Source organism: Pelophylax lessonae (assembly GCF_965119305.1).
Source record: "Pelophylax lessonae genome assembly, chromosome: 9".
Classification (NCBI taxonomy): Eukaryota; Metazoa; Chordata; class Amphibia; order Anura; family Ranidae; genus Pelophylax; species Pelophylax lessonae.
In genome coordinates, this window is record NC_138776.1 from 13791420 (window position 1) to 13915280 (window position 123861).

At 43.6% G+C, this 123861-nt stretch overlaps 1 protein-coding gene across 1 annotated transcript; it reads right to left on the bottom strand.

The window, feature by feature from the left end:
* Positions 1-67041: 67041 nt before the first annotated feature.
* Positions 67042-113419, bottom strand: LOC309564615 (uncharacterized protein). The gene is given in 3 exon segments (XM_082269272.1): positions 67042-71541; positions 112931-112937; positions 112940-113419. Coding segments are annotated over 3 exon segments (4473 nt in total). The 5' UTR covers positions 112989-113419; the 3' UTR covers positions 67042-67124.
* Between the last annotated feature and the right edge of the window lie 10442 nt (positions 113420-123861).

Genomic DNA, 123861 nt, shown 5'->3' on the forward strand with positions numbered 1-123861 from the left:
CGGATGATATGCTCCTGCTACTAGGTGACACGGACGCTTCCTTGGGTGCTGTTATGGCCACTATTACTGACTTTGGATGGTTTTCAGGCCTTACCATTAACTGGTCCAAGTCGGCCCTCCTTCCGTTGGACGGGACTGTGGACCCCTCTTTGGGGTCGCTTTGTCCGGTCCCTGTAGTGTCCACTTTTAAATATTTGGGTATAGTGGTCTCTCGCGACCTGTTAGAATATTTTGGCTTGAACATAAGTCCACTCTTGTTAAAATTTAGAGACAAAGTTAAAATTTGGAATAAACTTTGGCTGTCGGTGGCGGGAAGGGTGAATCTAATTAAAATGGTCCTAATGCCGCAGTTGCTCTATTTTCTCCACAACTCCCCTGCTGTGATTACGTTGAAAATATTTAGAGTGGTCAACACGTTGTTAAGGTCTCTTATTTTGAAGGGACAAGTGGCCAGGATTAGGATAAAGCAGTTGCAGAAATCTCGGGATGCGGGAGGGCTGTCTCTTCCTAACCCGTGGATATACTACCTAGCCTCTCAGCTGCAACATCTGTTGTGGGCCATGTCTGGGGCACGGGGTGGTCCAGCATTGGCGGTCATGAGGCACTTTACTGGTGCATGTGGGATACCGGAGGGTCTAGAGGACCAACTTTTTTCACAATCCAATAAGCAATACCCTACCTATAGGCTCCTGCAAAAGGTCTGGGATAAAACCAAACAGCTGCAATGGGTCACTGGCTACACTACTTATAGTCCGTTATGGAACAATCGTACATACCCTGAACTTTTTAAGTTGGAACAGGCTGGCAGGTGGCGCTCCTTTGGGGTAACTCACATTAAACATATTTTTGCAAACGGGGCCCTATTGTCCTTTGAACAATAATGGCCTACCTAAATCTATATGGGACTGCAAAACATTTTGGAGGTGTAAACAGTTTATCAGGAGTTTACCAGTCTACATACAGGATGTCTGTGCATAGGAAACATTTTAGTAACCTTAGGGCCTCTCAGGGTTCCTAGACCAGTAGCAGCACTAGTGAAAGCGACAGGCTTCTCCTCCATCTTTAACCACTTACCACAGTACATTGACTGCAGCACGGCGCACAGGCAGGCAGGATCATGTACCTGTATGTCATCCTGACTCTTGCAGGTTAGGGGCATGCAGCACACCGCCCCCTTGTCCGCTATGTCCACCAGACACACCTCTCCTGGTATCCGGACGATTTGAGTGGCCAGGAGAATATTTGATCGCATAGCAAGATCTCCATGTCAACAAAGCTAATAAATGAATGATTTGAATTCATAACAGCTGTGATTCCTATAGTGATGCTTTGATTGGCCCACAGCTATCACATGGTAGCTGTGGGCTAATCACAGCATCACTATATGAATCACATCTGTTATGAATTAAATTCATAACAGTTGTAATTCCTGGCTCACTTGTCCCTGTCCTGCCAGGCTGCATGCTCAGATAAGGGTCTGGTATGGATTTTGGGGGGGACCCCCACACCATGTTTTCTTTATTTTGGCGTGGGGTTCCCCTTAAAATCCAAACCAGAACCGAAGGGCCTGGTATAGATTGTGGGCGACCCCCACGCCGTTTTTTTTTTCTTTCACTTTTTCCTATTTCTACTGGGCCAATCATAGCTTCCTGTACCATGTGATAGCTGTGGGCCAATATCAGCACTTAATAGCGGATCACAGCTGTTATGAAAGTAACCCATTCATAACATTTCAAAACATTGCTATTACAACAGTTGTTACTGTAACAGCAATCAAAGTGTAAGAAACAAAAACCACGGATCACCCCCCCCCCCCCTCACCCCGCAGCTTTGTAGCGTGTCATTATTGTCATTATGGTGACACTGAATGTCAAAAAAAACAAAAAAAGTTAAAAAATTTAAAAAATATATATATTTGCAGTTTTTTTTAACTTACTGTCACCAGTCAGTATCCCTGATCACCACCACCCCAGTCATATGATGACATTGTACTGCACTGGTGACAGTATGTAAAAAAAGAAATGTGCAAAAAAAAACATTTATTTAAGTTTCTTCATTTTCCAAAAAATAGGACAAAATAAATGACGACTTCCAAAAAATTTGCCATGCCTCTTACTATATACCTCAGACTATCTACTTTCCAAAAAGTGGTAATTTTTGGGGTAATTGTACTGTCCTGTCATTTTAATAGGTCATCAGTACATCAGAATTGATCAATTTTCAGATATATATATCATATTTTGCAGGCGCTATAACTTTCACAGAGATCAATAAACACTTATTGGCATTTTTATTTTTATGAAAGACATGTAACAGAATACATTTTGGCCTAAATTTATGAATACATTTGATTTTTATTGGATATGTTTTTTTAACAGAGTAAAAATTGTCTTTTTTTTTAATAAAAAGTTTGGTCTTTTTTCATTTATATAGCAAAAAATAAAAAGCCCATTGGCGATCAAATACCACCAAAAGAAAGCTCTATTTGTGTGACAAAAATTACATAAATTTAATTTGGGTACAGTGTTGAATGGCCACGCAATTGCTAGCTAAATTAGCATTGTGCTGAATAGCAAAAACAATGGCCTGGTCATGTAGAGAGTAAAACCTTCCAGAGGTCAAGTGGTTAAATTGTCACGCATTGCATCAACAAAAGCTGAAAAGGTCTCTCTAAGCCTAGGAGTTATGGGGGCTTCCTGTAACTCCTCAGGGAGTCAAACATTATCCGGCAAGGATCTTTGAGAAAAAGCTTTCACAGCCAAAGGCTTGGAGGCTGCAGGCAGGTCAGACTGTAGATTCAGACACTGAGGTACGTCTATGGCCTCTGAGACCAGAGTCATCAAACAAAATTGCAATTTGGTCCATGAAATATTTCATAACCTTGGAGAAATCCTCCTGGATTAAACCAAGGACCACACCAGACCCGATACAACAGAACTGGTCTATGTGCGCTTTGGAATCGACATTTTACCTTTATAGGTAAAACTTTGAGCAGTGCTGGAAGGACTGGTTCATACAGCCAGGGGTGGCCAGGTCATTTTAGGTGGTAGCAAGGACTAAATGAGGTGAAACCATGTGTCTCTTGGAGCAATGGTGGAAAGGTGCTACCACCCGTTGAATGGAGGGAAGAAGAGCACGGATGGTGTGTGTGTGCGGCACTCTACCCAGCACTCTTTTGGCTTTGAAACTCTTTCCATGGAAAAATATAGGGAATATTGGTGCCCAACAAAATAGCCCCTGGTGCTCGGCCCACATAACCTAGACATGGGTCTTCAGAAACTGGATCTGGAAAGTGCTTTGTGGCTACCACAGAGGTCTGGAAAATGCCACAATGCAGAGCCCAGTGCCAAAAGGTTACATTCCAGGCAGGCCCTGCAATCATCCACTCTAGAAGAGTCCAAGTATAATTTTCAAAAGGTATTGCTGAGGATATGGCCATCCAGATAGCTGCATAAAGAGACCAGCTCAAGCAGTGAATATATTAAAGTGGATTTAATGCATGAAGATAAAAAAAACCTTCTGTGTGCAGCAGCCCCCCCCCCCCAAACACCTGGGCCCCCTCTCGATCCAGTTATCTCCAGGAGAGCCTTGGCTCTCCAGGAACTCACACTCCACTGGCCAGTGAGCCAATCAGGAGATGGATGGGGCGGGGCAGGGCGGAGCTGCGGTTTCAAGTGTGAATAGACATACAGAGCCGTGATTCTGGAGCGCGTTATTCTGTAACCAAAATATCGGTATCGGCCCTGAAAAAAACATATCGGTCTATCCCTAGTGCTAACTGCACTGTGGAGCTTAACCACTTAAGCCCCAGCCCTATTTCGGACACTTTTTGTTCACAAGTTAAAACCAGTATTTTTTCCTAGAAAACTACTTAGAACCCCCAAACATTATATATATTTTTTTAGCAAAGACTCTGGAGAATAAAATGTCGGTCATTGCAATATTTTTTGTTGCGCGGTATTTGCGCAGCGGTCTTTAAAACACAATTTTTTTGGAAAACTTTTTAAAAATCAAATTTCACTGCATTTAAAAAATACTAAACAGTAAAGTTAGCCCATTTTTTTTGTAAATTGTGAAAGATGATGTCACGCCGAGTAAATAGATACCCAACATGTTACGGTTTAAAATTGCGCCCCCCCCGAAAAATGGCGACAAACTACGGTCAATAGAGATCTCAATAGTCGACGCTTTAAAATGTATTTAACGGTTACTATTTTAGAGTTAGAGTGTAGCTCTTTTTTTTTAATTATTGCCCATGCTCTGGCGATCGCGGCGATACCTCACATGTGTGGTTTGAACAGCGATTTAATTCGCGGCTCGACTTCCGTATATGTTTTTTTTTGTGCGCGAGCTAACGGTGACGGGGGCGGCTAAATTTTTTTTTTCCCCATTTATTTTATTTATTTTTTTAACTTTATTACAGTTTTTAAAAAAAAATAAAAATCTGATCACTTTTATTGCTGTCACAACCAATGTAAACATCCCTTGTGACACCAATATGCAGTGACAGGTGGAGGGATCGAGGGTCTAAAAGACCCTAGACCCCTCCACTACACTTCCCTATATGCAAAACGCCGAAAACGCAGTTTTTGCATACAGCCGTTTTTCAAATTTGCCGCCTTTTGCAGCACAGTAACCCGGAAGTGACGTCATGGACGCCGCCTCCGTGTTACGTCATCGGTGACCCGATCTAAGCCGTTTCCGGCATTGATCGGGACTCCCTCCAGCCGGCGGACGTGCCGGCTGGGTGTTGGGGCTCCCGGTGGGACTGGAGCCCCGAGCAAAGTCACGGAAGGCGGCGGGAGGGGGGGGGGAACGTCGCCTCCCGCTCACCCGGGTAACGATCGAGCGGCTCCCGAGCCGCATCGGTCATTACCGACAGAAAGCCGACCGTTAGCTGTTAACCACGGTACCGGGATGATGCCTCTAGCTAGAGGCATCATCCCGGTATACCCCCGCAAAGTCTCCCGACGTAAATATACGTCGATATGCGGTAAGTAGTTAAAACAAAAACATTTGTTGCCAGTTTATTCAATAAAGTATATAAAAACATGTTTTAGAATTTTATAAAAAAAATATATATATATTTTCTGTAGTTGCTGCACTTTTTATAAAACATAGTAAAATGTACTGAATATGTTTTTTTTTTGCCTGTAATAAACTTTAACCACCTCTTCAAAATGCATTTACTCATAGGGAGCATATGGAAATCTGCTATAAATTTACTTTTCCCTTTTTGCTATCCATTAAGTGTAGGCGAGCTCTTCCTTCTACTTCGGGGTTTTCACCGCTTAAAAATGCAGCCAGCTACGAATTACCTAGAAATCCATCTCCATCTCATGAGGCTGAAATCAGGATGTGAGCGACATTAGGAAAAGTAGTATGGGATTGGATAGATTCTGTAGAAGCCGGGGGTTATCTTGTACATCATTTCACAAAGAGTGCAAAACCATCAGGCTAATAAAAGGTCATCACCGAAAATTATAAGTATATATGTGGAAAGCTAGGCTGCTTTTAAGGCCCGCTAAATGGTGACAAAATCATACGGCAAGCCAGGCCTATAAATACAGGCAAGCGAGCCCCACGCCAATTTGCAGCAATAATCCCGACCGGTATAAGTAGCAGTAATGCGGCAGATTACCCTTGATTTTCAACAGCATCTTTGTAATTGTAGGTAACAATAAGTCGTCGGATCGTGACAGAATGAGCCACAATGAACCACAAGGATTGCATAGCTTTTTTCCTTTGCCTTGTAAAATTCTTCAAATTCAGAGAAAAGGGAAAAAAATAAAAATAAATAAAAAAATAAAATAAAAAAAAAGTGTCTTTCTTAGTTTTCAGGATACTAGAAAAAAGCAATCACTAATAGAAGGAGCGCCAGACCAAAATATGTATCAGTTCAGCTTTAGACATACTATTATTTTTATTTTTTTCATTGAATGTTTTTTTGTTGCAGGATTTATGAGCTACGTGTTTTTAAATCAGAAAAATGGGAATGTTCACCCTCTTACTCCGTAGGAGATTAGAGATGAGTGAAGAGGGATTTCAATAGTGTCTGGCATAGAAAGACATTATGACTCACATTAAGTCCCGGTTCACACTACCGCGACTTGGCCGCCTGACAAGTCGCGGTCCATTCAGTGCAATTGGAACCGTTCTAATAGGAGCGACTCAAGTCGCTCCGACTTAGAAAATAGTTCCTGCACTACTTTTGACCGAAGTCGGAGCGACTTGCATTGACTTCCTTTATGTGAAGTCCGTGCAAGTCGTGCCGAAAGTCGCGGTGCACGGCGACTTCACTAGTCGCCCCCGAAGTCGTGTCGCCAAAGTGTGAACCGACTCTTAAAATGGTATTTATTTATTAGTATCAACAAATAAAAAGTACAACAAATAACTATAATATGGAGTACATCATTTCATATAGTGTGTCTTACAGAAACAGTTTAACATCAGATGTGGGTCAATCTGAGGCTGGATCTACGTGTTTCGCCCAGGGAAGAGGGCTTCTTCAGGATCCCATAACAGATATAATAGACACCACTAGGAGCATAAAATACAATCAAATGAATTTCAATATCCATTGGTAGAATTATATTTGAGTAACATCATATAAAAAACAAGATAGTAGCATATACAGTAAACCCCCCTCCATTGCGGGGGTTACGTTCCAGACCCAGCCGCGAAAAGTGAAAATCCGCAAAATAGAAAAACCCTATTAAAATGCATTGTAGGCATGTTTTTTTTACTGTCACTGTACGTGTAAAAGCATTTTAAGGTCTTTAAACACACTTTTAAAACAATAGAAACTCATTTAAGCACATAAAAGATACTTAGAGACATAGCAAGAGCTATGGAAAACACAAAAATATTTAATTTTTAATGATTTATATAGTAAAATAACATTACAAAAAAAAACGCAATATACCGGGACCGCAAAAACTGAACCGCGATGGAGCGGGGGTTTACTGTAAATCACTTTTTTAACCACTTAAAAGCGTAACTCCACTTTTGTTGAGGAAAAAAAACATTCCCCTCTGGGTGATCTCTGTACATTGCAAGGATTTTAATAAACTTTGTTGCAGATTCCTACCTTTTGTTGTTCTGAAGAAATCATTGTTTGTTCCTCTGTGCTGAGTGGGTCTAATGGGAGTGGTTTCATAATTATCTATCATTTGTGGCAGCTGCAGGGCTCTAATGAGGAAAGCTGCTGGGCCTGCATCCCTTTAAACGTGTTCCTATTGGGAGTATCTCACCAAAAATGACATTTTTGTTGCAGGGGATGCCAGAAATCTGACTTTTATCTTCGTGCAGACTTCTGGGAAGATTGGTGAGCCAATCACACAAGCAGGAAATGATGTTTCTGGGGGTGTGGTCAGTATACATTCTATGTACAGAACAGCTCCAGGTGGCCATATTGCATTGCATTTTCAGAAAATTACAACAGCTGCAGATTGAAAAGGAAAGATCATTTTTAATAACATTTAATTACATATGATTTGTGTCGCAATTGTATATGCTATATTGTTTTTTCTTTATTTGCTTTTTTTTTTTCTTCACGAAAGTGGAGTTACCCTTTAAAGACCAGGCTTTTTTTTTTGTACTTTTTGTTTACAAGTTTAAATCAGTATTTTTTGCTTGAAAATTACTTAGAACCCCCAAACACTAGACCCTGAGGCTCCATTCACACCTAAGTGTATTGTTTTTAGGCGGTTTTTTTTTTTGGGGCTTTTTTACAGGCATTTTTTTCTGACTTTTTTTAGTCGTTTTTTCTGGCTTTAGAGATGAGCATTTTACAAGCTGAAATAGGCTCATGTGTGAAGAGGGCCTAAAGAATAAAATGGCCACCGTTGCAATTTTTTTATGTCACACCGTATTTATATAGCGGTTTTGCAAATACAATTTTTGGGGAAAAAATACACTTTAATGAATGAAAAAAAACAAAGACAGAAAAAAAAAAAAAATACTTACCCCAATTTTTTTGTAATATGTGTAAAGAACTCAGTAAGATTATATCTAGACCACTGTTCCTGATCTTTGCTGACAGTATTATGACAGGAAATGTACCAGGGGATTGGAAGAAAGCAAACGGGATTCCGATATTCAAAAAGGGGCAGAGGCATATCCCGGGAAATTATAGGCCTGTCAGTCTGACATCGATAGTATGTAAACTTCTGGAGGGGATGATAAGGGACTATATCTTAGAGTTTGCTAAAGACAACAACATCATCAGCAGTAATCAGTTTACAAATGGGCGTTCTTGTCAAACCAATCTCTTAACATTCTACGAGGAGGTGAGCTGTGAGCTAGATAGGGGCAGACCAGTGGATGTGGTGTACCTGGATTTTGCTAAGGCGTTTGATACAGTTCCCCACAAGCGCTTAATTTATAAAATAAGGTCTGCAGGTATCGACCGCAGGGTTTGCTCTTGGATACGGAACTGGCTAAAAGGGCGTGTCCAAAGGGTGGTAATAAACAGCGCATACTCAGACTGGTCTGAGGTGGTAAATGGGGTCCCCCATGGCTCAGTCCTGGGACCAACCTTGTTCAATTTATTCATAAACAGCATTGAGGACGGGATTAGTAGTTCGATATCAGTTTTTGCAGATGACACAAAATTGGGCAGGGCAATAACTGCACAGCATGAAGCAGATATCCTACAGAATGACCTGAACAAAATAACAGAGTGGGCAACGACATGGCAAATGAGGTTTAATGTGGAGAAGTGTAAGGTTTTGCACTTGGGGACTAAAAACATAAAAGCACAATACACGTTAGGGAGGGAACCCTTGGGGGAATCAAAAATGGAGAAAGATCTGGGAGTCTTGGTTGATGATAGACTAGGCAATAGCATGCAATGTCCAGCGGCAGCTGCCAAAGCCAGCAGAATATTAGCATGCATAAAGAAAGGGATGTATTCCAGAGATAAAACTATAATCCTTCCACTTTATATAACTCTGGTCCGACCGCATCTTTAGTATTCTGTCCAGTTCTGGTCGCCAGTCCTCAGGAGGGATGTGTTGGAGCTGGAGAGAGTCCAGAGAAGGGCAACTAAACTAAATAGGGGATTGGAGGACCTTAATTATGAAGAGCGTCTGCAATCGCTTGATTTATTCTCCCTGGAGAAGAGACGCCTGAGAGGGGACATGATCGCAATTTATAAATATCTCAATGGTGTTCTCGGCATAGAAAAACAGCTATTCAGTCAAAGGGATTACATGAGGACTTGAGGGCATACAATGCGATTAGAGGAGAAGCGTTTTAACCTCAGGCAACGTGGGGGGTTCTTTACTGTTAGGGCTACAAGATTGTGGAATTCTCTACCACAAGAGGTGGTTTCTGCGGGAAGTATGGTGGCTTTCAAAAGACTCTTAGACGTACATCTCAAGGATCAGAAAATTCAGGGGTATGAGAGATGATTACGGCCACACACACCTACACAGGTTGAACTGGATGGACTATTGTCTTTATTCAACCTCACCTACCTACTATGATGTTATGCCGAGTACATAGATAACTAACATGTCATGCTTTAAAATCGTGAATGCACATGGAATGGCGACAAACTACACTACTTAAGGCGGAGTTCTGGTCACATTTTACACTTCCCATCATGCATAATTTTTTTACATACTAAAAACGATTCGGCTATTTTTTTTTTCTGTTCCTTATTTTTGCTGAAAAATCTCTTCACTTCCTCCTTATTGCACCGCGGCCGCCTACGTCATTTCCTGCTTTGCATTTGCTCCTGGGAGATGAGTGTCATCAATCCCAGGATTTAATGGGTATCGCCGGCTCGTAGCAAGCTGTGGGACTCACTGCGCATGCGCGAGAAGGGGAGGTGCATGCTGGGTAGCCAACATGCACGGAATCCCTGAAGAAGAACAGTGCGGCTTCAGATGCCCATACTGCAGATGGCCGCGCTGTACAGGAGAAGAATAAAGTGAGACATGCTGCACAAAAACAAAACAGGGGGCAGTTTACAGGATAACAGTATAAATGCATGAGCCCTAACTAGGCTAGGGGTGTTTTTTAAAAAGAAATAAAAATTCAGCCGGAACTCCGCTTTAGAAATCTCCATATAGGAATTTATTGTTTTTGTGTTCTTTTCGTATAAATCTATAATTAAAAATGGGTATCTACATCCTAAATTGCAGTTAGGAATGCAAAAAAAGGGGAGGAGTTTGATGATTTTCCTGGTACCATTGGACACATTTCAGACCATATAAAATCAAAGTAATTTTATAACAAAAATATACAACATGACAAAGTGTTTACACAAAATAAGAATATTCATTAAAAGTTACACCCATTGCAGTGGCTCAACTGCGCTTTATATATTGCGTCCGATTCATACAAGATGGTAATGTAGCTGTGCATCCATTTGTATACATTACCATCTTGTATGAATCGGACACAATACAGTATCTCACAAAAGTAAGTACACTCCTCATATTTCTGTAAATATTTTATTCTATCTTTTCATGTGACAACACTGAAGAAAAATGGATTTTTGTAAAATCTTACCGTAAAATCCTTTTCTCTTAGCTCATTGACAGACGTAGTCCTCGTGATACAGCACCTTCGGGTTATGTTGCCTCCACAGGAGTAGGACTAGATAGGAAATAAATTGCTCTGGCCACACCCTAGGGGCAGTCCCCGAGGGTATATCCTCTCTCTCTCTGCCACAGCAAATCAGTTATGTCACAAAAGCAGTGTTTAGAGAATTTAACCCAACCCAACTCAAAAACAGAGGGGCGGGTACTACGTCTGTCAATGATCTAAGAGAAAAGGATTTTACGGTAAGATTTTACAAAAATCCATTTTTCTCTATCGCTCATTGACAGACGTAGTCCTCGGTGATACAGCACCTTCGGGAAGTCCCAGAGCAGTATCACAAATGAGGGGTGGGAAAATGGAAATCAAATCCAAATCTAGAAGGCCCAACCGGTGCCAACTAGAAGTTTACAATGCTCATCCTTAATGATGAGACTCAACAAAAAAATTTTCAAACAGAAAAAAACCCTCGAGGTAGACCACCGGTCTCCTCAAATTGCGGCCTGCAAAACCTTGCGGCCAAATGAGGCATCCGCCGATGCCATGACATCAATTTTATAAAATTTTGTAAAGGTATGTACCGACGACCAGGTGGCCGCCTTACATACCTGGACCACTGACGCCTGATGGCGAAAGGCCCAGGAAGTACTGAGCGCTCGAGTGGAGTGCGCCCTAACAGGGAACGGAGGACTCTGACCCTTAATAGAATAAGCCTGTACCACCGTCTGTCTAATCCATTTGGCAATAGTCGCGGCAGATGCAGGCAACCCCTTTCTGGGGCCATCCGTGATCACAAAAAGTGAGTCCGTCTTACGGAACGATTCCGTAGCCTTCAGGTATACCCTGATTGCCCAAACCACATCCAAGGAATGCAACGCATGTTCCCGATGATGATTGGGCTGAGGACACAAGGAAGGTAGTACAATATCTTCATTCAGATGAAAATCTGAAACCACCTTAGGAAGAAAGGATGGCTTAGGGTGAAGAACTACCTTATCCCTATGAATCACTAAGTATGGGGACTGGCATGATAATGCAGCCAGTTCTGACACCCTGCGAGCAGAAGTGATAGCCACCAAAAAGGCCACCTTCTGGGATAAAGTAAGCAAGGGAATCTCCCCGATGTTTTCAAAGGGAGGTTTCTGTAGAACCGACAAAACCAAATTAAGATCCCAGGGCGGTAAGGGCGCGCGGACTGGTGGAGCCAGGTGCCGCACCCCCTGGATGAAATTCCGCACCAAGGACTTGGTAGCTAAAGGTTTCTGAAAGAAGATTGCTAATGCTGAAACTTGACCCTTGATGGTGCTCAAGGCTAGTTTCTGCTCAACCCCTTTTTGCAAAAAGGTCAATATTCGAGTCACCGAATAGGTACGTGGAGGAAATCCTAAAGATTCGCACCACGCGATATAAGTCTTCCATGTGTGATAATAGACCTTGCTGGAAGTCGCTTTCCTTGCTTTAATAAGGGTGACTGAAGCTGACAACCCTCTGTCCTTCAGTACTTGGGTCTCAATGGCCAGGCCATTAAAACCAGCGACTGTAAAGCACGATGGTAGATTGGTCCTTGAGACCGCAGACACTCCCTGAGACGAAGTTCACACGGAACGTCTGCGACTAGCATGTCCAAGTCGGCCAGGCCGGCTTGACGAGGCCATCCTAGAATTTCTAGGACCACTGGCGCTGACTGGATCTGAACCAGGCGTCCCTAGAGCCATCTGGCCCCGACCATCCGAGAAAGTCTGGTCGTCTTCTGTTCCCACACATTTATCAGACACCTGATTCCTGTCAGGAACGGTGATCTTTCCTGGTTGAACCTCAGGGACCGAAGTCACCCGGCTAGAGGCTTCTTGGTCTGTCTGGTCAACCAGATCCGATTCCTGTGGGGAATTGAGACTAATCTTAGGAAAAGGTAAAGGAAAAGATCTATTCAGGGAACGGTGACTACCGCTCCCTGTAGTACTTAAATGTTGGAAGGGAAGAATCGCACCGGTAGTAGTAGTCGATGCTCGATCTAATGTCCTGAATACCGGTGAAAAGGTCCCCCCACCCTCAACCCGGGTGGGGGCGCACCTTCAGGCTGTGTAATCCTTTGCTTCGGGTTTGGCTGAGTCGGTCCTCTGTTTGTCCGACCAGCCTTTCTTGAACCCTCCTGGAGGAGTTTTGCCTTTCCCGCTTGTTCCAGCCGGGCGTGCGAACCCTTTATGGGCGGTAAAGAAAGGTCCTCGCTTGTTGCGAGGTCCCTTAGCTTTAGCAGCCTGTGACAAGAAAGTGCTCTTGCCCCCAGTGGCATCCTTAATGATTTCATCTAGGGTGGCCCCAAATAGGCGATTCCCCTGAAAAGGGAGATTCGTCAAGGTCTTTTTGGAACCTAGGTCAGCTGACCAGCATTTTAACCACAGCACACGTCTGAGGATTACCGCTGACATAGATGCATGCCCTAATAGGGGGGTAGCATCCAAGGCTGCGTCACAGACAAACTGTAGCCCTTGTATAATCTGTTCCATCAAATCAGATGTTCCCTGGGGGATATCTTTTCCCCTTAGGTCTTGGCGTACCAATCTCGCCCATTCCGTTAGTGTCTGGGAAACTAGACCAATAACAATTACTGGTCTAAATGCTGACCCTATCAGGGAGAAGATAGTGCGGGACTCCGCTTCCATCTTTCGATCCACCGGATCCTTAAAGGACGAAGTGTCCTCCACTGGGATAACCGTGGCTTTATTCAGTCTGGAAATAGGTGGATCCACCACTGGTGGTACCGTCCATTTCTTAATGAGGGATTCCTCAAACGGATAGCGTCTAGCAATACGCTTGGAAATAGTAAAGGTACGCTTAGAATGCTCCCATTCTCCTTTAATTTTATTACCAAAACACTTGGGTACAGGAAAAACCTTCACCGTTTTGATGGGCTTGTTAGTACCAAAGGGAATCTCTGTTTCAGTTGCCTCTGCCGGTAAAACCTCAAGTCTTAAGGTTTCCCGCACCGCCACAACTAGTGCGTCCACCAATGCTTCTTCCTGAATTATGGCGGAAGAATGAACGTCCTCCTCACTGTCTGAGGGAGCTTTACCTGAGATAACAGCCCTTGCAGAGGGACCTGCAGCTGCAGTGACCGTCTCTGAATCTGAGTCAGAGGTGTCAGATAATATAGGGGTAGGCGGGGGTCGCTTTCTTGACCCCCGTCCCTGACAGGCCGCCTCCACCCGAGCCACCATAGACTCCAAAACTGCTGTAAATCCATCCATACTCTGTGCACCGGCGGGTCCCGTGGTCCCCTCGAGGGAAACAGGTGGGGGTATTTGTGTGGCAGGGTCCATGATTATTCCAGTAACTACCCGGAAAATACAATCCAAACTTAAATAAAAAACTTTTTTTTTTTTTTTTTTCAGACCCCCAGCGCCACAAAAGCCCCTCAGTGTTACCTGCTAGGGATCCCTATCGATCGAGAGAGAGAGAGATAGACCCCCAGGCTCACCACTTGATGCTCAGAGTTCACTGCAACAGGTTACAGCGCTGTCTTCACAGACAGGAAGTCTTTTGGCTGGCTGCCCAGGAAGAAAGGAGGCGGCTCTGCCCCTCTGCACGCCTTCCGGCGCCTCCCCTAGCTCCACGAGGTGTTTGGATCACCTCAAACATGGCCGCCCCCATGCTGGAGACACGAGGCTACGCCAAAATGGCGGCCTCGTGCGATCTAGCAAACAATGGTGGCGGTTTGTACCGAATAGCGGCGTGACTGCAGAGCATCACAACACCTTCTCTACATGGGGATTTAGCTTGGTCGGCGGTACCGGACCCTGGCGGACCGCATGGCCGTTGGAAGGCCTGCTATTGCTGGAGACTTGACTTGGAAAGCAGTCTACATGTCCGTGGCTTCTGACTGGTAGGATACTTATATTATCACAGTAAGATTCCCATACTGCCACTGATTACAATCTTTTAACATGTTTACAATTAGATTGTCAGCTCCCAAAACCAAGCCTCCTGGCTTTTTGCACATAAAAATCACACTCAAAGTAGGGGGATCTGTGCCATGTTATAGGATAGAGGGGAACTCATCCTTACCATACAGAGAGGGGCCCGCGTTCACCACAAGACCCGTCAGAGGAAAGGGGGAACATACTACTCACCATACCGGAACCAGGCGGGCACCAACTCCTGACAGTACCCCTCTCCACCGGGGCGGGAGGGCTGTCGACCAATACGGACGCCGTGACTCATGGTCCTTGGCGTTTCAGCGAGACGTTTAACTCGCGGGGTCAGTCCCTCCAGTGGGACTATGTCGCGGCCGACCCAGCGCGGAGCTATGGCCTGCACGCGCTCGTAGGCTGAACTGGGGTGACCACCGGATCTCAACATCCAGCCCGTCGCCCAGTTCAGCTTTCTTGCTTGAAGATCTCACAGGAACACTGGAGAAAAAAGCTGTCTAAAAAATCTTTTTAAGAAAAAAATCCTGCCAGGACCGAAGATCCCAGCAAGGTATCTAGGTCCTTACTCCTGACTAGACAGAAAAAAACTGATTTGCTGTGGCAGAGAGAGAGAGGATATACCCTCGGGGACTGCCCCTAGGGTGTGGCCAGAGCATTTTATTTCCTGTCTAGTCCTACTCCTGTGGAGGCAACATAACCCGAAGGTGCTGTATCACCGAGGACTACGTCTGTCAATGAGCGATAGAGAAATGACACTTTGCTACAATGTAAAGTAGTGAGTGTACAGCTTGTATAACAGTGTAAATTTGCTGTCCCCTCAAAATAACTCAACACACAGCCATTAATGTCTAAACCGCTGGCAACAAAAGTGAGTACACCCCTAAATTAAAATGTCCAAATTGGGCCCAAAGTGTCAATATTTTGTGTGGCCACCATTATTTTCCAGCACTGCCTTAACCCTCTTGGGCATGGAGTTCACCAGAGCTTCACAGGTTGCCACTGGAGTCCTCTTCCCCTCCTCCATGACGACATCACAGAGCTGGTGGATGTTAGAGACCTTGCACTCCTCCACCTTCCATTTGAGGATGCCCCACAGATGTTCAATAGGGTTTAGGTCTGGAGACATGCTTGGCCAGTCCATCACCTTTACCCTCAGATTCTTCAGCAAGGCAGTGGTCATCTTGAAGCTGTGTTTGGGGTCGTTATGTTGGAATACTGCCCTGCGGCCCAGTCTCTGAAGGGAGGGGATCATGCTCTGCTTCAGTATGTCACAGTACATGTTGGCATTCATGGTTCCCTCAATGAACTGTAGCTCCCCAATGTTGGCAGCACTCATGCAGCCCCAGACCATGACACTCCCACCACCATGCTTGACTGTAGGCAAGACACACTTGTCTTTGTACTCCTCACCTGGTTCCCGCCACACACGCCTGACACCATCTGAACTAAATATGTTTATCTTGGTCTCATCAGACCACAGGAGATGGTTCCAGTAATCCATGTCCTTAGTCTGCTTGTCTTCAGCAAACTGTTTGTGGGCTTTCTTGTGCATCATCTTTAGAAGAGGCTTCCTTCTGGGACGACGGCCATGCAGACCAGTTTGATGCAGTGTGGTCTGAGCACTGACAGGCTGACCCCCCCACCCCTTCAACCTCTGCAGCAATGTTGGCAGCACTCATACGTCTATTTCCCAAAGACAACCTCTGGATATGACGTTGATCACGTGCACTCAACTCCTTTGGTCAACCATGGCGAGGCCTGTTCTACCAAGTCACATGACACCGGGGAGGGAAAATGGCTAATTGGGCCCAATTTGGACATCCTCAAATGGAAGGTGGAGGAGCGCAAGGTCCCTAACATCCACCAGCTCTGTGATGTCATCATGGAGGAGTGGAAGAGGACTCTAGTGACAACCTGTGAAGCACTGGTGAACTTCATGCCCAAGAAGGTTAAGGCAGTGCTGGAAAATAATGGTGGCCACACAAAATATTGACACTTTGGGCCCAATTTGGACATTGTCACTTAGGAGTGTACTCACTTTTGTTGCCAGCGGTTTAGACATTAATGGCTGCGTGTTGAGATATATTGAGGGGACAGCAAATTTACACTGGTCATGCTGAGAGATCTTAAGGATCTAGATTATCCAGTGCGAAAACCACAGCAAGCTGTTGCTTGTTGTTCCTCTGGGTCTTGGTCCTCAGGAACTAACTAGTTAAAAAAATAAAAAAATCACAAACTTTCCCTGTTACAGCTAAGACCAAAGTCCCAGCAGGGAGCTAGGTACTATTCCTAACACTAGGCAAAACAAACTGTTTGATGATAGCAGAGCCTGAGGGGTTATGCCTGCAGGGACAGTCCCCATAGGCGTGGTTACGTTTTTTTTCCTGCCTAGTGCCTATTCCTAGAAGGAGGAGCATAACCCCATGAGTCATGAAGATAAGGAGCTGCGTCTGTCGATGAACGATAGAGAAATATTGATTTTTTTTTTAACCACTTGCAGACCGCTTACCGCATATTAACTGCGGTAGTGTGGCTCTTCCAGGCAAACCGACGTAGATCTACGTCGGTCACTTGGTGGCAGCTAGGGGGCAAGAGCACACCGCTGGCGGCGCGCTCCCACCCCCTATTGTCAGCGGGGAAGCTGATGCAGCAGGCAGGTGGCTCCAATTGCCGCCTGACACCCACGATCCTTCCCCGCTAAGAGAGAAGAACGGGCAGCTGTTGTAAACACAGTTGACTGTTCTTCTCCCTGGAATGATTATAGAGCGCCTGTGATCCTTCTATATAGGATCACAGGTCTCTATGGTCATTCCACATGCCCCCCACAGTTAGAAACACCCCCTAGGTACCACATTTAACCCCTTGATCACCCACACTGTTAACCCCTTCCCTGCCAGTGTCATTATTACAGTAACAGTGCATATTTTTAGCACTGATTACTGTAGTAATGTCACTGGTCCCCCCCAAAAGAGTCAAAAATTTCAGTTAGGGGTCCGATCTGTCCACCGCAATGTTGCAGTCCCGCAAAAAATCGCAGATCGCCGCCATTACTATTAAAAAAAAAACAACAAAAATGACCTAAATCTTTCCCGTAGCTAGTAGATGCGATAATTTTTGCGCAAACCAAACAAAATACGCTTATTGCCATTTTTTTTACCAAAAATATGTAGCAGAAAACAAATCGGCCTAAAATGTTAAAAAATTTTGATTTTTAAATTTTTTTTTTTGAGAATGTTATATAGCAGAATGTGAAAAATATTGTTTTTTTTTCAAAATTGTCGCCCTTTTTTTTTTATAGCGCAAAAAATAAAAATCGCACAGGTGATCAAATACCACAAAAAAAAGCTCTTTGTGGGATAGAAAGGACATCAATTTTATTTGGGTACAGCGTCGCACGAACGCGCAATTGTCCATTAAATTAACGCAGTGCCGAAATGCAAAATAGGGCCTGGTCAGGAAGGGGGCAAATCCTTCCTGTCTTAAAGTGGTTAAAAAAATGTAACCTTATGTTTTGTATGACTTCCACACCCACACAGATCCAGAACAAATAATCAGATTAGGAGTCTCGTTTTCACTCGCTGCATACTTGTTGAAGATCAGGGATTAAATATAAAGCCAGGGTCAGTCAACCAAGGAACAAGCATTTTCAGAAGGTAAGATACAGTGCCTTGAAAAAGTATTCATACCCCTTGAAATTTTCCACATTTTGTCATGTTACAACCAAAGACGTAAATGTATTTCATTGGGATTTTATGTGATCGACCGACACAAAGTGCCACATAATTGTGAAGTGGAAGGAAAATGTCCTGGGACCAATCCTGTTCAATTTATTCATAAATGATCTAGAGGAGGGGATATCTAGTACAATCTCAGTATTTGCGGATGATACTAAACTAAGCATGCCAATATCTTCTGGGCAGGATGTGGAAACCTTACAAGCGGACCTGAACAAAATAACGGGGTGGGCAACTACATGGCAGATGAGGTTTAATGTTGGAAAATGTAAAGTAATGCACTTGGGTGCCAGAAACCAGAAAGCAAGCTACTCACTGGGGGGGAACCTCTGGGGGAGTCTAGGATGGAAAAAGACCTGGGGGTACTGGTAGACAACAGGCCTGGCAGTGGCATGCAATGCCAAGCCGCTGCAAGTAAAGCCAACAGAATACTGGGATGTATAAAAAAGGGGATTCACTCCAGAAATAGAGAGATTATTCTCCCACTCTACAAGACTCTGGTCCGGCCACATCTGGAGTATGCTGTCCAGTTCTGGGCACCGGTCCTCAGGAAGGATGTGCTGGAATTGGAAAGAGTCCAGAGAAGGACAACAAAGATAATTAGGGGAATGGAGGACATCAGCTATGAGGAAAGACTACAAGCACTGAACCTATTCTCTCTGGAGAAGAGACGATTGAGGGGGGATATGATATCAATGTACAAATACTGTACTGGCGACCCTAGCATAAGGAACAAACTATTCAGAGTAAGGAGATACAATAAGACATGTGGCCACTCACTAAAACTAGAGGAAAGGCGATTTAACCTTAATATGAGTAAGGGGTTCTTCACTGTCAGAGCAGTAAGGATGTGGAATTCTCTTCCACAAGCAGTGGTATCAGCAGGGAGCATTGATGGTTTCAAAAAATTATTAGATGGGCACCTTAATGACCACAACATACAGGGGTATACAATGTACGGTTAAAAGCAAACACACACACACATCATAGGTTGAACTGGATGGACTGATGTCTTTTTTCAACCTCACTAACTATGTAACTATGAAAATGATAAATGATTTTCAAAAATTTATACCAATAAATCAGTGAAAAAGTACCTATAGCAGGAAGAGGGAGTATACCCCCTGGGACTGTCAAAAGGCGTAGCCAGATTTTTTTTCTGCCTAGTGTCCTACTCCTGTAGGGGGCAGTATAACCCAATGGTTATGAAGATCAGGAGCTGTGTCCGTCAATGAACGATAGAGAATTTTTATTTTTTACTACTTATAGTTTTCTTATCATAAAAAAAAAAACTAAATCAGGAGATATCCAATAAAACAGAATTTCACCCAAAAGAGGATGTTCCACCCCCCCCCCCCAACTTTTACAATTTTTTTGGGGAGGGAAGCAGGTACCCACTCCTACTTCTGGGCCGTTCACGATTTGAGCCGCCCCTCCTTCCCTCACAGCTTTCTGGGACACGTTCCACTTTCCAGAAAGCTGCGGGACCAGTGAGCAGCCAGGTGTGAAGCCGCAAGCAGTCACAGTCGGCAGCCCACGGTAAATATGCTGGCAGGGGACTGAAAAATAAACCTGTTAGTGCACAGGGGGGTGATGCCGGGTGCCTGGGCACACCCCAGGCACCAATTCGGTGCACACGAGGGCAGGGAGATCCCCACTGTGCCTTGTCACACACTGCACACACTGAGTAATCCATTGTATTTTACAATGGATCTGCTGCTGCATCATCATCCTTGCTAGCCAGGAAGAAAAGGGGGGGGGGGGATGCCTGTGAGCTGGGTGCACTGTGCATTGCCGATCCGATTCAATCAGCAGTGATCAGTACAATGTGTACAAACAGGACGGAGGAGGCTCAATCTGCTCCGCCTTCCATCCTATCCCTGCTGGGTCTGCCCCACCCCACACTCCAACCCCTGACTTGCACACGCTGCTTGTAATAAAGGTAGCAGATTTTAATAAACAGCACACAGCAGCTATAGATCCTGGCTGCCTAAACCTAGGGGAGATCAGCCTGGGGCCATGACTTTGAGCAGCCCCCCCTTTCCCTCACCCCGTCTCTTTCTTTCTCCCCCTCCTCCATCTCTTTCTTTCTCACCCTCTCTCTCTATCTCACCCCCCTTTCCGCCCTCTCTCTTTACCCCCCTCTCCCACCCCATCTCTTTCTCTCTACCCTCCTCTTTCTCTCACCCCTCTCACCCTCCCCTCTCTCTCTTTCACCCCCCCTACATTTGTTTGTTTATATTTATTTAAAAGAGTGTGTGTCTGTATATACTGTGTGTGTATATATATATATATATATATATATATATATAATTTTTTTTTCTACATACCTCAGGCAGAGTCTCTGACTCGCCGGTCTGAGATGTCTTCTGACTTGCAGGTGCATTGATCAATTGCACAGGCCTTGAAAAGGGAACATTTACATAAACTTTTGTGTATTGTAGGGCTGTTGGAGTTTGCTTGCTATAATGAAATCATAACTAAACTTTACTAGGAATTCCAATCTTTCTTCTTGCAGAGTATACAAAGATGTTAATACAATGCGCTAGCTTGAAGACATTCTTGTTTCCACTCTCCTTGCTATGAATACTTTCTTTCTGATTGTGCTGGTTAGCAACCTCCAGGCTGTTAGCTAGCTGCAAGTTCTAGATTACACTTCTCAACCTACGTTTTGTCTCCGAATCTTTACAGATCCCCTTGGGGCAAATGAAGGCTGGTGGCCATGATGGGGGCCTTCTCTCACTTAGATATGGAAAGCGTAAGGTGACTTATTTTTACAACAGTGTCTATGTGACACTACATGCAAAGGTTCTTATAATATACCTGCACAACTGTGGAAATCTGGTTTATGATAGGTCTAAAGCTATAGCACAGGGCATGGTTGCTGTACCTGGTAGTCTCTGTTCTTCAGGACTCTGTGCCCTGGGTCCCTTGGTCTGCCTTACAAGCCACATTGCTCACCTGAAAGCATGTCCCACCTCCAGGCTGTTTTGCAACAGGCTCTAGGTTGCATTAATCAACCTCCACTTTGTCTCCAAAGCTTTATAGTTCCGCTGGGAAAAGTTAAGGCTGATGGCTACAGTGGGTGGGGCATCTCCCACTTGAGAATTGACAATGCAAGGTCACTTATTTCTATGTGAGACTACATGCAGAGGTTCTTACCATATACCTACACAGCAATGGAAATCTGGTTTATGATAGGTCTAAATCTATTAGCACAGGGCATAGTTGCTGTATCTCAAATTGTTTGTTCTTCTGGACTCTGTGCCCTGGGTTCCTTGGTCTGCCTTACAAGCCACATTGCTCAGCTGAAAGCATGTCCCACCTCCAGGCTGTTTGCTACAGGCTCTAGGTTGCATTAATCAACCTCCATTTTGTCTCCAAAACTTTATAGTTCCGCTGGGGAAAGTTAAGGCTGATGGCTACGGTGGGTGGGGCATCTCCCACTTGAGAATTGATAATGCAAGGCCACCTATTTCTATGTAAGACTACATGCAACGGTTCTTACTATATACCTACGCAGCAGTGGAAATGCTGGTTTATGATAGGTCTTAAATGAGTTGTAAAGTCTCAAGGTTTTTCACCTAAATGCATTCTTTGCATTAAGGTGAAAATCCTTCTTGGTTGCAGCTTCCCCCCAGACCCCCCCCCCTCCCATTATTCTTACCTGAACCCGAACGTTCCAGCGTTGAGCACATGCCCAGCAGCTCCAGCTGCTGTCCATCAAATCCAGTAACAGGAAAGCGGGAGGGCAGGGCCGGGACTCATGAGCCTGCCCACATGGGTTCCCCCATGGAAAAGCGGCTCTCCGTGGGGGCATCCGATGAAGAGGAAGAGCCAGAAGCAATGCCGGACCATCCCAAAAGAGGAGGATTGAAGCTGCTCTGTGCAAAACCCTTACACAGAGCATGTAAGTATAACATGTTTGTTATTATTATTATGAACCTTTACAATCACTTTAATGTATAGCACGGGGCATGGTTCCTGTATCTCGTAGTTATTGTTCTTTTGGACTCTGTGCCCTGGGTCCCTTGATCTATCTTACAAGCCAAATTGCACAGCAGAATGCATGTCTCTCCTCCAGGCTGTTTACTGCAAGTTCTAAATTGCAAAACTGGACCTCTGCTTTATCTCTGAAGCCTTATGGTCCCACTGGGGCAAGCTAAGGCTGATGGCCATTGTGTGGACATTCTCTCACTTGAGAACAGACAGTATCTGTGATGTAAGGTATAGTGGGGGACTTGACTTCTGATATAAGGGGGAGTTGGGTGCCCTAGACATCTTGTCTTATAGATACAACCAACCCTTTGAGAGAAACCATAATGCTGACGTGGTCCATAGTGAAATGGAGTTTGACATGTCGAGGTTCTCACTATACTGAGACTACATGGAGAGGTTCCACATGCAGAGGTTCTTACTATATACCTGCACAACAGTGGAGATCTGACTTAGATATAAAGCAATAGCACATGGTTGTTGTATCTGGTAGTCCCTGCTACTTTGGACTCTGTGCTCTGTGTCTCCATTACAGGCTCCGTTTCAAAGCTTTAGGTAATACACCATTGAAGCATCCACTTTTTTATGGTTTACTGTAACTGGGAGTGTTTTACAGTTTTGAAATGAGGAGGACAGAGGATCCAGGATGCCTGTATTCCAGCCACACTAATTTTACAAGAGTGTGTTGACCTCTTTTATGCTGTAAGGTCCTATTATTTGGTGGCTTGTCATCTGGAGGTTATGGCGGTGGTGCTTTCACAGTGATTGTTAGTTAGAGCTTGGTCACAAATATTGGAGGTTGCAGAATGACCTCTGAATGGTGGAAGTTAGTCTCACTCCTCATTACAAGCTGGTGTAGTCATCTAGTTTGGGACTAACATCACTAAACATCCCTAGTAATACAGAGAGTGAAAGAGCACAGGAAAAGGGGACTTTAGGGCTGCCTTCATACAGAAGGTAAAATAAGCATATATTTCTAAAGGTGCTATTGACATACAATTTTCATCATGTCGGTAACAACCCATGCAATCCATACATATAAAGAAACCAAAACAAATAAGTTCAGAAATTAAGTTATCTGTAATAAAATTGAATGACACAGGGAAAAAGTATTGAACACATGAAGAAAGGGAGGTGCAAAAAGGCATGGAAAGCCAAGACACCAGCTGAAATCTATCAGTAATTAGAAAGCAATCCTGCCCCTTGCTAGGGCAAATAAATATCAGCTGGTTCAGTCTTAACTAATGGCCTATGAAAAGGTGTCTTGTTACCAAGGTGTCACACAACAAACATCTCATGATGGGTAAAAGAAAAGAGCTCTCTCAAGACCTTCACAACCTTATTGTTGCAAAATATACTAATGGCATTGGTTACAGAAGGATATCTAAAATTGTGAATGCTCCAGTGAGCACTGTTGGGGCCATAATCCGGAAATAGAAAGAACATAATTTTACCATAAACCGGCCACGGTTAGGTACTCCTCGCAAGATTTCTGATAGAGGAGTGAAAAGAATTATCAGAAGAGTTGTTCAAGAGCCAAGGACCACTTGTTGAGAGCTTCAGAAAGACCTGTAATTAGCAGGTACAATTGATTCAAAGAAAACAATAAGTAATGCACTTACCCGCCATGGCCTGTATGCACGCTCCCCATGCAAGACTCCAATGCCGAAGAAAAAGCATGTTGAAGCTCGCTTAAAGTTTGCTGCACAACATTTTTAGGCATAGTCTGGTCAAATACGACCAAAATTGAACTCTCTGGATGCCATAATACTCAAAATGTTTGGAGGCACTTCACATCCCCCCAGAACACCCCCATACCAACAGTGACGTTTGGAGGTGGGAACATCATAGTGTGGGCGGGGCTGGTTTTCAGCATTTAGTACTGGCAAACTTAATTTCATTGAAGGAAGGACGAATGGAAAAATCTACCAAGACATTCTTGATAAAAAGATCTGCTGCCATCTATTAGCATTATGAAGATGAAAGGACTGTGGACATTTCAGCAAGGCAATGATCCCAAACACAAAGCCAAGGAAACTTTCAATTGGCTTCACAGAAAAAAAATAAAGCTGCTAGAATGGCACAGCCAATCACCTGACTTGAATGCAACAGAAAAACTAAAGATCAGAGTTTATAGAAGAGGCCCACAGAACCTTCAAGATTTGAAGACTGTATGGAAGAATGGGCCAAAATCACACCTGAGCAACACATGCGACTAGTTTCTGCATATAGGAGCCTGTGTCTTGAAGCTGTTATTACCAACAAAGGATTTTGTACCGAGTATTAAATAAATTTCAGTAAGTGTGTTGAATACTTTCCCTGTGTCATTCCATTTTATTACACATACCTTCATTTCTGAACTTATTTGTTTTGGTTTCTTTGTATGTATGGGTTGCTTGGGTTGTTACCAACATGTGGTGAAAATTTCATGTCAATAGCACCTTTAGAAATATATTTACCTAGAAAAATGGTGATGTGCTCAATACTTAATTTACCCCCTGTATATGTAAGACATCCACTATCAATAATTTTTTTTTATATTATTGTACCATTGTATTGGCCTAAAAAATGTAATTTGGTCCATGAAATGCATGACATAATGGCCAGTACAATATCTCAAAACAATACATTTTACAGTAGATTAAAAATATTTCACAGTTTGCCATTTTGTGTTTATTTTGCAGAGGGTATTTTCCAAAATGTTGGTAGGGCCATGGGGGCAGCAGCAGATATACAATGCAATTCATGAGTTTGGAAGCCGCACTTATTCAGGTTCTGTGAAACATCTCAAAAACTTCCACAGTATTCCATATGCGTAAAAGAAAGAACGTGTCAGTTGTACTGCCAGATCAAACCAGGAAGGGGGTCCATGAGCGATAAGGCCAATCTCCCCAAACAAAGGAAAGCCTGTGGTTCAATAAATGGCCCTTATAGTTCAACGCTTCACTAATTACCATTAGGAATATAGAACTCACCCCTGCAAGGGCCGCTGTTTGTCCCAGGTTTTATTTTTGCCAGAATAGTGCAATGGCCGCCAGGCACTATTCTGGGAAAAGAACCTGGGACAAACTTAGCGGCCCTTGCAGGGGAGAGCTCTATATTCCCAATGGTAATTAGTGAAGCCTTGAACTATAAGAGCCCTTTTTTGAAACCCAAGGCTTTGATTTGTTGGGGGAGATTGGCCTTATGTGTTGTGGACCCCTTCCTAGTTTGATCTGTCAGGGCATGCACACAGCAATAGTCTTTCTTTCTGACTCAAACACTCTAGGGGTTGGCTTTTTTAAAATGGATTGCTGATTAACTTAGATAGGGCTTGGGGAACCGTGGGATAAGGGCTTTTTTTCAGCTGGAACATGGTGGAACTCCGTTCCACCACCTTTGGCTCAGGCCCTCTGCTTCCTGCTCACTACCATCACTTGTAAACACAGAAGTCTGGCTTCTGTGTTTACAAGTGACAGCTTATCACAGATCTGATCCCCGGAGCGTCTTCCACTGAGTAAAGGATGGGGACAAGGGAGATGCAGGTGCCCAGGGTGCAGTGCAGATGTCGACAACCCCAGTGGATGATCTCCCTGCAAGTGAAAGAGGCAGAGCCAACTACAATGTCCCCTGCAGCTCTGCCAAAGCTAGGACCTTAATGAACACCAGTAGAGTTTCCACCAGCAGCCCTTTAGGTTGGGAACCTGGACAAGAACAGGGCTAGTTCAAGCACCAGACTATTTATGCACTGTGCAACCACCTACTGGGAACCCTCCCCCAGGGGTTGGCTGAGACCACATAAATATTCAGACTGCTGGTTTGCATCCTCCTATCCCACTATATTCTGGAATCCTCAGGGGAGAGCAATCAAACCTGCAGCCTTTCAGAGTCCAGAGCAGCCCTTATTACAGGAGAGTCACCAGAACTACATTTAGCTGACCTAACTAGCAACCTATCTAGGAGGGTGCTACAGGGGTTAACACATGTTGCCTCCCATCCGCCCCTCCTCTTCTCTGCTGCTGAAATCTAGCCTCATGTCATTCATCGAGGTGAATGACGTGCACTCTGCCCATATTGCCTCCTGGGATATGTACGTCTCATATCTGTTAGGTCTGGGCTCCTGCAACTTAACGAGCAGCTCTTTTCTTTTAGTGCTCAGAAGCTGCTCAGCTGTCAGTTAATTATTAGCCACTTGTTGTTACCACAGTGACTGACCTGGTTACGATTAACCTGTCTCATTAGTCCAGACTACAGCCAGACCCTTTTTGCTATTTAAACAGCTTAGCTAATTTCTTCCTTACCCTTATGTGGTCCATCATCACTAAATGCATTCCTTTCTGTGTATGACTTAGCCTGGCTGACTTCCTTTTGATTCCTGTTCCTGATTTTTGCTTCTCACTACACTGACTTCTGGTTTCCTGCTCAGTCTGATTACTCACTCTGGCATCCAAACCCTAGCTTCTGTTTCTGCCATTTCATTAAAGGTGTGATTTTAACTACACTTGCTCCCTCCATATGGTTCCTGATAATATCCCAGGAGGCAAAGTCCTTCATTTGGAAAGGAGGGGGCGGGACCAGGTGGCGTGTCATCGGTAAAGCTGTCAGCTTAACCTGGAAGAGCATGCAGCTTACCAATGATGTCACAGAAGAAGATGGCGGCGCAGGACAGATGGGGATACAGAAAAGAAACAGATCGCAGCAGGACAACGCTGAATCTGCTGGGCAGGTGTGTCCCCAAATGTGCATTACCTGCTACCAGGTAAAAAAAAAAAAGGGGGGGGGAGGGGGGTGGGTAGGCAGCGTAAATTTAGGATTTAAATCAGGTCTTCTGTTTCTGGATAGTATTATTGGTTTTCCGGATAGGATTCTTGGTTTTCTGAAACTTCCTCACAGCATGGATACAAACACAGACCCAGGGCAAGCTGTTTAGCCTCTAAGCCCCTGCTAATATAACAAATTCATTTTAGGGGACTATAGGTTCTCCTTTAAGACATGTATAGCTTATCTAAGAGAGAATATAGTTAGCAGCCATGTTCGTTAGTGACACCGTACAAACAATTTACAGTAAATTTGCTGTAGCCTCAATTCCTGGACAATATAATGCTACATAGGGTGTGTGCAGAGGACAAAATCTACTTCAACTATCAGTATAGCCTTTGTTTGCTTTATGCTACAATTGTTACAGATATGGAAAAGCAACCTTTGCACTATGTACAAATTTAGTCGCCTATACTTACAATGTTTGCATAATAACCTGCAAACAGTTGTTCACAAGCTTTAAACTCTACTGCGTACACTTGGGAACACAAATATTTGGTATTTCAGAAGAAAGGATTCTAGCACACAGTATGTCCCAGTTGTGAACTCTCTAAAAAACGACCTTGATTTTTTTATGCAGTTAATATCATTATCATAAGCGTATGGTGCATACAATTTTACCCAGTACTTTATGTATATTATAAATTAAATCAGCCCTTTGCCAGGACCTGGACCTGAACCTGGGACTTGTGCTGTCTCTCTAGCAGTAATTCTTAGGCCCCTTTCTCATGGGGTGGATCTGCTCGGCAGACTCTGCTAGCTCAGAGGGGATTGCTCTGTTAATCCCGGCTGAGCAGGCGGATGACAGGTCCGTCTCCGCACACTGTGCAGAGATGGACCTGTCAGAGTCCTATTCTCCTCTATGGGGAGATTGGGTGAAAACGGAAAGCATGTTTTCATCCGATCCGACCCGCTTGACGGATGGTGAACGTATCACCATCCGTCTGTTGACAGACGGGTGTCAGCGGACATCTCTGCTGACATCTGCTGGGTGGTCCGGTGGACAGGCGGACCAGATCAGTCCGATCATGTGAAAGGGGCCTTAACAGCTCCCTGCCTGATTGTTTAGACAACCTTGCCTCATGTCTTGCTTCTTGTGAACCTTGAACTATTTTCTCCTCCCATGAACGTCCTGATTTAAAGTGATCGTAAAGGTTTCCGTTTTTTTTTTTTTTTAAATAACAAACATATTATACTTACCTGCTCTGTGCAGGGGCTTTGCACAGAGTAGGCTTGATCCTCCTTTTCTGGGGTGCCCTGGCAGCCCTCCTAGCTCCTCCTCTTCATTGGGTGCCCCCATGGAGAGCCGCTTATCATAGGGGCACCAGTGCGGGCACGCGTTTACGAGTCCTGCTGCTGCGTCCATGGACACAGACAGCAGGACTCAGCTAGGCCCCTGACTCCCGTGTCACTGGATTTAATTGACAGCAGTGAGAACCAATGGCTCCTGCTGTTATCAATCTATCCAATGATGATCAGAGACAGCAGCTGTAGCCACTGGGCTCGTGCTCACCGCTGGATTGATCGGGTTTAGGTAAGAAAAAGGGGGTGTCTGGGGGGCAGCTAAAGCACAGAAGGTTTTTCACCTTAATACATAGAATGTATTAAGGTGAAAAACCATGAGGCTTTACAATTCCTTGAAGCCATTTTGCTGCACTTTCCGTTTGCCAGATTATTGTGCGCTCTCCAGCTGATATCTTGCGGCTTGGCATACCTGCAGCTGTCCCTACCTCCACTACTGCTTGTTATCTACCTTTCACTTGTTCCTTGACTATGCTTCTGCTTAATCCCAACCTGCAACCACTTGTTAGCGATTGTCTTGATCTGGAGTCAGGCTCGAAGACCAGTAGCTATAGCAGCTTACACAGGAACCAGCTGGATAGGAACACAGGCAGGTCACACTGGCAGATGACGCAGGCTCACCTGAGGTGCGTAATCTAAATACTAACCGGTGTTCACCAGTGCTCCTGATGGTGGAGATGGATTTTGTTGCGTGTTAGTACCAGGTCTCGGTCCTCAGGATCGCCCCACCAGGAAGTGAGCATGCCAGGGTCCAATAGCAGATATAGCAGGTTGGGATCAAGCAGAAGCATAGTCTTGGAGTAGCCAAAGGTCTGTAACGAGTAGTTGCAGGTTGGGATTAGGCAGAAGCGTAGTCGAGGAACAAGCCACGTATCGATAACGAATAGTAACGAAGGCACAGTGGAGGTTCCAGGTTCAAGTCCGGGTCCTGACAGCGACCTTTGTTTACTGACTATGCTTCTGCTTCATCGCTACATCTGCTACTGGACCCCAGCTTGCTCACCTCCTGGTGGAGCGATCCTGAGGACCACAACCTGGTACTAAACACACAGCAAAACCCATTACCACCATCAGGAGATGGTGAACACTGGTTAGTGCTTAGACATTGCACCTCGGGTGAGCTCGTGTCATCCGCCAGAGTGACCTGCTTGTATACTTATCCAGCTGGTCTGTGGGAGTCCCTCTACTGCTATAGCTACTGGTCTTTGAGCCTGACCCCTGACTGACACCCCTTCCCACAAGGAGCTTACAATCTAAGGTTCCTATCCCATATACTAGGGCCAATTTACCTACCAGCACATCTTTGGAGTGTGGTAAGAAATCAGAATTACTCAGAGGAAACCCACAGAGGGAGAACATGCAAACTCCAAGCAGATAGTTTGAATTCCAACCGCAACACTAACAACACCAGTGTTACAAAGCAGAAGTGATCACTACCAAGCCACTGTGAATAACTGATAAATCACAAATAGTGTAAAGCCCTTATTGAAAAAATTATACAAAGATCACTAAGAAGAGTCCATGTTTAAAATAGTGTCCAACTGTCATCCAGCCACCCCCTTGATAACGTCCATATGACAAAAAGCATCGAGAGGATGCTGGGAGGCAGTCCATATACATCACTGGTTAAGACCTTTTTGCATCTTCTCAGCTGGAGAAGCAGGTGAGAAAGACGCTTGACACCAGTGTGTGTCACACCGTTGTGACTGGGATTCTTTTGGAGCATTCCCACGTTATAGGAAGTGGAAATGTCGAAATAATAAGTTATGGCTATAATAAAAAAAAGTTATTTTGTAACATAACAAAATGTGGAAAAAGTGAAGCGATGTGAAGGCTTTCGGGAAACACTGTACTTACCTTGGTGGATGCAGCATATATCCCCTGCCGGCTCTAACACTGAGAACTGAGCGATCAAACATCGCTGCATCGTCAGTCACAGCTCTGCCCTCCCCCACTCACTGGAGTGGTAGACTGTGGAAAGGGGTGGGGGTAGCTCACTGAAAGGCTCAACGGGGTGCCTGTCCAGGCATGTAGGCACATCCCGACTGCATCATTGCAATCTTGCCTGAGCCTGGCCCGGCTCTGTGTCATTAAAGCGGAGTTCCGGCCTCAAAATCGATTTTGGGCCATCCGCTTGCTGAGTCCCACCTGAAAAAGAAATGGATGCTCCCAATTTTTTTTTTTTGGTCACTTACCTTGTTATTGAAGAAAATATACTCACCTTCCTTCCACTTCCTCCCTCTGCGGCCGCGGCCTGCGCCGTCTCTTCCGGCTTGCGATGACTCCTGGGAGCTGAACGTCATCGCTCCCAGGAGTCAATGCGCCTGCACCGGCCCCACTCATCACTTCCGGGGCAGGCGCGTCATTCCCTGCTAAACAGCTTCTGGGCATGCCCAGAAACTGTGCAGGGATGCCGCGCCTGCACCGGAAGTGACAAGCGGGGCCGGTGCAGTGCATTCTGGGACTCCAACGTCACAGAAGAGGATGCAGAAGAGGACGCGCTTGCTTCAGCTGCCCACACCTGAGATGGCAGCGCTGTAGAAGAAATTTTCAAGGTAAGTATTTCTTCTAAAAGGTAAGTGCAACCCGGGACAGTTCAGAGGCTATCCATTGTGGAATGTACTAGCCCTGACTGTCCAGGGGGTATTTTTAACTAAATTTGACCCCGAGGCCGGAACTCCACTTTAACTTTATATTGACACCCGCAGTGGTTCACAGAGGGTGGTGTGGTGAATCACTGTGGTTCCCGCATTGCACCAGTGTGAACCTAGCCTTAAAGATCTCCTACTGATGGCTTGGTGTCAGATACCACAGCATACCTTCAAAGGTCTAGTGGAGCCCATGCCTCTCTGGCTCAGGGCAGGTTTGGAGGCAAAAGGAGGACCTACTCAATAACCTACTCAATATTAGGTGGCTGATCATAACGTTCTGGCTGTTCAGTGTATACTAAGCCACTGTGCATGCACCAAACTATGACTTAAACTGAGGAAGTCTGGATCTGGGCAATGTTTAACCTGCCCAAGTCTTTAATTCTGAAGGATGTGAAATATGTATGGGCGGCATCTGTTAGAAAGGAATATAGGCATCCAGGCAGCCTCCGATGGGAATTTCCTTTCTTTGATTGCAGAGCAGAATCCTAGTACTGGGGCAGTAAAGTTGAACTCTTTTGGCTTCCCTGCAAGTGAAGGCAATCCCCTAGAACCAGAATGCAGTGAACTTTTGTAAAGAACAAAAGGTTTTTTTTTCTCTCTCTTGTTAACACAAGTTTTCACCCACGGACCACACTATATCCTGAAATACGTGAGAAACATCCTGAGTGATACATTCAAGTCATTCAGAGTAAGTGCTATTAATGCAGCCGCCTATGTAAAAGCTCAGGTGCAATACAGAGTTATATATTCCCTCCATGACAAATAAAAGGAATTCTGATGCCAATTCTCTTGTGTATATAACAGCATAAAGAGAAATACTGATAAATAAAAGAGGAGCCCTTGGTGCATCCTGGGAAATTTTCTCTTACAAAAGTTCTTATTGAACAGTAAATCTCTATAGATGCGAGATGGTCGTCAGACATGTTCTCAACACTGTACCTTTGATGGTAGCAACAGCGTACACACAGCATTCACCAAATGACTTATGCATGTTCACTGATGGGCCTCCCAATGGCAATCACTTTATTTTAAAGTAGAGACCACCTCCCCCCCCCCATCCCCTTTACAATCACCAAAACTATTCTAAAGGGAACAGGAAGAAAAATGTGAGTTGCACATCATACACAGACCCGTTCTGAGAGAATGTATGGCAGCCTTAGCCTGGGCTCTGACCAGGCCACACCCCCCAAGCATTTTGATATGCCCCTCTGGGCTTAATGAGGGGCAGAGCGAAAAACATTGGGGCGTGGCCTGGCTGAAGCCCAGGCTGAGGCTGCCATTCATCATCTCATCACAGATCCGTTTATGCTGTGTGGCTACTGGACTTTCTTCCAGCTACATTGAATCTTGGAGTCCAGACTAGCTCTGCTTCTGGCCAGCACTCAACAGTGGTCGCATATGGACTATACCTCTAGCCTGAGCAGTACCCACACTTTTTCTTCTGGGTCACACTATTCTTAAAGTATTTAGTAAAGCATCTCATCATACATACCATTGTATGTGCACCTCCTTTTCATCCCTTGCTACATACCAAAGGAATTTCTTCTGCCTATGCCCCGCTCTGCCATTTAAAAAAAAAAAAGAAGGTAATTGTTGGGTTGGTTCTCTGGCTAGTCCACCAATGGTGGCTGCTCCAAATCTCACACACGCTTTTAGAGTTCTGTTTTGATTTAGCAGGAATGTTTTCATGAGATTGCCTGAGATGCTGCGAGAGCTCTCTGGGAGGCACTGGTGATGTAGCCTTCCCAGGGTGCACCTGGGATGCCCTAGCCTCTACAGACCAGGAAGTAAAATACAATTGTAGGTAACTGAATAAATATTGTATTTTATTTAGCTTGCAGATGTCCTAGGAGGTGCATGCAGAGGTGTATGTGTGTGGAGGGGGGGGGGGGGGTCTGCTTCAAGGAAACAATAGAAAGGTATGCAATTATATTCTCACTGCAATCCCCTGGGCTCTGGTTGCTTTATGAAGACACATGTCAGGGAACCAGGACTCCTGGTTCCCAGGATAGCACCACTGTTATAGCATTTTTCATGTCCAGCTGCATGGAAGTGTGTAAAATTCTCCCTTTTGAGCTGCATATGCCAAACATGCACTTCCCCATACACCTTGTGTGGCTAAAGCTCCTGTGGGTATAGAAAAATAACCACATTTTGGAGCTTTGCAGGCTAAAATTAAGACAGACAGTTTTTTTTTTTTAAATCCAGCTGTATTTACTCAGTGCAACTTATAACATCCAAGTGAAAGATATAACACCAACGTGTCAGAAAAAAACCCACAATCACCGAGTTGGGAAAAAAGATCACTCTTACTGTAGGTCGGTATTTTGTTGAACAACCTTTTGCCTTTAATTACAGTCTATAGTCTGTTGGGATTTGTCTCTACTAACCTGGCATATATATCTAGGCTTTGCAATATTTGCTCACTCTTCTTTGCAGAACTGCTCAACTTCAGTTGAATTTAATGGTGACCATTTGTGGTCTGCAGTCTTCAAGTCATTCCACAGAATTTCAATGGGGTTTAATTCTGGGCTCTGACTAGGCCATGCAAGGACATTCCCCGCCTCCTCCAACCATTGTGTGCTTATTGTTGCGGTCTGCTTTGGTTATTGTCACGTTGGAAGGTAAACCTTCTTTCCATTGACAACTTGGCAACAGATTTTTCTTAAAAGTTTGATGGTATTTTGCCCCATCCATTTTTCCATATACTGGACAAGTACTCCAGTCCCTGCTGCAGAGAGACACCCCCAAACCAGGATATTACCACCCCCATAACAGGATATTATCCCCTCCATGCTTTACTGTAGGAATGTTATTTGGATGGTGAGCTCTTTTGGATTTCCACCAGACATATTGTTTCAGGCCAAATCATTCAATTTGAGTCTCATCTTAGCAGAACACCTTTTTCAATGTGGCCTCGGACTCTTCAAGGCACGTTTTGGCAAAGCTCAGTGGTGTCCGCATGTGGCCTTTCTTGAGGAGTGCCTTTTTTCTTGAAACCCTCCCACACAAGCCATTTGTGGAGAACTTGTGATCTTGTTGTCACATGCACACAATGACCGCTCTTTGTGAGAGTTGCTGTAGGAATCTTGGAAGCCTCTCTGTGCAGTTTCCTCCTGGCTCTTTCATCCAGTTTGGAGAGGCGTCCTGATCCAGGGAGGGTCTGTGTTGTATCAAATACCTTCTACTTCTTAATAATAGACTTCACTCTGCTTCTAAGCTCTGATAAAGCCACTGACTTGTGCCTGTCCACAATTTTATCCCAGAGATATTTTGACAGTGCCTTGCCACCCATAGTTGATGGTTTGCTTCAGTTGCACTACCAGGGACTGAAATGCTCCAGAAAAGCTCTTTTCATGCTGAGCTAATCAAAATGACCACAGCTGATCACAGTTGAAAGTCAAATGTGTCATTGAGAAGATCATTAGCTACACTTGATTGCATTTACAAGTCATTTTTAAGAGGGGGATTCTGTTTTTGAATGTTTTTTTTCTGACATGTTGATGTTCTAAGCTGCACTGAATAAATACAGCTGGATAAAATAAAAAAAATAAAAAACAGTGTCTTCATTTCAGGCTGCAAAGCAATAAAATGTGATTATTTTAAAGGGGGGTGATTCTTTTCCATACCCACTATGTTCAGAAAGCCAAAAGGCAACATACATAAGGACAAATGGAATGGCGGGTCATGTCTAACTTTTGAGTTGGTTTTCTTAGGTTGCCAGCGTATTCGTTTTTGCTCGATGGCAGAAAGACGAAAGCAGTTTGCATCTCCACATCTTCCATAATATTTCACAAGTCCCAACATCTACAGCAACGAAACACTGTCTGCATCAGCAATTGCCAGCAGGACCAATGAAAAGAAAATCTTTCAATTACAATACTTTGAAGGATTTTTTATATTGGGACATGCCTTCTGTCTAGTGTTCCGATACAATTAATTCTACAATTCTTCTACTATGTCCTGTCCCAGAGTGCAGAGGTTTGCCAGCATATCCTGCTAAGGGAACCTTTGGATGGAACTGGTGGTTCAAGGAGGAAGAGATTTTCCAGTTGTAAGAAGTCTAGGTTTACAAAAAAAAAAAAAAAAAGATTAAATTAGTAGAATTTACTCATAAAATTTAATTCTGCAATATTTGGGCTGGCAAGAAGTCTGAACTGCTATTTTAATCAGCGGAAAGGATGCAGATTATGCCCTTGATTTTAAAAGGGGTTACAGAACCATGAAAAACTAGTAAATCTTGCATCCAGCAGATCTAAATAAAAATACATTCATGAATTTATTTGGTGACAATGGTGAATATCGTCAAGAATTTTCAAGATGGCCTTCTTAACTAACATGTGGATGTTTTTTTTTTTTTTAGACACTCACAGATCTAGATATTTTTCATGTTTCTGATGGTGAAAATTGCCAAAGCATCTGCCTGAAGAAGACCAGTAGTGGACCTGGCATTTATGAAACCTAAGTTGACGTGAAACCATGAAAAAATAGTACCTCTTGGGTCTGGGGGGTTCTTGATAGAGTACATTTGTTGATTTATTTTGTAAAAATGGTGAATATTGTCAAGAAGCCCAAAGTTTCCCTTCTTAATGAACCTGTGGTTGGTGTTCCCAGCACTCTAAGACTTTGATATTTTTTGTATTTCTCATGACGGAAATTGCCAAAGCATCCACCTAAAAAAGACCAGTAGTGGAGCTGGCATTTATGAGACTTAAGCCCCGTACACACGAGAAGAAATTTCATCCGACGACCGATCTGCCGATTTTCGGCTTGTTAGTATGGTGCTTCCGACAACCGACTCCGACTTTTCGGCCGAAAGAATCCTGGTGTGCAGGCTATATAATTTTTGTCGACCGTCAAAACACGTCTGATTTTCATCTTATTAGTACAGATTTCGATGGGGAAAAATATTATGAGCAAGACTAGGCATGCTCAGAGATGAAAGAACACATAGAAAGCAATCCAACACATGACATCACTTCTGAAGTAGAATTCTGTTGTGCGGGAAAATTCGTGTGCAGTCTAGAGCACATTCCAACCAACAGACACGCACTCTGGACAAAAGTGGGAAGACCGGTCGGCGGAAATTCGTTGCGTGTGTACGAGGCTTTAGGTTGATGTGGTTCATGCTAAATGAGAAGCTGGTCAGCATTTTGAAAGATACATCCCCAAGGATTGGGAGTCTGGAACCCTTGATTCAATACCTTTAGCTTCCTGCAGGGTATGGGTTCAGTCTTTGGACGGATTCTAACTCTCTCTCTTTCGTTCCTTCTCTTCCTTCTTTCCCTTTTTTTGAATCTGCCATAACATTTTGTCACTGATTGTATATTGGATTCTTGATATGCCGAGATTTACCTTTACGAGTCTCACTTATGGGTTTGACGTACAGTATATGCCAATGGTCATGTTCTTATGCTTGTTATATTTTCCTGCTCTCATTTGCATCCAACTGCATTATTTACTACCTGTACCCTACCTGTATAGTAGTTATTACAATGATCCACCTGCATTATGGACCTATCACACTGTTTTGCTCTTCTAAGCAAGGACGCTTTCCTTGTTTTGGTTATTTAAAATCGAATAAACATATTGAAACAGAATAACTAGTACCTCGCTGATCCATTTTCTGTGCTGTCTCTATACTCACACTTCAGACATTGCAGAACTAGAAGCAGAAGGAGGGGTTTATACAGCTCTCTAGGCCCAATACAATGATGCACAAAGCAAAGACATTTCCCCCGTAAGTTATGTCTGGACCAAGCTTCTGAAATGACTAATCGTTAGACCATAAAGAATATTCACAGCTAGAGAGAAAACAAAAGACAGCACCAGGGAGGCAGAAAAAAACAGCCAGCCAGAAAGAAATACATATTAAAAAAAATACAGTGAGAAAGAAAATTCAAGCATACAAAATAAGCATTAGTATTTCAGTAAGGTTTGGTGAAAATAGGACTTCTACATTCCGGTGGTGTTCATGAGGTTGATATTTGGCTAGATCACTCCATGTCCTGCAGATTGTGAAGTTGTCATTAATGTGTATTATACACATACTGATCTTTCTCTCTTGTATATAGATCTTTCTTTTTTGGTACAGCCAGTCTCAACCAGGATTTCATAGAACCCTGGAGATCCTACACAGAAGTTCTTTGTGCTGTGGTTGATTGACCTCCCATCTGTTGGTGCCTGCATAATTCTAGGTTCACTTGGCAGAGCCAAAATATGACACCAACGATCAGTTTACCGGTCTGTATGGATGCCATTCTGACCACCATTGTAATTTTCTCAATGATCCCTAGTAAATGTAATTCTTGCAAGGCTTTCCTAAGACCTGCAAATTATTGCCCATTCTTTGAAAAATAGCCCAGGCTCTGCCAGACTGGATGGAGAGCGTCTGTGAACAGCAATTTTTAAGTCTTGCCACAGATTCTCAATTGGATTTAGGTCTGGACTGTGACATTCTAACACATGAATATTCTTTGATGTAAACCATTCCATTGTAGCTCTGGCTGGATGTTTCGGGTCAATGTCCTGCTGGAAGGTGAACCTCCGCCGCAGTCTCAAGTCTTTTTCAGACTAACAGGTTTTCTTCTAAGATTTCCCTGTATTTGGCTCCATCCTTCTTCCCATCAACTCTGACTAGCTTCCCTGTCCTCTGCTCCAGGTGGTGGTCATGGCCTTATCACAGTGGAGTCAATTCCCAATAGGTCCCTAACTCTACGTATACAACATTTTATGTTCTTCCCATGTCTATGTAGGTTTCCTGAAATCCAAGGGAGAAAAAGACCGCTCCAGGTGGGCTGGGTGTCAGGTGCTGGTCGGATCCGTTGATCCAGAATCACTTGAAGCAAGAAGAAAATGACCGCACTCCGATGTAAATCAAAAATTGGAGTAAAATTTATTCCACATCAAAACAAATGGGCAAACTGGAACAACACACTGTGGATGCAGGACACAAAGGCAGACGCGTTTCACGACTTAGAGGTGTCGCTTACTCATTGCATTGTTTTGATGTGGAATAAATTTTACTCCAATTTTTGATTTACATCGGAGTGCGGTCATTTTCTTCTTGCTTCAAACTATGTAGGTTTCCTCACAGGGCTCCAGCCTCTACTCATGAACCTAAAAAAATACCAGTCCAATAACTGTCATGATAGACAACTGGGGGAATCCATAGCGGATAAGGATCTTGGTGTTCTGGTAGATAATAAGCTTAATAACAGCATGCAATGACAAGTTGTGGTTTCCAAAGCAAGCAAAATAATTTATTGTAACAAAAGAGGGATGGGCTGCAAATAAAGACATCACTTTGCCCCTGCATAAATCGCCAGTAAGACCTCATCTGGAATATGCAGTTCAGTTTTGGGCACGAGTTCACAAAAAAGTATATTGGGGAACTAGAAAAAGTGCAGAAAAAAAAGAAAGCAACCTGCTAAGAGGCATGGAGGAGCTCAGCTATGAGGAAAGATTAGGGGAACTGAATTTATTCTCTTAAGAAGATTGAGGGGGGATATGATCTCCATGTATAAATACATAAGTGGTCCATATAGTGAACTCAGTGTAGAGTTATTGACTTTAAGGACATCACAGAGGACAAGGGGGCACTCTATGTCTGGAAGAAAAGAGATTTCATCTCCAAATACAGAAAGTCTTCTTCACAGTAAGATCTGTGAAAATGTACTGGTTCTGGCTAGCTCAGTAGATGTTTTTTTTTAAAAAAAAAAAAAAGGCCTGGTTTCTTTCCTAAATACACAAAATATAACTGTATACGAATATGTATAGGTAAAGTTGATCCAGAGAATATCCGATTGCCTCTTGGCGGATCAGGAAGGATTTTCTTCCCTCCCCTGGAGCAAATTGGATCATGCTTTGTGGTTTTATTTTTTTATGCCTTCCTCTGGATCAACGGAGTATGTGCAGGATTTTTTTTTTTTTTTTCTTTTTTGTTGAACTGGATGGACTTGTGTCTTTTCTTCAACCAGATTAACTATGTAACAACCTTCCATAGTTACCTTTAATCCAAACTGACCAATGTTATCTACAGTGCTGTGAAAAAACGGAATTTTTGTAAAATCTTACCTGTAAAATTCCTTTCTCCGAGTCCTCCGACAGTCGCCGCCTCTTCATATTCGTCACATATGGGGTATTAGACTTTGCTCCGAAGGAGTAGCTAGGCAACAGAATATGTTAACAATAAAGCTTTAACATATCCCACCCTCAAGGGGTGGTCCCCTCAGTCAATACCCTCCTACTTCCTGCAACCATATCTCAGTTTTAGTGGAATAGCAGTAGAGTATACATTCAAACCCCAAAAGAGGGGCGGGGGCGGCGACTGTCGGAGGACTCAGAGAAAGGAATTTTACAGGTAAGATTTTACAAAAATTCCGTTTTCTCTTACGTCCTCCGACAGTCGCCGCCTCTTCATATTCGTCGCATATGGGGACGTCCCAAAGCAGTGCAAACATGAGGGGTGGGAAACGCATCCGCGCCGAAAGGCAACGCAGTCTCCACATCAAAGAAAGGAACCTTACCAAAGGAAGGAAACCAGCTGGGCAACAGCAAAAATAAGTGCTCAACAGGAGCAACAACCCAGGAAAAGACAAAAAACCCAGGGGATACAAAAAACAATCCCAACAGCCAGGAGTCCCCAACAAGGGACCCTAGGGAACAGCCGCACTAAGAACCTTGTGGCCAAAGGAAGCACCCGCCGATGCCTGAACATCTACTTTGTAGAATTTTGTGAAAGTGTGCACGGTCGACCAAGTCGCCGCCTTACACACCTGGGCTACAGAAGCCCCATGACGGCAGGCCCAAGACGTACTCAGAGATCTGGTAGAGTGCGCCCTCACAGGCACAGGGGGAACCTTCCCCTGCAAGGCATAGGCCTGTTCAATGGTCTGCCTGATCCATTTGGCGATGGTAGAGGCCGAAGCCGCCATGCCCTTCCGAGGACCCTCTGGAAGAACAAACAAGGAGTCCGTCTTACGAAAAGACTCAGTCGATTTAAGGTAAACCCTTATCGCCCGAACAACATCCAGAGAGTGCAATCTCATCTCCTTTGGATGTTTAGGCTTCGTGCACAACGAAGGCAAAACAATATCCTCGTTAAGATGGAATTCCGAAACTCGTTTCGGCAGAAAAGAAGGATTAGGTCGCAAGACCACCTTATCCAAATGAACAACCAGGTACGGAGACTTGCAGGACAAAGCCGCCAGTTCCGACACTCTGCGAGCCGAAGTGATCGCCACCAAAAAGGCGACCTTTTTGGACAACATAGACAACGAGATCTCCCTGATCTGTTCAAAAGGAGCACGTTGTAACACAGATAGAACGAGATTCAAGTCCCAAGGGGGCAAAGGATCCCTCCTAGGAGGAACCAGATGCCGCACACCCTGAATAAAGGTGCCAACCAAGGAGTTGGAAGCCACGGGACGTTGAAACAGAACGGCCAGCGCAGACACCTGACCCTTTATCGTAGCCAGCGCCAAACGCTGATCGACACCCGTCTGAAGGAAAGACAGCACACGGGAAACCGAGTACGTGCGGGGTGAAAACCCCCTGGACTCACACCAGGCAAAATAGGCCTTCCAAGTACGGTAATAAACCTTCCCCGAGGAAGACTTCCTCGCGTTGATCAAAGTATGAACGACCTCTGGAGAGAGACCCTTCTCCTTCAGGACCTCGGTCTCAACAGCCAGGCCGTCAAAGCCAGCGACTGTAAAGCAGGATGGTAAATCGGTCCTTGAGACAGTAGATCGTCTCGAAGAGGCAGACGCCAAGGGGCGTCGACCGCCAGATTCACGAGGTCTGCGTACCAGGACCGGCGAGGCCAGTCCGGTGCCACAAGAATCACCGTGCTGCGTTCCGAGTGCAACCTGCGAAGGAACCTGGACAGCAACTGAATCGGTGGAAACGCGTACATCAGCCTGTACTGATGCCACGGGGCCACTAACGCGTCCGACGCGTCTGCCCGAGGGTCGCGCGTCCTTGCCACGAACCTCTTCACCATGTAGTTGAGGCGAGACGCGAACAGGTCCACATCTGGAAGACCCCACTTCGCGCACAACATCTGGAAGACAGCCGGGTGGAGAGACCATTCCCCCTGATCCAGGGTCTGGCGACTCAGATAGTCCGCCTGCCAGTTCTCCACTCCCGGAATGTGAACCGCCGTTATCGCCGGGACATGAGTCTCGGCCCAAGATAGAATGTCGGCCACTTCTCGAGCCGCTCGGGCACTCCTGGTGCCCCCTTGGTGGTTGATGTAGGCCACCGCCGTGGCATTGTCCGTCTGCACCCGAACCGGGCAGCCCTGCAGCCGGTCCGTCCAGCGATGAAGACAGAGCCTTATCGCACGCAATTCCAGAATGTTGATCGGGAGGGAAGACTCCCCCTCCGACCAGGTCCCCTGGGCGGACAGAACGCCCAGAACACCACTTCAGCCCGACAGGCTGGCATCCGTGGTGATTACCGTCCACGAGATCGGACAAAACGACTTGCCACCGGACACCAACGGGGACTGGAGCCACCACAGAAGGTTTTCCCTGGTGCGATGACTCAACGAGATCTGAAGATCCAGAGATTGAGGTCGCCCGTCCCACCTGGACAGGATCTCCGCTTGGAGACCCCGCGTGTGAAACTGCGCGAAAGGAATCGCCTCGAAGGCCGAGACCATCAATCCCAGACATCTCATACACGTCCGCAGAGACGAGTGCGGAACGTCCCTGAGGGACCTGACTTCCTCCTGAAGAGTCCTGAGTTTGTCTTCCGGCAGGAAGACCTTCGCCTGCACCGAGTCCAGTATCATTCCCAGATAGGGGAGACGAACCGACGGACTCAGTGTCGACTTTGGAACATTCATCGTCCAACCAAACTCCTGCAGAGTTTGCATTGTGACAGACAGGTCCTCCTCCAGACCCTGACTGGTCGCAGACCGAACCAGAATGTCGTCCAGATACCCCAGGACAGAAATGCCCTGGGCCCTCAATAATGCCAGAACCGGTGCAAGCACCTTGGTGAAGACCCGCGGAGCCGAGGCGAGACCAAAGGGCAACGCCACGAACTGGTAGTGATCCTCCGCAATGGCAAATCGAAGGTATCTCTGATGACCCTCGAATATGGGGATGTGAAGGTACGCATCCTTCAAATCGATGGAGGCCATGAATTCCCCCGGAACGAGGGCAGCCACCACCGAGCGCAGGGATTCCATGCGGAACTTGCGAACCCGCACAGAGCGGTTCAGAGCCTTCAAGTCCAGAATCGGACGAACCTTGCCCTCCTTCCTGGGCACGGTGAACAGATTGGAATAAAACCCCCGAAATCTGTCCCGATGAGGCACCGGAACCACCACTCCCTGAGCCCTTAGGTCCCGCACCGCCAGGTGCAGATCCCGCAGGCGCTCTGGAGACAGTTGAAGATTTGAGGGAAAAAATCTGCTCTCCGGCCGAGAGAGAAACTCGATCTTGTAACCAGATCGAACGATTTCCAGAACCCATCTGTCCCGCACACGGGCCAACCAGGGCTGAAGAAAACCGAGCAAGCGTCCCCCCACCCCAAAACTGGGTGAGGGCGCCCCTTCAGGCCGAACTGTTATGGGCTGCAGGTCCGGATTGGCCGGACTTCTGTTTCCCAGACCAGGGCTTCTTCTGAGAGCCTTGGCCTTTGAACGGTTTGCCCTTGTAGTGCGGCCGAAAGGCACGAAAGGACCCCTGAGGGGGCCGAAAATTAGCATGCTTCTTCCCAGAAGCCCCCTTAGCCTTGGGGAAATGGGGCAAGAGAGTGCTCTTACCCCCGGTGATCCCCTTAATCAACACATCCAGGGACTCCCCAAAAAGGCGAGACCCATCATAAGGCAGATTGGCTAAGGTCTTACGGGAAGATTGGTCCACCGACCAACATTTCAACCAAACCAGGCGGCGAGACAACACCGCCACGCTGTGCACACGTGCAGCCAACGGAATCAGGTCCAGGTCCGCATCACACAGATACATGACACCCTGGTGGATCTGATCCACCATATCCAGGGTCGCCGCCGAGGCCGAATCGGCCACTAGGACGCGCCTAAGCATCTGCGTCCAACTTGCGATCGCCTGGGCCGCCATGAGAGAAGCAAACAGAGCCTTAAGCATAGAACCCGTAACAGAATAAGTATGACGGGCAAGAGACTCCAGTCTCCTATCCGTGGCATCACGGAAAACAGGGGAACCCTCTGCAGGAATCGCAGTGGCTTTGTTCAAAACCGCATTTGCATGATACACTGGTGGAGGCACACACCACCGTTCATCAGTGGCAGGCGAGAAAGGATAACGCAGCTTGAATTTACTTGGTACCGCAAAAGGCTTGCGCAGATCGCGCCATTGATCCTTAACAGCGCGCTGAAAATCAGCATTGCAGGGAAAAACCTGCGGCGTCCTGCGTTTCCTCTGCGTCCCATAAGCCGCCAAGGCAGCGGGGGGACACACTTCGTCCTGCAAACGTAGCGTCTGCTTAATGGAAGCAATCAACTCATCCATGATTGCAAGCTCTTCAGGCGAGCCAGGGGGAGAATTATCAACCCCCTCAACTTCAGCCTCTACCTCAGACCCCACTAGATCAAGAGAGGAGCGGGACCCCGATAAGGAGGTCCCTGCCAGAACAGCCCCATCACCTTCACCCTCAGAATCAGAGGACAGAGCAACTCTGGGCCGTTTAGTAGATTGAGCAGCCACCAGCATTTGCACCTGGGCAGCAAGGCCAGCCACAATAGTGGCTAAATCCCCCCCTGGGGGGGAAACAGCGGTCCCCTGGCTTTCCACCAATACTGTAGGAAACTTGCCCTCCTGAGAATCCATTGCCCCTGTAATGCCAGACAACCAAGGGTTAACTGCCCCCTTTTAGCAAGCGCGGCAAGCGCAGCCCACCGCACCACACTCAGGCACAATGAGACCCCCACAGGGAATATACAAACTGAATACAGGCAATGGATAGCAAGAACAGAAGGATAAAACCTGAGGAGACCCCGCTGCTGCTGCTGCCTCGATCGGTGTTCCTGGAAAGAGGATGTGATGCTGCCAGGGCGCTCTATGTAAGCCTATGGAGGCTACAAGAAAATGGCCGCCGTGCATGTAAACCATGCGGCCGGAGCGGGCGCCGGTAAAATGGCGTCGTTTGGCGCCGAAAACGCCGCTCCACAGTGCATAAAAAACACACACATTACATCCCAATATAAGGATACATGTTAGATCGCCGCAGCGATCGCTGTATATGCCCAAACATGCCAAGAAAAAACATGCCCCACAGCACACAGCTTCTCACACTGCCCAGCCTGACACACACAGTGTCATACAGCTCCCCCCCCCCCTTGCAGCCCACAGCATGCAGCCGAGAGATAGGGAGACAAGCAGTGTGATTAAAGGCAGGTTACACAGTCCCAGACTGAGACCCCCCCAGACAGACAGGTCCCCACATAAATACACTTACCTCACATGGCGTGGGGAACCCGCACAGGCGAACAAACCGCTGCACATGAGGCAGGGAGAGTCGCAATTCAAGACGCACACAATGGAGGTTAAGAAACCGCACAGCGTCCGGTGAGGTAGCCACCTCACCAATCATCCCTGCACCGAACAGGGATGGGTCGTTCACTGTGCCAGGAGCGTTACCTGGCTGAACGCTCGATGGCAGACTGGGAAGCCACTGACCCACGACCTGCGACTAGGGGGATCAGCCCGAGACCCAGTCCGCATGATCCTCTTCGTCCGAAGAACTAACTAATGCTGACAAAAATAACAGCTAAGTAAAGATAGAGAGAAAACTCAAACAAAATATTAAAAAGAAGAAAGAGTCTGGGACAGAAAGTCCCAGCACAGAGAGAGCCAGCCACTCCTGACAAGCTAGACATTAAAACTGAGATATGGTTGCAGGAAGTAGGAGGGTATTGACTGAGAGGACCACCCCTTGAGGGTGGGATATGTTAAAGCTTTATTGTTAACATATTCTGTTGCCTAGCTACTCCTTCGGAGCAAAGTCTAATACCCCATATGTGACGAATATGAAGAGGCGGCGACTGTCGGAGGACGTAAGAGAAAGTACACACCTCTTGAAACGTTCCACATTTTTTCATGTTACAACCAAAAACGTAAATGTACTTTGTTGGCGTGTACCCCCCACCCGGAATCAATACTTTGTAGAACCACCTCTCTCTGCAATTACAGCGGCAAGTCTTTTTGGGGATGTCTCTAGCAGCTTTGCACATCTAGAGAGGGACATTTTTGCCCATTCTTTTTTGCAAAATAGCTCAGGCTCTATCAGATTGGATGGAGAGCGTCTGTGAACAGCAATTTTTAAGTCTTGCCACAGATTCTCAATCGAATTTAGGTCTGGACTGTGACTGGGCCATTCTAACACATGAATATTCTTTGATGTAAACCATTCCATTGTAGCTCTGGCTGTATGTTTCGGGTCGTTATCCTGCTGGAAGGAGAACCTCTGCCCCAGTCTCTAGTCTTTTGCAGACTAACAGATTTTCTTCTAAGATTTCCCTGTATTTGGCTCCATCCTTCCTCCCATCAACTCTGACCCGCTTCCCTGTCCCTGCTGAAGAAAAGCATCCCCACAACAGGATGCTGCCACCACCATATTTCACTGTGGGGATGGTGTGTTCAGGGTGATGTGCAGTGTTCGTTTTCTGCCACACAAAGTGTTTTGCTTTTAGGCCAGAAAGTTTCATTTTGGTCTCATCTGACCAGAGCACCTTCTTCCACATGTCTGCTGTGTCTCCCACATGGCTTCTTGCAAGTGGGACTTCTTGTGGCTTTCTTTCACCAATGGCTTTCTTCTGGTCACTCTTCCATAAAGGGCAGATTTGTGGAGTGCACGACTAATAGTTGTCATGTGGACAGATTCTCCCACCTGAGCTGCGGATCTCTGCAGCTCCTCCAGAGTTACCATGGGCCTCTTGGCTGCTTCTCTGATGAATGCCAGGCCTGTCAGTTTAGGTGGAGCTGAGCTTCAGCCTGGAATAGGTGTCAGGAGGGGGGCCTAGTTGCTGCACCATGGGCCTCTGGTTTGTACTTGCCCTCTGGGCTGAAAGTTACCAGTCAGCCCATGGGAATCGGGGCAGGGAATTTCACAGATGCAGCAGACTGGGATGGAAGCAGGTATCATGAGAATTTCAGGCTGCGCCAAGTTTGGACCTAAACCTTAGCTCATCCCTGATCTCCACCGACCTTTAGTTAACTTCTATACTGGGCACCATCTCCCCCTTCCTGCCCAAGCCAAATGTCATCTTTTTAGCAGTGTCACGCTTTGAATGACAACTGTGCGGTCATGCAACACTGCACCCATATGAAATTTTTAGCATTTTTTTCACACAAATATAACCTTAGCTCCTGATGACGTCAATGGTGACGAAACGTGTCATGTGTGGTTACATCATTTCTGCCCCACAGGAACGCAGATCCGGCCGCTGACACGCATAGCGTCCCGGAAGCAGCCGCTAACGAGGGTTTTGCGGCCCCTAATCCTTTGTATGCTTGTTTACCAGTTCTTTTATGTGAGTACATTTACTTATAAATAAAGCATTTATTTTAAAATGGTACATCACTATATGAAGCCTTCTTCTTGCATATCATCTTGGATACTTACCTACCTATGATGGATGGGGATATGAGGCTGTATCAATCATACTGAATACATATTGTATATGTGAGTGAGACGATCCAGGGATCCTTTCCATGAGTCCAGCACACAGGAATTACCTGACAGAGGAAAACCAATTAATACCCAAAGGCTGTTTACCCCTGTAGGAGTTCCTAACTCTGGTGAGTGCGGGATATATTGGAGGGGTGCACTGTTCCTTCACTTGGCACCCAGCACCCGGATCACCCCGATTACCACCCATCAGAACTACTGAAGCATTTTTTTTTTCACATACCAACACTTTATGGACTCGTTCATTTATTTATTGTCATTTTTTATGAAATTGATTATTTATTTATACCTGTTCCACCTCATCACTTATATTATTTATTTTATATACGGTATCACTCATCGATCATTTTAAGATACCACACTTTAGCACCTTGTATGTGCACATATGCACTGTAGCACCTTTTATTTATATTATCTTTATTAGTAGAATTTATTTCATGTTCTGGGTTCTCCCATTTTAAACCAGACATTTATTGTTCACTTCGGCACTTTATATTTATTCCTTCTATATCACTTACACTGACCACTTTTATTGCATCATTGTTTTATTATTGATTATGTGCGTTAAGATTTTTTTAATCATATTTATATACCATTTGGTTGTGAGGGTATCCCCCCCCCCCTTTCATTCCATACCTACATCCACATACAGGCAGCGTCACCTACCTCACTACACCTTACTTTTTATTGATATCGTCTTTTTGACTATATTTTGAGGTTGGCTGCAGCCCTAGTCTTTGTTCCTTAGCGCATACGTTTTTACCCAGTTTTAGGTATCATGAGAATTTCCCAGTTTGGACCTAAACCTTAGCTCATCCCTGATCTCACCGACCTTTAGTTAACTTCTATACTGGGCACCATCTCCCGCTTCCTGCCCAAGCCAAATTTTATCTCTTTAGCACTGTCACGCTTTGAATGACAACTGTGCGGTCATGCAACACTGCACCCATATGGAATTTTAATCATTTTTTTCACACAAATAAAACCTTAGTTTGGAGGTATTTAGTCACCACTGTGTTTATTTTTTCATTTGCAAATGACGAGGCCATGCAAGGACATTTACCGCCTTCTCCTCAAAACACTGTGTGCTCATTGGTGGTCATTCCCCACCTTCTCCTCAAACCACTGTTTGCTAATTTTTGCTGTGGGCCTTGGGTCATTGTCATGTTGATAGGTAAACCTTATTCCCATTGACAACTTTCTGGCAGAGGGCAGTAGATTACACTCAAGAATTTGATGGAATTTTGCCCCATTCATGTTTTTCCTTCTATCCTGACAACTGCTCTAGTCCCTTCTGCAGAGAAACACCCCCATACCAGGATATTACACCCCCCCCCCCATAACCAGATAATACCCCCCATGCTTTACTGTTGGAATTATGTTATTTGAATAGATTTCTGCCAGACATATTGTTTGGCGTTGAGGCTAGATCATTCAAATTAAGACTCATCTGACCATAACACCTTTTTCCATGTGGCCTCAGAATCTTCAAGGTGCGTTTTGGCAAAGCTCAGTGGTGACAGCATGTGGCCTTTCTTGAAGAGTGGCTTTTTTTCTTGAAACTCTCCCATACAAGTCACATTTGTGGAGAATTTCTGATCTTGTTATCACATGCGCACAATGACCACTCTTTGTCAGAGTTTCTGTAGACCTCTTGGTAGCCTCTCTGAATAGTTTACTCCTGGCTGTTTCATCCAGTTTGGAGCAACGTCCTGATCCACGGAGGGTCTGTGTTGTACTAAATACATTTCAAATCTTAATACTAGGCTTCTAGGCATTGATAAAGCCTTTGTATCCATCTCCTGACTTATGCCTGTCCAAAACCTTTATCCCGGAGATCCCAGTGACAGCGCCTTGCCACCCATAGTTAATTGTTTGCTTCAGTTGCACTTCCAGAGACTGAAATGCTCCAGGAAAGCTCAAAGCTCTTTTTATACTGAGCTCATTTAAATGACCACAGCTGTTCCCAGTTAAAAGTCAAATTGCTTTGTGTGCAATGGAGAAGGTGATTAGCTACACCTAAATGAGTTTACAAGTCATTTTTAGGAGGGCGTTGATCTTTTTTCCAACTTGGCGATTCTGCTTTTGATTTTTGTCTGACAGGTTGGTGTGATTTCTTTCACTTGGAGTAAATAAAACAAAAAAACTGTGCCTGTCTTCATTTAAAGGGTAACTCCACTTTCGTGGGGAAAAAAAATTAGCAAATAAAACAAAAAACAATATAGCGTATACAATTGGGACAGAAATCATATTGTAATTTAATGTTATTAAAAATGACCTTTCCTTTTCAATCTGCAGCTGTTGCAATTTTCTGAAAATGCAATGCAATATGGCGACCTGGAGCGGTTCTGTACACAGAATGTATACTGACCACACCCCCAGATACATCATTTTCTGCTTGTGTGATTGGCTCACCAATTTTCCCAGAAGTCTGCACTAAGATACAAGTCAGATTTCTGGCATCCCCTGCAGCAAAAATTTAATTTTTGGTGAGATACTCCTAATAGGAACACGTCTAAAGAGATGCAGGCCCAGCAAATTTCCTCAGAGCCCTGCAGCTGCCACAGCTGATAGATAATTATGAAACCACTCCCATTTGACCCACTCAGCACAGAGGAACACACAATGTTTTCTTCAGAATAGTAAAAGGTAGGAATCTGCAACAAAGTTTGCTATAATCCTTGTAATGTACAGAGATCAGCCAGAGGGGAATGTTTTTTTCCTCAACAAAAGTGGAATTACGCTTTAAGGCTGCAAAGAAACAAAATGTGATTATTTTAAAAGGAGGGTGATTCTTCTCTATAGCCACTACGTTTTTTTTATTTTTTATTTATGTGGAAGAAATGTCTAAAAATAAGTTAGTAAAGTGTTTGTTAAATTGACCAGACATTTAAGTGTTGAAAAAAATCTTTATATTCATGGCAAAAGGAAAGCTGTAACAAATAAAATCACATGATTTCATATAAATATACAGGAAACAAAAGCAAACGTTTTTATTTATCTGTTCTAAAATATATTTTAAATACCCCCAAAATCATCAGAAAACATTAAAACCTTACCATATTGTATTTTCACAGTATCTGTACAGTTGCCAAAAATGCAATTTCTAACCCCTCCCCCAAATTTCTACAAAAAAAAAAAAAAAAAAAAAGACACTGCAATACAAAAATATTGGATAGCTGAAAATCCCTGAACTTGCCTTAGAGATGGCTCTGTACACAGCGACAATTCGAACACACAAGAACATACATGTTGATGATGTGCAATAGCAGAGGCAACTGCCACAAATAATACAGAACATATTACGGTTATATTGTATGAATTACCAAAATCCTCTGCTTCTCAATACACACACTCTATAATATACACCACCTATTTATGTCTAGTGTCAGATGATAAAAACATTATTGCAAAAAAAAAAAAAAAAAAAAACACACACATGAAATCACTATAGGAAATATGTCATTTGGAGGCCTAATCCTGATCACACACGGGTAAATCGTTTGTCAGATACAGAAGTTCTGGCACATTTGCCGGTTCTTGAAATACAGATTAAGGACAGAAAAATTACTCCATGACAACTTGAAAGGATTCATGGACTGACAAAGTTCAGGTTCTCTTTTCTTGCAGTTGGTTAATTCACAAATAAAGTTCTACTGATAATTTAAACTTCACTATCCTGCTCCAGTTTAAATCAGGAGGCACCTTACCTTATCTTCTTTGCTCTTGAATGCCACCCAAATTGCCGATATAGGCATGTACCAACCCAAAACCTGATTCTACATTCCCCTCCTTGAACATGAGAGCAGAATGTCTGCTTGAGCATTGTGAGATGGCAGGTATGTTGTGTGTTTCCCCCCATAGTTGGTAAAGCGGATATGTCGTGTGTTCCCCCATACTTGGTAAAGCGGATATGTTGTGTGTTTCCCTCATACTTGGTAAAGCGGAACTAAACCATCCTATCGTTTTTGGCCAAGGAATTTGCCATCTTGGCCTCGGTTTCATCTTCAACTACCATAATGCTGCACACATGATCAGTTAGGACACCAGTCATTGGATGGTTTGACAGTCTGGTTGATGGCACAACCAATGTGAGTTACGTTCCCGACACGTCAGAAATGCAATGTTTTTTTTTTTTTTTTTTTTTTAAGACTTAAATCAGAGTTTAAAAAGAAATAGGAACTTCCCCATGGGACTTTGAAGGCAGTGAAAAGGTGAAAAAGTATAAAAAACTGGATTTTTGACTTACCGTAAAATCCTTTTCTCTTAAGTTCATTGAGGGACGCAGTTCTGTTTAATTCATATCAGTAGGGTAATACTGCCCCATACAGGAGTAGGACACTAGGCAGGAAAAAGTTCTGGCTACGCCTATGGGCAGTCCTGGAGGGTACACCCTCTCTCTTCCTGCATAGGATGTCAATTTTGTATCAAAGCAGTGTCAGAAAGTAATACCAACCCAACTCAAAATAGAGGGGCGGGTACTGCGTCCGTCAATGAACTTAAGACAAAAGGATTTTACGGTAAGTCAAAAATCCAGTTTTCTCTATCGTTCATTGACGGACGCAGTTCTCTCTGATTCATATCAGTAGGGACGTCCCCAAAGCAGTGCCATAAAATGAGGGGTGGGAACAGCAGAAAAGAACAAGTCCCCAAGGCCAAACATAGCCGACCAGGCAACATAGGACTCATCAGAACAAAAGATGAGGCCCACCTGAAAACAAACTGGTGAAATCCTATGCAGGAACAGAGAGGGTGTACCCTCCGGGACTGCCCATAGGCATAGACAGAACTTTTTTTCTGCCTAGTGTCCTACTCCTGTAGGGGGCAGTATTACCCTACTGATACGAGTCAGAGAGAACTGCGTCCATCAATGAACGATGGAGAAATTTTATTATACTTCTTCACCTTTTCACTGCCTTCAAAGTCCCATGCGGAAGTTCCTATTTCTTTTTATCTATCATTGCTAGGGATGTGGCAGTAGGACTTATGACCCATTAGGCACTGAGCTTGTAGCCCCCTTTTTCTTGTTCCTAAATCGAGGAGTTTAATTCTGCTTTACCATGATTTTCAAGATGGCCACAACAAGCCGTGGACTGAATCTGGGAAAGGTAGGTTACAGCACCAAAGGGTGCCTGGTACACAATGCTTCCATACGCCTAATTCTCAAGAAAAATTAAGTTCACCCATCAATGCTTCTTGAACCGCATATAACGATTATATATGGCATGACATGGAAAAATAACCAGGTGGCCAATTGATCAATCAATGTATGGGTATTGTAAATTATTGAGCAATCCTATCCATTTAAAGTGGTTGTAAATCCTTCCATATACCCAGTGGACGTGACAGGCCTTAGGTGATACACAGAGATAAAACAAATCTTCTACATAAGTTGTACCTGTTTATATGCATTATTCTCTTCTCTACAGCCAAAGTTCAGAAGTTATAAAAATTGTCTGAGCATTCAGAAAACAGGGGGCGGAGAGTTGAAATTACACACTGCAGAGCTCAGTGAGATTGATTGGAGGGAAGGAACAGGCCCCCTTACACAGCTGAGGTGGTAAATCACAGGCTGTGTGCTGGAGCTCCCTCCCCTGTCACTTTTATTTCTTGGTTGGTTGAGGAAAGTTAGCGCTAGACCTGTAGGTTTATTTTACGGCTGTTAACTTAATACAGCCTTTCTCAACCTTTTCAACACAGAGGAACCCTTGAAATAAATTTCTGGTCTCGGGGAACCCCTGCTAAAAATTTTAAATCTACAACTCATGAAACATTAGTGTGACAGTCAGTGGGAAGAACGCTTCTTACTTTTATCATCATTGGGAAGAATTACCCCCCTTATAGATAGCTAAAAGGAACAATGGTGTCATTGAGAACTTATCTGAGAGGCAGAAATTGCCCATTTCTCAAGAAACCCCTAGCAACCTCAGAAGGAACCCTAGTTGAGAAACCTTGTCTTAAGGTGCTAATGTTGGTGTAAATTATCTGGTTCCTTGGCAGGTGGCTTCTACACCCAGAGGATCTCCACAGTCTCCTTGGCTTGTAGTGTAGCATGAGAAGGGTTGAAATTTAAGCACCACGTCACTGTTAAGAGGACCAGATCCAACTTTACTCCATTGAAGGTCAGGAGTACAGATCAAGAAATAGCCAATGTGTTTAAGGGGTCTATATGTCCCCTTAATCAGGGCTTGACTTGTAACCAAGTGAACAAACCAGTAGTGAACTTGACTTTATTTCTTGGGGTCAGAAAAACCTGTAAAGCAGTGACTCATGCAGCAGGCAGAAATTACACTTAAGCCGGCCATAGAAGGTTCGAATCTCGGCCAGTTCAGCAGTGACCTGCTGAGATTTGAATCATCTACAGGCATGCTGATTGCACCCAATTTGATTGTTGTACGACTTGGGTACAAACAGCCTGTCAGATTTTGTATGCAAATATTGGCAGCGGCTATAATCACTCTGTTCTCATGGCAGGGATGTCTTCCCCTGCCGGGAGAACAAAATAGCTTGGCAGGAGCTGACTGTTGAAGGGGGAATCAAGCGATTTTCAGGTTACGGGAAAGAAAATAGCAATTCCTGATCCCTCCCTCCCCCCCACCTCTGCAGTGTCCAGTGTAATGACCATGCTAAAGATGAGAGGCTCTGCTTTGTGCTGCACCGCCAGCTGAATGACTCCTGCAGAGAATGAGCAAAGAAGAGCATGGTGACCACCAAGGAGCTACAGAGGGGCCACTGTACGCGTATTTATCTGCTTGTTGAGGATGCCTATGGGTTACGGCTCCTTAACAACCACCCGACCCCATCAGGCTGTGTGCTAGAACTCCATCCCGTCGCCTTTTTATCTCTTGGTGATACTTTGTGCTCTGGACTGAGACAAGTAAACACCGTACAGGGTTTGTTCATATTTCATGTTGGAGGTTTACAACCACTTTAAGGATAATAATAGGACTATGAGCCAAACAAATTTTGGCCATGAAAATCAACCATAAAAAAGGACACCTACTATGTCCAAGGTTTTTTTTTTTTTATCCAGGCCACAAATGCTTTTTGCATTATCATATAGTGAAACTGTATTGTACATAAAAACAAAAACTGTCTACGTATGGCTATAGAACTCAAGTAGTGTGGCAGACATTAGTGACTGCAAAGTACCTAGCACCATAAGGTGTTAAATTTTGACAGACATCAAAATTTAAGACATATTTTGCACAAAGAAGCCACCTGACCTTCATCCTTTCACTCAGATATTCTTTGAAAGTGATAATATAGCTGTTAATCTAGAGGTGTCCTTGGTCTTTAGTGAACAAAAGGAGGCCTACAGACACTCAAATAGTGAAGTCCTCCTCTAAAGCATGTAGAAAGTACATTAACCACCTCCTTCCCAAGCCTAATCTGACACTTCACTCCTATTTATTTTGCTAGAAAATTACTTAGAACCCCCAAACATTATATATATATATATATTATATATATATATATATATATATATATATATATATATATAAATAATATATATATAAATAATGGTGTGTGCTGGAATTTTTTTTGTATAATGTGAAAGATGATGTTACATCGAGTAAATAGATACCTTAACATTTCATGTTTAAAATTGCGTCTGCCTGTAGAATGGCGGAAAACTACAGTGCCTAAACTTCTCCACAGGCAACACTTTAAAACACCTTTACAGATTATCAGTTTAGAGTTGCACAGGAGGTTTTTTTTTTTTATTTTATACACTTTTTTTTTTAACAAACTTTATTGCTATCACGAGGGATGAACAACGTCCCTTGTGATAGCATGGGCTGTGAAAGGTCCTCTTCATGGAGAGATTTGGGGTCTATTAGACCCCAAATCGCTCCACTGGCCCCCCATGGAGAATTGTCCGATCGGCTGCTTCTCTGGCTGCTGGTGGCCAGGTAAACAAAGGGGCAGAACTGGAAGTGACGAATACTCATCGCTCCCGGTTTCCAGAGAGAGGGGAATGACTTCAGTTCCTCTCTCTCTGTCCCAGGCAGCCACATCACTCCCGGGCCTCCACAATGGGACTGGAGAGCCCCCGGTTTCCAGGACTACTGAGAGAGGGGAATGACGTCAGTTCCTTTCTCTCTGTCCCAGGCAGCCATCGCCGCCGGCTGCATCACTCCCGGCCTCCACGATGGGACTTGGAGAGCCCCGGAGAGTCGGCGGTGGGACCCCCTTCCACCACCCGCAAAAGTAATTGAGTGGTCAATTAGCTACTTCGTCCTACAGAATCGCCGGCTGAAAATAATGGTACCGGGATAATGCCTGTAGGTGCAGGCATCATCCCGGTATAACCACTGAAACCCAAGGATGTACGGGTACGTCCTTGAGTGGGAAGTGGTTAAAAAACAATCCATATTGACGGCCAGGAAGCTAGCATTTCAGTGCAATGTATGACTAATTACTGGTCCAACAAAAGGTATTCACATCATTCTGACAGCCAACCTGGCAAAGCTGGTTGCAGGCCAGTTACCGTATATTGTGAAAGTGAAAATTCAGTACTGCCAATTTCTAACACAATTGGATTTCTTTCTCTAAAGGGTGTGAACTAAGACCATGGAGCATGAATGTAGCAAGCACAACCCGGTTATAAGTAACGGAGATAAAGAAAAAAAAAATCCATCAAAGGCCGTGACAGATTCTGAGCTGTAAATGGAATGTCTACTACCTGAGCGGTGAATGGAATGTCTACTGCCTGCGAAGATTAGGACGTTAAACCATTTAATGCAATTTTAAAATAGCCCACTAAAAAATTTGATATGATAAAGGGATGTCCAACTCTGGAACCCAAGGGCTGCACAGAAGCTTGTATTTCGGGACAGATGCACTTTGTTAATGGACCAAATTAAGGGCCCCCTTCACATTGATGCATTCCCATTGACTTACAATGAAAGGGGCCTTTTTGGTGCACCAAAGATGCAGCATGCAGGACTTTTCAACACAGTGGACCCGCAGTGTGAAGAGTTACATACGATTTAATGGAGTCTTTGTAGAAGCACTGAACACTATGGAGATGTTTTATAATACAATGGGTGGTTTACGGTTTTAGAGGCTGCTCACCAGCAATTGTGGGGTTTGTTGCAACCCCCCCCCCCCCCCCCCGAGGAGGTTACTGAAGTTTTGAAAGGAGGGGAGCACCACTGTGAACCTAAACCGACTTTAGGGTCTCCACTCTAGCATGTCCCCATTGGGTGTGTTCCACTGAAGGTGCAGGTTACGCTAGGAGTTCACTCTAACTCCATCTAATCCACAGAACAAATAGAGAAAAGTTTCAGCCACAGCACACTATACAAGCCTAGGGTGTAATCAGTGATAGAAGCCTCAGCCTAACCCAATCCAGGCAACACCCACAAACATGTTTCAACCCACTCACGGGACTTCGTCATGGAGGCCATTTCTCTATTTGTTCTGTGGATGGGAGTGCCACACCAGTTTGTAAAGACTTTTTAAAGATTATTTTGAAAAGAATGGGGAGCGCCACTGTGAACCTAAACTGATTGTATGCCTCGTTTCCACTGAGCGGAACGGTTTGGGTCGGTACAATTTGGAAGGGTTAGAATGGTCCGGTCTATTCAGGTGAGCGTTTCCACTGCAAGTCGGGCCACCAGGGACCATGCAGGGTTTACAGCAATTGAGGTGTTTGTTTTGCTCTTTCATTTGACGTGAGCATTGAAGTTTTCCTGTCCGCCAATCAGTGGAATGTATTGTGTGACGCCAGTAGCTCCGCCCTAACCGTACCGTACCATTTCCTATGGCCCTACATCTGAAGCAGGACCAGGAATGGTGCGGTTTGGTTCAGTTGTATGGACCACTTTCATAATGGAAACACTCAAATTAGCGTACCATACCGAACTGATCAGCTCAGTGGAAACGAGGCATTAGTGTCTCCGCTCCAGAATCGATGTCCCCCTTTCGGTGTGTTGAGGGTGCAGGTCAGGCTAGGTTTTGTTCTGTGGATAAGAGCACCACACTAGCACCACACTAGCTTGTATAGACCTTTTAAAAGATTTTTATTTTGAAAAAGTCAACAGGTTTTGGAAGCTCATTGCTCTCCCTTCATCAGACCTAAAAAGTGGACAATATTGAAAATACAAAGATTCCTTAAAATGTGTTAAAATCTAATTATAAATATATAAAAATATAAAAGTATAAAGGTACCACCAACACATTAATGTATTAATATTGGAGCCAAAAAGGACATACATTGCTCAATTTGGAAGTATAAAAACCAAGAAGGAGAAAGAAAAAAAAAATGAAACGTTCTTATTTGAAGGAATCTTTGAATTTTTTTTTTATTGTCTAGTTTTTATCCCTGATGAAGGGGGAGTGCTGAGCCCCTGAAACCAGTTGGCTGTTACAACAATCTTTTAAAAGGTCTATACAACTTGGTGTGGTGATCCCATCCTTTTAAAACTTCAATAAGAAATTCCTTCATAACTGCTTTGTTAACATTGTGACCAAGTGATCGCATAGCTTTGGGTGGCCGGGTACCAGGAGACGCAATCCACTGTGTCTACCGGCCAACCCAGAAGAGACAGGAGGATGTACATGCACGTGATCCTGCATGCCCATGCTGCCCTGATGCAGTAAATGTACTGTGGCCGGGCGGCAATCGGTTAATGGGGAATCGTTTTTATGCCCTAAACAAGCGAGTGAAAGCCCACCAGTGTGAAAGGGGCCTAACAATTGAAATACGAAACTCTACTGACCTTGAGGTCATGGTTAGAAAGCACTTAAATTATTTGCTGGTAGACTGACCCGTTCATGTCAACTTTTCAAATTATTGAAGCCATCATGGTAAGGTTTGCAAGAACAGAACCCTTTGAGTCTGATCAAGGCAAACCAAAAAACCGCAATTGTTTAATCATGCCAACAGAAGATTTGCAAATTCAAATTGAAGGGTTTTACCAGCTGATTTAGGGAACACACTTTCAAAAAGAGGGTAGTTCAAGCAAAAAAAATAAAATAAAATCAAAAACACTATGCGAAAAAAAAGGAATAACACTTACTCCTCCCCAACAGCTATCTTTATTGCCTTCAAGCATCAGACATCTACTTCCCCCCGCCATACACTGTGGTTCCTTCCACCACAGCCCCTGCATTACTACTTTGTCCCGCAGGCATATAGGGGTTGGCATATTGAATCACAGCATGTAGAGAGGGACGAGGATTTAAGTTGGCCATAGATGGAGTCATTTTCTTTCCTGAAACTCCGAGGTTGCAGAAAGAAAAGTTCTGTTTCCCCATCAACAGAGTCACTGTTGATAGGGGAATCCCTCCCGCGGTGCCATTGTGTCCTCCCTGCATCCTAACAACCCCACCCCCCCGGGAGAAAATAGTGGTTATTGCTAGATCGATCAACTTGGGTATATTCAGGCTGTCCATACATGGTTTGAATCCCAGCCAGTCCTTGCTGATCTAAGCCGAGATTCAAACTTTCTATGGCTGGCTTTAGATATTTCTGGTAGTGGCCAATGTTGAAGATTTTTTCGGCCATAGTACAGGTTAGCAACACAAGGGGTAAGTGTTAACCCTCATCTTTGCAGAGAATGCCTTTAAGAGAAAAAAAAAAAAAGAGGAAGATCATGTTAATGCTGCAACTAGCATTAACTGTAACTAACTGACGTGAAGCATGCAAACCTAAAGCTGAACTCCAGGATAAGTACATATTGTCTAAAATACATCAGTCATATGTACTGTTCAGAAAACAAAAAAGGTAGAGATGCCGCAAACCAAACCCCCGTTATACAAGACATTGTAAATTATGGCTTCAGCCTAATTCCTTCTGCCCACACCCCTCTGGCGCGCTTCGCCCCATGGGTGGGGCAAAACGCATCAATGGGGCGCTGCCAGGAGGAGCTAGGCTGAATCATATTTTACACTGTGTTGTATACCAGCTGGGTTCTGTGTGAGGCGTCTCTACCTTTTCTTTTTTGATGCGTTGCCGGCAGCTTGGATGATCTTCTCTCAATGCCGGCACCCGACAGGCTTTTTTTACATAGGTCATATGTATTCTTCTTTGATTCTTGATGAGCTCTGTGTGTTTCTCTCAGATCTGTGCAGTAATCAAGTGTGGACTGCTCTCGCTTTTTTGTAGGGTGACTGGTCTTGTATCTGCACCCTTCTAGGAAAAAAGAAGTCCAAACTGGCACACCAGCTACATTTTTGTTTTGAATAAGAGGGGATATGTCAGAATTGCCTCTCTCAATCAGGGTTCCTCCTGAGGATGCTAGGGGATTCTTGAGCTGTGACAAATTGATTTTCCACCTACACGGACCATTAATGTAGGGGATCACCTCCACGCAGAATATTAACCTCTTTGAGCCAAATATGCGGTGTCTCGGTGGCCAGGCCGTGCCACGGAGCGACTGAAAATTTGCGTGCAATAGAACTGTGCCGGGAGCGCATGCCCTGCACGCTGCTGGCACAGTTACAAGCGACTAACTGAAAGCTCCTTTTCGCTGCTTTAAAATGGAAGCTTTCCGATGTGATCGCCAATCACAAATAAGCCCCGCCTTCCTGCATTCTAAAGTCCATAAAGGATTAAGTTAAAGGTACAAATTAAAAGGCCTGAAGTGGGTGGGGTCTGCTGGGTTCCTCCCACACTCTGCACAGGCCTAGTACAGAACAGCGATAATGTCACTGCTACTTGTACAGGGTAACATCTGGGTTTTCGAAAGCATTTAGCGAAGACAAAGTGGAATTATACCCTTTGTGGCTACTGAAGAATTTATTTACATTATCTTTTTTGTGCCTGGAGTTCAGCTTTAAATTGCCCAATGAAAATGGTAACTTTGCCCAACTATTCTTTTCCAACTAAGTTGTCTCTTCAAATGGACATATAAAAGGTTTTTAAAATAAAAAGACTTTAAACTATTATGCACAAAAATGCTTTAGAAATAGATTTACTATATTCCTGTCAATCTGTTGTTTGGACTAACAGAGGAGGTTCACTCTGAGCAGTTCAGATTTTTTTTTTTTGGTACGTACGGCCTAAAAAAAACAAAAAACAAAACAAAAACAAACAAAAAAAGCTACACGGTGTCAAAGCTAAAAAAAAAAAAAAATAAAACTAAAATAAAAATAAGTTCAAGATTTAGGCTACATTCACACCTGAGCGTAGCGTTTTCGCGCGTTTTTTTACCGCGATTTACAGGCGTTTTTTGTGCAGGCGTTTTTTGATTGAATAGATACCAATGGAAAACGCCTGTAATCTGCCCAAAAAGAAGCTCATGTACTTTTTTGAGCGTTGGGCGTTTTGTATACAGCGTCAAAACGCTCAGATGTGAACAGGGGCCATTGAAATGAATAGGATTTGTCTTGTTGGGTGTTTTGAGAGCTGATCCTAGAGCAAACTCCCCAAAAACGCCCCAAAACGCCTAGATGTGAACGGAGCCTAAAGCTTATAGAACCCAACCCCCATTTTGTTTGACTACCTCACCAGTGTGTTCGTTTTGACAGTTATGTGTAAGAAGGAGGGTGGGGGAGAAACGGGACAAAACAAGCACTCAGTAGCTGGAATTCTGAGAGCGACTTGTCAACCTTTTACTATTTTTCTATCTATATAAAATCTATTATGTTCCACATACTTGAAAGCATTTGTGAAGCTCACATGGCATGCTCTGCAGTAAAAGTGTATGTCGGGGGGGAGGGGGAAGCATACATACATGTGCAGTACATCTCTGTAACACATGCACATTTCTCTGCTTAAAATAAAAATGCTACAGAAAAATGTATAGCACTTATTTGTTGCGCGGTTTTAAGAATGTAAACATAATACAAAATATTAAAAAAAAATCAAAAAGTCCATGATAAAGACCTTCTGCCACATTGTGCATAAAAAGAAATCTCAATCCTCATGCTCTCCCACGTGAGATCCACCACCTCTTACTGCTGGTTTAGACCTGCAAATTATAGTCCGGTCTAAAAACCACTATATAACAGAGGGATACTACAGCAGCCGTATACCAGGAAGAAGGGAACCTCAGGGGACTTCAGCGGAACTCCTGTTTAGTCACCTCATCAGCTCACACCAGAAACATGGGTCCGGCAAAGAAAGCACAAATCTCATAACAGAACATCGCTGAGTTTATTAACATATATACTATAAGGCTACTGTACAGAATGTACAAGATCGCATGTAACAGAAAATGCTGCTTGTCCCGCAGAATGAAGACGTCAGCACAGGCTCCAACCCGACGAGTTTCGTCACACAGGCCGTTCGAGGGACAAGTGCAAAAAAATATCTCTTGATTTCTGTTGTCTTCCAAAGTTCCTGTAGTGAGCTGACAACTATGCCTATGCTTTACGGAAATTCCAAGCAGTGCTCCCTGGTTGGGCCAACTGAACATCCCTTTCCAATTAATGAAAGATGTTCTGTAGTCCAGAAGGAGAGAACTCAGGGCAGAGCTGAGAACACCAATTGGGATTTGGGTGCGGAAGGGGCAATGTTGTCACTGCTATTATTAAGGGGCATATTAAGGGGAGGGGGGGACATAGGGGAAATGTGCATGCATTGCAGAGATGTACTGCTTGGCTTGCTTTTTTTGCCCAGACACTTTAATTGAGAAATTTCTTGCCAATTCTTCCTTAGAAAACCATATGTTAAAATTCTGGTTTTCCTCATTTTAAATATTAAGAATAATAAAAAAAAAAGCCCAAACTGGCACACCAGCTTACTTTTTTGAAGAGGGGATATGGTCGCTTTTTTCAACTGGATTCTGTAGACCCCTAGGGTTCCACCTGAAGCTACTAGGGCAGGGGTCCTCAAACTATGGCCCTCCAGTTGTTCAGGAAATACAATTCCCATCATGCCTAGTCATGTCTGTGAATGTCAGAGTTTTACAATGCCTCATGGGATGTGTAGTTCCGCAACAGCTGGAGGGCCATAGTTTGAGGATCCATATACTACTACTAGGGGGTTCCTTAAGCTGTGGTAAACCAATTTCCTACACTGACCACTCGCCAATCATGCTAACGTACATGAGATGTAGGCGAATAGATTTGTTAGCAGGTGTCCCCCTGAGAACTGAAAATTATTTTAATGGTTCCTCAGGAGTAAAAAAGTTGAGAAAAGCCTCATATATATATATATATTCCTACGATGCTCTTCTGACCCCAACACCACACGAGGCCTTCCTGGATACCTCTGTAGTTCGCAATGTGTTGGGACATTCACTGTTTTACTTGAAGTGTTCTTATTTGTTTTATATATTTTCAGTTTTTTTATTTCCTTCCTTTATCTTTTGTACTTGAAAAGTGTATAAAGAATGCATTAAAATGTTGGGATGCATGGAATAGGTTCATTCTTTCGGGTGAAGGGACAACCCTCTTAGGGCTATGAAATGTAGGCAGGTATCGTTGTGATGGTATGATGGACTCTTGAACTAATTGACCGTTAGTCCGGCAGGAGTAGGAAAGGATTCCCCCCCCCCCCTTTTTTGGGTTTTTAAATTTTATTTTGCTTTTACGTGCGTATGTTGGGTTTTTTTTTTTTTTTTTGCATGAATAAAGGTAGAAAAAAAGATAGGGTGGAGAGAAGTTGTGCTATTTTAGTTATGCTATGAAGATTATGCTGTTAGTTGGAAGGTAATACATGACATGAGGCCTGGACCACTAGGTATTTGTGTTCTAGTTGCTTATGAAAGAAATTGTTTTTATCTCTATTTATTTTACCTATTACTTGCATGATCATGCAGTTTTCTTTTTTGTACAACCCTACTTTAAACCCTTAACAAAATTTATAATTGAAAAAAAAAAAAAAAATGTTGAGAAAGACCAATTGAACTTTTGTCGTGAAGAAAGGAAAATCTTTATAATGTTAAAAACCTTCAAGGAGGCTAAACCTCACACATTCTTCTAAGAAGTCTTTTAATGGTTGTCAGTCTACCTCCTAGATAGATTTCCTCTCAATTCCTGTGGAAAAAAAAAATTCTCAGTCTTTGGAATGAAGACAAAGATAGACAACAAAAGAAAAGACTTAATTTGAGGGTCATAATTATCTGGTAAGCCTCTCTGATCAGCGTGGGGCGTGCAGCCCTCTGGATTTGTCATTTATTTCACCAAACACTAGCAAAAGGAAAAAAAGAGTTCACAAGATTGTATAAATTCAAGTTGATTTGTGTACTGACTTTTAGATGAAGTCTACGTATGGACATTTATCATAAGGGCCTATACATGGACATTGTTTTGCCGCTCCATCGCGGATCAGTTTTTGCGGTCCCGGTATATTGCGTTTTTTGTAATTTTTTTTACTATATAAATCATTAAAATGAAATATTTTTCTGTTTTCCATAGCTCTTGCTTTGTCTCTCAGTATCTTTTATGTGTTTAAATGAGTTTCTATTGTTTTAAAAGTGTGTTTAAAGACCTTAAAATGCTTTTACACGTACAGTGACAGTAGAGCTGCACGATTCTGGCCAAAATGAGAATCACAATTTTTTTGCTTGGAATAAAGATCACGATTCTCTCACGATTCTCTGTGTAACATATTTTACATTATAAAAAAATTGGGATAACTTTACGGTTTTGTTTTATTTTTTTTATTTTTTTATTCATTAAAGTGTATTAATTGCGTTTGAAAGACTGCTGCACAAATACAGTGTGACATAAAAATTTACAACAATCACCATTTTATTCTGCAGGCTCTCTGCTAAAAAAAAAAATATATATAAATGTTTGGGGGTTCTAACTACTTTTCTAGGAAAAATAAACTGATTTAACTTGCAAGCAACAAGTGTAGGAAAAAGGTTTAGTCTTTAAGAGGTTAAAATTCCTTCCTCCGACAGAGGGAAAGAAAAGATACAATGTAATCATTTGTGTTTACAGTTCAGTGGGAGACTAATGCCAATAGGCTTTTGCGGGAGGCTTTTTTTTTTTTGACAGCTGCTCCCTCATAGCTATGTAAAGAATCGAGCAAGTGTCATGTTAAGATTGTCAGGGGGAGTGAATCGCGATCTCGATTCTGTTACGATTAATCGTGCAGCTCTAAGTGACAGTTAAAAAAAAACATGCCTACAATGCATTTTAATAGGGTTTTTCTATTTCGCGGATTTTCACTTTTCGCGGCTGGGTCCGGAACGTAACCCCCGCAATGGAGGGGCGTTTACTGTACCTTTATTTGCAGTGCCGGGACAAGGTTATCTGGAGCCCAGAGCTAACATACCAAGTTGCTCCCCTCGAAAGATGTAAGCATTATGTGCCAGCAAAATCTTTTGCTTTGCTTTTTACCAATAAAATAACAAAAAAAACCCCCCAAAAAACAAAAGGTTATGTTTCAATTTACAACTGTTTAAGGAGACAACTTAGTTGGAGACTTTATTTTACCCATTTATCTTTAGATCTATCACTCTGAGACTCAGAACATCAATGCAGAGGATCAATGGATTACATGTCAAATAGAAAGAAGCGATAACCACATTATAAATGTACCCTTTAAATCCATGGACGTTTGTCAATGACATATCGTTTCTTTGTGCGCAAACACTAAAACCTTGTCTTACAGCACCATTTCGGTTTCAACATGACAGGTCCAATGTGAAACAACAAGAACAGCTTCATACAAAGCTATACGGCAGATTTAGTAACACACTTTCCTTGAGAATTACATCATTTGGAATGTTTTTCATCAATTCATTTCAACACACCTGAAAACCATTTAACCAAAACTGGAATACAATTATGCAAAAAATAGCTTTCTACTTAAAAAAAAAATTAAAAAAATGTAAAACCTCAGTGCAAACGTCATCTGCAAAGGATTGCAGAGATCACATTACATCAACGTGCGCTGTTCCACTCCCTGCTAATGATTCAGGAACTGAACAGTACAAAACTCCCCACTGGATTAAAAAAGACATTTTTTTATAGTAGAATTCCAATTTGGATTTCCAATTATACCTCAGTTATTTAAAAATGACATTATTGCAAGTACATAATTCTTATAAAGTTGTAAAAAAAAAAAAAAAAAAAAAAAAAAAAAAAAGGAAAAAAATCACAAACCACCCTTCCTGATGCGAGACGCAGGAGATTAAAAATGCGTGCTTTTTAAAAAAGTTCCACAAAAGTTTTATCTATACAAGTTAATGCTTACACACGAGTTTCATTTACCAGTCCATTTGTGCAAATTCAATGTTCAAATGAGTGCAAATTAGTTGTTATATAAATAGAATATCTGTGACCTAGATGCATATTATGTTGAGGATTCATGACCTGACAAGCCTGTTTTTTTTTTTTTTTAAATGCATTTCAGGAAAAATGGAAGAGTAAAAAAAAATAAAAATAAAAAAAAAAAATAAAATCACTTAAAAGGGTGCTTACCATGAGAAGAGACTATAAAATGTATATGCTGTGAAATATAAGGTTAGGATGCAATTCATTAATACAGTTTTTGTGTATTAGCCCCACAAAAGTACGGTCTCTAGTAATTGAGTTGCGCGGCAACATGGCAGAATGAGGGTGCTAGTCCACCCCAGATTATGGCATGCTGTGGGCATGGTGTACCAAAACCTTATGCCTCGTACACACACGATTATCGGCCGACCGATCGCCTGACTTTTGTCCAAGTTGTGTTTTGTTGGTTGGAATGTGCCTAGACTGCACACGAATTTTCTCGGCCAACAAAATTCTACTTCAGAAGTGATGTCATGTGCTGGTTTACTTTCTGTGTATTTTTTCTTCTCTGAGCATGCCCAGTCTTGCTCATCAGATTTTTGTCTGCCAAAATCTGTACTGACTGACGGAAAATCAGCCATTGTGTTGACGGCCAACAAAAATTTTATAGCCTGCACACCAGATTTTTTTTCGGGCCGAAAAGTCGGAGTCGGTTGTCGGAAGCATCATACTAACAAGCCGAAAATCGGCCGATCGGACGTTGGCTGAAAATTCCCGGCCAATAATCGATGCGTGCGTACAAGGCATTAGGGTGGAATTAAACTCTACTTTTGAACTTGGACCTACAATAAGGTTTACTTTTAGGTACAGTAAATATCTCCTAAATTCTGCACTGTCCAGGAGATATTCACACTGGTGACGTCATTGGCGCATGCGCTCTGAAGTGACGGCATACCATAGACTGCCTAGGCCCTAGAGTGTCAAACACAAGACCCAATAGGCCATTTCTTGTGATCCTCACACTTCTCCTGCAGCTGCGGTACCCCCCTCATCTCCGCCTCACCTCATCTCAGCAGTAGGCAGCAAAGGGGGCAGAACTTCTCCTCCAGACCGGGCACTTTCTGCCTCAAAGCTCTACCTCATGCAGCACAAAGTAAAGGGGGGGGGGGTGCACTGATGTAGGGAAGGGTCAGTGACTCTCAATCTCTGTTTGTGATGTATGGAGGGGTGGAAATCTTGTCTTACAGATAAAACCGACCCTTTGAGGGCAAGCATAATGCTGATGAATTTGACACCCCTGGCTTAGAAGATCAGCTCTTGCAAGTCACATGACCCACAAAGCCTCTGCTGTGCAGGCACAACAGGACACACTTGTAAAATAAAGTGGTGGAAACAATAAGAAAGACCTGTCCAACCCAGTGCAAACCAGGAGCAGTTTGACAGCAACACAAAGAAGGAACCTAAAAATAGAATAAAAGAATTTGGTGTTGGAACACAAAAACTGTACCAAGAATTTGCTTACAAAGCTGACTCTTCAGTATTGGTTTTAACAGTACATCAGCTCTCATGATATATGCCCTAAAACCCGGCATCGTCAGCCATTTAACAAAAAATAAATGTAAGCCTGCAAATTCTATACAAACCTGTGACTGCGACAGGCAAAGATACCACCACCTCTTGTTACGTCATGATAACTACACAAAAGTCTAAGATTATTTTGCAGCTACATAAGGAAAGGCTATATTCTGAAGACTATTGGTTGGCTGCTTACAAAGCAAGTCCATTTTAAAACTGGAAGTACAGGGAAAAAACGGAAGCCCATGATTTCTAACAAAATGAACTCAAATGTCTCCTATTAATTCTAGCAAACACAAACTTTTTTTTGTGTGTTAAAAAAAGAAAAGAAAAAAAGGGTGGGGGAAAGCCGTTGGAATAAAAAGCAAACATAGGTGTGCCTAATTTCTGCTACAGTACAAGTGCGTGTGCATCAAGTATTAAAATGCAATGCTTATCACAATTACGTGTCTTCTAGATAAAGAAAAAAAAAAGATAAATAAGGCACTGTACTTTAACAACATTCACGGTTTTAAAAGAAAGAAAAAAAAAAAAACACAATAAGTTACTTTGAGCACCAAAAAAAAAAGAAGAAATCAGAACCCAAGACTTTACTCTTCCCTTCCCCATATCCCAAGCTTCATGATTCCTACAATAGTATGGTTTAACGGTAGGTTTGCTACAGTTTAAAAAAAAAAAAAAAAACAATTCAAAAATGTTCACAATTAATGCAAGTTACAACTGTACAACAAAAAACACAGGTAACCATTTTAGTTTCTCATTTAAAATTCAAGTGATCATCTCCTGCTTTGCGTGGAAGAGTCCGTCCATGACCGGTTTTTCCTTTTCTCCAGAAACTGAGTTTTTTCTGACGTTTGCGACCCGCTACACAACTTCCTATGAAATTTCTTCATCCACGGCTGTGATGCCCTAGTGATTCTCTGTTCTGACAGAACTGGGGGAGCCGGTCGCAGTTTAGATGATCTTGTCTGACACTTTCGAACGACAAGTGGCGTTTTGCTGGATTTATTTTGCATAGCAGTTTTTGTTTTCCCTTTCTGTAAAATCGTTGCCTTAGCCGCTTGAGCTTTCACCTCTTGCTTTTTCGGAGCCTGGAGTTTCGAAACCGCCTCCGTTCTTTCGACTTTTTTTGTTGGTAGTGCATTTTTATCGTTAATCTGCCTATTTTTATCCAGCTCTTGTTTTATTTCAGTCTTTCTTCTTTTATTGGCCTGTACATCTGGCTTTATTAACTGGTCATCTTTGGGACGTTTTCTACCTCTTTGCTTTTCATCAGTTAAGACGGGGGTATTTGCAGCAGCCTGTGAATTCGGTTTTTTAATGCTTTGCACAAGGTCTGCGCTTATTCCTGAATTTTGTGCCACGGTCGCTTTGTGTTTTTTTTGTGGCGCAGACGGATGATGTAATTTTTCTTGAAAATGATTGTGCTTTCTGAGGATGTGGGCACTAGCAGGTTTATTGGTGTGAACTTTTGATCCCGAGTACCTGGAGTCACCAGCACCTTTTACTGAGATTTTTGAAGTCTCGGCAAGCTGCGCTTTGTTGTCCAATTTGCTGAGCGCGTTTTGGGTTTCGGCATTATTACGTGCCGGGTACACAGAAGCAAATTTCTTCAGGTATTTTTTCAAACGTTCAGCTTGCAGTGTGTGAGGATATAAACTCTGCTTGGAGTACTTCTGTGTAGGTGGAACGGGAAGCTGATGCTCTTCGGGGATACGGGTATTTATTTTCTTCACTATCACTAAAGATTTAGTTTCCGTAGTTTCCAAAAACCATCCACAAACGTCAGATAATTTAAAAGAGTTCATAAAAAGCATTTGCATTGGAGAGTATCTCTGCGTCTCCTCCGGGGTTTTGGCTTTCCGCACCCTTTTCTTGCTTTTCCAGATTTCTTTCAATTTGTCCGCTTTGTTTTTAGACTTGGACCCAAATGTCGCATCTCTCTCCACTGAAATCCAGTTATTGTGAACAGAGGAATACCTGGTATTAAAACTGGAGATTTGTTGTTGGCTTTCTTCCTCAAAACACCAATCCATGAATTTTGGTCTAACCATTTCTTTGTCTTTTGAACTACGTAAAGAAACGCTCCTGTTAGTAGAAGCAATAGCTTTCTTACATTTTACAGGTTTTTCATTTTCTTCAGAGAGGCAATCCAATAATATTGCTTTGTTAGGCTTCTCTTCATGCTCGATCAATGGGTTTAATGCAACACATTTAGTTTTACTCCTGGTCCGAGCAAGGGAAGGCGATGTAGGTGCTGGAAGCTGCTTACTACATTTTTCGAGTTTAAATGAACAATGATTTTTTAAAATGCCTTCACTTCCGCTACTTTCTTCACCTTCAACCTTTAAGCAATTTTTGCTTTCTGAACACAAATACACCTTTCTCTGATCAGAGCTTATTTCAAAATTTACGCTCACATTTTCTACCCTCTTTGGAGTAGAGGAAATAGTATTTTTAAACATTCTTTCAGAAAGTAACGCTTTTCCTTCAGCAAACTGATCACTTAAAAATTGCACAATGCAATTTTTGTCTTCAAGGCTTTCTTCAAAATTTGAATTCATTTTTGGTAATGGTCCATACTGTGCAGCACATTCAGTACTGAACTCCACAGACCTACGGGATGATTTAGTGCTTGAAAATGGAGAGATCTGAATGTGGAGAGAAGCTTTTTCCTTTGAGCATTCATCAGTTTGGCTTTCTCGGCTTCTAAGACGTCTGTCTGATGGGAGAAGAGTCTTTTTAAGCTTTCTTTTTGACGGCGTTAGATTTTTATCATTGGTATTATTGCATGGAAAAGGATTGTCCAACATATCTAGTCTGGGCCCATTAGAATGTATTTCTCCATTTATCTCTTTGGTTTGTAAAGATTTTTCTACGTTGCCATTATTTTCCCCTTCAAATGAAGTAACAGAATGACACTGCTGGACATCTTGTTTTGTCATGGACCCGTCCTTGATCTGTAGGTCGCTTGGCTCACAGATTTTAGCACATGTATCTATAAGATGATGAACATCTTCAGCCGAGATCCTATCAACGTGGTTTCCGGTTTTTGAGCAATTTATTAGGTCTGGAGGCTCTGCAGTTTCTACATTTTTTAATTCTGCAGATTCCACGTGGACAGAACATTTATCAGAATATTGTTCTACGTAAACTTCGTGAAAATGCTCAGTTTTCTTTGGACTTGTAACACTTGAGCTGTCTTTGACCATCTTCTCTGTAATATGTCCTCCCAAATTATTCACATTGTTTAAATAATCAGAATTTTTCTGTACAGCACCAAAACTCGGGGCTTCAATCGATTTTTCCACTATGCCATTTGCAACAGTGTCTGAACTTAAATGTGCAGGTAAAAGTTCAAGATTTTCAGACATCATTACTGAACTCTCAAGAGTCTTGGAAATTGTTTGACATGGGAGGCAATCGGGAGTAGTAGGTGCCATCCCATCATTTTCAATTTCAGTTGAGTGTGGAAATACGGAACAGCTAATGGAAGGGAAAACACTTGAGTTTTCTAAAGGAACATGATTTTGTTTAACTGTTGACTCCTGAGAAAACAAATCATTAGAAGCTACCTCTTTTGCGTTATGATCAGAAAGCATGGTCTCATCTTCTAAAGACACAGTTAAGCCCACATCTAGTGACACCAGGGTTGCATTTTTTTCCTCATTAACAGACACACTAGCATAGGTAACTTCAGATGGAAGCTTTATAGGGCAATCTCTGTGTAAATTGCTGATATCCATCGGAATATCCTCTTGATTCACAATGGTCTCGGTAGGTTTCGTTTGCAAAATTTCATTTGCAGGATGGGGTCCTGAGAAATATGGATTTTCATTTCCATCATGTGCAGCAGAGAAAACAGCTAGCAAAGAGTCCGGCACTGCATTTGCCGAGTGCACCACCATACTTGAAATTTCATTGGCGTTACCAGATTCTTTGCATATGGATGGGTCCAGGATTATATTATTTTGCAGTATTGAGTTAACAGTACCTATATGCAAACAGGTCTCTTCTGAATGTTCCAATGACAAGTTATCAGTAAGAGGTAGTGTCTCTGTGCCAACTCCATCAGGAATAATTAATGCTTCAGCAAAATGTAATGCACAACTTCCTTCGTCCTCAACTTTGGAGCTTCTGACCAATGTACGAACAGTGGACAACTGACAGCATTCGTCATTGACAAGATACCCTCGGGTGCTTTTCCTCGCCGTGCTTCGCGGACAAAGAATTGATTTAGGAAAGTGGTATTGCGCCGTAATTGGTTCACTAATGTAAACTACATCGCACTGGTTATCGCAATCACTTTTTCTCAAGCTAGGGATATTTTTACATCTTTTAGCAGTTTTCGAATGCATTATATTTTCATGTGATCTGATTTTATGTAAAGAAGCCACAGAGTTGTCATTGAGAGTCTGAAAACTCTCGTAATGATTTAAATGAGTTCCAAGCTTTGCTACTACAGTTTGTACAGAGTTTTGTTTTAATTTACAGTCGCTGTCTTTCTCTAGATTAGTCTGCCTGGGGCTAACGCACTGCGCGTTTTCCTTGTCTGCAAATTTAGGTAGGTTAATGAGAAATTCAGCTTCCTGAGCACTGGTTACTGGAGTCAACTTTAAGTTACTGTGCGAGAAAACGCAACAATCTGAAAAGTCAGTCTGTAGAGGTTCCGATTTTTTCGAGCACCCAGTTTCATCGGATTGCAGCAGTGGAGAGTTTTCGGCCGGCTTAATGTGTAAGATATGGTTTTTTGGAATATTTTCTTCTTGATTTGGGGAGTGAGAACATTTTTTTAAAAAAGTAATCTCTGCCACAGGATTTTCCTCGACGCCTAATTGAACTTGAGGTTTTAAAATCTCTATAGTCTGTGCCTCTTCCTTGGGGAAGTTTTCCATGTCTGCGCAAACTGCAGCAGTATTTATGGAGGTCTCAATGCTAGTTGGATGGATACTCATTTCCTTCGTACACTGGTCAGGAACACAATGGCTACCCTCTTCTATGTTCGCAGTCTTGACATCCAATATAGAGGCAGTTTGACTTTTGGAATTCACAAACGGCTCTTCAGTGCACAAACTATTTAACACAAGTATAAACTGCTTCTGATGATGTGCACACAGTTTAACCATGAACTTTTCCAGTGTTAAACTTGTGGAATTGCAGGGGTCTACGGCTTTTTCCTCTGTTTTCTGTGTGCTAAGTAAAAAAAAAAAAAAAAAAATTAAAGTTAGAAAAAGCAATTACATGCTGCTTACTTGTCAACACATTCCTAGCAAAATTTTTCTAAAGAGACATTGTGCTGTTTTAATGCTCTACAAATGTTTTTAAGGGAGGAGAGCAAGGATTTAACCTGCGAGGCTTCAAGTTAACTTAATAAATGATCCTTCAACATTCCAGAATCAATTTTATTCTACTGCTAAACTAATGTGACAATCCCAAAGCTTGAACATCATTCTTTATTTATAATGCAGAGGAAAAAAACCTCAGGGTATCTGTAAAATGGAGGCCAATACACACAGAGAACACTTATGACTGGCCTAATTAATGCACACTGACAGAGTTGGAGGCCAACACGAAAGAACGTATTGTGTTGTAGCGGTCACAGGAATAATTGGTCGCGCCATTTACAAAGTACACAGCACATAAACCTCCTATCGGGATTGTTACGGTCCTTTAACTGCTCTGCGATTTATAAATTTTTTATTTTTTGAAGACTAGGATCTGCATGAAAAGAAAGAAAATCTAATGAAAGTGACACATGCAGGTAAATAATAGAAGTACAACCCCTAAAATCATACCAAAGAAGCCCCTATTTATTTCTTCATGCTAGGGTTCTTTTAGCCTAAAACCAATATTTTAGTTCTGTATAGGTTTTGGTTGGTCAAATCCCACTCTGGCTTTTTACACCTCCAGGGGACACCTTCAGCAAGGTTTTATAGGATGTTCTCCTTTATGCCTGACAACATGGAGTCTTGTTTATCTCCATCACAATTTGATCCACAATGTCTAATAAAAGAAGGAATAGACTATTACCCTGTAATAACTACAAGAGGAGAACAAATTTGGGAAACTCAGACCAGAGTTCTCAAAACTTTCCAAACAAAAGTCCAGTTTAACATCCTTCATAATTTAGGGGGGGGGGGGGGGGTGTCCAGAGAAAGAAGAAAATGCTCCAGAAGATAATGTCAGTGGTAATAAGATAATGACATAGTGCCTATGGGCTCAGTGGGAAGAGAAATAGTGCCCCATTGTTGGTGTCAGTAGGAAGAATAATGCCCTATCGTTGGGGTCAGTGAGAGGAATACTGTCAGTGGGGGGAATAGTGCCCCATCATTGGTATCAGTTGGAGGAATAGTGCCCCATCATTGGTATCAGTGGGAGGAATAGTGCTCCATCATTGGTTTCAGTGGGAGGAATAGTGCTCCATCATTGGTGTCAGTGGGAGCAATAGTGCCCCTTTATTGGTGTCAGTGGGAGCAATAGTGCTCCATCATTGGTGTCAGTGGGAGCAATAGTGCTCCATCATTGGTGTCAGTGGGAGCAATAGTGCTCCATCATTGGTGTCAGTGGGAGCAATAGTGCTCCATCATTGGTGTCAGTGGGAGCAATAGTGCTCCATCATTGGTGTCAGTGGGAGCAATAGTGCCCCATCATTGGTGTCAGTGGGAGGAATAGTGCTCCATCATTGGTGTCAGTGGGAGGAATAGTGCCCCATCATTGGTGTCAGTGGGAGCAATAGTGCCCCATCATTGGTGTCAGTGGGAGCAATAGTGCCCCATCATTGGTGTCAGTGGGAGGAATTCTGCCCCATCATTGGTGTCAATGGGAGGAATTCTGCCCCATCATTGGTTTTAGTGGGAGGAATTCTGCCCCATCATTGGTATAAATCAGTATATAAAACAAATTCCAGGATTTATCCCACAATTTGGAGGTGCTATAACTTTCACGCAAACCAATCAATAATCACTTATTGTTTTTTTGATCAAACACGTAGCAGAAAATTTTTGGCCAAAGTTAATGCAGAAATTTGATTTTTATTTATATTTTTATGGTCAAGGAGTTTTGTCCGCGGGTCTGGATAAGCCCACTCTTGACTTGCCAGACCACATTCTCTTGGATCCACCAAAGGAGGCCCTGAACAGCTTTGATTCCTTGTCAATCGATCCCTAAGGAAAAAAAAAGCTTCTTATGAGCCGAGAAGGATGGCTCACGTCTACGATGAGAGTCCTTGCTCTTAGTAGCCTGCGGAAGAAAGGTACCCTTCCCCCCCCTACGAGACCTTTTATGATGTCATCCAGGGTAGCTCCAAACAGGCGATCTCCTTGAAAGGGAAGGTCAGTCAAGGCCTTCTTAGAAGCCTGGTTCACAGACCAGCATTTGAGCCAAAAAATACGCAGAAGGACCACTGCTGAAACAGAGCCTAGCGACTTTGGGAGCCGCATCCCAAAGAGGCATCACAAATAAACTGCAGCCCCTGGACCAACTGGTACACCAGTTCAGCAAAGTCAGGGGGGAGCTGCTCCCCCAACAGGTCACAGCGTAAAAAGCTTAACCCACTCGGTCAGAGTTTGCGACACCAGTGCAATGTTAAATACGGGCCTCGGTGCTGAACCAGCCAGGGTGTATATATTGTGGGTCACAGCCACCGCCTTCCTGTAAGTCGGGTCCTTAAAGGCCGGGGATTCTTCAACCAGAATCATGGTTTCTTTATTCAATCTGGAGACTGGAGTGTCCACCTTTTAAGAAGGGACTCCTCATAGGGGTACCGCAAAGCAAATTGCTTAGGGACCACAAGGGGGCGTTTTGGCCATTCCCACACTTAAGCGACAATTCTGACAAAATAGGCAGGAAAAGGAAACACCTTTTCTGCTCTGGATGGCTTGTGAGGTCCAAAGGGAACCAACGCCTCCATTGCAGCTTCAGCTGCGTCCTCCATTTTTTAAGGCCTCACGCACAGATACAATCAGTACATCCACCAGTGCCTTTTCGTGTGTTGTTGCAAAAGTGGAGGAATCATCCTCACTATCTGAGAACTTAGGACGCGTGGTCGCAGATCCAGCAGTGTCCCACGTCTGCGGCAGCGAAAACAGATTCAGGATCTGAGGAGACAGAGGCGCTTTTTGCTAGCCCGTCGTCCAAAAATCACCCCCACCCAGGACACAAAGAACTCCAGGACTGCCGTCAGTGCATCAATGAATGCTTGGGACCCGGAGAGCCGACAGATTTAGAGGGTATCAGGTGGGGAAATGTGCTCCAAAGACTCCATTAGTCAATAGGGGGATGCCACAGGTAAAGGTGTAAAAACACTGCTAAGGGACACCCTCACCACTCTGGCAGCACCACTCGGTCACCAGTAACAGAGCACCTAATTGATCCTCAGCAGAGAGGGACAGGACCCCACCAGACTCACCACCGAGCAGAAACAGGCACCTGCAGCCACCAGGATAATCTGCACTCCACATGCGGCGATCAGGAAGTGAAAAGATCCAGGAGTCAGCACAAGGGGAAGAGGAGGGGCTCCCACCACCAAAATCACCGCCTACAGAGCTCCACTGTCATGGTCGCTGCTATTTTTAATGGCAAACCACTGCAAAATGGCCACCGGACCACACAAACATGGTCGCAGTGCATAGAAGACACAGGGTACAGCAAAATTGCGGCCCCACAAGGCTCCCTGGGACCCAGGAGGGATCCCTAGGCCTCAGAAAACCAGAAAGGCAAAAAGGGGGGCCCCTGGCAGGAGCCCCCACCAGGTACAGCCCCCCTCCACAGCCGATCGCCCGTTTGCTGGCAGTATACCTCCCTGCCCCCATCGCCAGCACAGGGAGGGGCCCACATCCAACCCAAAACCCTCCAGGGGGAGAGGAGGGACAGTCACTTACCATAACAGGAACCAGGCGAGCACCGCTCCAGACAGAAGCTCCTCTCCATCGGAAATTGGGAGCTATCGGCCAGGACAAACGCTGCGACTCAGGCTGAGACCTGGTCGTACGCGACCTCACAAGGTGTTTAACTCACAGGCCAGTCCCTGTCAAGTAGGGCCAGGTCCAGGCTGACCTAGCGCAGAGCTGAGGTCTGCGTGCGCTCATTGGCCAGACTGGGTCGACCACTGGATCTAGATTATCCAGCCAGTCACCCAGTCCGGCAGTTGATTGTAGATCTCACAGGAAAAAACAAAAAAAGAGAAAAAATTCTATCTAAAAATAAAAAATTTGTCAGGACCAGAGATCCAACAGAAAGGAACTAGGTCCTTACTCCTGACTAGGCAGAAAAAAACTGAGTACCTATAGCAGAGAGAGGGAGTATACCCCCTGGGACTGCCCATAGCTGTAGCCAGACTTTTTTCTGCCTAGTGTGCTACTCCTGTAGGGAGCAGTATAACCCAATGGTAAGAAGATCAGGAGCTGTGTCCATCAATGAACGAAAGAGAAATAGCTTTTTTTTTTCATTTGTATCGCAAAAAATAAAAGCGCAGTGGTGATCAAATACCAAGAAAAGAAAGTTTGATTTGTGTGGAAAAAAAATATGATAGCTGTGTCCGTCAACGAACAAAAGAGAATTTTTTTTTCAAAATTTTCGGTCTTTTTTCGTTTGTATCGCAAAAGATAAAAAAGAGCAGTGGTGATCAAATACCAACAAAAAAAAAGTTCCATTTGTGTGGGAAAAAATATGATATACATTTTGTTTGGGTAAAGCGTGGCATGACCGCTCTTTTACCAGTTAAAATAACGCAGTGCTGAATAGCAAAAAAATGGCCTGGTCATAAAGGGTGTAAAATCTTCCAGAGCTGAAGTGGTTTAGGCATCGCCTATGGAAAATTTAGATTACCGAGATTTGTCACTATTTCACGAGCACAAACAATTTTAGGGCTTGATATATGTTGGGTGTACTCAGAGCAGTGGTTCACCACCTTTTTGAGACCATTGTTCAGTAAATTCTTTCAAAACATTCCACGCTTCAATAAAATGTATACTCACACAATGTATGGGAAGACAAAATACATATTAAAAAGGTTAGAGGACTCTAGATGGGGCTACGTGTCACTGTGGAGGGGGATGGAGATCCTGGAGTGGATTGGGGTACTCTGCAGCAGACTAGGTGACCCAGAGGGGAACGTTTCTGGAGGGGGTGAGGGGCAACTGTCAAGTGCTGGAGGCACTGTGGAGGTAGAGAGCTCTCTGGGGGCACTGAGGTCCACTGGGAAAAGGTCCGGGGGAACTATGACCCTGTTGGAGGTTGCGGGCACTGTGGAGGCCGAGTGCTGTTTGGGGGCACTGAGGCCTACTAAGAAAAGGTCAGGGTGCACTATATCACTGTTTGAGGTTGGCAGGAACGTGAAGGCTGAGTGCTCTCTGGGAGCACAGAGGGTCACTAGGATGTCAGAAGGTTAAGGGATCTGCAGCTGCAGATTGGACTAATCGGGTGGAGTAATGCAGGACTCCCACTAGTTCTTTTCTGCCATTGCTGCCTCCACAAGAAAATAACATGATTGTTGTGTTCTCCATACACATGAGTTAGTATCCATCAGTCTTTCTGAATAAGGATACAGCATATCGCCACTTCACAAAACAGAAACCTTCTCCTTCCATGCTATCTACGACATTGAAAAGCACTTTCTTTTGCTCTAGACCTCTAATAGGAAAGGGAAAAATCCTGGAAGTCACACATCTCTGCAAAACCCCATAAAAAGTGTATGACAGCCTCAGCTCAAGCTCCAACATGTTTCACTCTGCCCACGGAGCTTAGTTATGAGGAGTGGATGGAAACTGTGTTGGGGGCATGGCCTGGTTGGAGCCCGGGCTGAAGAAACCCAACCTTTTTTACGGGGTTTTGCAGAGATGTGCGACTTCCCATTTCTATTAGAGGTCTAGAGCTGGGACGAGGGCTGTCCTCGTCTACACTCCAAGCCGTTGCTACACGGAACCTGTCAATTTAGTTTGAAACTGAATATTGTTTTAACAAAACTGTTTAACCACTTGCCGACTGCCGTCAGTAGATTTACTGAGGCAGTCAGCCCCTCACAGGCAAAGCGACGTAGGTCTACGTCGCTAGCCTGTGAGGCTCTGGGTAGCGAGCGCGCCGCCGAATGCGCGCTCCCGCTCGGTCACGGACCCTCCCGCGCATGTGCCCGGCGGACCCGGACTCGCTATCATCCGTGACACCGGGAGAAAGGCAGGCGGCTAAATTAAAACAAAGCCGCCTGTCATTCTCCCCTGTGTAAAAATGGTGATCATACGGTTCTACTATGTAGGACCGTTGATCACTGTTCTTACACAACTAGCCACAGCCAATCACAGTAAGAATAAAGCCCCTAGGGACACACTTAACCCCTGCCTCTCAAAAAAAGTTAACCCCTTCACTGCCAGTGTAATTTTTACAGTAACAGTGCATATGTATAGCACTGATTACTGCAGTAATGTCACTGGTAACCCCAAAAGTGTAAAAAATGTCAGTCAAGGGTCCGATCTGTCCGCCACAATACCACAGTCCCGCAACAAAAAAAATTGCAGATCACCGCCATTTTGCGTTAAAAAAAAAAAACGACAAAAATGACAAAAATCTTTCCCTTAGTTAGTAAACGCAATAACTTTTGCGCAAACCAATCAAAATACGCTTTTTGCGATTTTTTTTTACCAAAAATATGTAGCAAAAAACAAATTGGCCTAAAATGTTAAAAAAATTGTGATTTTTACATTTTTTTGGGGGGGAATTTCATATAAAAAAAATGTGAAAATATTGTTATTTTTGCAAAATTTACGCTCTTTTTTTGTTTATAGCGCATGATCAAAAAATAAAAACAGGTGATCAAATAGCACCAAAAGAAAGCTCTGTTTGTGGGAAAAAAAGGACGTCAAATTAGTTCAGGTACAGCGTCGCACGACCGCGCAATTGTCCGTTAAAATCACGCAGTGCCGAATCGCAAAATAGGCCCTGGTCAGGAAGGGGGTAAAATCTTTCGGGGCCTAAGTGGTTAAAGCTTGAGGAGCAACTATGTGATAGCTTGGTTTGTGGGAGAATCCTGGAGAAAAATTAAATAAATTCACAGGGTTCATCAGACTTTCAATTTCTCTCTTAAGTCTTCCTCACTTAAATGGCTGGTCTCCTACCAAAATATAAAGTGCCAAGTCCAAGCCTGGTCCATCTCACATAGTCTTATCCCTACATTAAGCAAAACAGTTTGTGTTTCTCATCTAGAAAGAGGTCCATTTCATAATGCCATACTTGGGATAAAATCTGGTAAACCATACCAAAAAGATAGGAGCATCACCATTCACCAGGTAAGAAAAAAGCCATGCTGGTAAAACTGCTCTCCCACAGACCCCTGCTATTTGAAGAATATATATCAGCTTTTGCTAATATAATACTAAACCTAGGTTGCATCAAATTATATCAAAACCTGGTTGAAATACCTTACAAGGGTAACTTACAATTGACCAATTCAGGGTCGTCTTGGCCATTCTTCGATATACCGCATGGTGCAATATAGGTAAAAGGCTGGGCACCCTGGTTGAATCGGATGTGCTCTAACCGTCACGTAAAGTGTTACTAAACCCAAAACAGTAAAATCAGTTTGTATATGCAGTAAAGCATGCTGGTTATACTCACTGTGGAACCTAAGGGGTTAATCCTCTGCATTGTCTAAAAAGGCTGTTTGATCCTGTCTTCTCTGATCTTCCCCCTCCTTCCACTGACTCCAGCACAGGACCGGATAAGACAGAGCCTTTGGAGTCAGGCTGCACATGCTCAGTTTGATGTGTATTGCTAGAGTTGTTTGTTTTTTTCTTGGGAGAGTGCATGTGATCAGCACAAGGCCAATCAGCACTGTCCAGATAGAGGGTCAGGGGTCCTGGATCCTGATAGGACAGCCAGTGCAGTATGAAAACTCCTCCTACAAGCTTTAACCAGACACTGATAGAAGTCACAAGGCTGCTATATACTGCTGATGAGAAAAAGGTATTTAACAGTTTATATTTACTAAAATAATTGCATTTCCGTGTTCTGTAGGGCAGTGGTCCTCAACTCCGGTCCCCAGGGCCCACTAACAGGCCAGATTTTGAGTATTACCTTGGGGAGATGCAGACTAGAGTACTGCAATCACTGAGCAGCAAATTATATCACCTGGGATGTATTTCAGTTATCTTGCAAACCTGGCCTGTTGGTGGGCCCTGAGGACCAGGGTTGAGGACCACTGCTGTAGGGGACCAGATATAGTGAATGCCGGATCCTGGGTTTAGTAACACTTTAACTACGGGAATCAGTGGATTTGGGCTTTAAAACTGCCCATACAATGTTCGCTTTTTTTTTTTTTTTTTTACAAATGAGGTAGATTTAAGGAAAGCCCCCTGCCAGGACATTGTATTGGGACAGCAAAATTGGAAAATTTTCCAACATGTCCCTTCGACAGTATTTGAGGATAAATTCAGCTTCTGCCAAGTGAGGAAGCCCACGCACCGATTGAAATTATCCCAAGCCCTGCCGGACTGTTAATGGGTGTAGGTTAAGATGTGGATCTCATCAAGGTTGAAAGGTTCAGGTTAATCAATTTAATTGGTATAGCTGGTATTTGGGTTGCTGTTTTTTTTTTTCTTAGGTTTACTATTCAATAAAAGTTTTAGAACTTGGACTCACTCTTCCTGGACTCATACCGTCATATTGCATCGCAATGAATCTCCATGTCCAAAGCCTGTAATATTTATTTACCTAACATATGTGAAACATAAGGCCCAAATCTGGCCCACCAGGCCTGGTCATGTGGCCCTTGCACCCAGTTTTGCAGCCGGAAAGTGGCGGAACTCCATTCTGCCATCTCCGGCTCTCACTTGTAAAAAAACAGAAGCCATCTAAGAGAGAATGATCTTCTTAGAAGGCGAGGCAGAGCCACCTACACAGGGAGGCACTAGAGCAGGGGGGGGGGGGGGGAGTGTTTTACAATCCTAAACCTTGCACACAGTACACCCCTGTGAATCCGTATGTAACGCACCCCTGAACCCTGCACTCTGCACGTAACGCACCCCTGAACAATGCACGTAGCACACCCCTGAACCCTGCACGTAACGCACCCCTGAACCCTGCACCTTCTAGATTGTAAGCTCTAACGAGCAGGGCCCTCTAGTTCCTCCTGTTTTAAATTGTATTGTAACTGTATTGTCTTCCCTCACATTGTAAAGCGCTGCGCAAACTGTTGGCGCTATATAAATCCTGTATAATAATAAATCCTGTATAATAACGCACCCCTGAACCTTGCACATAGCGCACCCCCTGAACTCTGCACATAGCGCACCCCCTGAACCCTGCACATAGCGCACCCCCCCGAACTCTGCACATAGCGCACCCCCCTGAACTCTGCACATAGCGCACCCCCCTGAACTCTGCACATAGCGCACCCCCCTGAACTCTGCACATAGCGCACCCCCTGAACTCTGCACATAGCGCACCCCCCGAACTCTGCACATAGCGCACCCCCTGAACCCTGCACATAGCGCACCCCCTGAACCCTGCACATAGCGCACCCCCTGAACTCTGCACATAGCGCACCCCCTGAACTCTGCACATAGCGCACCCCCTGAACTCTGCACATAGCGCACCCCCCTGAACTCTACACATAGCGCACCCCCCTGAACTCTGCACATAGCGCACCCCCCTGAACTCTGCACATAGCGCACCCCCCGAACTCTGCACATAGCGCACCCCCCGAACTCTGCACATAGCGCACCCCCCGAACCCTGCACATAGCGCACCCCCTGAACCCTGCACATAGCGCACCCCCCCGAACCCTGCACATAGCGCACCCCCCCGAACCCTGCACATAGCGCACCCCCTGAACTCTGCACATAGCGCACCCCACGAACTCTGCACATAGCGCACCCCACGAACTCTGCACATAGCGCACCCCACGAACTCTGCACATAGCGCACCCCACGAACTCTGCAGATAGCGCACCCCACGAACTCTGCACATAGCGCACCCCCCGAACCCTGCACATAGCGCACCCCCCGAACTCTGCACATAGCGCACCCCCCGAACTCTGCACATAGCGCACCCCCCGAACTCTGCACATTGCGCACCCCCTGAACTCTGCACATAGCGCACCCCCCGAACTCTGCACATAGCGCACCCTAGATAGAACCGACCCTTTGAGGTAACCATACTGCTGATGCAGCCTGCAATAAAAGTGCTGAAGCAATCAATATAGTGTAGCACTACCTAATTATTACTTACACAGCTCTAGGTAAATGAGTCATTAATGTCCCATGGATTAAAGAAACATAGTCCAACATTCCATAGGGTCTCAAAACATACTAGTGCATTATAACAACTCTGCAGGGGGGCCCAGCTAATTTTTGTTTCAGTGGCGGTTTACTGATGCCACCAAAGGAACCATGCACTCCACCTCGTGATCACTCCAATATGCTCACCTCCACTTCTGAACTCTGATAACACATGGGGTCAGACCGTGCTTTTTACCCCCCCCCCCCCCCCTTGGGTTGATCCTCAAGCCCAGGCTCATCCTCTTAGATCTTCTTCATGCACTTTCAAATGCAGCTCAAGTATGGTATAACATGCATCAAATAGAAAGGGACTGCTAATGCTCACTGTATTTATTTAACCAGTTCTGGACCGGAGGGCTTTACCCCCTTAATGACCAGGCCATTTTTTGCAATTCGGAGCTGCGTTATTTTAACAGACAATTGCGCGGTCGTGCGACGCTGTACCCAAATAGAATTTATGTCCTTTTTTCCCCACAAATATAGCTTTCTTTTGGTGGTATTTGATCACCTCTGCGATTTTTTTTTTTTTTATATTTTTCACATTCTGCTATATAATATTCCCAATAATAAAAATGTAAAAATCAAAATGTTTTTACCATTTTAGGCCAATTTGTATTCTGCTACATATTTTTGGTTAAAAAAATCCCAATAAGCGTATTTTGATTGATTTGCGCAAATGTTATCGCGTCTACAAACTAGGAGAAAGATTTGTGCCATTTTTATTTATTTTTTACTAGTAATGGCGGCGATCAGCGATTTTTAGCGGGACTGTGACATTGCAGCGGACAGATCGGACCCTTGACTGACATTTTTGGGGGGGACCGGTGACTACTACAGTAATCAGTGCTAAAAATATGCACTGTCACTGTAATAATGACACTGGCAAGGAAGGGATTAACCCAGGAACGGTCAAAGGGTTAAATGTATGCCTAGGGGGTGTTTTCTAACTGTGAGGGTAATGGGCTTGTGGAACTAACACAGAGACCCGTATTCCTAAATAGGAGGAACACAGGAGGTCTGTATTGTTTCCAGAGAGAAGAACGGTCTGCTGTGTTTACAACAGCAGAGCGCCGTTCTGTCTCCACGGGGAGCGATCGCGGGTGCCCGGTGGCAATTGCGACCGCCAGCCCCCTGAATCCGCTTCCCCGCTGCCTAATGGGGGCGCACTCGCTCCCCAAGGATCGCTCCCGTAGATCGTCATACAGTATATATGTGGCGGGCAGTTGATAAAAAATGAAAAGCACTCACAGGGGGTTAAAACGCAAGATCACCTTCAATACAACAATCTCTTGAAAAAATCCCAGCATGTACCGGTCTCTGATCACCCAGCCATTCTGAGATAGCAGCGTAATGACGTCATCGGCATGTGGCTCTGCTCTCTAAACACGTTACGTCCTGTGGGCAGGACTTCATCAGGAAGACAGTGTTATATATATTGTTTGTACACATTTGGTATGATTTTTAGGTTAATTTTGAAGCCCATGTGAACAAAGCCTTAGTATGAAAGTCCAATACTGCTGGCAAGTATAAAGGAGCTCTGTGTATATCAGACAAATTGTCACATTGTTGTCCATCTGGCTAAATTCTACATTGTATGTCCCTCCTGTGGGAACCATACTGCAAAATGGCTGCAATCCTGGGTCCCCTTTACCACTTGCAAATTGGGCTGTTCCTGATCACATGCAGGAGAACTATACGGGCAGCAGCTCCACTGAAAGCAATAGGAGGCTGACCACTCCCACAGCAATTTGCTGCTACTCACATGGCATAACGTGATTACCTGTAACGATTGGCCCTGGATGCATTCTGTGATCATCCCGTGATCTGTCATCGCAAGTAACCGCTCCATTAGCTGCGGGAGCCACCTGCCCCCCCCCCCACCCCCCCTTCCCAATTGCTTTAATGTAATGTGTCCCCACAACCACTCAAAATGAACTTGTGCATATAACTAGCACCAGATCCACAACTGTACATGGTGCATTATCTGGAAGATTAGTGAGTTAACCTGTTGGCTACAAGTGACAAAAATTCTGCTCACCCACAGAAAGCGAACTGAAAAATTGCAATGGAAAATTTATGGGACCTTGCTGTAAATTTGTGAAAGTTTGTTTTTTCTGGTTTGTCCCAGATGAGAACTGCCAATGTGCTTAGTATGCAAATTAGTAGTAATATGCTGACCAGAACAATTAGTGCCAATGAAATCTGGTTCTCTGAGAAGATGAAGAAAGGAAAGTCATGCCAGCTCAGGCAATCCAGCAAAATGGTCGCTTCTTATGCTGGGGAGAATATTCTTGCTATATGCACAGCATCATCGACATCAGTGGTCTCCAAACTGCGGCCCGGGGGCTGGATGCAGCCCTCTGCTTGCTTTTATCTGGCCCTTGGGACATTACTCCTCCCACTGTCACCAATAGTGGGGCATAGTTCCTGCCACTCTATTCCTCCAACTGACACCAAGGATGTGGCACTTTTCCTCCTACTGACACCAACTATGGTGCACTATTCCCCCCCACTGACAGCAACGACGGGGCACTATTTTCCCCCACTGACACCAATGGGGCACTATTCCCCCCCACTGACACCAGCAATGGGGCACTATTCCCCCCACTGACACCAGCAATGGGGCACTATTCCCCCCACTGACACCAACTATGGGGCACTATTCCCCCCCACTGACAGCAACGACGGGGCACTATTACCTTCACTGACACCAATGATGGGGCACTATTCCCCCCCTACTGACACCAATAATGTGACACTATTCTCCCACTGACACCAACGTCCCCCCCACTGACACCGAAGATGGGGCACCATTCCTTCCATTGACACAGACGATGGGACCCTACCCTTCCCACTGACACCAATGATGGGACACTAATTCACCCCCCCACTGACACCAATGACGAGACACTATTCCCCCCACTGACACCAATGATAGGACACTATTCCCCCAACTGACACCAGGATGGGGCATGATTACACCCAATGACATCATCTATGGGGCACGATTACTCCCACTAATATGGGGCACGATTACTCCCACTAAACAAGGAGCCAAGGGATGCTTGGCTTCATCTCTTAGCACACATCTGACCTGTCTGCACTTAGATAGAGGACTGTCATGCATCTAAGATGCACGTAGATCGTGTATGGCTTATGTATGAAAATAGTGCCAACAAAGAAAATTTCCATAGCAACAAAGCAGAATCCTTTCTTACATTTCACCTCAGTACTAAAGCAAACAATGCTTTGAGCTATAGGAAATTTTCATAAAATATGTTTTTTCGGTTCACTCAAAAGTGATTGCATCTCTTACAATTTACTCCAACAAGCAAGATGTCCCCAGCCACAATCCCTATCTGCTCTTGTCCACATGGAAATTTGGGGGCTTCTGCTCCCCTATGTTCCAGAAACAGTGAGAGAACAGACCCATCATAATGGCTGCAGTAGGCATGTACATCTCCTCTGCTCTGCACATGCTCAGTTTCACTCTATTTTCAGCACTGTGCCTAAAATCAGAGCCACTAGACGCCGATCTGTTGACAGCTTTAAAGTGGTTCTAAAGGCAGAAGGTTTTATTTTTTATTGAATACATTCTATGTATTAAGATATAAAGCCTTCTGTGCAGCGATGTTGCACAAGAGCCACGGAGTCCGGGGACTTTCCCTCCTGATTGGCTGAGACACAGCTGTCAAAGTCAGTGAACCAAAAAAGGAGAGAGAGGGGATGGGGCCAAGCTGCAGCTCTGTGCCTGAATGCACACACAGAGCAGCGATTTGGCTCGGGTGCCCCCATAGTGAGCTGCTTGCTGTGGGGGCAATCAGCAGGGACCAGGAGTGCCGGCGAGGCACCCAAGAAGAGGATCGGGGATGCTCTGTGCAAAACCACTGCAGAGAGCAGGTAAGTGTGACATGTCTATTTTTTACGCAAAAAATAAGACTTTAGTATCACTTTAAGATTTACTGTTGCTGAGAGAGGAAGAAAGCAACAGGAATGAGAAAGACTGCGCAGAGGGAACACCAATTAGGGAGGGATAAAAGAAAAGCAGGAGAGGACAGGATAAACTCTACTGCCAGGTAGAAACAAACTAATTAAACTACAAGGAAAGAGTCTCTATCTCCCTGATTTTCTCTTTCTCCCTCATGGTCAGCCTGTGAACTTCAGCACTGAAAGCTCCTGTCAGCCTTCCTCTCTAGCTAAGCCACAACATTCAATCAAGGCTGGAAATTTACAAGGATAGAGTCTCTATCTCCCTGATGTTCTCTTCTTTCTCCCTCATGGTCAGCCTGTGAACTTCAGCACTGAAAGCTCCTGTCAGCCTTCCTCTCTAGCTAAGCCACAACATTCAATTAAGCCTGGAAATGTACATATTTTATTTACAGAAAGGGACATATGGTTTTATGAGGCCAGACAAAGGGGGAGAGTTTCCAAAAAGGAAGTGACTGCTCTGGGCTTCAACAAAATGGTGACCACCAGCAAGGTATCACCCTGGTAGTTATTTTTAGAGCTGGCTCTCTTGTAAAAGCAATCCTAGTGGCTAACTAGCTGCTAGATTGATTTTACAAGCAACGGGAGTGGACGTCCCCCACCTGCCGCTGCCTTCGGAAGCTTGCTCCGGCTCTCCTGTGCCACTGGGAGATCAGCCGCCGTGTCCCCTGCCTAGCCGAACATCCGAACAAAGCCGGGATCGGCTTTAAATGGCATTTCGCTATGGCAACCCGGAAGCAATGACCCGATATCACTTCTGGTTAACCCGGATGTCAACGGCCACATTTTTAAGAAAATCGAAAGGTTTCAAAAACACAGATCTTGAGGTTTTGAATGATTTAAGGGCAGAGGAGGGATTTGGGGGTCTTACAAACACCATATCTCTCCAAAGGAGTACCCATCACTGCCTTTTGCTGCCACTAGGATGTTTACATTCCTTGTGACAGAAATAAAAGTAATACATTTTTTTTTTTAAAGCAAGAGTGTAAAAATAAAACATAATAATTAAATAAAAAAAAAAATGTAGGTGCCCCCGTCCCCCTGTGCTGGCGCGCAACGGGGAACGCATGCAGTGGTCCCGCACGCAAACAGCCATCATCCCAGAAATGTGAGGTATCACCATGGATAGTGATGGGCTCGAGCGCGCTCGGACTGAACCCGCCAGGGAGGCACCACTGCACACTGCCAGTCATAGGTAGTGAGGCCTTTCCTGGCCGGCAGCTGCACATATACACGCTGCTTATGAAGGGCTGTGTGCAGGGTCGGCATCCTGGCAGGTTCGATCTGAACACGCCTGAGCCCATCGCCAACTGTGATCAGATCATGGGCAGTAATTCTAGCACTAGACCTCCTCTGTAAATCTAAAGTGGTAACCTGTAAAGGCCTATGGATAGTACGGATGGAAATTTACGTTGTGTGTCGCCGTTGCACGGGCGTACGCAATTTTAAAGCGTGATATGTTTGGTATCTATTTACTCGCGCATCCTCTTCTACAAAAAAAATTGAGTTCTTGATTGTCGGGATTTTTTTTTTTAATTTAAATTCCAAAAAGTGAATTTTTCCCCAAAAACGTGTTTGAAAAACTGCTGTGCAGATACCATTTGACATAGAAACAATTGCAAAACCCACCATTTTATTCTCTAGGGCAGGGATTCCCAAACTACGGTCCTGCAGCTGTTGCAGAACTACAAATCCCATGAGGCATTGTAAATCTCTGACATTCACATACATGGCTAGGCATGATGCGAATTGTAGTTCCTGAACAACTGGAGGGCTGTAATTTGGGAATCCCTGCTCTAGGGCCTCTAAATTAAAATAAAAAAGTGTGTGTGTGTGTTTGGAATTTTCTAGCAAAGAATACTGATTGTTCCATGTAAACAAAAAGTGCCAGAAAAAAGCCCAGAGGTCTAGTGGTTAAAGAACAACTGGTAAATTGTTATGGGTTAAGTTCCGCTTAACAAACAGGAATTTTTTAAATTTTATAACATCTTAAATAAATTCAAGTTATTCTTCTGAACCAACAGTCCTCCTAAAAGTGGAACTAAACCCATTGATTTAACGGTTTCAAAAACAGTTACATTCCTGGCATTCCGGGATTGCTAACTGTCACGTTTGCTTGTGCTCTCAACCAAAGTGTCAAGTGCATTGGAGTACTGTATATATTTTCTATATTTATCTGCTTGTTGTTTAGGACACCTGCGGGTTCCGGCTCCTTAACAACCACCTGCTAAGGATGTCAATCACAGGATGTGTGCTGGAGCTACCTCCCATCACCTTTTTATCTCTTGGTGTCAGGAAACCTTGTCAGAAAGGACTCATGCAGATAGCAGAGGAAGGAGGCAGCAGCCAGAAATGACACTTAGTGCTCTGGACTGAGACAAGTACACACTATAGCAATATATGTTTTTTTTAGATTTCATGTCTGAGGTTTACAAGGGAACTATTGCCAAAAATCTGTTGTTGGGGGTATTTTGAATTCTTCAGTATGTCTCTTCTGCAACAAAGGAAGCTTATTTGTCTGTCGGCATTACTCTCTACAAGGTAGACTGAGCTGTGCATTAGTAGTTCACTGCCAGCAAAGAAGGCTCCCTACCGACAAAGCACAGTAGCACTATGGGAGGGATTCCCCCCATCAACACTGACTGTATTATTGGGGGAATTGTGTGATTTTCTTTCCTTTCCACCAGTGTTGGAAGGAAAGAAAACTGCATAATCTTTGGGCTGCTTTACATCATTGTGATGCATCCAATCAAGATGGGCAAAGAGCTTGTAGCAGGAAGACAACTGGGAAAAACGTTAGTGGCCAGCAACATCACAGCAAGAGAGAGGAGGCGAAGAAAGTTCCACTTAAAGTAGAACTATGTGATAGAGAAAAATCCAACCTGTATTCAAGTATCAATAGAAGATAGATTTTTTTTTTACCTTCAATTCCCCATAAACCTGTTCCCGCCAGCCGTACGCACATACGGGGCCCCACTGCGGGTGCGCTTGAATACCAAAAGACCGTCATATATGCGGCCCAAATGTAAGCAATTCTGTGCTGAGAGTGCACGCGCCCAGCAGTTACTGGCAGGAACTGGAAAGCTTCCAATACTTATTTGCGATCTGGAGCTTTCTGATCATATGACCGCTGACTGTCAATCACAGCGGAATCTTGGGAGGTGGTTGGCGGGAAGGGGTTAAACTGCGCAATGAAATTTATTTAAGGCATTCGATCCCTGCTTTCTTCAGGAGACTAGGCTTAAGCACCATTTCATAAATAGCTTTTTGTCCGTCTTTGTCAGCTGGGCTTTCGGAAACTACAGAGCGATGTAGTGACATCACAGAGCCCCGCCCAGAACACCAGCTCCAAATGTTTCTTGGGTGGTATTCCTACTGACACATCCTACTTTATGAAAATGCAGTGAAGGATGCTGGGATATATGGTTTACCTCAGTAACTTGATGGGCTTCTGGACTCTAGAGAGCCACTGGCAACACTGCTCACAGCATTCTTCACACTCAAGCTGCCGATTTGTGAGAATCAGAACGTTGTGATAGGATCTGGGGCAGGACATTAAATTCAAATGACAAGTGCTGAGAGAGGAAGAAATAGCTCCACACCTCGCCCAGCCTGAGTGGTTAGCAAGTAAAAAGCAGCTTTAGGTCGATTCATCCAAGCCTTACCGCCCCCCCAACATGTTTCGTCCCGCCCTCGGGGCTTAAACGGGAGTAGGGTGAAACATGTTGGAGGCATGGCTTGTAAGAATTGAGCTGAGGCTGCTTTTAACTGCTAGACACTTGGGCCGGGTGAGGTGTGCGGCAGCTGGCTCTCATTTCCAATTTCTACAGCGTGCTTTGGGTCTGAACCAGGGATCGACGGATTAGCAGCAAAGCCAATATATCAAAAGGCAGATATGCACTTTCCCCGATATATCGGAATCGACCACCAAGGTGGGCGATATTACAGATATTTCGGAAAGTGCTGTACCGGAGTGATGCCTGCAGCTAGAGGCATCACCCCGGTACCGGCGTCCATAGCCGACGGTCGGCTGTCCTGTAATGACAACTGATGCAGCTGAGAAGCCGCTCAGGAGCGGGAGGGGACGTCCCCCCCTCCCCCGGGTCTCCCATCCCACCGGGCAACCAGCCATCGAAGTCCCAAAGCCGCATTGGGCTCTGATCGGGTCTCCATGCAAAAAAACAGAAGGGATGTCATGACATCACTTCCAGGTACTGGCGCCAGATTAAAAAAAAAAAAAAAAGACACCATTAAAAACAGCCAAACTTGACGCTTTGAATGCTGTCAAGTGCAGAAGAGGGGTTTGGGGTCTTTTAGTCCCCCAGATCCCTCCACAAGAGTACCTGTCAAGGAAAAAAAAAAAAGGTTTTTTAAATGTACGAAAATATCAGCCCATATCGGCCGATACCGATACGCGATGACCAAAATATCGGTTTCGGTATCAGCAATGAAAAAACTATATTGGTTGCAACCTAGTCTGAACGAACATTTCCCAGGCTGCACCCTCACTAGTCAGCGGCATCCAATTCATCGGACGTTAGCTTGAGCGGGGACCACTAGGCATTTATCATGGGACAAATGCTAAGTGGTTAGTCCTTAATAGAAAAAGTAATTTAGACATTTTTTTCTTTTTTTTCTCAGCACAGTTTTGCTTTTCATTGAAGATAATGCCTCAGTCATGGTTCCATTTTGGAATACTCTTCTCCCCACCTCTTTCGCTCTATTGACAATTTCCAGTGCAATCCCCTAATCCAGTGATGGCTAACCTTGGCACCCCAGATGTTTTCAAACTACATTTCCCATGATGCTCATGCACTAAAACAACTGGGATGCCAAGGTTCGCCATCACTGCTCTAATCAGTCATGCCCATCTTTCTGCTTTCACCAGTTCCATACAGATCCCACTGATCCTCACTCTGCTTCCACCAGTTCCCAGAGATCCTGTATATCCTCCAGCCATTTTTTTTTAGAGGTGAAGAGACAGCATGAGGCCAGGAGAAGTAAATAGCAGTAGCGACTTGCTCATGAGCACAGTCAGGTCATAAAGCTTTGATGCAGTCAGATTAAGGAATACCCTAGCACCCCAAAGTCTTTTACAATTCACAATATCTGCAGCCCTCCTTTTCACACTATTCTGTGCACTTGCAGCTCTCCTCCTATCAGCACCAACCCATTGAGCTCCCTTTTCTCAAAAAAACATTATGTATGCACCTCCCTTCACACAACCCACTGCTCTTGCACCCAATTTCTCAACACACCTACACCCTCCTACTCTCAGCACCCTCCATACCTGCTTCCCCCTTTATTTCAGTGGAGTAGAAGGATGCCACACTCCTATTAGCCCGTGTATAGATTCAGATGAAAAAGTGGCCTTAGCCTAGGCTCCTTCCAAGTCATACCTTTGACACTTTTAACCCTCCCCCCAAAAGGCTTGGTGACAGAGGCACCTTTCTCTCAGTGCCCATTGTGTCTGAATCCTCCCTTTCCTCAGCACACATTGCACCTGCAACCCTCTTCTCTAACCACCCCCGAACCTGTAGATGATTTACCCACCTCTTATTAATGCACTTATGGGATAACGCTTACCACTGTGCATGTGCACATTCCCAATATCTGCATGCTCCCTCCCAACACTGCACACTCTTTCCTCCACTCACTACTTTGCCACTATGCCCGCTGCACTGAAAGATGCATGGCCAGGGAGTTCTGTACTGGGGTGGGTGGAACCTGATGGCAAACAGACCAGTTCCGCTATACTTTTGATTGACGGCACAAGGCAGTGGGCAGATTCATAGCCATCCTGTCCAATAGCGGCTCTCCATAATTCCCCTGTACAACTATCCGCCTCAAACTCTACAAGCACACCCTACCCCCCAACTCCAATCATTGTACTTGCACATTACACTCCCTGCTTTCACCACCACTCAGCCACTGCATCAATACCTGCTCCCAACACCATCTGATCCATATAATGCACCTAATTTCCCAGCTCACACAACTACACACCTTTGGTTTCCCATTTGCTTCTCACTGCTGCCCTCCTTTCAAGTCTGCACAAGCTGTCCCAACCCTTCACTGCATCTCTCTTACCCATTCCTGCTCTCCTACTCACCTTCCAACCATTGCGCCTTTACCCATCCTCTCACCAGTGTGCCATACCACCACCATTTTTCACCTCAACCGGCAATAAAGTGCACCCGTACCCCATCCCCTTCCATCGCATTTGAGCACACCCTTCACAAAACCTGTGCACGCTCCCCCACCTTCTTTAGCGGTACCTTATGCCTGCGCTTTAAACCCAACGCTCCTAAACTTCTACATTGGGCCTTTAGTTGTACTTTATAATACCATATTAATCACAGTTTTTGATTACTGGTTCTAGTGACAAACGCACAGCCTAGAAATACCCTTGTGTAGTGTACACAAATCAAGCTTACGTTGTGAACAGTTGCTCCTTTAATTAGGCCTCACATATTTAGAACAAGTCTTTATGGCGTACTTTTCATATAATCACAACTGCATACATGTGGTCAAGCTATTGTCAAACATGGTGGGGATCCCCTTCCTTTTGTATTGGCTCCTCAGAGTTGATTGTATTTGGAAAATATTAAAAAAAGCTTTTATTTTCCAGCAATATATAGATATATATAAAAAAATGTTTTATTTATTTATTTATTAATGGACACTGGTATGTGTTTGGCACTTAGACCTCTGGGGTTTTAAAAGCTCTATACTTTGAAAATCAATGACGGACCATTATGTCAGCTGAATGTTATAACCACAGCAATCTATATTTATAAAAATGGACTGGTCATGTGACAGTTCACTGGTAGTAATGGAAGTAGTACAGTTGAACGATCCAAAAAAATAAAAAAATAATGTATATTATGTACTAAATTGATCTTCAGGCATTAAAAATGCAATTTAAAATGTGTGCAAAAAAAAAATTAGAAATGGCTCAAGCAGAGAAAGGTTTAGGCCTTGAAAACTTGGAACGGTTTTAGAAGTCTTTTTTTTTTTGGATAACCAAAGACCAATGACATCGATTGTAAAAACAAATTGCCACCAGTACGATTTCAGGTAACTGGAACAGAACCATGAGTGATAATTCTGATCAGTTAATGTGAGTTTTCGCCCGGGATGTTAATAACTTGAATATGAAAGTCCTATTTGCATTGGATATGAAGGTTTCCATTAACCACCACCTGCTCAGCGTCAGCATCCCTTGAACAGGGTCTCTACTTCCAGGGGCAGGAGGGAACAGCAATCATGTGACCACTGATTAGCTGTCACAGTTGTTACATGAACAGGGGCTATCATTAGTGGGGACAGAGACCTGACCTTGACAGCTCTGCCTCGGTGCTGGGACCGCACTTTTGGCACAGAAACCCCATCCGTCAGGCAAGGCATGTGTGTGATACCCTTCTGCCTCTGCATGTGATACGCAGGAAGCAACAGGTTAATCTAGACTTAATTTCTTTAGAGTAAGATAATAAAAACTAAAACCTAGACAGATGCTGCTGTTAAAGAGGAACATCTCTGTATCTGGGCAACACAAACCATGTAATTCAGGTTTATCATTTCTAGCAAACTCCCCAATTTATCTATGTCTTTATTTTACTAAGAAACCACTTTGAACCCCCCCCCCCCCAACATTGATAGGTGTAGTCATCTTGAGTAAGGGCAGATGATTCATGGAGCATTTACTTCCTGGAAATCATCTGCCCTTCAGCGCCCTAGAGCAGCCTTTTTCAATCTTTTCAACACAGAGGTACCCTTGAAATGACTTTCCCATCTCAGGGAACCCCTGCTAAAAACTACTATCTCTACAACTCAACATACATTAATGTGATGGTCAGTGGGGAGATTTGCTCCTTACATTGGTGGTCAGTGGGAAGAATGTTCCTTACATTGGTGGTCAGTGAGAAGAATGCTCCTTACATTGGTGGTCAGTGGGAAGAATGTCCCTTACATTGGTGGTCAGTGGGAAGAATGCTCCTTACATTGGTGGTCAGTGGGAAGATTGTTCCTTATATTGGTGGTCAGTGGGAAGAATGTTCCTTACATTGGTGGTCAGTGGGAAGAATGTTCCTTACATTGGCGGCCAGTGGGAAGAATGCTCCTTACATTGGTGGTCAGTGGGAAGAATGTTCCTTACATTGGTGGTCAGTGGGAAGAATGTTCCTTACATTGGCGGCCAGTGGGAAGAATGCTCCTTACATTGGTAGTCAGTGGGAAGAATGTTCCTTACATTGGTGGTCAGTGGGAAGAATGTTCCTTACATTGGCGGCCAGTGGGAAGAATGCTCCTTACATTGGTAGTCAGTGGGAAGAATGTTCCTTATATTGGTGGTCAGTGGGAAGAATGTTCCTTACATTGGTAGTCAGTGAGAAGAATGTCCCTTACATTGGTGATCAGTGGGAAGAATGTTCCTTACATTGGTGATCAGTGGGAAGAATGTCCCTTACATTGGTAGTCAGTGGGAAGAATGTCCCTTACATTGGTGATCAGTGGGAAGAATGTTCCTTACATTGGTAGTCAGTGAGAAGAATGCTCCTTACATTGGTGATCAGTGGGAAGAATGCTCCTTACATTGGTGATCAGTGGGAAGAATGCTCCTTACATTGGTGGTCAGTGGGAAGAATGCTCCTAACATAGGGGGCCATTGGAAAGAATTACCCTCTTTCAGATAACTAAAAGGATCAATGGTGTGAGTGAGAACTTATCTAAGAGGCAGAAATTGCTAACCCTTATGGCACTTTTCCACTGCAAGTACCGGCTCGGCTCCACTCGGCCCTGCTTGGCTCGGTTTGCTTTTCCACTGCATGGTACCGCATGGTACGGTGTTGGAACGGTTCGGTACGGTTTGCTTTTCCACTAATAGTAAGTGGGTGGGATAACAACAATTCTCTGACCAATCAGTGGCTAGTAGTGACAAGCAGTCAAGGCTGCATGCAAAGGATTTTGGGATATGGTACCGGTACGGCCCTTTTGGAACCACAACCAAGGTGGTACTGTTTAAGCGAGCCGTACCGTTCGCTTCCATGTAGTGGAAAAGCGCAGCGGTACCGTACCGCACCGAACCGTTCTAACACCGTACCATGCGGTACTATGCAGTGGAAAAGCGCAAAAGCGAGCCGAACCGTTCGGTTCCATGCAGTGGAAAAGCGCCATTAGCAACCTCTAGGAACCCTAGAGTTCCATTGAATGCGGATTCTCTTTAAGTCCAAAAGGCGCAACCCTGGCATAGTGCATAAAAAGCTGATCTTAAATCTTAACTCGATCAATAAATCAATAAACACATAACCTGTTTCAGGACCAACGCAATTTAAGTTTTTGCCTATTAAAATTAAAAATTTTTAACCCTCGCACAATTTTAAACCCCTGTAAATAAAAATAAAAAAAAATGGTGCCAGTTTTTTTTTTTGTACATTGCACAAAAATTTTAAGGAAATATTTAATCAAGTTTACATTTTAGGAAAAAAAAAATACACTAAAAAGAATTGTATTGCACACAAAACACCATACTCTTGGGGTAAAATTTAAAAGGTGGGGTTGCCTCAGATAAATAGACACTGAGAATGCAAAATTGTGCATGCATGTGAAATGTCAAAAAAAAAAAAAAAAAAAGACTTAAAAAATTGCCGTCGGTGATGCTTTACCAGCTTTTACCGCTTATCCATTTAGAGTTACAAACTGTATGATGGCCCAAAATGTATGATGGCCCAGGCCGATTTGTAATGTGTTGCACAGACTTAGTCTCTGTACGTAAGCGCACCCTGCGTGCTTGCGTTTTATGAGCATGTACTGTATGTGGGGGCATGGAGGGGCTTTAAAAACTACTGCAATATTATTTTACTTTAATTTTATTACCTTTTTTTTTTTTTTTTTTTAAATAAATACTTAAACATAGGGGGCTAACACGCCCCCTATATAATAGCAAAATGAAGGAGAAGGTCTTTATGGAGAGCTTAGGGGGTCTAACTAGACCTCTAAGATCACCTGCAGATCCTGGTGGAGCTGACCCAGCACAGATCAGGCTTTACCAGCTTCTTACAAAAAGCAATTGACTCCTGCGCTTGAGGGGTGGCCTTGCGGCTAGTATCCCAAAAAATGTGATTTGGGTCTGTTTGAAGTTATTCCGGCTGTGCTGCCACTCTCAACGGGTCGTGGTAACCCAAACAGATTCTGCAAAAGGAATGGACAGAGGGCGCACCAGCCTAGCGCATTATCTTGAAAACAGTTTATTGTAAACATACGTACACATTATACTCTCAAGACAATTGTGAAACATGGGCAAGTATAAGCAATATGGGACCACCGAGGTTCTCCACTGGGCGTCATCTGCTACCGCAGGCTTTGGAAGGATGTGGACCTCCAAGAAAACGCTTTTCAGGATGTTCCCCCTTCATCAGAGCTCAGATGAAGGGGGAACACCCTGAAACACGTAAGCGTTTTTTTGTGTTCCCCTTGTGAGTATAATGTGTACGTATGTTTACAATAAACTGTTCTAAAGATAACACACTAAGCTGGTGCGCCTTCACCAGCTTCTTCTCTGGGTAAAGCAGCAGGAGAGGAAGGATAATCCTGAAACAGAAGTGAAAACATCCTCACCGCTCCTGACTTCATTCACTGGATGTTCACTGATCTCCCTTCCAATCTACCGTCAGACACCCGCCACTGCTGGTCCCAGGCTCGTAGGTAGAACAACCAAACTTTCCAAGGCCCATACAAGTGATGAGGAAGCCCAACAGCCACCCAAATTGCTTGTACCAGATAAATGAAAAAAATTGATACCAAAGCTCTTGGATGCTAATGTAGCTATGATCTCGTATTAATTACTTAAAAGAAAAGTATGACCAAAGCTTTTTTGGCCATATTTCTCTTGTGGGACACCAGCATGCACTTACTTTTGTCCTTCTTTGACCCAGAGTCCGCTTATAGTGGGCTATTGCTCACTGTCAGCTGATGTACAAGAGAAATGGCCGCACACCAAGCGATGGCTCACGATGAAAGGCTTTATTGAACAAGGATGCAAGGTACAGCAAAATGGATGGTAGACAGGTTTCTCATGACTCAGCGTGCTTGTTCACTATATGTATTGTCAAATGCTATGTTGCTTTTATTTGATTGTTTGATGTAGCAGAATGGAAGCAACAGACTTTCCAATTAAGCGAGTGGACACATCTGTAGCTCACATATTTAAATTGGATCTTCTGTTGAAAAGGTAGTGAACAAGCACGCTGTGAGTCGTGTGAAACATGTCTACCATTCATTTTGCTGTACCTTGCACACTTGTTCAATAAAGCCTTTCATCGTGAGCCATCGCTTGGTCTGCGGCCATTTCTCTTGTATCCTGTTTGCGGTAACGATCCAAGGTCCTGCACCCATGGCTGGCTGTGAAGTTCCAACTGCCTGAGCAGTGTACATCTTTCTCTGTGTCAGCTGATGTGGCAGAGCTGCTCCAGGCTCTGGAAGTACCCCAATTTTGTCAAGATCCTCCTAGCTGTCTGATTAACAGCTGGCTGCTATTCTCAGCACGAGGCTGAGAGCTGCAGCCATTTGCTCCCACCCCCTGTTCAGTGAGCTCTGGAGAAGCAGAGCAGAAAGAGGTGACTGACAGTCACTGCTCTCCGCTTCAAGCGAACAGTGGTCATGTGATCACTCAGTTTTAAAGTGATACTAAACACAAACTATTTAATTTACATTGTCCCTGGTGGATGACCGCACTGAAATTATTTTAATAAAAAAAAAAAAAACAAAACAAAAAAAAAAAAAAAAACACCCAAGTACCTTTTTCCTAGCCGATATCCAGCAGTCACATGACCCAGCTCTCTCCCAGCCTGTCTGCAGGGAAACATAAGCAGGAGGAGCTTCTAGCGCTCTGCTGCTGGTCACCCGTTTTTGTTTTTGAACAACAGCCTTTGGAATACAGAGTAAAAATAAATAAGATCAATAAACGGTTTTAAATTGTCATATAAATATATATTCGAAATCAAATCTATTTTTTGGCAATAACATGGTGTGGGTGGATTGGAGCCAGTCACAGACTGTCACGCCCCTCCATTCTGTCTCTTAGAATAAGAGGGAGGTGAAGCCTCCATCAATCTACATGTTATATCCCGCCCCTATTATGTTTAGCTAGCTAGTAGGCATGGAGGAGGAGGGAGGGACTGAGCTGTCATTTACCACTGTGTATACGCCCACATGTGCGACTCTATAGTCACATGGGTTGTTCAGATGTGATAAAGGAGGAAATGCTCAGCATAGAAATTCACTAAAAACTGAGTACGTGCAGAGTTGCCAACACTACTCTGCAAAATCCCTAGCTGAATTGGGGACATGGACAGGAGGGGGAGAGAGAGCGCAGCAGGATCAACCAGGTTTTTTGAAGAATACAGAAAAGGAATCTCATAGTGACTGAGTGAGTATGAACAGCATGGAATACACCATTTATTCATCGTTTTTTTATGTAGTGGGTTAATGACACTTTAAAAGAAGTATGGAAATTTTTTATTTTTTTTTTTTAAATCATGATTACCTAGGTGGACGCATCTGTCCCCCGCCGGCTCTATGGCTGAGAACCGAGCAACCAAACACTGCTGATCGCCAGTATGGCTCGCTTCTGCCAGGCACAGGCTGTGTCACGCCCCTCCAGCCTGTGTCTTAGAATAAGAGGGAGTGAGTATGAACATCACGTAATACACCATTTATGGATTTTTTTGATGTTTGTTTAGTGTCACTTTAAGAGCCGATGTGGGACAGCATAAACTTAAATATGGAGGTTTTTTCTTTTTTCTTTTATACCCATACTTCACCTTTAAGGCAGACAACAAAAATGGGATTTTTGACTTACCGTAAAATCCATTTCTCTGATGTTTGATGGACACAGCTTCAGCTCTTTATAATCGTTGGGTTATACTGCCCCCTACAAAAACACTAGGAAGAAAAAAAAAAAAAAGTCCCATGGGCAGTCCCGGGGGTATACTCCCTCTCCCTGCTATAGGTACTCAGGTTTGTTACAAGCAGTGTCAGAAGAATTACAACTTCAGAGGGGTCGGTAAATTGATTTTATGGTAAGTCAAAAATCCCATTTTCTCTTTTGTTCATTGACGGACACAGCTTCAGATCTTCAGAACCGTTGGTATGTCCCAAAGCAGTGTTAAACATGAGGGGTGGGAACAGCAAAAAAATTCCCAAGGCTAAACAGTAGCCAACCAGGCAACAGAGGCTTAACCAAAAACAACTGGAGCCCACCTGAAAAATCAATACAACCTTGAAGAGGACCAGGTCCTCAACAGCAGCCTGCAAAACCTTGCAGCCAAAAGAAGCATCCGCAGATGCCAACACATCCACTTTATAAAACTTTGTGAAACTGTGCACCGACGACCAAGTGGCCGCCTTACAAACCTAAGTCACTGACGCCTGGTGACAGAAAGCCCAGCGTGCACTAAGCACCCAAGTAGAGTGGGCCTTAACAGGGAAAGGAGGAACCTGACACTTGATGGAATAGGTTTGAATAACTGTTTGTCTGATCCATCTGGAAATGGTCACAGAGGAAGCGGACAACCCTTTAGGAGGCCCATCTGTGAGCATAAAGAATCTGACTACCTGAAAGACTCTGTAGCTACAAGGTACAACCCAATTGCCCAGACCACATATAAGGCATGCAAGACAATATGCTTCAGATGTTTAGGCCTGGGACACAGGGAAGGCAACACAATGTCTTCGTTCAAATTAATTTAGAGACAACCTTTGGAAGGACAAGGACGAAGAACCACCTCATCTCTGTGAATCACCAGGTAAGGTGAACGACAGGATTACGCCGCCAGTTCCGATACCCTCCATAAAGAGGTGATAGCAACCAAAAAGGCCACCTTCTGGGACAGCGTAAGCAGGGGAATCTCCCGAAGATTCTCAAAGGGAGGCTTCTGGAAGACAGAGCACCAAATTGAGGTCCCAAGGCGGTGTCGGACAACCTGAAGACAGGTACGCACCAGGGACTGCGTGGCTAAAAGTCGTTGGAAGAAGACCGAAAAGCCGACACCTGGCCCTTGATGGTACTGAAGGGCAAATTCTGTTCAACCCCCCATTGAATGAAGGTCAAGATCTGAGCCACCGAGAAGGAGCGAGGATGAACCCCAAGAGACTCACACCACGTGTCTTCCACGTATGATGGAAGATCTTCCTAGAAGTAGATTTCCTAGCTTTTAAAAGTGTAGGAATCACTGACTCAAATAAACCTCTAAACTTCAGTACCTGACGTTCAACAGCTAAGCCGTCAAAGCCAGCGACTGTAAAGCAGGATGGCAGATCAGTCATTGGGACAACAGATCCTCCCTAAGAGGAAGCTTCCAAGGAACATTGGTGACCAGCCGCACCAGAACAGTGTACCGAGCCCAGTCCGGAGCCTTTAAGATGACCGGATTCCCTTCTGCCTCGATTATGCGTAGATGTCTTGGCAGAAGTTTGAGAGGAGGGAAGGCATAAAATCTGATGATACTGACCCCCACGGGGCCACCAGAACGTCTGGCGATCGCCAGAAGGGCCCTTGACCAAGCCACAAACCTCTGCACCTTTCCGTTGAGCAGAGACGCCAACCGATCCACCTTGGTGGTGCCCCACTGGAGACACAACTGATGAAACACCTCCGGATGAAGGGACCACTCCCCTTGGTCCAACGCCTGACGACCGAGGTAATCCGCCTGCCAGTTCTCCACCCCGGAAATGTGTACTGCGGAAAAGGCTGGGACGAACTGTTCTGCCCACCTTAGAAGGCCAGGTACCTCCAGAACCGCCAGGACAATAGATGCAGGGTTTAGGGGTGTGCTATGTACAGAGATCAGGGGTGTGCTACAGAACGCAGAGATCAGGAGTGCGCTATATACAGAGCGCAGAGTTCAGGAGTGCATTGTGTACAGAGTGCGGGGTTGAGGAGTATGCTACGTACAGAGTTCAGGAGTGCGCTACGTACAGAGCACAGATATCAGGAGTGCACTACGTACAGAGTGCAGAGTTCAGGGGTGCATTGTGTACAGGGTTGAGTATGCTAGGTACATAATTCAGTAGTGCGCTACATACAGGGTGCAGAGATCAGGAGTACAATACTGTATGTACAGAGTGCAGAGTTCAGGGGTGCATTGTGTACAGGGTGCAAGACTACATAGACCACATACAAAGAGTGAAAGGTTTAGGGATGTGCATGATTCAGCTTCCTTTCACAAACTTATCAACATCTCACTTACACCCCTCCTACTTGGCTCTGATGTTTGCACACATCTCCCTCCACAGGCCTCATCCCCCAAAAGATTCAAGTCTTACCTACCCAGCTTGGCTCTAGTACCTCCTGGCAATGTAAGCGGCTCTTCCATTCTCACTGGTAGGGAGAACATTGGTTGGCATCTGTCCCTGCCATGACTGTGTACAGGGCAGGTGGGGGGTCTGTGAGAGCCGCCGAGAGGAGTGATGTCCTTGTAAACACAGCAAGCCTCTGTGTTTAAAAGTGACAGCCATGAGCTGGGAATAGAGAGCTAAAGCCGGAGGAACAAAGTAATGAAAAAATTGAAAAAAGCCCTGGAGGGCCTAGTGTTTCACACATGTGCTATAGACATTAGAGTATTTACATATTTATAACAAGTTTAATACAGGCCTTTATTGACCTGTATTCGTACACTCTCTATATACTTCCGTACATAGAAAAAATCCAGCACTCAGAATGTTCAGTGCAGATGAAAAAATCCAGCACTCAGAATGTTCAGTGCAGAGGACGTCCAAATATTAGAGAAAAAAACAGATCAAGCACAGAAAACCAGTCCCATCAAGGATCCAGGACAGAGCACTCCATTGACATGCAAGACGAGTAAACCCAACAAATAGCACACTTACATAGAAACAACCTGGAGTTAAGCTTGAGGACAAGAGAGAAGATGATGTATCAGAGTTGACCCAGGAGCAATGCTGAGACCGAGCCCACCAGATGGATGGAAAACAAGCAGCTTGACAAACAGGGCAGAGCCCCAGAAACGTGTAGTAGCTCTACCCTTCACAGTACTGGAATAAGGTGCTCGAGTGGAGGCCGGGACACCGCTGGTTTTCCATCCATCCGGGGGCTCAGTCTCTCCAGAGTTGTAGGCATCTGCTTCCAGTGCAACTCAAAGTGACACAGCTTCTTCCCTCTTGCTGGACCCAGATTCTTTGTAAGTGTGCTATTTGGTCAATAAGTCCTTCCACAATCTGGTCCTGCATCCCTTAATGACACGCACTGGAGAAATCCAGCTTTAACCCCTTCGCACCTAAGGGTAAAACAAAGATTAACCACTTCCCGCCCGCCCTATAGGCAAATGACGGCGGGAATGTGGTTGAGTTATCCTGACCGGACGTCATATGACGGCGGCAGGATAACTCCGCTCTGGGCGCCCCCCGGGGGCGCGCAGAGCGGCGATCGGTGATGCGAGGTGTCAGTCTGACACCCTGCATCTCCGATCTCGGTAAAGAGCCTCTGACGGAGGCTCTTTACCATGTGATCAGCCGTGTCCAATCACGGCTGGTCACATAGTAAATAGGAACAGCCGTTGATCGGCTTTCCTTAGTTCGTGCCTGACAGGCACGAGTAAAGGAGCGCCGATCGGCGGCTCCCCTGACAGGGGGGGGGTCGGCACTTGTAATCAGATCATTGATTACCAGTGCAGACCCTCGGGGGGGGGGATGCCACTAGATCCACCAGGGATGCCCGCTATGACCCCAGGGATGCCCACTATGACCCCAGGGATGCCCACTATGGCCACCAGGGATGGCAATCAGGGCTCAGGGAGCCCCCCATTGCCCACCCCATCAGTGCTGCCCACCAGTGCCCTCCCTATCAGTGCTGCCCACAAGTGCCCATCATTGCCATCCTTAAGTGTCGCCCACCAGTGCCCATTATTGCCCACCGGTGCCGCCTATCAGTGCCCATTAGTGCCCATCAGTGCCGCCCGTCAGTGCCGATCAGTGCCGCCCATCAGTGCCCACCAGTGCCGCCTATCAGTGCCCATTAGTGCCCGTCAGTGCCACCTATCAGTGCCCGTCAGTGCCACCTATCAGTGCCCATCAATGCCGCCTATCAGTGCCCAGCAGTGCCGCCTATCAGTGCCCACCAATGCTGCATATCAGTGCTACCTATCAGTGCCACATATCAGTGCCTATCAGTGCCGCATATCAGTGCCGCCTATCAGTGCCGCCTATCAGTGCCACCCCATCAGTGCCACCCCATCAGTGCCTCCTCATCAGTGCCTGTCAGTGCAGTCTCATCAGTGCTCATCAGTGCAGGAAAAAAATTATTTATTTACAAAATTGTATAACATAAACAAAATTTTTTTTTTTTTTTTTTTAAACTTTTCGGTCTTTTTTTATTTGTTTAGCAAAAAGTAAAAATCGCACAGATTATCAAATACCACCGAAAGAAAGCTCTATTTGTGGGGGGAAAATGACATAAATTTGGTGTAGGTACAGTGTTGCATGACCGCGCAATTGTCATTCAAAATGCAACAGCGCTAAAAGGGGAAAATTGGCCTGGGCGGGAAGGGAGGGAAGTGCCCTGTATTAAAGTGGTTAATGCGTAAGCACGCCACTTTGACATGTGTTAGTAAAACCAGACATATCACTGCTACTGTGTGTGTATCTGGGTGGATTGTACCGCGGTTTTTTTCAAGACAAATTGGGCTTTCATTTGGTGGTAAATGGTAATGGATGTCTATTTTTTTTTTTAATTATCAAAGGAAAACTGTCCCATTATGAAGGGGTTAAGGTTTACAACAGAGGGACGGAAACAGCAGGTGGTTTTCCCCGCATTTAGGACAGCAGGGAAACTTTATTATCCATAGAGTCTAGACACAGGTCCACTTCAAAATACCTGCTCATTCTGCCATAAAGATCTCCATCAGCTACTTATAGGGTGACAAAGCTTTGCCTTCACTTCCCAGTTCTCTCTCTCTCTTAGGTTGGTCACCTTGTCAGCTGTGCTTTCAGTGGGGACTATAGGTGACCATGCCAACACATTGCACATGCCCGTTACACTTTTGTCCTCATTGGGAAGCCTGCTCCGATAGGTCATGCAGCTGTTACTGGACAGCAAACATTTAGCATAAGGGGGAATTAGCAAAAAAAAAAAAAAAAACTAAAAACTTAAAAAGATTTAAAAAAAATCAGTAATTTCAAAAAGAAAAACACTCAAGAATTGTTAATGATAAAACGGAAGCGAAACAAATGTCTTCTATCTGGGGTTTAGATCTACTTTAAGGAAATATGGAATGAAACTCAGCAGGACACGTAAGCGCATATAGACCCGGTGCCTACAGATAAACACTGGAATCTCCACAGCAACAAAATACTATATAAATAAACCAGTCACTGGGGCCTCTCCAAGAAAAAAGGTCCCCCTGTGGTTCTTTTACATGGAAACATTTAGAAAATTCCTCTAGCATTATCTGTATTTCTAGTCCAATATGACCTGATTCTACTACTGGATACCAATCTAATGTATAGATTACAATAGATTGTAAAAAAGTGTGTGTGTGTATATATATATATCTATCTATCATGTGTGTATGTATGTATATACACACACATATACACACACACATATGCACACAGCAAGGTCCATAAAGACATGGATGAGTGAGTTTGGGGTGGAGGAACTTGACTGGCCTGCACAGAGTCCTAACCTCAACCCGATAGAACACCTTTGGAATGAATTAGAGTGGATTCTGCGAGCCAGGCCTTCTCATCCAACATAAGTGTCTGACCTCACAAATGCGCTTCTGGAAGAATGGTCAAACATTCCCATAGACACACTCCTAAACCTTGTGGACGGCCTTCCCAGAAGAGCTGAATCTGTTATAGCTGCAAAGGGTGGGCCAACTCAATATTGAACCCTACGGACTAAGACTGGGATGTCAATAAAGTTCATGAGCGTGTAAAGGCAGGCGTCCCAATACAGTGTGTGTAAGTATACAGTATCTCAAAAAGTGAGTACACCCCTAACATTTTTGTAAATATTTTATTCTATCTTTTCATGTGACAACAATGAAGAAATGACACTTTGCTACAATGTAAAGTAGTGAGTGTACAGCTTGTATAACAGTGTAAATTTGCTGTCCCCTCAAAATAACTCAACACACAGCCATTAATGTCTAAGCCCCTGGCAACAAAAGTGAGTACACCCCTAAGTGAAAATGTCCAAATTGGGCCCAAAGTATCAATATTTTGTGTGGCCACCATTATTTTCCAGCACTGCCTTAACCGCCTTGGGCATGTAATTCACCAGAGCTTCACAGGTTGCCACTGGAATCCTCTTCCACTCCTCCATGATGACATCACAGAGCTGGTGGATGTTAGAGACCTTGCGCTCCTCCACCTTCCGTTTGAGGATGTCCTACAGATGCTCAATAGGGTTTAGGTCTGGAGACATGCTTGGCCAGTCCATCACCTTTACCCTCAGCTTCTTTAGCAAGGCAGTGGTCAGCTTGGAGGTGTGTTTGGGGTCGTTATTATGTTGGAATACTGCCCTGCAGCCCAGTCTCTGAAGGGAGGGGATCATGCTCTGCTTCAGTATGTCACAGTACATGTTGGCATTCATGGTTCCCTCAATGAACTGTAGCTCCCCAGTGTCGGCAGCACTCATGCAGCCCCAGACCATGACACTCCCACCACCATGCTTGACTGTAGGCAAGACACACTTGTCTTTGTACTCCTCACCTGGTTGCCGCCACACACGCTTGACACTATCTGAACCAAATAAGTTTAAGTGTCATCAGACCACAGGACATGGTTCCAGTAATCCATGTCCGTAGTCTGCTTGTCTTCAGCAAACAGTTTGCGGGCTTTCTTGTGAATCATCTTCAGAAGAGGCTTCCTTCTGGGACAACTGCCATGCAGACTAATTTGATGCAGTGTGCGGCGTATGGTCAGAGCACTGACAGGCTGACCCCCCCACCCCTTCAACCTCTGCAGCAATGCTGGCAGCACTCATACATCTATTTCTCAAAGACAACCTCTGGATATGACGCTGAGCACATGCACTCAACTTCTTTGGTAAACCATGGCGAGGCCTGTTCTGAGTGAAACCTGCCCTGTTAAACCACTGTATGGTCTTGGCCACCGTGCTGCAGCTCAGTTTCAGGGTCTTGGCAATCTTCTTATAGCCTAGGCCAGTGATGGCGAACCTTGGCTCCTCAGATGTTATGGAACTACATTTCCCATGATGCTCAACTACACTGCAGAGTGCATGAGAATCATGGGAAATGTAGTTCCAAAACATCTGGGATGCCAAGGTTCGCCATCACTGGCCTAGGCCATCTTTATGTAGAGCAACAATTCTTTTTTTTCAGATCCTCAGAGAGTTCTTTGCCATGAGGTGCCATGTTGAACCTCCAGTGACCAGTATGAGAGAGTGAGAGCGATAACACCAAATTTAACACACCTGCTCCCCATTCACACCTGAGACCTTGTAACACTAACGAGTCACATGACACCGGGGAGGGAAAATGGCTAGATGGACCCAATTTGTATATTTTCACTTAGGGGTGTACTCACTTGTTGCCAGCGGTTTAGACATTAATGGCTATGTGTTGAGTTATTTTGAGGGGACAGCAAATTTACACTGTTATACAAGCTGTTCACTCACTACTTTACATTGTAGCAAAGTGTCATTTCTTCAGTGTTGTCACATGAGAAGATAGAATAAAATATTTACATAAATGTGAGGGGTGTACTCACTTCTGTGAGATACTGTGTAGGTGTGTGTATATTATATATATATATATATATATATATTTTATTATTAATATAAAAGTGGTTACCATTGATGGGGTATGTGTACATCCAAACGTAACCATAATTCAATGTCGTCACTGCGGCTTCTCTTCCATTAAAAAAAACGAAAAAAAACACACAGGATGCACCACTGGTCTCCTCCAGGTACTCGGGGAGCTGGTAGAGATCGGTGATCTGCTCCTGCGCACAAGTACCACTAACTTCCGAAGATTGCTATGGATTAGATGCCATATTATGTGACCTTTAACCCTTTTACTGCTACAGACATGTCTCATACATCAGTGGCTGTACCCACTCAGTACTCCAGAATAACAAAAGGTGAAAACAGAATTTTAGAAAATTTCTGAATTTATTAAAACGGAAACACTGAAATTTCACATTGGAATAAGTATTCAGACCCATTGCAACCTTTGAAATTTCTCAAGTGTCTCCCATTTCTCTTGATTGTTGAGATGTTTGTGAGACAAATAGAAAAAGAAAAAAGATCAAGGGTGGTCTACCGGTATTTGCATAATCTAACAGGATTTACCAGCAAACATTGTAAAATATAAAAATTACATACATTATACAAAAAAGTTGATATATCAATTTTTTGTATAATAAAATTCATGTAATTTTTATACTATACGACGTTTGCTGGTGTATCCTGTAAGATTATACTAATACTGATAGGCCACCCTTGATCACCCACCTTCTTTTTCTATTTGTCTTCATTTCCTGGGTTGATGACCTCCTGGTATAGATTTTGATGTGACCCCCATTGTTTGCTGTTGCAGCCCCACCATATATACGAATATGTCTTTTGCTGAGATGTTAATACGCCTTGATTGAAGGCCACCTGTGGTAAAATTAAATTGATTGGACATGATTTGGAAAGGCACACGTCTGACAGCTGACAATACATACTGTATCAAAGCAAAAGCCATGAGGTCAATGGAACTGCCTGCAGAGCTCAGAGATTAAGGTTAGGCACAGATCTGGGGAAGCCTACAATTTTTTTCTGATGAACTGAAGGCTCCCAAGAGCAAAGTGGCCTCCATACTTCTTAAATGAAAGAAGTTTGGCACAACCAGGACTCTTCCATGAGCTGGTCCCCTGGGCCAAACCAAGCAATCGGGGGGGGGGGGGGGTGACCAAGAACCTAAGGGTCACTCTGAGCTCTGGAGATCCTGTGTGGAGACAGGACAAAGTTCCAAGAGGACAACCATCACTGCAGCCCTCCACCAATCTGGGGCTTTATGGCAAAGTGGCTGGACAGAAGCCTCTCCTCAGTGCAAAACACATGAAAGCCAACTTGGCGTTTGCAAAAAAGCACCTAAAGGACTATGACTGAGGAACAAGATTCTCTGGTTTGATCAAACCCAGATTGAACTGTTTGGCCTCAGTTGTAAACGTTATGTCTAGAGGAAACCAAGCACCACTCATCACCTACCCAATACCATCCCAACAGTGAAGCATGGCGGTGGCAGCACCATGCTGTGGGGGTGGGACTGGGAGACTGGGGTCAGACTTGAGGGAAAGCTAAATGGAGCAAAGAACGGAGATATCCTCAATGAAAACCTGTTCCACATTGCTCAGGGCCTCAGACTGGGCTGAAGGTTCACCTTCCAAACATGACAACGATTCTAAGCACACAGCCAAGACAACACAGGCGTGGCTTAGGGACAACTCTGTGAATGTCCTAGAGTGGTCCAGCCAGAGTCCTGACTTCAGCCCTTTTGAACTTCTCTAAAGAGACCTGAAAACGGCAGGCCACCGACAGACACTGTCCAACATGAATGAGCATGAGAGGATTCGCAAAGTGGAAAATCTCCCAATCCAGGTGTGCAAAGCTTGTGGCGTCACACCCAAAAAAGGCTTGAGGCTGTATTGGCTGCCAAAGGGGCTTAAGGTACGGAGTAACACTATAGGAGCATTTGTTGAGCATTGGAAATTTAGCCAAGTGTGAACAATCCCTAAAGGGTCAGAATACTTCGGTACATGTAAGAATTCATTTTTTTTTTTTCATAAATTGCCAAACATTTCTAAAATTATGGTTTCACTTTGTCATTATGGGGCACTGAGTGTAGATGAATGAGAGAAAAAAAAATGAATATAAACAACTGTAGCATCCGGCTGCAACATAACTTAAAAAGTGAAGGGGGTCTGAATACGCTGTAAATGCACTGCTCAAAAAAAATTATGGAACACTTTTTTGTTTAGAGTATAGCATCAAGTCAATGAAACTCCTGGGATATTTATATGTTAAGTAATTTAACAGTTAAGTAGCAGAGGGGGTTGTTAAATCGGTTTCAGCTGCTTTGGTGTTAATGAAATTAACAACAGGTGAATGGGCTAGATGGGCAACAATGAGACAACCTCCAAAACGAGAATGGTTTTACAGGTGAAGGCCACTGACATTTATTTTTCCCCTACTCATTTTTTTCTGTTTTTCTCTAGTTTTGCATTTGGCTGGGGTCAGTGTCACTACTGGTAGCATGAGGCCATACCTGGACCCCATAGAGGTTGCACAGGAAGTCCAACTCCTCCAGGATGGCACATCAATACGTGTCATTGCCAAAAGGTTTTCTGTGTCCCCCAGCACAGTCTCAAGAGCATGGAGGAGATTCCAGGAGACAGGCAGTTACTCTAGGAGAGCTGGACAGGGCCGTAGAAGGTCCTTAACCCATCAGCAGGACCGGTATCTGCTCCTTTGTGCAAGGAGGAACAGGATGAGCACTGCCAGAACCATAAAAAATTACCTCCAGCAGCTCACTGGTGTGAATGTCTCTGACCAAACAATCAGAAAAAGACTTCATGAGGGTGGCCTGAGGGCCCGACGTCCTCTAGTGGGCCCTGTGCTCACTGCCCGGCACTGTGGAGCTCAACTGGCATTTGCCATTGAACACCAGAATTGGAAGGTCCACCACTGGCACCCTGTGCTTTTCACAGATGAGAGCAGGTTCACCCTGAGCACATGTGACAGACGTGAAAGGGTCTGGAGAAGCCATTGAGAACCTTATGCTGCCTGTAACATCGTTCAGCATGACAGGTTTGGTGGTGGGTCAGTGATGGTTTAGGGAGGCATAACCATGGAGGGACGCACAGACCTCTACAGGCTACACAATGGCACCCTGACTGCCATTAGGTATCGGGATGAAATCCTTGGAACCATTGTCAGACCCTACACTGGTGCAGTGGGTCCTGGGTTCCTCCTGGTGCATGACAATGCCCGGCCTCATGTGGAGAGAGAGTATGCAGCCAGTTCCTGGAGGATGAAGGAATTGAATGGCCCCCACGCTCACCCGACCTAAATCCAATAGAACACCTCTGGGACATTATGATTCGGTCCATTCAACGTCGCCAGGTTGCACTTCAGTCTGGTTAGGCGCTCAGTGAAGCCCTGGTCCAGATCTGGGACACCATCCATCGTCTCATTAGGAGCATGCCCAGACCTTGTCAGGCATGCATACAAGCACGTGGGGGCCATACAAACTACTGAGGACCATTCTGAGGTCCTGCAATGAAATTTCAGCACCACGGACTAGCCTGCTGCATAATTTTTTTTAACTAATATTTTTGGGGTGTCTTTGAATTCAGCCTTCTGTAGTGTGAGAATTGTATTCATTTTCTAGACAGTGGTTCGAAAAAAAAAAAAATAAAATAAAAAAACAAAAAATATGTTGCAAAATGATGTATGACAGACTAATCTAGCAACTGATCTCCAATATTCCATAAGAAATCGACTGTATTTCCTTAGTTCCAGATCATAAGTTTGGATAAATGATGATACCTTAATATACTTTTTAATACAAAATAGATATACACATAAATGCAAAATAAGTCATTTTTTCACAACAAATTTATTAGAAGAATAGTGGTTTTGAAAAGTCTAGCATCCAGTGAGAACTACCATACACAACATTACAGCTGGGAATGTATTTTTTTTTCTTGTTTTTGTTTTTTTTTTTTTAAATGACATGGTCAAATAATACAATGGAACCATTAAATTTTTTTTTTTTTACACATGCACGACGACAGAATCAGCGCTTTCAACATACAATGCCAAAGAAATTTAATAAAAAGAAACCACATGGATTTTTTTTTTTTTTTTTTTTGAAAATTTAAAAGTACTTATTACATACAATAAGACATATCTTATTTAGTCCAGTCAAAATCAGAACTGCATTAAAAAAATAATTATGTAGTGCAATCAAAAAAAAAAAAAAAAAAAGAAAAAAAAATTGTGATCATAAGTGCTCTACTACATAAGACATTGATCATAGCAAGAACAAAAAAAAAAAAAAAAAAAGTTTTAAATCACACGGTACAAAAAAAAAATCTAAATAAATATAAACTACAGTACAAGAGAATATTAAATTATACAATTCTGTCAAACTGTAAACAGTATATTGAAATGAGGTCAATAGGTGTGTAGGGGGTTCCTGTTATAGTGGAAACATTTTGAATAACACAAATTATCCAATTATTACAACTTGAAAACTAAAACAAACAAAAACAAAACGGAGTCATAAAATAGCAGTTTTGTATTTGTGAACAAAAAGCCAAATCACAAATTATCCTGCTTCACATTTTAAAGTGTACCTGTTGCCCATTTTTTTGCACACTATTAACAATAGTCAACCTAACTAATCAAGAGTGGCACAGTGCTAATCTGGGGAAGTGTAAGCACAGTGGCACAGTGCTACTCTGGGGAAGTGTAAGCACAGTGGCACAGTGCTACTCTGGGGAAGTGTAACCATAGTGGATGCCGTACTACCAAGGGGAAGTGTTACCACAGTGGCACACTGCTACTCTGAGGGAGTGTTACCACAGTGACATTGTACTACTCTGCGGAACAGTCACCATAGTGGGCACCGTACTACTCTGCGGAACTGTCACCATAGTGGGCACCGTGCTACTCTGCGGAACTGTCACCATAGTGGGCACCGTGCTACTCTGCGGAACTGTCACCATAGTGGACACCGTGCTACTCTGCGGAACTGTCACCATAGTGGACACCGTGCTACTCTGCGGAACTGTCACCATAGTGGACACCGTGCTACTCTGGGGAACTGTCACCATAGTGGACACCGTGCTACTCTGGGGAACTGTCACCATAGTGGACACCGTGCTACTCTGGGGAACTGTCACCATAGTGGACACCGTGCTACTCTGGGGAACTGTCACCATAGTGGACACCGTGCTACTCTGGGGAACTGTCACCATAGTGGACACCGTGCTACTCTGGGGAAATGTTACCATAGTGGACACCGTGCTAATCTGGGGAAATGTTACCATAGTGGACACCGTGCTACTCTGGGGAAATGTTACCATAGTGGACACCGTGCTACTCTGGGGAAATGTTACCATAGTGGGCACCATGCTACTCTGGGGAAATGTTACCATAGTGGGCACCGTGCTACTCTGGGGAAATGTTACCACAGTGGACACCGTGCTACTCTGGGGAAATGTTACCATAGTGGACACCGTGCTACTCTGGGGAAATGTTACCATAGTGGACACCGTGCTACTCTGGGGAAATGTTACCATAGTGGACACCGTGCTACTCTGGGGAAATGTTACCATAGTGGACACCGTGCTACTCTGGGGAAATGTTACCATAGTGGGCACCGTGCTACTCTGGGGAAATGTTACCATAGTGGGCACCGTGCTACTCTGGGGAAATGTTACCATAGTGGACACCGTGCTACTCTGGGGAAATGTTACCATAGTGGGCACCGTGCTACTCTGGGGAAATGTTACCATAGTGGACACCGTGCTACTCTGGGGAAGTGCTACCACAGTGACAATGTACTACTCTGGGGAAGTGATAAGCAGAGAACAGATTGAGCCACAGCGCAGCCACCAGAGCACACTGGTGGCACAGGACTGGGAGGGTGTCATATGATCTGTTCCCGCTCAGCCGTCAGTTCACTATAGGCCGGGCGGGAGGCAATTAACGAAATTCTGTTCACATTTTGAGTATAAATAGAGATTCACTTCTGTACCTGGGAGTCACAGTGATGTCACTTTTCCCTGTGATTGGTCAGGCTGTATTTTGGCTCACACTACCTAATAGCTGCTACCACGGCACATGGGCAACAGGTACAACAACAGGACAATGCAGTTTACAGTGGCAGATGCAAACTTTTACAAATTGTGCCAACTAAAAACAATGCACTTCCAATTTCCCAAGTTTTTATTTTCCTTTTACCAACTGAAGTAAATATTAGTTTCTTTATTTAAAACAGGAACCCCCCCATGCGATCTGGTCAGTAGTAACCGAGTATACAGAATGCCACTCGAAGTGTCTGAGGCACTGTGTGCTGAAGAGTAAAATATGCAGCTTTTTTTTTTTTTTAATAAACCGTTTGGCTGAGTTATACCTGGATACCTGAAGTGAATTTTTTTTTAAACTTGACATTCATCAAGGATGTGCTACAAGCACGTCAAAAAAAGGAAAACAAAAAAAAAAAAAAACAGAAATAAAATTAAAAAAATACAAGTCACTGCTAAGTTTAAGAATAGAGTACAAGTACCTGAATTAAGTGAGTAGTGAGTACAGTGTCCCTGAGGGTTTTTAAGCAGTGTGTACATATGTTGAAATTCCTAAGTTTTTAACATCTCAGACTGAAAGCAACAGCAAAAGAAAAAATAATAAAGAAGCGATCCCAGACAACCCAATAAGCAGAGGATACAATTTATGCTAACAAAACTATTTTTTGTACAATTGTTTTTTTTTTTCTTCCTAGCAGCTGTAAACTGCTGTACAAATATATCCCCCACTGATCATCCTGACACATGGGAGTCTGATAAAACCTTACTTTTAAAAAATAAAACCGGGACAAACCGCCCTTCATAGAAACATTTAGATCCTGAAAGTGTTATCAGTTGTACAATCAAGCGGGCTAGAAAGGTTTCCTACCACATGCTAAGCTCTATGCTGGTAGATCGGTGATATTAGTGGTCTCTATTTCACAGGAGAAAAATACATTTGCCAAAAATGTCAACAATCCGGGATTTCTTTTTTTTTTTACCCCTCCCATCATGAGAATCAAAAGAAAAAAAAAAAAGTTACAAAAAAACATTTCTAAAAAATAATTTTCTTACAAAAGGGAATATATGAAATGTCAGTTTGGAGGGTTTATTTGAGGGTAGTGTTAAGCTCACCAACGTGAGAATTGGGCCCCATTCACACTGCTGCGACCCCATTGTCGTGCAACTTTCAGGCGGCATTAGAGTCCAAGGGACTCAAAGTCGTATCAAGGTAGGTGGTCAAATTTTGATCTGTTGATGGGCGGCCTTAGGTTTTTCTTAACTTTGATACCAGTTAAGGAATATCTTAAGGCTGGCCATAGACTGATCTTTTAAAAGGAAGCAGCTGAATTTCGATCAGTCTATGGCCGGCCTTAGATTTTCCTCAACTTTGATCGAAATTAGTTTGGTTCCTATTACCAGATCAAAATGAAGGAAAATCCAAGGCCAGCCACAGACTGGTCAAAATTCGTCTGGTTCCTTTTACTAAATCAAAGTTGAGGAAAATCTAAGGCCGGCAACAGACTGATCAAATATCAGCCGCTTCCTTTTAACAGATCAGTCTATGGCCGGCCTTAAGTTTTCCTCAACTTTGATCGAAATTCGTCTGGCTCCTTTTACTAGATCAAAATTAAGGAAAATCTAAAGTTGGCCACAGACTGATCAAATATCAGCCACTTCTTTTTAACAGATCAATCTATGGCCGGCCTTAAATTTTCCTCAACTTTGACCTGTTAAAAGGAAGCAGACGAATTTTGTTCTGTCTATGACTGGCCTTAGATTTTTTTCCTTAATTTTGATCGAAATTTACGCAGTTCTTTTTACCAGAGCAAAATTAAGGAAAATCTAAGATTGGCAACAGACTGATCGAAATTCGTCTGGTTCCTTTTACTAGATCAAAATTAAGGAAAATCTAAGGCCGGCAACAGACTTCTCGAAATTCGTCTGGCTCCTTTTACTAGATCAAAATTAAGGAAAATCTAAGGCCGGCCACAGACTGATAGAAATTAAGCCGCTTCCTTTTAACAGATCAGTCTATGGCTGGCCTTAAATTTTCCTTAACTTTGACCTGTCAAAAGAAAGCAGCCGAATTGCGATCTGTCTATGGCCAGCTTTAGATTTTCCTTTATTTTGATCAAAATTTACACGGTTCCTTTTACCAGATCAAAATTTAGTAAAATCTAGGGTCGGCAACAGACTGATTGAAATTCGCCTGGTTCCTTTAACCAGATCAAAGTTAAGGAAAATTTAAGGCCAGCCATAGACAGATCGAAATTCGTCCGGTTCCTTTTACCAGATCACAGTTAAGGAAAATTTAAGGCCGGCAACAGACTGATTGGTATTCGCCTGGTTCCTTTATTTAATCCCCCTTTTTCTCTTCAGTTCGCCTGGTTCCTTTAACCAGATCAAAGTTAAGGAAAATTTAAGGCCAGCCATAGACTGATCAAAATTCAGCGGCTTCTTTTTAACAGATCAGTCTTTGGCTGGCCTTCGATTTTCCTCAACTTTGACTTGGTAAATGGAAACGACCAAATTTCAATCAGTCTATGGCCAGCCTTAGATTTTCCTTAACACTATGTAAGCCTTCCTAAAAACAATTTGTTCAATTTATATCTAATGAGATAGATCATTGCATTTCACAGTTCTTGGAAAATTCCCTGAATGTAAAGGATGAAACCTGAAGGCAAATCTGTTGTGTGGCCATTTTTAGAATGAGCACCAAAGTTTTGCTTTGGGAGGAATATGAGGAAAATTATTATTTTCAATGAGTTGGGGTATGCACACTATCATTAAATGAAAAGGCTAAAAAGTTAAGCGATTGTTGACATACTCTTCCCCTTCCTAATTTCTTTAACTACCTGGCTCCAAAGATTGTCCAACCTTGGGATAAACTAGTGCGTTGCCCTTCGAAACCTGTCATAAATGGGTCCTCCCAAACAAGTCAACCAAGCAACTGTTGCCCGACTCCTTTTTTCAACAGACCTGATCATTTGTCACCTGGAACTCCCTTCTACGTAAAGGGCTTTCTATGGCTATAAACCTTGTTGCAATGGGACAATTTCTTGATAAGAAATGACGTACTACTATACATATCCTGCATACGTTTCTTTGGTGGCTAATTAGCGATCACAACATTTGATAAATCCATTGTGATGTTTCTCACCAGGGGGGAATAAAATACAGTTCAGCATGGCGCACAACTGGCGCCCTCTGCTGCCATAACCCATTACAGTACACTTTGAAATATCCATGACCAATCATCTTTTAGGTTTTGAAACCAAAGCTTTTTAGTGTTGTAAGAGCCAGTTCACATAGCAGCGACCCGACTTGCCGGGGCGACCTGTGAAGTCGCGGTGCGCAGCTCGCACCGCGACCTCGGAGCGGCCGGCACGGACTTCATATCAATGAAGTCAATGCAGGTCGCCCCAAAGAAGCTCAGGACCCCTTTTCTAAGTCGGAGCGACTTGTGTTGCTCCTATTAGAACGGGTCCTGTGCTAATCTATGGCAGGCGACCCGCGGCGACTTGTCAGGCGACCAGGTCGCCTGACAAGTCGCCCCAGTGTGAACCGGCTCTGAATCTCAAAAGGGTACTTTTTGTAGCATAAAAATTAGCCTACAGCATTCCAAAGTGTTACTGAAGGTCATAGTTACGGGTACATACAAATTGTAATTAGTGTTAAAAGTGCCAGTAAACAACCCCCACCACCAAGAAAAATTGCCAAGTGCTCCTCAAAAAAAAAAAATAAAAAAAATGTAAAAAGGAAATGCCTCTAACATCCTAACTTACAAAACAAACACAAATGTCAATTAAACCAGACATCAGGCTTGATTAATCTTTTTTCCTCCCTGTGCATGAGTTTCTTTTAAAAAAAAACAAAAAAAGGGGGGGGGGGGTGATATTTACCACTTAACTACAGTATAAGACGGTAGCACACTAGATGCTTCAATCTAGAAAAATCTGGATTTTTTTTTGGCAAACTGTAAGCAAATCTAGCATTGGTCCACTGCTAGAAAAATCTGTAGCCAAAAAAAATTTAAAAGTGAGAAATAAACTAGCTAAAAAAAAAACCAAGAGGATGAGCTGATGCGTCAATACTTACATGCTAGACAATTCAGTGACACAGCAATACATTCCCTCGCCTGCATATGGCTCTGTCATAAAAACGGCTTTATTGAAATTGCACTGCTCTCCCTTAAGAGGAAATTTTTTACCTTTTTTTTTTTTTTAAATTTAAAACTCCTTTTACTTGTTCTCTCAAACTAAACCTAACCTACGAGTTTAAAAATAAAGTCAACTTTGAGGTATGGGTTTTTTTTTTTTTTTCATCTGTACATAAAAATAATTCAATTTTGTGATCTTTAAAATAAAAAAAAAAAAAAAAGTGACACAGCACAGGACAAAAGAAAATATTTACAGCAGAGTTATTAAACCATTAAAACGGTTTGCTTACCAAAAAAAAAAAAAAAAAAATACAAAGAAAAAAAAAAAACAGAAAAATAGCCCATGTATTCCTGTCACATGACATTGAAAAGTATACGTTCACAAAAGGCATAGTATGCATTTTTCAAAAATGTGTACTTACAGTTCACAGATAGGATGGCAGACCTGATCTGCAATAATTATGCTTAAAAGATATGCAGCTCAAAATACACACCAAACAGCGGAGCATGGACAACTGTGTACTTGAAAAGAGGTATTTTCTTGCTTCACAATTAATTTTTTTTCATTTTTTATTTTTAACAGTAAGTCGGACTGAATAATTCAGACCATTTCTGAAAACGTTTTTTTTTTTTTCGCTATATTACTTAAAAAGCAGACTGAAAGGTAGATTGTGTTGTAGTGAGGAAAAAAAGAAAAGAAAAAAAAAAAAAAAAAAAAGCTATTAATCAAAGCAGGTCTACTATGGCTCAGAATTAAAAAGTATTTAAACCCTTTCCATAGCGAAGTTACATTGCATATTTCAGTCACACTGAATAGACCAGTGTTAAAAAAAAAAAAAAAAAAAAAATTAAAGACGCCATCTTTAGTAACTGGATAACTTCATTTACAATCCACCAGTAAAAATGTCTCACTGATGTCAAGTGACCATTTTTTTTTTTTTTTGGAGGGGAGTGTTCCACTGCTAAAAAAAATAATAATAATAATAATAATAATAATTCCTAATGCATAACCGCTTGATCTCCAAAAACTTTCTATAAAATAAAAAAAAAAGAAGAAAATATTGGATAAGAGGAACAAATCTAATCTAAAGTTCCTCCAAAAAATAACTTACAGGGCAAAGTTAGGGGGGGGGGGGGGGTCATCAAGGGTATGCAAGACAAAAAAGCAGTAGGCATGTTTAAAAATTATATTCGGGGTTAAAAAGGTGCACCTGAATCTTAAGACTGAAAATTTACAAAGTCTACAAGATAAAATATAACTTTTTTTTTCTTTTTTGAAATAAGCAGCTCTCTCTCTTTTTTAAAAAGTTTATGAAATATTTTAAGGGACCACTATCTACTGTGTCAATCATGCCTCACAAACAGTAATGGCTACTTTGTATTGCAATTAGCAATGGAAATTAGTGCTTCTAAAAAAAAAACAATTTTTTTTTACCTATGCGTCTGCAATGCAAAACAAGTGCCCTATTTTATTTTTAAATATGCTCATTTAAAAACATTACTCCTGCAAAGTAAGATTTTTTTTTTCCCTGAAAAAAGTAACATTTCAGATCTTTGTGGAATGTTCACACATTTTTTTTTTTTTAGACAACACACAATACAATCGTCAGGTCTCAAGGGTTTTTTTGTTTTTCAAACTGAGATAAATGTCTGTTTGGTTTAAAAGGAGGGGGGAAAGGGGAAGGAAAAAGTAATAAAAAAAAAAAAAAAAAGACAATCTATTTACATGTTCTAAGCCAAAAATCCAAGTACTACACGTGTTATCACTTTCCTAAAAAGCAGCATTAAAGTGCAGGCACACATTTTTTTGACATTGCTCGATTGTCATAAGCGGAGCCAGGAGACGGAATCTAAAGCCAGGAAAACATACAAAGGGCATGTCACATAGAAAGAGAAAAACATTTATAAATTATTATTAATAATAATAATAATACAGGAATTATATAGGACTGCTGAACACTTAATTTTTTTTTTTGTAGTGAGAGGTTGGAAATCCACATTTAATTGTGGTTTTTAGACTTACTTCAACTTAAGGATCATTAGGGACACCCTCCGACTCATTGCACGCTTGTGATGAGAACACTTATCTAATAAGTGCCCCCATTCAGTGGAGCATAGAAGCCCCAGAAAATTAAAACGTATTTCTACTTTTGCAGTCAAATTTAAGAAAACATCAAATATTTGCTATTTATTCCCATTCACACAGCTTGCCTAAAAAAAAAAAAAAAAATAAAACCCCAAAAAAAAAAAAAAAATAAATATATATATGTACACACACATATACTGATATATATATATATATATATATATATATATATATATATATATATATATATATATATATATATATATAAAAACACACACAAAATTACATAAATATATAAAATTATATAATATCATTTTATATATGTATGTATTTTTGTGTGTGGTTATATATATATATATATATATATATATATATATATATATATATATATATATATATATATATATATATATATATATATATATATATATATATATATATATATATATATATACACACACACAAAAATATATAAAATTATTTATAATTTTATATATTTATGTAATTTTTTGTGTGTTTATTATATATATATATATATATATATATATATATATATATATAAATAAAAACACACACAAAATTACATAAATATATAAAATTATATTTTTATATATATATATATATATATATATATATATATATATATATATATATATATATATATATATATATATAATAATTTTATATATTTTTGTGTGTGTGTGTGTGTGTATATATATATATATATATATATATATATATATATAAACACACAAAAAAATAAAAATAAAAGTATACATATACATATATACATATATACGTGTGTGTGTGTATATATATATATATATATATATATATATATATATATATATATATATATATTGATATATATATATATTTATAAATGAGTATATATGTAATACATTATATATTATAATAAATAAATGAGGGGAAGAAAATATATAATATAATTCCTTTTTTTTTCCCCCGTCATTTATTTATGTCAAATAGGTCTTACCTTTCAGATGTTTCTCAGAAAATGTCATGGCTGACTTCAACGTTTTTCTGAATGATGTCAAAAAGTGGGTCTGCCCCAAGTCTGTCCTCATTAACATATAATGCAAGAGGCCCAGCCTCTACACCTCTAACCCATTTGTTAGGACAGACCGTGTTCAGATATAATTACAACTAATAACAGTCTGGGGAGGGAATTAAAAGTCAGCAGCTACAAATACTGTACCTTCTGACTTTTAATACAAGGACACCTACCTGTTCCAGGGATCCCGCGATGTTGGCACCCCAAGCTGATTCGTCCATCGGCTCTGGGGGCAAAGGCGTACAACAATTTAAATTATGGGCACTTAGCCCGCCCATAGATGGCCCCTGCTGAACCGGCTGAGATTCAAACCATCTATGGCTGGCTTAAGTGTAATTTTTATCTGCTGCCTCCTTCCTCTGTCATCAGCATGAGTCACTTCTCACATGTTTTTGTGAAACGAAGAGATAAAAAGTTGACAGGGGAGGGAGCCCCAGCACACAGTCTGTAATTGACAGCCTCGGCTCTGTTCCTGTGTGCAGGGGGAGGTATCCCTTGCCTCTGCTCCAATCAGCTCTCAGACCTCTCCTCACTGAGCTCTGCAGAGTGTAGCTCCAGCTCTCTGTCCCCCTGCTTTTTAAAAGCTCAGACAAGCTGTGTAAATTCTGGATTTTGAACCGATGTAAAGGACTGAAGACTGCAGATGCTGCACACACACTATTTATATATATATATATATATATATATATATATATATATATATATATATATATATATATATATATATATATATATATATATATATATATATATATATATATATACACACACACACACACACACACACACATATACACACACTTTTAATTCTTTTTAAGTTATGCTATGTGAATGGCGACACCTAAATATAAGGATTTTATCCCAATTTGACTGCAAAAAAGTAAACACACTTTTTACATTTTCAAATAAGCTGGTTTTAAAAAAAACATTTCAATAACATTTGACCTCAAATTTAAACAGACAGGGACCTTAAATTTCTTTTCCCCAGTAGGCAAATTTAACAGGTTTACCTTACAGCATGGACTGCAAGTAGTCAATAATACATTTCCCTAATGCCCTCCCACCACCACAACACTTGGGATTCCAAGGTTATGCACTATTGGGGCTTGATGGTGATTGACCTCTTAGGTACAGAATACTTCACTGAAGGGATGAAGGGAGGACTGATCACTTGGAAGTATTGGGTAATTTCTATGGTGGCAGGTGAGAGGGATTCCTGATGATCCTTCTTTCAAAGTAAACTTTTTTGGACTCTCCGTTATGTGTGCACAATCTAATTTAAAGCCCATCTCCAGGAATTAGACAAAATCTACTGTTGAACTGTGGATCCATGGACTGAAGGGGTTAAATGTTCATTAGGTCTAGAGCAGTGGTCTTGAAACTGCTGCCTGGGGGTCATATTTCGCCCTTTGCTGAGCTTTATCTGGCCCTTGGGGCACTATTCCACCGGCACCAATGATGAGGCATCATTCCCTCTACTGAAACCATCAATGGGGTATTATTTCTCCCATTAATATCAATGGATGGGGCACCATTCCTCCCATAAAAACCAATGGATGGTGCACTATTCCTCCCATTAAACCAATGGATGGGGCACTATTCCTCCCATTAAACCAATGGATGGGGCACTATTCCTCCCATTAAACCAATGGATGGGGCACTATTCCTCCCATAAAAACCAATGGATGGTGCACTATTCCTCCCATTAAACCAATGGATGGGGCACTATTCCTCCCATAAAAACCAATGGATGGGTTACTATTCCTCCCATAAAAAACAATGGATGGGTTACTATTCCTCCCATAAAAACCAATGGATGGGGCAACATTCCTCCCATAAAAACCAATGGATGGGGCACTATTCCTCCCATAAAAAACAATGTATTGGGGCACTATTCCTCCCATTAAAACCAATGGATGGGGCACTATTCCTCCCATTAAAACTAATGGATTGGGGACTATTCCTCCCATAAAAACCAATGGATTGGGGACTATTCCTCCCATAAAAACCAATGGATTGGGGACTATTCCTCTCATTAAACCCAATGGATGGGGCACTATTCCTCCCATAAAAAACAATGTATTGGGGCACTATTCCTCCCATTAAAACCAATGGATGGGGCACTATTCCTCCCATTAAAACCAATGGATGGGGCACTATTCCTCCCATTAAAACCAATGGATTGGGGCACTATTCCTCCCATTAAAACCAATGGATTGGGGCACTATTCTTCCCATAAAAACCAATGGATGGGGCACTATTCCTCCCATTAAAGCCAATGGATGGGACACTATTCCTCCCATTAAAACCAATTATGAGGCACTCTTCCTCCCTTTAAAGCCTATGAATGGAGCAGTATTCCTCCCATTGAAACCAATTATGAGGCACTATTCCTCCCATTAAAACCAATTGATGGGGCACTATTTCTCCCATTAAAGCCAATGGACGGGGCACTATTCCTCCCATTAAAGCCAATGGATGGGGCACTATTCCTCCCATTAAAGCCAATGGATGGGGCACTATTCCTCCCATTAAAGCCAATGGATGGGGCACTATTCCTCCCATTAAAGCCAATGGATGGGGCACTATTCCTCCCATTAAAGCCAATGGATGGGGCACTATTCCTCCCATTAAAGCCAATGGATGGGGCACTATTCCTCCCATTAAAGCCAATGGATGGGGCACTATTCCTCCCATTAAAGCCAATGGATGGGGCACTATTCCTCTCATTAGAACCAATAGATGGGGCACTATTCCTCCCATTAGAACCAATAGATGAACGCAAGACTGAATGAGCAGTTAACTCTTGCACCACAGGAAGCCCCAACTGTAAGGATGGATTTTCTCTAACTCCTGGAATTGAGCTTTAAGTTTAAAAAGCCTATCAGATCCTGTAATGATCTGTCAATGATCCTGTTTCCCAGGCTACACCCACACTAAAGTATTAACATATTCTGAACAAGCAGCAAAAGCGCTTTCATACAGGCCCTAATTCACCTTTGTAGCTACCGGCATTGTGGAGAAATGAATCTTCAAAGTTCACAACGGAGGCACTGAAATCAAATCTTTTTTCCTATTCCAATAATCTCTTGGCAGCCAGCCGTCCTTATAATGTAAACACACAGCGGGTGTTTCTAAACTTAGTCTTTGGGGTTTTTATTGTGATCTTTGAAAATGAATTACTTCACAGTAAAAGCAGCTAGGGAGGTCAGTGATGGCTTATGTAAAAGCTCATTTAATGTATCTTAGGAATATACAAATACTTTGGTGTTCATAGTCCAGGTAAAAGGGGCACTTTTAGGTTTTTGTACTCAAAACCATTAAAAGTACCCAGTGATGCATGTTATCGTAGGCCACATTTGGTACAAGAAGATATTACCAAATCACAATCTATATAGAAGGGACTTAATATTCCGTCAATATGAAGGTTTAGCCTCATTGGCTCCATTCCTGTATGCGGCACATGGGTTAGGAAAGGTCTATTTTACCAGTCTTTTCCTTTGTGCTACCAATAGTTTCCATTATGTATCTCTTGTCAGTTAAAGTGGTTGTAAACCTCAGACACGAAATATGAACAAAGCATACCCCTCTATAGTGTGTACTTGTCTCAGTCCAGATCATTAAGTGCCATTTCGGTCTGCTGTGTCCTTCCTTCCCAGGGGAGGAAGCCCACAGCACACAACCTGTGATTAACAGCCTCAGCTCTGTTCCTGTATGCTGTGTGAAGGGGGGGTGTCTCTTCCCTCCGATCAGCTCTCCGCCCCTTTATTTCTGAACCCTCAGACAAACTTCTGTCTGCCTTCTTCCTCTGCTATCAGCATGAGTCACTTCTGACAAGTTTTCCTGACACCAAGAGATAAAAAGGTGACAGGGGAGGGAGCTCTAGCACAACCTATGATTGATGGGGGGGTAGCTCTCAGACCTCTCCTCTCTGAGCTCCACAGAGTTTCATTTCAGCTCTCCGCCCCCTGCTTTTTAAAAGCCCAGACAAGCTGTGTAAATTCTGGACTTTGAACTGATGTAGAGGAGACTGCAGATAAAACAGGTACAAAATATGTAGAAGGATTGTTTTTGATCTCCATGCATCACCTGAGGTCAGTCCCTTCACTGG